Below are 144,179 nucleotides of genomic sequence, written 5' to 3'. Positions count from 1 at the left end.
CTTTATTTTAATAAATTATTAAATGTTATAACTTTATTTGGAACACGATTGTACGTAGATACATGATTATGATTATACATGGTAGGGCTTTACATCTAACTATACATGATTATGATAACAATCTAAATTTTATTTGTGCTTCTTCTTCTTGACCTTTTTTACATCTCTTGTGAATTTTTCATGGTTTCCTCCTAGAAACACCTTTATCATTTCTTGAACTTTATACTTCATTTAATATTCTCATTATTTGTGTCTTGGCAGGAAGAACATGAAGAGCTATTAAAAAGGATAGAAATTCTTAAAAATGAAAATTCTGCCGCAACAAAAACGCTAGTTACATATTCTGAGGAATGTCTGAAGCTCACCGATGAAAACGATTCCATTGAGGTCCATCATTTTAACTTTGTTCATTTTTATATCATTCATTCAACAAAAAATACTTGTTTGGTTTGAGAAAATATTTTCTACTTTCACTTTTAATTATAATTACAATAATGTCTTCATTTTTTTGTAATATTTGCATGAGAAACATTAGGGTTTATACATGAAGGTAGCCAAGTTCAATTTCTTAGATGAAAATTACTACCTCCGGTCCTTTTTATAAGAGACAAATTGGCCAACTAAAGTTGATGTATTTGGTTCATAATGTAGACTAAATACATTAGCTTTTGTTGACCCATTTGTTTCTTATTCAAAGCTTTTGATGTTACTTTATAAAGTTAATTATGAATTTATGATTATTGTATTGTGTTTCTCATTCTCAATGCACTCTTTTCCAAGGTTGTTACTAATTTGAGTGTGATTTGTTGGTGGAACAGAAAGAGCTGACTGAGATGTATGGAGCAGAATCAATTGCAGTTCTATTGGCCATGAAACCTACTTAACATTGTTTCTGGTGGACTCACAATAAATAGTTTAAGATAGGGACCATCTTATAATTGATCAGAATCTATCTCTTTATTTATTTTTTATTTGGGTTGGACTTGAGTTTTGACTCTATTTAAGTTCTTAATCAATAGTAAATATTAGACTATTATCTTCTTATCATCATATTGATTAATTTTAAAGTATCATTTCTCATTGTTTTTTTAAAGATCATTTCTCGTTGTTAAAACGTAAAACTACAATAAGGTTTTCTGTTAAAAAATAAAGTCGTGTTTTGTTTGGGATCCTAATCAGCGTTTCATATTAAGTTTCGTGTTTTGTTTGGGATCCTAATCAGCGTTTCATATTAAGTTTTTAAGTTTAGTTTAATTCATTTTTGCAAAACCAATTTATAAGTAATAGGTGTGATTTGAGGTTTTTTTTTTTTTTCCGATGTATTTCTTTACGTCCGACACTATTGAATTTAATGTGTTGATGTAAATTTTAGGTGGCTCATAACTATATATATATATATATATACACACACACTCTAATAGGATCATACAGATGAAATTTCTTCTCATAGGTAAAATAAACTTTAGAGCTTGATTGATAGAAAAATTCCGGAGTTTATCTTGATTAATTGATAAAAGTCGTGAATCATGTACATAATCTTCTTATTTAAAATAATTGACAAACTAATTTTTAACTAATTCTTAGTTACTAAACAAACTAACATAATCTATATTCGTAAGCAAAACTAATTTTCTAGAAATTGATTGTTGTCTTACATTTTCATTGAAACATGAGATAAAATTTTCACATTATTTGATGATCATGTTTAGGTTAACCAAACTTGTTGAGTTTACATACATTGTAATCCCATTCAGAAAAGATAGTCAAACAAAATTAAAATGAAAATGAAAGGAAATGGAAGAGAAAAGGTGAGAATGAGGTTTTGAAATGTTAAATTGGGTTAAGGATAATTTCTTCAATATAAAGCTTTTCAATTAGGGAAAAACTGAACATCTTTTTTACTTTGAGAATTTTTTGTTTGGTACAATTAGGGAATTTTTTTTTTTTAGATAGATATATGATCATAACTATTGAAATTTCATTTACACAAGTAACGAGCACAGATTTAAACCTCATTCATGGTACCTGACCTAACAATTTTGATAATTTATGTCGGTTGAGTTAGGATATGTAGACGAAAAAAATTATTGAACACATCATAAACAATAACTTTTTTGTTAACTCGGCTCCCCATGAAAGTGGCTTTAGAAATCTTAAGCTTGATGGGAGATAAATAAAGTCTAAATAAATATTGTTACATCCACGATCATTTGTCCTTTGTAAAATTTAAAAATGTCAGCAACACACACTTTTCAACACACATTTTTTGATTGGTTAAAATTTAGGCCAAATACCTCCCTGGGTCCTTTAAGTTTCACGTTTGTTTCAGATAGGTCCTTTAAGTTTCTAAGGTTTCAGATAGGTCCTTTAAGTTTGAAGTTTGTTTCGGATAGGTCTTTTAAGTTTCTAAGGTTTCAGATAGGTCCTTAAGTTTCGAGTTTGTTTCAGATAGGTCCTTTCTATCAACCTCCGTTAAGCCAAAGTTGGTTTGATAGAAAGGACCTATCCGAAACAAATTCAAAACTTAAAAGGACCTATCTGAAACCTTAAAAACTTAAAGGACCCATCCGAAACAAACTCGAAACTTAAAGGATCTATCTGAAACCTTAGAAACTTAAAGGACCTATCTGAAACAAACGTGAAACTTAAAGGACCCAGGGATGTATTTGACCTAAAATTTACATACGACCCACATAATTTGGTGAAACTCATATGAATTTTAATCAATATTTATAATAATCCAATGGGTATGATTAATTGACCATGTATAATTTTTTGGGTTAAATATGTTTTTGGTCCCTATAAATATACCAACTTTTCGTTTTAGTCCCTCTAAAATTTTCCTTCAACTTTTAGTCCCTATAAAATTTTCCATCTTCACTTTTGGTCCCTCTTTTAAAGTAAACTCATATGTAGAATACATATTTTTGAATAAAATTTTGCAGAAAAATTCATAATATTATAAAAATCTCTCCCAAAAAAAATTAGAATTTTTTAACAAAAAATGAATTTAATATGAATTTTTATATGTTTGACGGTTAAAAATTCATAATTAATTTATGTTTTGTTAAAAAATTCTAATTTTTTGTGGGATTTTTTTTTACAATATTCTACACATTTCTGCACAATTTCATTAAAAAATACAAAATTTAACTTAAAAATAAGGACCAAAAGTAGTGATTGAAAACTTTATAGGGACTAAAAGTTGAATGAAAATTTTAGAGGGATTAAAACGAAAAGTTGGTATATTTATAGGGATCAAACACATATTTAACCCTAATTTTTTTCGACGCATAAGTGGAAAAAGATCTATGAAGCCCGGATTTTCCAAAATGGTGCCGTACCCGTATCGGATACGTATCGGATACCGATACTCCGCGGATACTCCCGGATACGTATCCCAGAAGTATCCGAATGATTTAATTTAATTTTTATTTAAAAATATATTGGATACCTTAAGGATACATTAAGGATACTCCCGGATACGTATCCCAGAAGTATCCGAATGATTTAATTTAATTTTTATTTGTATTTTGATCACAAGTATTAATTTTTGTAAATTGGGATCATTATATTGGCCATTACTTGAAAAGGGTGACTATCTTCATACTACCTTGGTATCATCATAGTGCATGTTGTTTATATGGTATGTTTTGGTTTAAAGGATATCTTAGTTGGTGAATGGTCCATTGTATTTTGACTTGGTGTAATTAGTTTTAAGATTTCACGCTATTTATTTTTTGTGCGTTTATGTCTAATATATATATATATATATATATATATATTAAAAAAAATTGTAAACGTATCCAAGCCGTATCGTATCCTAAATTTGAAATTTTTGACGTATTCGCGTACCCGTATCCGTATCGGGGCTTCATAGAAAAAGATACTACAAAGATGTTTTTTATTTCCTTAAAAAAATGTTTTTTTATTGTATAGTATTATAGTATTATTTTGGATTTTGGATTAGAAGGTGTAAGAAGGAAGAAAGTAAAGAACTAAGCAAACGCGCGTTTGTTAAAAGAGCTTTTTCAGTTCTCTTATCATTCCACGTTTTAAGCGCAAACATAACTTAACATTCCTCAAACAATTCTCAGAAGCTTTTTCATTGATCAATGAATACGACGTCGTTTATGGACAAACAGATAATGGATCTAAGCCATGGAGGATCATCATCTTCCAACAACAACGATTTCATCGACCTTAACAAGAAGAATCGTGAACAACACGAAGAAGAAGATGAAGAAGATGATGATTCGTTAATTCATCACAAAAATGGCGGTGGAATCAAAACCGATGATATTGTTCCTAGCTACGATTTTCAACCCATTCGTTCACTTCCTGATAATTCTTCTTCATCCTTTTCCAGACCTTGGAATTCTGATTCCAATTCCAAAGTAATTCTTACTTTAAACCCTAATTTCGATTACAATTATTAATTAATAATGTTATTATGTTGTGTTTTCTGCTTTAATTGATTAATTATGGTTAATTAGGTTTTTATTTTTATTTTGAGAGTTTAGATGAATGGTTTAACTTTTTTTTTGGATTTGATTACTATGTAAGGCTTTGTTTAGATAAACAACTTAATTTGAAGTTTATATCTTAGGTAAATGCTTATGATAGAATATTATGACGCAATTTAATCCATGTAGCCGACTTTACTTAGTGAGATATGGCTTGGTTGTTGTTGTATAGCATTAGGGTCTGTTTGGATTGGCTTATTTTAGAGCTTATGCAAAGCAGCTGATGCAAATAAATAAGATAAGCTTGTTAAGGTAGATTAAGAAAAAACAACTTATGAATGTACAATTTTCGTTAGTAAGATCTTATGAATTAACATAAAAGCTTAATTATTTGCATAAGCTTTTCTTCATAAGCTTAAAATAAGCTCAATCCAAACAGGCCCTTAGTGCTTATGTGTAAACTATTTCTATAACAAAAGATAAAGTAAAGTTAGATTGTTTTTGTATAAGCTATCTTGGAGAGCTTAAGTTGTTTTCATAAGTTCTCCCAAACAGTCACAAAACTTATGTCAGTAGCCCGTACTTAGTAGATAATCTCAAACAAGCCAATCCAAACAGGCCCTACGTATATAAATTTATAAGAGTTTTTTTTTCTTTTTTTTTTTCTTACAAGTGAAAACTATTAGCTTATTATAATTGAGAAGTAGTTGGCAGAGATGGTTAGACCTTTCGCTCACAATAGCTGGGGTGTGGGTTATACTCTGGAATTTCGTAAGTGATAATTTATACGTAAATTCTATTATAAATCATCAATGGGTCTATACCCTGGCATTGCTTGAGAGTGTGCCTCCCCTATTCTAAAAATCCGTCGACCAAAAAAAATTGAGAAACTCTTGGAGGTGCAAAGGTAATCTAAATTGGCCATTAGTTGATTAGTTTGAAGGATATGCACTTAAACCAGTTTGACACTAACATCTAATGAGAGTTTGTTATGTTGTCAAATAGTTGGTATAGTGGCGCTATAGCATAGCGGAACAACAAACTGCTATTGTTATGTGATACTCAATTTAGTACACAGTATTGTCAAATAGCGGCTGTAGCAGTGCTGTAGCACTGTAACATAGCAGAATTTGAACAAACTGCTATTTTCCGCGTTTTACAATTGACAACAATTTGTAAACCTAATTTACACAGTACATGCCCCAGTATTTCTTAGACGGTTAGAATAGAAATAGATTGTTAAGTTTTGTTTAGTATAATTGGCTTTGAGGTTGTCTCTCTGTTGGACTTGCTATTTGCTGATTGTTATCCCACCTTGCTTGAAGTTAGTGCTTAATGGAGGAGGTATACGCATGCTTGTTTTTTGTTGTTCTTAGGATAATGCTAGGGAGGGTGAGCCGGTGAGGCTCATTGGGGGTAATGACGAAGCAAATAAAGAAAGTGTTTGTTGTATTTAAAAGGCTTTGAACATTTAATGCTTCTGAAAATATGGGTCTTACTTACATAAGGGCAACTTTTAGGAGTTTAAGGAATGAAAACTGTGTTAAAAGGCAAGTTCTATATGACAATGATTCTGCCTTAGGATTAGTTGGGAGTCGCAAGATAGTAAAACATAGGATCGTAACATATATAGTAATACCTATAAATGACAAATTCAAAGTTTACTTGAAACTGAAATTTCATTACCATAGCATCCGAAACCACTCATAATTAGCCATATACGTAACTTAAGGTGTGCTAAAGTTCAAACATAACCCAGCCAGAAGTCCACAAAAGAAATACTATCTCTACCTTCAGCCCCACTAGAACCTTGCGTGGAAGCCATCTTTCAATGATACAAAGTAAAGGCAGCACAGAAGACAGAGGTTCGAGAGAGATGGAAAAGGTTCAAACTACAAATAGGGAAAGATGTGAACTTCTGAATGGAGAAGGTTGAGAGAGATAAAAACTTCGAGGCAGGGTTTCTGAAGTACAGAAAAGGTCAAACAACACGATATAGGGGAACAAGGTCGCGAAACCCGACCAAACAACAATCTTTCTCAGAATTGATTTAGATTGAACGATCTCACCATTTTTTTGCGTGTTGTTGCTCACAATCACACTGTGATGTCACATAGTTGTGATCTTGCATGCGATTTTGACTCGTTTAAGGGTTTCAAGACTGTAAGATCGCGATCTTACAATTTAGATTGCAATCTATACAACAATGGTTAAGGACTCAAAAATAAAATTTTACTGAAAACTGCAGATTTAGTAACTAGCAGTGCATTGTATGTTTTGATTGCTAATAAAAACTTTCTATTTCTTGATTTGTTAACTTGAACGATTTGAAAATTACAACATTATGTACCTTGGTAACTTAAAGAAATTATTTTTCATCTTAATATCTCTTTTGTAATCTTTAACAAGTGTCTAAAGTCACTTGTTAAAGTGTCTAAAGTCACTTGTTAGCAATAGTGAAATCCTTTTTAATATTATGCAAAGTTGAATAAGTGCATGGTAAAAAGTTCATAAAGAAAATAAAAGATAAGTTTGTGTGAGATCTGGAAGTTTCAGCATTGAATGTTAGGATGTACTTCAGTTTCAGAGTTAGCTGATTACTGTTATCTTAGTTATTTGTTTAAGGCTTACTTTTTGAATTGAACTTTTTCTGTCAATTGTGTATTAGCTGATTACTGTTATCTTAGTTATTTGTTTAAGGCTTACTTTTTGAATTGAACTTTTTCTGTCAATTGTGTAGTTTGAATTGACATATTACTTCGGCTCTGCTTTGGGGTGTTTCAATGTTTCATGTATTAGACTAATTTGGTGATCATATGTAGCGTTGTGTAATACATATTAGGCATTAATAATATATCACACCATCTTGGTTTAGGGTTTTCTTCATAAATATGAAGTTTTCATCCTTATTTTGTGCAGAACTACGGTTCTTTGGATTCTTTTGAACCTGCAAAGGTGACTGTAGAAAAGAACCAGAGTGCTTTTGATGCTTCAATTTTGTTAGTGATTGATCGAACAATGAAGAAACATATGGACAATTTGCATCATGTTCTAGAAGGTGTTAGTGCGCGGTTAACCCAAGTAGAAACCAGAACTCACCATCTTGAGAGTTCTATGGATGATTTGAAGGTATCTGTTGGAAATAATCATGGAATCACTGATGGGAAATTGAGGCTGTTAGAGAATATTCTTTCTGAGGTATTTTATCAATCATGCGCCCTCCTGCCCAACTTCTAACATTAATTTCTGGCAACATTTGGTATATCAAATGAATTCTTTTTGTTGATGCAAATATTGGTTGTGTCTGCATGTATGCTCTCGTGTAACCAGTCTTAAGATTTCCCATAGTTTATCAAAACAAATATATAATTAATAGTTTAGTATCATAAATAGTTTAACCTTAAAATTTTCGGTTTGCAGTTTGGGTAACTATACTTGGTCACATATGTTTTGATACCATGCTAAAAATCAACTATAAACTAAAGCTTTAGGTATCAGGACAACAAACAAATTATTTTCTATACTTCTCTATCATATACTACTATACTAGATTAGTGGTTTTTGAATTATTAATCGAGTTGTCACTTTAGTTAACTTTGGGGGCGCTTTAGTAATTTATTATGTTTGTCACTAGTTGGGGTTCTCTCTCTATAAAATTGCCATAACTTTTGTATTATGGCCGCCCATTTGTGCATGTTGGCTGGGGAAATGGTGGTCATTCATGGGGGACCTAGGGGATATCAAGGTTGTATATATAATTATATATAGTTGGAGTGTCTTCTCTTCCATTTGTGATGATACCTTTCTTTTACAATGTTTTTCCCCACACAATATAGCCTCACAGGTTATGATATTATGATGCGAGTTATGTTTCTGCTGCAAGTCTATCGTTTACAACTCATATGGCAAACATATGTTTGTGCACTTTTGACGCATAATACTGAAAATTTTGTGAATGTGGTGGTTGGTTTACCACTCTTACATTATTGTTTTCATCATGAAAGGTTAATCATAAGTCTCTATTTGTATGCTACATGATTGAACTTGATACTTATTATTTTAAATTTCTTTAATGGGGAATCAAATTATTAGGACGTGTTGAGCTGAATTAGCTAATTCAGAGTTTTATTTGTTTTAACATTGAGACAGACAATACAACAATTTGATTTAGAAACCTAAGAGAAAGTAACAAAGGCTGCATTATTTAATGGTCAGCCAAAAAGGAACACATTCCATTGTTTTGTAAGGTCAACACTTGAAACTGCTCAGCAGTTATCCTAAATGAATGAAGAAAACGACAAAGGAAAACAAATTATTTGGATGATGGGCCATAGAGAACTTTATGCATATGCTACCTGTGAGAAACGATAACGCTAATTTTAATATATTTGTGTTTTTACATACTCGGACTTTATCTATAAGCTTTAGTTCATATTACTACCGTTTATTCTTATTCTGGTCCTCCTTTTACTCTTTTGTTTGACATACAACATATACAGGTGCAAACAGGGGTGCATGATATCAAGGACAAACAAGATATAATGCAAGCTCAGCTACAACTGGCAAAACTACAAGTGTCTAAGACGACAGAGCAACAATCAGAAACTCAAACCCGTGCCACATCAGATCCTGTGCAGCAAACTTCATCTGTATCTGCATCTGCTCCCCTGCAAACTCAACAATATCTTCCTTCGTCTTATAATCTTCCACAATCAATCCCCGTGGTTTCTCCCCCTAATGCACCTCCTCAACCTCCTCAACAAAGTTTGCCACCTCCAGCTCAACTTCCAAATCAATACTCTCAGATCCCAACCCCAACCCCAACTGTTCCTCAGAGAGATCCATACTTGCCACCACCTGTTCAATCTCAGGAAATTCCAAATCAGCAATACCAACTGCCTTTAACTCAGCAGCCACATCCTCAACCAGGGGCACCTCCGCATCAACAATATCAGCAGACCCCTCATCATCAATACTCTCAGCCACCGCCTCATCTACCACCACAACAGCCACCGCATTCATCTGGAAATCCACCTCAACTGCAATCTTCCATGGGTCACCATCTAGAGGAACCACATTATGTTCCTTCTCAGACTTATCCTCCCAATCTCCGCCAGCCACCATCTCAGCCACCCAGCGGACCTCCTCAACCTTCCCAACAGTTCTATGGAACACCGCCACAAGGATATGAACCACCATCGAGTAGACCTGGTGCGAGTTACTCTTCTGGATATGGTACATTATCTGGGCCTACTGAGCCATATCGATATGGCGGACCACCTCAATATGGTAGTAAACAGTCACAACTACCTAACGCTTCGGCGGCTTCCAGTGGTGGAAACGGTTACCCACAGCTCCCTACTGCCCGCGTACTCCCACAAGCAATACCTACTGCATCTGCAGTAAGTGGTGGTTCAGGTTCTCCTGGAGCTGGTGACAGGGTTCCTGTTGATGATATAGTCGACAAAGTTGCCACTATGGGATTCCCTAGAGATCATGTGAGGGCAACGGTTCGGAAGCTGACAGAGAATGGTCAAGCAGTTGACCTAAATACAGTACTGGATAAGCTTATGAATGAAGGTGGTGGTGATATGCAGCAACAGAGAGGTTGGTTTGGTAGGTAACGCGGCATTACTCAATTGAACTTTGTATAGAAGTATCGCTTCTTTCGCTATGATGGTTTATGAGGAAGGGGGACTATACTTGTTTTGCTTTGAAGGTTTATGAGGAAGGGGGACTTCGTGGGTGGATTGTGCTAATTGAATATTTTGACTCCTTTTTTTTACCATTTTGTTCTTATTTCTTTGATAGTTGAAACTGTAATGTTTTCTTGTGGGTCCAATTCATGACTATCTTGATCTTGTGCTGTATATTTTTCAATAAATAAAAGTGGATTTGGTAAGTAACTCTGAACTTTTCAAATTTCTGCCACACAACTAACTGTTAGTAGATTTGATGGTTAGTTTCCACGTTATCTTTGATTTTGGTTGATCCATCTTGAGGTTGGTATTGTGGTTATATATAATCAAGCAAAAAGCAGATGTAATGGACTATGCTAGATATAATTTTGCCTTCTATTCTGGATGCCTTACCAACTTTTATTATGTATAAATAGAAATAACCCTTTGTTTTTTAACATAAGAGCATCCCCTCATTTTCTACAAATTATAGTATAATTGAAAATCATGATATTATTCGTTATATGTATGTGCCAACATTTTCAGATTGCTATTGGATGTCCTTTTTTTTTTTTTTTTGGATAAGAAAGTTCAAGTTAGGTTCTAGGAGGGTAGGAGTTTACCAAAGATCATAGCAATTTTAAGCTTCTGAGAACATTGACAGAAGTATTTATAGATTACTCGCAAACAGGGTATGTTCATGGCTTCAAGCTAATGACAAGTTATGGAATATGTACCAGACTTGGTGATAAAACTGAAACTTAATTCGTGCAGAAATGCTAAGTAAATTGAATTTCAAGTTCAATGATTATATAGACAAATTTTTGTAATATAGTTGCTGAAGTTGAGTTTTATAGCAAAACAAACATAGTCTTCTATATAGTTGGCTGAGTTTCAACTTATATATGAATTTAGTTGGCTGCATTTGAACTAAGGGAAGGGGTTGCTTTTTATTTTTTTTATTTTTTTTGGTACAGAAGAGGGCAAAAGCCCAGGGAAGGGGTTGTTTTTCATTACTATGATTGTGATTTGACAATGAAGAATATAATGTTTGATTAAATGTCTAAATAGTTTGTGATCGTTATTATTATTTCCTATGTGATGCTCAATTATCAATCTTGATTGCGTTAGTTATGTATTAGTTAGAAATAAATTATTTCGAGAATACTCATGCAGCCAAACATTTTTACAACCACAAATTTTCCACATGAAATTTATGTTATTAGATTGAGCATTATGTTGTTTCCTCCTCAGTCCTCTCTACTTTTGTCTCTTGTCCCTTCTTGTTTGTCGCCAATTCATTCGTCCAATAGTTACTGAGCATGTCATGGTTTTTCATACGCATTAGCAGCATAAGCATCCATTCAAATAAGCAAATTTTTTTTCTTTATGATTGATGTAGTTAATTTATAATATAGAAAAAATCCATCAATTATCTAAAAAAAAAAAAAATTAGTTAGATCATAACTAATCTAACTAATCTATACATCAATTAACTAATCTCTAACAACTCCTGCTAATCTATATTATATAGATCACAACAACTATACATTTATACTAATGAACCATCACATTCTTTGTGATGATCCTCTGGACCTCTATGACGATCCTCTTGAGGTTGATCCTCTAGACATGTAGTATAAATTATTCATGTTCAAACAAGATTCAGTGACTTTAAGGTGGGAAAGTCACCGTGACTTTCCCACATTAAAGTCACTGAATCCCAATCCGACCACCTAAAAAACTTAAACTCATTTTATTTTGGTTCCTTAATCCTTTCCCTCTCTCAAAGATTCCATTGAAGTTACTACTTAAGCTTATCTTCATGTAAGAAATCATAAAAATTATTCATCCGATAGAGAAATCATAAAAATTATTCATCCGATAGTATAGTTCATTTTATCACCTTTGTGTGCCTGAACCTATTTTCAGTGTAATAAACAATCAAAATAACCTTGCTTATGCATATTGATAACAATTTTATTATGGATGGAAATTAGTTGCATCATTGCTAGGGAAAGATATATGCATTCTTAATTTTCACAGTTCTAATCCCTACAACAAATTAACTTACATTTACATTACTAAAAGTAGTAACATTACTTGTAGTTGGCACTTTTATATTCTCAAAACTTCCATGAACATATTCCAACTTATATTACTCAGTCAATTGCATAATGAGATGGTAACAGTAACCCAACTTACTTTTCGATCACCCCGCGGTTGCGGATTCAGACAGTTCAATAAAAATCAGACAACTCGTAAATAGTCAATTTAGTACAGTCGTTTCAAAACAGTCGAAATCTTTTGAATGTGTATTTTTCCGACTATATGCAACATTAAAACATATGCTTCTACTTGAATATAACCACAATGTACTTATTAACATAACAACCTCATGATGTATCAACCCAAATCAAAGATAGACTTTTTTGTTCATTGAAAATATACAGAACAAAAACAAGATAGTCATTGATTGGACCACAAGAAAGCATAATAATGTCAACTATCCAAGAAATAAGAACAAATGGTAATTAAAAAAAATACAGAAAGTCGAAATATTCAATTAGCACAATCCAACCAAGAAGTCCCCCTTCCTCATAAAACCTTCATAACGAAACAAGCGATACTTCTATACAAAGTTCAATTGATTAACACCATGTTACCGACCAGACCAACCTCTTTGTTGCTGCATATCACCACCAGCTTCATTCGTAAGCTTATCCAGCACTGTATTTAGGTCAACTGATTGACCATTCTCTGTCAGCTTCCGAACCGTTGCCCTCAATTGGTCTCTAGGGAATCCCATAGTAGCAACTTTTTCGACTACATCAACAGAAACCCTGTTACAAGCTCCAGGAGAACCTAAACCAACACTTACAGCAGATGCGGTAGGTATTGCCTGTGGGAGTATGCGGGCAGTTGGGAGTTGTGGGTAACCACTTCCACCAATGTAAGCCACCGAAGCAGTATGTAGCTGTGGTTGTTTACCACCATACTGAGGTGGCCCACCATATCTATTTGGCTCAGCAGGCTCAGATAATGTACCATATCCAGAAGAATAACTAGTATCATATCTACTTGATGGTGGTTCATATCCTTGAGGCGGTGTCCCATACTGAGGAGGCCTGCCATATCGATTTACCTCAGCAGGCCCAGATATTGTACCATATCCAGAAGAATAAATCGCACCAGATATACTCGATGGTGGTTCATATCCTTGGGGCAGTGTTCCATAGAACTGTTGAGGAGGTTGAGGTCTGCTGTGTGGCTGAGATGGTGGATGGCGGATATTAGGAGGATAATTCTGAGCGGGTGCATAAGGTGGTTCCTTTAGATGATTTCCCATGGAAGATTGCAGTTGAGGTGGATTTCCGGATGAACGTGGTGGCTGTTGTTGAGGTAGATGAGGTGCTGGCTGAGAGTACTGAGAATGAGGGGTCTGCTGGTATTGTTGATGCGGCAGCGCCCCTGGTTGATGACGTGGCTGCTGAATTAAAGGAAGTTGGTATTGCTGATTTGGGATTTCCTGAGAATGAACAGGTGGTGGCAAGTACGGATCTCTCTGAGGAACAGTTGGGTTTGGGATCTGAGGGAGTTGATTTGGAAGTTGAATTGGAGGTGGTAAACTGTGTTGAGGAGGTGCATTAGGCGGAGAAACCACATGAATTGATTGCGGAAGATTAATAGGTGACGGAAGATATTGTTGAGATTGCATGGGAGCAGATGCAGAAACAGACGAAGCTTGCTGCACAAGATTTGATATGACACTAGTTCGAGTTTCAGATTGCTGGTCTGTCTTGGACACTTGTAGTTTTGCCAGTTCCAGCTGAGCTTGCATTATATCTTGCTTGTCCTTGACATTTTGCACCTGTATATTTTGTATGTCAGACAAGAGAGTAAAAGAAGGACCAATATGAGACTAAACTCTAAGAAAGCTTATAGAGTCACAATTATAAACCAACAGTAGCATGTACAAACATAACTATATTAAAGTTAGCGTTATTATGATTAACTTGCAGCAGAAACATGACTCAAATCATAATATCATAACCAAAGAGGCTATATTAGGTGGGGGAAAACAATGTAAAAGAATGGCATAATAATTGTTGGAAGAGAAGATCTTCCAACTACAATCCTGATATCACCATCGTTTTCTAAGCCGCCATGCACAAATGGGTGCCATATTGCTATAGTGAAGCCATGTTTAAGTTTAAGTTATCGCAATTTTATAGAGAGAACCCCATTTAGTGACAAACTTAAAGGGTTAACTGAAGTGACAACTTAAGACGATAATGTTTATAGGTATTCATGATACTAAACCATTAATATTATATTTGTTATGATAAATTACGGGAATGTTTATAGGTTGCACGAGAGCACGGACGCAGACGCAGCTGGTATTTGCATCAAGCAAAAGAAATCATTTGATATACCAAACGTTGCCAACAACCTGATTGATAAAGTTCTAGAAATTGAGGGCAGGAGGGCGCATGATTGATAAAATACCTCAGAAAGAATATTGTCCAACAACCTGAATTTCCCATCAGTGATTCCATGATTATTTCCAACAGATACCTTCAAATCATTCATAGAACTCTCAAGATGGTGAATTCTGGTTTCTAGTTGTGTTAACTGCGCACTAACACCTTCCAGATCAAGATGCAAACTGTCTATATGTTTCTTCATTGTTTGATCAATCTTTAACAAAATTGTAGCATCAACAGCACTTTGGTCGTTTTCTACAGCCACTTTGGCAGGTTCAATAATATCCAGAGAACTGCAATTCTGCACAAAATAAGATGAATACTCGATATTTATGAAAATAACCCTACACCAAGATGGTACATTATATTATTAATGCCTCCTGTATATATTACACAAAGCTGCATATGATCAGCACTTTATTCTAACACGTGAAACATTGAAAACCAAAGTAATATGTCAATTCAAACTACACAATCAAGAGATAAACTCAGATTCAAGAAGTAAGCGATAAACAAATACAACAAGAACCGAGCTTTATCCCACTAAGTAGGGTTAGCTACATGGAAGTAAGCGATAAACAAATAACTAAGATAATAATATCCGCTAACTCTGAAACTGGAACACGTCCTAACATAGTAGCTTTCAATGCTGAAACTTCCAAGTCTCACAAACTTACCTTTCATTTTCTTTTAAAACTTTTTTAGTTTTTACTATTCATTTATTCAACTTTGCATAACTTTAAAAAGATTCGTTCCAACACAGATATTAAGATGAAAATCAAATTTCTTAACTTGCCAATGAACAAAATGTTGTAATTTTCAATACGGATCATGCTAACAAATGATGAAACAATATCCAATTCAGATTACTTTCTCATCGAACCACCATACTCGTTGAGGATTTATAATAGATTTATGTATAACGTACCAATTGCAAAACTCCGCACTAGTAGAACCCAAGTCACAACTGGTGTGATCGGAAGGTCTAACCATCAGCCTCTAATGATTTGACTCTCCTCAATAAAGAATCCTCAAGTCTTATCTCTACATTCCTAAACAAATTACAGAATTAGATTATTATTTTTCTTAAAATAGCCATAATAATTTTTTTATTAAAACAATAACCATAATTAATCACAAAAAAAATCTCAAAAAATCAAATTCAATTTCAACCACATAACATAATAGAATAACAGTACACAATTATTATTCCAAATCCACACTCAAACTCAAAGAAGAAAATTATTTCTCTATAAAAAAATAAAAAATAAATACTATATTACCTTGGAGTTACTAGGTGCTGAAGAATCAGAAAGTGAAGGATTTGGTTGAGAATCATAGATGTCACTAGAATCTTCTAATTGCTACTTGATTTAATTTCTTTTATAGAACTTCCAATTTTTGGTCCGTAAGTTTAGCTCAGTTGGTCCGGAGCATAATTTATGTAGGGTCGGGGTTTGAACCCCGGACACCCCACTTCTCCGCATTTAATTGTGTGAGCTCTGGCCACTAGACGAAAAAAAAACTTCCAATTTTTGTTTTAAAAAAAAAGAAGACTAGTCGGAGATATAAATTGACAATCATGTTCTTTTGTTTTCAATAGATTCTTTTTATCCACGCTAAAAATAACCACTTTTCTCATTTTTCTCTCTTCTCTTTCTTTTCACTTAGTTTTCATGATTCACTCGAGTTTTATCACAAATTGGAAGCTCATTCTTCCAACAAATCTCAATCTGCAGCTAGTCATGATTAGATTTTCCTTATCTATGAATATGCTCAAAATGGTTGACTCATCAGCCATTTATATGATCCTCAAAATAAGGGTAAGATCTTGCTTTAAAACATATGTAAAATAATTATAGAATAACTGATCATACCAATTAAACTCTTGCTTTTAAACGAAAATCAGAAGTGCTATGACAGAAATGAAATCAAGTAACAACTAGAAGATTCAAGTAATATCTACAAGATTTGAGAAGTTTCACACTAATGTTCACGTTACACTAATTTGACTCTTTGTTATTAAGCAAGTGTACCAGTCAATTATATGCCCTGGCACTGCGTATTATTTTTGGACCACAAAAGCACTATTTTTTTTGTATTTTTCTTTTAAGAAATTGATATTCGAACCAACAATTCACCGTCCACCAGGATGTCTCATTCAAAACTAGAGCAATGATTTTGTATAGATTTAATCTATTAAAATTGACATCGGGTAAATTGAACTCGATATTTTGAAAGAAACTCACTCTATGATCTCAAACCAACCATTATGCACCGTTCTAAGAGTATTGTTGATTTAATTATCTTAAAAATTGTTTTGAATATATAAAATCGAAGTATTTAGTATATCATTCTCTATACAAAAGTTTTGTCTTTTGTTTTCTTAAACAATAATCTGATTACTATTATAAATAAATCATCGTTTTTTAAATTTATTGAATAACTTATCTCTAAAGTGTATATGTCCAAGACAATAGCATGTATCAAATTTTGTTACGTAACTTACTCATGTCTATTTTTTTTTTTTTTTTTGACAAAAACTTACTCATGTCTATATAAACTGTTGGTATATACTTTGAGAATTATTCAAAAATAAAGTATAGTATATACTTTGAGAGAAATATTATGGCAACTAATTACAATACGTCCATTACCATTTTGCACAATTCCAAAATATTTGCAGCAAATGATTCGTCAACTCACAACAATGAAAGAATCAAATGTGACAACAACTATCATTCTCAACTGAATTCTTCACTCCCTGATTCTTCAGCAAATTGGAATAACTCCAAGGTAGTTCATATTATTTATATTTTATATATAGAAATATAACTTTCTTCTTTAAGTTTGTGTTTGTGTGTGGATTTGGAATAATAATTGTGTGCTGTTATTTTACATTGCTTGAAATTGAATTTGATTATTCACATTTTTTTTTTTTTTGTGATTAATTATGGCAACTACTCATGTTTAAGACTTGTTCATAAAATTATGTTATGTGGTTGTTATTTTTTTCTGATTGATTTTGGTTATTTTATAATGAAATAATTATGGCTATTTAAGAAAAATAACCTTATTTCTCATTTTTTTTAGGTATGTAGAGATAAATTATGGCTATTTTACGAAAAATGGGAGTCAAATCACTAAAGGCAGAGGATGTTTAGACCTTCCGCTCACACCAGTTGTGACTTTGGTTCTACTCAGAAATTTTACAAATTGGTAGGTTATACTGAAATTCTATTATAAATCTTCAATCGGTGATAAGGTAATCTGAATTGGAAAGTGGATGATAAGTTTAATGAACTCATATATAAGTAACAATTCTTTTTTCAGGTTTATTGAATAACCGGTGTATCTAGTCTATATTATAAACCATATACATTAATTATTTAGTGTAAAACTACTTTACATAGTTGATTAGAATAAAAATAGATTGTTAAGATTTGTTTGGTATAATTGGCTTTGAGGGTCATTGGGGTAATGATGGAAAAAGTACAACATAGTAACTATCAATGCATCAAATGCTTTAATTTTAGCATGGCCTGTGTTGCAAAGTACAAAACTTTGTTCATTGGTAACTTAAGAAACTTTATTTTTCATCTTAATATATCTCTTTCTTAATCTTTAACAAGTGTTAAAGTCGCTTGTTAGCATTTTTCTTAAAGTATCTGGAAGCATTTAATAAAGTGTATTGCATACTCTTTAATCGGTGTCTTCATCGGACTCATAAGTGAAATCCTTGTGAAAGTTATGCAAAGTTCATTAAATTTACTGAGACCTGGAAGTTTCGGCATTGAATGTTATTTGTTTATTGCGTACTTGAATCTGACATTTTTTCATTGATCACCATATTACTTTGGTGTTTCATTGGGGTTTCAATGTTTCACATGTTAGAATAATGTGGTGATCATATGCAGCTTTGTGTAATATGTAGGAGCCGAGGCGTTAATAATATAATGTACCATCTTAGTGTAGGGTTATTTTCATAAATATCGAGTATTCATCTTATTTTGTGCAGAATCACAGTTCTCCGGATACTTTTGAACCTGCAAAAGCGGCTGCAGAAAACGACCGAAGTGCTGTTGATGCTACAATTTTGCTAGAGTTTGATCGAACAATGAAGAAACATATCACAGTTCTGGAAGGTGTTAGTGCACAGTTAACACAACTAGAAACCAGAATTCACCATCTTGAGAGTTCTATGAATGATTTGAAGGTATCTGTTCGAAATAACCATGAAATCACTGATGGGAAATCGACGCAGTTTGAGAATATTCTTCGCGAGGTATTTTATCAATCATGCTCCCTCCTGCCCCCAACTTCTTGAGTTTTATCAATCAGGTTGTTGGCAACATTAGGTATATCAAATGAATTCTTTTGCTTGATGCAAATATTTCATGTGCTGCGTCTGTGCTCTCGCGCAACCTATAAACATTTACCGTAGTTTATCAAAACAAATATATCATTAATAGTTTAGTATCATGAATAGTTGAACCTATTAACAATATTGTCTTGATTGAAGTGTTGAACTGTATTTGACAATTCAGAGTTACATTTGTTTTAACATTGAGAATTGAGACATAGACAATGCAACATTTTGATTTAGAAACCCTACGAAAAATAAGCAAGGGCTGAATTATATAATCATCAACGCAAAAGGAACACATTTCATTTTTTACAAGATCGACCTTTGAAATAACTCGTATTTTGTATAGTTGTCTCATATTGGTCCTTCTTTCACTCTTTTGTTTCAGATACAAAATATCCCGGTGCAAAATGTCAAGGAGAAGCAAGATATAGTGCAGGCTGAAGTGCAACTGGCAAAACTACAAGTGTCGAAGACAGACCAACAACTTGAAACTCAAACTAGTGCCATATCAAATCTTGTGCAGCAAGCTTCATCTCTTTCTGCATTTGCTCCCCGGCAATCTCAACAATATATTCCTTCACCTATTAGTCTTCCGCAATCAATTCACATGGTTTCTCCCCCTAATGCACCTCCTCAACAGGGTTTGCCACCTCCACCGCTCCTGCAATCTTCCATTGGTCACCATCTAGAGGAACAACATTATGTACCTTCTCAGAATTATCCTCCCAATCTCCGCCATCCACCATCTCAGCCACACAGCATACCTCAACCTCCTCAACAGTTCTATGGAATACCGCCCCAAGGATATGAACCACCATCAAGTATATCTGGTGCGAGTTATTCTTCTGGATATGGTACATTATCTGGGCCTGCTGAGCCATATCGATATGGCAGGCTGCCTCAGTATGGCACACCGCCTCAAGGATACGAACCACCATCAAGTGGATTTGGTGCTAGTTATTCTTCTAGATATGATACATTATCTGAGATTGCTGAGCCAAATCGATATGGCAGGCCACCTCAGTATGCTGGTAAACAACCACAGCTACATACTGCTTCGGTGGCTTACGTCAGTGGAAGTGGTTACACACAACTCCCAACTGCCCACGTACTCCCACAAGCAATACCTGCCGAATCTGCAGTAAGTGTTGGCTCAGGTTCTTCTGGAGCTGGTAACAGGGTTTCTGTTGATGATGTAGTCGAAAAAGTTGCTACTATGGGATTCCCTAGAGACCACGTGAGGGCAATGGTTCGGAAGCTGACAGAGAATATTTTGATTCTTCTCTTTTTATACCATTTGTTCTTATTTCTTGGATAGTTGGTTATGCTTTCTTGTGGTTCATTTAATGACTATCTTGTTTTTGTGCTGTATATTTACAATGAACAAAAAAGTGGATTTGGAAAGTAACTCTGAACTTTTCAATTTTCTGCCACAAAACTATATGTTATCAGATTTGGTGGTAAGTTTCAATGTTATCTTTGATTTGGTTTGATACATCATGAGGTTGTTAACAAGTACATTGTGGTTATATTCAAGTAGAAGCATGTGTTTTAATGTTGCATATAGTCAGGAAAAATACACATTCAAAAGATTTCGACTATTTTGAAACAACTGTACTAAATTGACTATTTACGAGTTGTCTGATTTTTATCGAACTGTCTGAATCCGCAACCACTAGGTGATCGAAAAGTAAGTTGGGCTACTGTTACCATCTAATTATGCAATTGACTGAGTAATATAAGTTGGAATATGTTCATGGAAGTTTTGAGAATATAAAATTGCCAACTACAAGTAATGTTACTACTTTTAGTAATATAAATGTAAGTTAATTTGTTGTAGGGATTAGAACTGTGAAAATTAAGAATGCATATATCTTTCCCTAGCAATGATGCAACTAATTTCCGTCCATAATAAAATTGTTATCAATATGCATAAGCAAGGTTATTTTGATTGTTTATTACACTGAAAATAGGTTCAGGCACACAAAGGTGATAAAATGAAGTATACTACCAGATGAATAATTTTTTTATGATTTCTAAAATGAAGATAAGCTTTAAGTAGTAACCTCAAGGGAATCTTTGAGAGAGGGAAAGGATCAAGGAACCAAAATTAAACGAGTTTATGTTTTTCTAGGTAGTCGGATTGGGATTCAATGACTTTAAGGCGGGAAAGTCACGGTGACTTTGTGTCTATCTCTCTCTTTATATTACTTTCTCTCTTGTCTTTTTATTATTGCTTGCATCTTTCTCTTTCATAAAACAGATAAAATTACACTAAAGTCATTGTGACTTTCCTGCCTTAAAGTCACTGAATCCTGTTTGGACTTGAATAATTCATACTAGAGATCGAGAGGATCATCACAAGGGGTGTGTTGGTTCATTAGTGTAATGTATAGTTGTTGTGATTTATATAATATAGATTATCACAAGTTGTTAGAGATTAGTTAATTGAGTCACTTAGTTAAAAATTAACCTGGCATATAGTTTACTTGCTAGTCAAGTAACCATAATTAGGTAAAGCTTTCCATCGTGTATATAAGAACACAAGAATGGAATTCGATATGATGTAGAGTGTGAATCATTGTTGATTACATTGAATAGAGAATAAACATTTTACAATTCAATAACCATTTTTCCCTCTTTTCTCTCTAATCCATTTTTCTCTCTTCTCTTTCTTTTCACTTAGTTTTCATGATTCACTTGAGTTTTTATCACAAATTGGAAGCTCATTCCAACAAATCTCAATCTGCAGCTAGTCATGATTAGCTTTTCCTTATCTATGAATATGCTCAAAATGGTTTACTCAGCAGCCATTTATATGATCCTCAAAATATGGGTAAGATCTTACTTCTAGGGTTAAGTGTTTTTTTTTACTAAAAATAAAAAAGTGGATATATCAAGTGTGAGTAAAATGTCTTATTGGATGAAAAAGTGGATATTGAACATTTTATAAGTGTGAGAACTCATAAACCTAATATTTAAAGTTTTTGGTAAACGTGTAGTGTCTCTCTCACTTATATGATTATTTAATGTCTAATGTGATGATCCTCTGCCGCATCATGATCCAACAAAGAATATGAAGTGTTAAATGAGTGTGTGAATTAATGGATATATTGCTGAATAAATTCAATCTATTTATGCTATAAATATATGATTTTTTTTAAAAAGGTAAATATTTATGAGTAAAGATATTTCTTAATCAAAAGAAATTTCTTAATTAATTGTATTTATAGCTCATAATAAATATTACATGATTAAAAATGAGTGTATTAGACCATCCACTAATAGATCTTACATGATTAAAAATAAAAATAAAAGATATTACATGATTAAAAATGAGTGTATTAGACCATCCACAATGGTGTGGGTGCTTAACCTACTTAGCACCACATTAAATAGGCATCTCCATTGTAGAGTAAAATATATGAGTGCCTATGGAGAAGGGTGGCTATGGAAGCACCCTCTCTCTCTTTATTTTTTTGTTGGTCTTAATAAATCTTAATAAATTAAATAAATTTTGTTTTTTTTAAGGAAATTAAATAAATTTTGTTGAAATGTAATGATATATAGAATCATTTGTGGGACCTATTTAATAACTTCTTTTGAGATGTTGGGTTGGAGAAAATTGATGCTTACTTAGTGTTACCGTAAAATTAATGATGCAGACACATGAACCCATTTAAGCACCCAATATAGGGTGCTCTGTTGTGGATGATCTAAATATATTTACTCATAAATCATTTCCCTATGTCATGATCACGTGGGATGATATATGTATAAAGATATTTATATTTATACACTCATTTTTAAGCAATTTACCATTTATTTTTTTTCTTTTCTTTTGGTCAAAAATGATATAGAGAGAAAGAGAGAGAGCAATGGAGAATTTGCCATAAATTTATTATACAAAGATAACTTTTCATCACAATTCTATGTGGTTACAAAAAGTTTATCTCTAATTTATTTTAGGGTTAATTAAGTTTTTGGTCCCTATAAATATCTGCAGTTTTGTTTTTAGTCCCTATAAAAATAAATCACACTTTTTAGTCCCTACAAAATTTTTCGTTAGTGTTTTTAGTCCCTGTTAAATTAAAATTTGTTTAATTATGCTTAAAATTTTCAATTTTTTAATGATTTTTTACATGCTTGTTTAAAACATTATAAAATGTTCCGCCGCAATAAGTTAGCTCAAAATTTTATTTTTAGGTCCACATTTTCGTTAGTTTTATCTTGAAATTTTGGCGTTTTAAAAAAATTATATTTAATTCATTACATGTTAAAAAATTCTAATTTTTTATAAAAGAGATTATTATAAAGTTCTTAACATGTCTATTAAAAATCATTTAAAAATATAAAAGTTTAAGTATAATTAAACAACTTTTAATTTAACAGGGACCAACACATAATTTTAGTCCTTGTAAAATTAAAATTTGCTTAATTGAGCTTAAACTTTTAAATTCTTAACATATTTTTTACCTACTTATTTATAACATTATACAAAGTTCCTCTGCAAAAAAACAACTAAAATTTTTATTATTAGGTCCAAATTTTCATTAATATAATCTTGAAATTTTGGCTTTTAGAAAAATTCATATTTAAATCATTACATGTTAAAAAAGTAAAAGATTTTATAAAAGCGTGTCTTACGATGTTATGAACATGTCTGTAAAAAATCTTTCAAAAATTTAAAAGTTTAAGCATAATTAAACAAATTTTAATTTAACAGGGACTAAAAACACTAACGGAAAATTTTGTAGGGATTAAAAAGTGTGATTTGGTTTTATAGGGATTAAAAACAAAACTGCAATATTTATAGGGACCAAAAACTTAATTAACCCTTTATTTTATTTTTTTACGCAAATTTATCTCTAATTTGTTTGAAAAGTGTCGTAGTAAATACTCAAATTTGGGCTTCAGTTCTTTCTATAAATAATTAAAAGAAAATATGATCCTATTCGATTCTAGACATTTTTTATGGTTCAATTGAATCCCAACAAAAAAATAATAACAATTTTTTTTTTTGAGGTAACAAAACATAAAGGATTATTTTCCTTCAAAAAAAAAAACATAAAGGATTATTTGTCCCTATGATAAAGATTAGGTTGGTCTTTTTTTTTTTTATCGATGAGTGAGTTGGGTCGTGAGAAAATTTCCAGGGGTCAAATTAAGCCATCTAAAAAAAAAACATGAGATAAAATTTTTTTTTGAGAGAAAAACATGAGATAAATTTATTATGTATTTTATCTAATAAAGATTTAGCAAGATTTCAACAAAAACATCATCGTTACTTCAAAAACAAAAACAACATCATGAATGTTTATTATGCATTGAAAAAATAATTTTCATTTGGTGAAAATTACATGATATACACCAACAAAAGGTGGGTTTATTGGTAATTAAATACTAAAAATTAACCTTAAAATTTGTAATTTTAATCTAAAATTAAAACGCAATTTACAGAAAACAGGGATATAATTTACTGAACCGTATTAATAAAAAATTGCAAAAATAATATAATAACAAAATAATTTTGATTATTATTTTAATGAAACTTCCTCTAAAAAAACTTAATGAAACTTACATAGAATTCTTATTTAATTTTGATTATTATTTTTCGAACAATTTTTTAAGTGTACATTTTATTTCGTGTTGTCTATTATTTTTATGCAAAATTAGAAGTGATTAATATTAATATGATACATTGACATATCAACAAGGGTTAAGATCCTCTCCATTTGTAATTTGTTCCATTTGTTGCAATTTGGAGAGAGATAGACACAAAAAAATTAATGATGGTGGGATCCACTTAGTGATAGGACCCAGCACTAATTTTTTTGTGTCTATCTCTCTCCAAATTGCAACAAATGGAACAAATTACAAATGGAGAGGATCTTTACCCTATCAACAATGCCGACACACTAATGTACCATCGACAACACCTGTAAAAAAATAATGAGGTTAACAAACCCACAAAAAGTCCTCTGAGCATAACTCAGTTGATAGGGATATGCATTATTATATGAATGGGTTGGGGTTTGAGTCCCGACACCTCACTTATTCACCTTAAAAAAAGTGAATTCTAGTCAGTAGATTACTTGAAGAAGAAAAAAAATCCACCAAAATAAAGTTAACAAAAATGGGAATTCAACAACCCAATTCTACCTCTAAGACCATCTACAATGGGGAGTCCTTCCCCTATTAAGCATCATTGTAAATAGGCACCCCCTTTGTGACACTAATGAATACGGTGCTTATGAAGGTGGGTGCTTGTATAGGCACCCTCTCTCTCCTATTACTCATGGGTCCCACATGTACAATTAATTCTATTTTTCTATATATTTAATTATTGTATTATTTTGATATTAAAAAATAATTATATAATAGTTGTAAATAATAGTTGAATTTGATTCCCTAAAAAAACAAAAATAGTTGAATTTGAATTTGCTTGCAGCATAATGGTCCTCACCCAAATCTTGCCCCGTACCTACAAAGGAGAGCACAAATTCAAGATAGACAAACTCATCTTCAACTTCAACATGATCTTGTGGAGCATATTTGACAACGTTTTGGGAGTGATAGTCAACGAGATTAGTTGTTATTTAGAATATGCAAATTTTCATCATTCATGTTATATTGTTTTTTTAAGTTGTAACTTTTTCTTGAATTATTAATAAAAATAAAATATAAATGTTCGCTTTTTTAATAATTTATAATTAAATTATTTCAATATGTTAAAATTATATAATTATGAAAGAGTATAAAAATTATTGTTAAAATGTAATGATAGAGTTATTGCTGGGACCTAATTAATAATTATTTTGAGGTGCTGGGTTGGAGAAATTGGGTGCTTATTACGTATTAATTATAAAACGAATGACGTGTACAGTCGGGTCCCACTTAAGCACCTAAATGAGGTGCTGCATTGTGGATGGTCTAAAAAAACTTCTTTAGAGCAATGAGGAATGATATCCCACGAAATTAAGCCATCTAAAAATAATTAATGCGTATTCTCTTAAGAAAGTATGTTTTTTAAATGAATGAAATGTTAGCAATAAATTAGTTTTGTTATATAAAAATACAAATAGAAAGTTATAAATAAATTTTTAAACAACACATCTTCGGAGGAAACATGAATAATTAGCATATCTCATTTTTTAAGGAAACTACTATATTTATTTACTCTTCTTAATTGTTTTAGCAACTCAATTTAAAATATATATATATAAAAAAAATACTCCTTTCGGTCATTTTTAAAAATATAAATTGATCAACATAAGTTGATGTAATTGATCTATAATATGATCAACATCGCTAAAAACATATAGGATGAATCTGTGAACAAACTCACATCACCTATTAATAGCATACAACGACAAAATACCTACAAATAATATGATAAAATCTAAATCACCAGAATACTCATACTTCAAGATCTGCAACGTTGACGCCCAAATCATTGATTAAATATGTAATTTACTGAAGCTAATCTTTCGATAAGAACCAAACGAACACCGCAACAAGACACAAAATCAAACAACGCCGCACAAGATGATAAATAACACAACATCGTACTTAGACGACGAAATCACGAAAAAACACAAGAATATATGCGAAAAATACTTATTTAGATTGAAAGAAAATGGAAAAAAAGATGCAAAGGGGTGATTCTAGATCAAATAATGACCTAAAACCACCCATCTTCGATGAGTGAAAGTGAAAGAGAATTTATAAAAATAAAAAAAATAAAAAAAAGGGGGTTTCTCTAACTAAAAAACTAAGTCCAACTGCTTTTTTCCAAATACATTAACTTTTATTTATTCATGGGTTAATTATGTTTCTAGTCCCTATAAAATAGCGACCTTGTAAGTTCAGTCCATACTTAATTTTAATAGCATTTTTAGTCTCTAATTTTGTTTTTCTGCACTGAGTATTAGTCCCTACTCAATTCAAATTTGTTTAATTTATGCTTAAACTCTTAAATTTTTGAACAATTTTTTGCAGACATGTTTAGAACATTACTAAAAGTTCGTCCGCAAAAAATTATTGCAAAATTTGATTTCTACATCCAGATTTTATTACTTTTTATCTTTAACTTTTGTCGTTTTAAAAAATTCATATTTAATTCATTTCATGTCAGAAAATTCTAAATTTTAGTAAACGAACCTTTCATAGTGTTCTAATCTTGTCTCAAAAAAATCGTTCAAAAATTTAAGAGTTTAAGGATAATTAATCAAACTTTGTTTTAGCAGGGACTAAAATTATAAGTAAATTTTTTTTATAGGGACTAAAAATGCTATTAAAATTAAGTAGGGACTAAACTTACAAGGTCGCTATTTTATAGGGACTAGAAACATAATTAACCCTTTATTCCTTTGTCTCTTATAAAAAATTATCAGAATAAATAATAACATTCTTAAAGAGCTTAAAATAATACATATATGGGTATGTTCTGTATCACTATCTTATATCGTATAAAGACAAATCCACTATTTTGAACAAAACTACATGTGATGTGATGCACTGTTTTTTATTTTTTGAAGTAACAAGTGATGCAATATTGTTTTTGTAAAAAAAAAGTTTCAAGAGTCAATTTTTTATTTTTTTTTCTTACTTAAAAAAAAAGTGTCAATTTTTAATTCAAATTACTTATTACTTATATTTTTCTGTAGACTGGTTTAGGGTACGAATACGTAAAATCCGGACAATTTTGATACACATATAATCACTTTTTATTTTTACAGCTAGGACACATTTAATTACCTAAGTTACTGTTTTTATTTTGAACTAGTAATATATAAAGAGGAATAGTGATGATATCGTTTCATCAATCATACACCATCAAACCAGCCAAGACAAAACCATATTACAACAACAATGTCCACTTTGCTCCTCTTCCTTCTTCCCATGTTGATTGCCACCGTAGCATCTCCAGTGTCCGAGAACAACGGACAATGGCAGATGCTACAAAAAAGCATTGGGATTGTTGCTATGCACATGCAACTTCTTCACAATGATCGTATTGTCATATTCGATCGTACTGATTTTGGTTATTCTAACATCTCTTTACCAAACGGACAGTGCCGTCATGATCCAGCCGAATTAGTTGTGAAAGATGATTGCACTGCTCACTCTGTTGAGTATGATGTCTTATCAAACACTTTCCGTCCATTATTCATCAAAACTAATATCTGGTGTTCCTCTGGCTCAGTTAGGCCTGATGGATCACTCGTTCAAACCGGTGGCTACAACGATGGAAATCGCAACATACGAATCTATAGTCCTTGCCCGACATGTGATTGGAGTGAAATCGACGGCGGACTTGCTTCCGAGAGATGGTATGCCACCAGCCATATCCTCCCTAATGGTAGTCAGATTGTTGTTGGTGGTAAGGGGCAATTCAACTATGAGTTTTATCCCAGAAGCAATGATATCAAAGCAAATTATAGTTTACCATTTTTGGCTGAGACCAATGATCCTGAGCAAGAAAATAACTTGTATCCTTTTGTTTTTCTCAATGTCGATGGTAACCTCTTCATCATGGCCAACAATAAATCTATTCTCTTCGATTATAATAAGGTATTGTTGTTTTATTTTATATTATTTTTGAAAAGTATTAGTTTTTCTTTGGTTTTTGTTTTTTTGATAAAAAATGTTTCTATTTTAATATTACTCACATCATCCTACAATGAGTGATCCATGATCTCACAAGAGTTTGTGTGTAAAACCCAAAATAGTAAAAAAAAAAAAACATTTTAGAAAAAGTTAAATATTTGTTATAAATAATTTAAATAAAATTTGCTTATAAAGAAATATATATTTTAAGAGTCCATCTAATATGAAATTCTAAAGTAGGGTCCATTTGGCTATGTATGTGGTCAAATATGAGCAATGCTATATCTCTAGAAAAATAACATCAAGAATTCTTCAAGAATAAAGAATAGCCAATCACAATGCACTATTTGCCACAATTCAAGGAGGTGTGGCTGAAAAATAGGAAGTGGACAAATTAATCATCCAATTAAAATTTGCCAACTGTGTCACGAAAAATTCTTGAAGCTATTTTTCTTGAGAAGTAGCATTTTCCGTCAAATATAGATGATAAGTTAATTGATAACCGATGAACATAGATGATAGTTCAAAATTCGCTATTAACAAACAAAACCTTTGTGTAGAAATGTTATGATGCGTCACAAAATATTATTTTCACTATGGTTTTTATTAAATGTAACAAAACACACTACTTTAAATTTAATGGATTTAAAACCATATGTTATTATGTTTTGATTTGTGTACCAAACATTACTAGGGTATGGTGGTGAAAACATTTCCAGACGTACCAGGTGGAGATCCTAGGAATTATCCAAGTACTGGTTCTGCTGTTTTATTGCCATTAAAGAATCTACAAGCAAATAATTTGGAAGCTGAGGTTTTGGTTTGTGGAGGAGCATCAAGAGGGTCTTATTTACGATCAAAAGAGAATGTTTTTCTTAAAGCATTGAATACATGTGCCAGGATCAAAATAACTGACCCTAATCCACAATGGGACATGGAGACTATGCCAGGGCCTAGAGTCATGAGTGACATGGTGATGCTTCCAAATGGTAACATTTTGATAATCAATGGGGCTTCTTCGGGGACATCTGGATGGGAACAAGGTCGTGACCCGGCTCTAACCCCGTTTCTTTACCGAACAAATAATCCAATTGGGTCGAGATTCAAATTGCAAAGATCATCGGAGACGCCTCGAATGTATCATTCCACTGCTGTTTTGGTTCGTGATGGGAGGGTTTTGGTTGGTGGTAGTAACCCTCATTTCGGTTACAATTTCACAAATGTTTTGTTTCCAACCGAGCTTAGCATTGAGGCATATTCACCTTCGTATCTAAGCGATCGTTTGTCAAATTATCGTCCGAAAATTATGTCTCTTGATTCTAAGACTCAAATGGAATTAAAGTATGGTCAGAAATTGGAGCTTCAATTTCAAGTGAACAGGACATTAAAATACTTGAATTTAGTACATGTCACAATGTTGTTGCCGCCTTTTAATACACATTCATTCTCAATGAATCAAAGGTTGTTGGTGTTGGAGTCAAATAAAGTGAATCATGTGAACGGAACAACATATCAAATTGAAGTTACCGTGCCGAATTCACCTATTCTTGCACCTCCAGGTTTTTATCTACTATTTGTGGTCAACGCACAAATTCCTAGCGAGGGTATTTGGGTACATATACTTTGATTCTCTTATGATAATAAATGATAAATAACTTGTTTATCATGGGTAACATTGAGTTTTTTTTTCCTAGTTTCTTCTAGGTTTTCTCTACCAATGTAGATTGTATTTGAGATATTGTCGAACATGAAATGTGGGCAATTCAAAATTTAAACTTTGGTTTACTATATTGTGAGAGTCTTGTATTTGATATTTGTTTTTTTGTTGTTGTTTTTGTTTTACTCAAGGTATGTGTTATTTCTTTGAAAAAAAAACTATTTAATATTACGAAACGTTATTATGAATGATAATGCTATTATTTTTTGAATGAAGATTAATCTTGGTTTGATATGCATGTATATAATGAAACATGAATAATATCATAGTGACTACCGACATGACAAATATATTAAAGGAACACTTTTTCTTTTTTTTTGTCATGTGACTTAATGGTTAGAGATTCACTTCTTAAAATAAGTAAATGGAGAATCTGAAGAAATCATCCCTATTTCTTTCTTACAATGCTTCTAACAAATGATCTACGATCATAGGGATGAAACACCAACTTTTTTTCTTTTTTATCAACGGCGGAATACCATCTTTAATACACATACATTAAATAACTGGATCAATATGGGAATAACTTATCATGTCTACAACTATATTATCAAACATTCATGAAATTTAAATATTTTTTACTATGTTAATAATGTCTCAATTGTTTATTACCAAAAAAAAAAGTCTCAATCTTTCTATTGAAGAAAAAAAAAACTCAATCGCCTTACATTAGCAAAGCTAATTCTCCTTAATACATATGGATTAAATACTGTCAAAAAAATACACATAAGAATTAGATTGTTATTCGGTTCCGTGTGAGTAACTAGTCTCGCACCAAATATTTTATGGATTCAATTTAGGATACATAGCAAAAGTGACCAGATATAAATACTTTAAGATTTTGGATAAGAACTTGGCGTCACAATCCGTCGGTGATATGATATCATTAGTTTGTTGTTGTCCTCGACCCTTCTCGGTGCTATCCAACCATCAGTACCCTTTTTTCCAACGGTCATCTTTATAGTAGGCTGAGAGACTTAACTAATGCAATAGTGAAAGCTAGATATTAATACACCCATCAAAAGCAAAGTTGATTTGTATGTGTTAATGCCGGCCCAACAGATTAGGAGGTCTAAAGCAAAAATATTAATGTGACCTTTAAAAATATTTCTTTTAACAAAATATTTATATAAAATCAATTTTGTAGAGACCAAAATTTGTATTCATGACCGAGAGTAATTGAGGCATTTTTGGTAATCAGTTAAGCTATGCAAATGTATGTGATTTATCTGTCATATAATATACTTATAACCAAATTAATTTTTTTGAGGCCTTTTATTTTCACTCAAAATTTTGAAGCCTAAAACCCTTGCTTGAATTGTTTGACCCTTAGACCGGCCCTAGGTGTTGCATCTTGTGCCAACTCTTACAAAATTGAAATAATGCATTGTACAGTCTCAAAAGAAAATTAGAGCAAAACTCTAGATTGAACTAACATTTGAAAAGAAACAAATATCCAATAAAAATAAAACAATCAATTGAAAACTTGAAATGTTTGCAAATATAAAATAAAAGCTTATGTTAATTTATGCTCTAAAGGCACATGTTAATTTATGCTCTAATTAATTTATGCATTCAATTAATTAAAAGTTAAAAAATTAAATTCAATGCACGAATGCCAACAAAAATTTTCTATATTTAACTCATTAACTTATGCTTTACCATTTTCCTAAAATAAAATACATGCAACCAATCCTCAAATTTATACATCCATTAATTATGCATTGCCTAATACTACTGGACCAAAGCAAATGAGGAGCTTCATTTTCAACACCATCATTTGTGATTTGTTTAAGGTCCATTTTTTTTTCTTCAGATTTTTATAAAAAAGAATAAATTTGTCGTTCTGAAGTGTTTGTTTAGGATTATAAAAAAAAATTATCAAAAAAATTATTTTTGACTCAAATAAAAAACTATTAGGATTAGTTTTTTCAAAATGTATTTTTCTTCAAAAACAAAGAGATAATGTATGAACAAAAAATCATTTTTATAAGTAAAGTGATTTTTATGGATCATTAACGAACATAAATAGTTTCATATTTTTTTTAAAGATGAAAAAAACGCACTCTTAATAAATAACAAATCACTACTAGCTTAATTGTCAAGTTTAGAAGCCTATAAAATGGCATCATTGTAGCATGTTTTAATATATAATTAAAAATCTTCCTCTTCTCTCCCGTAGCATGTGTGTATATGAATTTTGAGTTAAAAGGTTAACATAAAACAATAACACGTCAAAAATATTAAAATGTCGCACAAATATTAAAATGGTATCAAAGTAGGTTTGGTTTTGCAAGTGTGAGTGTAAAAAATAGTTTACATATGTGAGAAACAAGAGAGTTCTCATTGTGTCAAAAATTGATGTGAGTATTTTTTGAGAGAGATGTGACAACTAATTACAATATAGTTTGGTCCGTTTCCAAACTAAATGTGGAATTAGATTTTGGTTACTCGGAATATTTGATGTTAGCACATGTAAAAAGTCACAATATTTGGAGCTCTTGGATCATGGATTACAACCAAGGGCGGACCTGGCTTGGGCCTAGTGCGGCAAGTGCCACACCAGCCCATGCCCAATTTTTTTTTTTTTTTTTACATGTTTGTTGTTGTGTATAAATTAGCTTGCTACTGAGACCTGCTAAAATGTTAGTTCTCGCACATTACACCACCATGGCAGTTGCGCCTGCTATGGTATCCAGATGCCGGATAATCTAACCTTCAATGTACACAAATCCATTGTTAATGATAGTTGTCCTTTTTGAGCAGCATCTCTAAAAAAAACTTGCAATTGTAGTCCAATGATTAATGTATGAGTCATTGGTTGATTGCACATGTCAATGAATAAAACATACAGCAAAATTAAGTATGGTTACCTAGCAAAATTAACCATGTTAACTAAGTAACAAGATAGATGGGTGATCAATTGGGTGATCAATGGTTAAATGATCGTCTTGTAACGTACATAGAAAGAGGTGTTTTTAAAACAATTAGCAATGATGTAATTTCAGCTCATTTTCAATAAATGGAAAATAGAGCATTTTCTTTGTAATTTTTGTTGCTACAACTATTTTTAACATAACTTATTATATTTACTATTATTTAATTATTTGATACAAAAATTGTGCCCCGGTGATATTCCGAGTCCAGGTCCGCCCTTGATTACAACAAGGAGGTGATGAAGTCATTCGAAGAAGGGACTAGTTAGCACTATCACAAGTTCGTTGAGGAATTGAGTGCTCAATTTTTGGCAAAATATAAAATGTTGAGAATGATAAGAGTGAGATATATTGAAGTTTTGTCACATAAAGGAGTAGCGAATGGTAAAAAAATTCTAATTGCAATCCTTGAGTAGAGAATATGAAAGGCATGAGATTTCCATTTCTGAAACCGTAGAACAATACTTTCCTTGTGTTATAAATCTTGTCAATAACATGAGGATGTATGGAAAAGATAATCTAGAAAACAAAGGTGGTAGAGAAAATTTCACACATGTGCATGTTGATGAAGTTTGACCATGTGGTGACTACAATAATTGAGTCCTACGACACATTAACCTTGTTAGTTGAGTAGCATGAAATTATTAGAAGTCATGTTAACAAAATATTGTAAAAACAGGAACAAGTAAAAGAAGAAGCTTTGAAGAGTCATGTGAACCTCAACAACAAAGTTTAATCCATTCAAATGGAAGAAGGTAAATGTTGTAATTTTAATAAGGGTGGATGGGGAAATCTCTGAGGTAAAGATTAAGATTAGAGGAAGAGGACGTGCCAACTTCAACTAATGGAGAGACAACAATTTAACATCATTCAATTAAGGAAGAGGTGGAAACAATTTTGTGCCTAACGACTACGGCAGAGGAATAGGTAACTACAATCAAAAGAGAAAAGATTATAGTTGTTTACACCGTTGAAAATTTGGGCATAAAACAGTTGATCACACATATAGAACTCAAAAAAATGTTGTAGAGAGTTTATATCAAAATACTAATAAGTCTTATGAGAATCCACAAGGTTTATTTTTAGAAAGCAATACTTGTTTTATAAGAAGAAAATGTTTGATATTTGGATACTAAATGTAGGAATCATATGTGTTGGGAAAAAAGAACTAGTATCTTCTCTTGATGAAACAACGAAGGGCAGTCATAAAATTTGGAAACAATACGAGTATTTCAATCTTGGAGAAATGCTAAAATGAAATATTTGTATTGGTGGATCTCAAAATTATTGGCGATGTTTTTTATGCTCGTGGTCTTCATCACATTATATTGAGTATGAGAAAACGGTTAGAGAAAGGTTATATCATGTAGATCCACAACGGTATTACACGTTGACTGGCAAAAGTTCAGATTCATCACAATGTAAAAATTACCTAATCTCTTAACGTGAAAAATTTCCTTACTTAAGTTCTCACAAATGCATATTCATATGCCTAGCTTCTCCTAGAAACTAGGGTTGTTGTGACTCTTCCCTTTTGTCTTAAGATGTAAGATTCTAAAACCTTCCAAAATTTGTCCCCTCATTTCGCTTCTCTCTCTCTCTCTCTCTCTCTCTCTCTCTCTCTCTCTCTCTCTCTCTCTCGATAATTTTTCTCAATATTAGTAAAGATTTCCTCCCAAGTCTGGTTCCACCCTCCTGCTAATGTTTGTAATTTTTGTTTAAAATATTCAATGGTTAGATTAGTCCTGGTCACAATAGTTCGCTAGAAAACGGTTCAATTCATATTTGTTTACACTGATTTCTTTGTATATCTAGTCTGTTAGATCGACCAAGCTGGACACGCGACCAACTCCTCTCATGTCGTTGATATCGACCATCACACAAGCCTCGTCTGATGGACTAATTCAAGTATTAAAAACATATTGTTCTTCAACCGTTATAATGCTCTCGTAAAACAACCAACACTTTTTTTTGTGTGTTTCTCGTATGTTTCCTCTACTACAAGTAATCATATTTAAGCTATATCAGATATAGAGCGTAGATACTTTCACTGTCGAGATTTGACCGTCAATTTTACACTAACTATCTTATCACTGAATATCAATAACTTCTTTCGAATTAATTTAGATATTTTGAGGGCATTATACGACGACTTTTCACTCTTGAATTTTTTCTTCCAAAGTATTCAATGATCAATTATATTATACTTATAAATCATATATTTCTACGCATAATTGTGGATAAAAATCTTTTTAGTGAGTAGTTAGAAGTACATGAATTTAATATGGTAAAAAAAGATGAGAAAAAAAAATATAGGAAAAAAATGAAATGAAAAAAAAAAAATTATATTTCATATTCATTTTGATTAAAGGGTATTGTTTCCTTTCTTCCAACCCATTTCTCTTCTTCTCCGTACTTTCACGGCAACCACTTTCCGTTCAATCGCCGTCCGCCACCGTCAACTCTCATCGCCGCCGCAACCGCTTTCCACTCCTCCTCCTCCTCCTCCTCCTCAGGTTCGAACGAATTTTCATAGATTTTGTTCCAATTTTCTCTTATCCTAATTCAAAATCAATGAATCAAAATTACTATATAGATATATTCGCGATTGTTTTCACTTCAATTTTGTAGTTAATTTCGGTTTTCTGAAATCAATTTGCGATTTTGTTGATTTTCATTCACAGTGTAGTTGTTGTTGTTGTTTGATGATTTTGTGAAAGATGAGAAAATGGAACGGAAGTTACGAAATAACGTGTTTGTTTCTAACTGAACATTTTTTTGTTAGGGTTTACAATAGTTAGAGAGAGAGTTTTAGAGAGAGATATATATCTTTCTAATTAAGCTATTAATTTTCGTTAATTAGTTTTTGTTACTAATTTGGTAAATTGATTGTGATTAAATTATTGTGTGTATGTGATTTTGATTGGTGAATTTTGAGTTGTTTGGTGTGGAATGTGTTTAGCTTAAAGTATTACGTAGCACCAGCATTACTGATCAAAGGTTTGTCTGGTGTTGTCCGACACACGACACTGATACATGTGATTACCTTCAAATAATTCATTTTATCAAATTATTACAGGTGTCTATGTGTGTGTCAGTGTCGTGTCCGATGTCCGTGTGTGTCAGTGCTTCATAGTTGATTAGTGTTTTTGGTAAATTAACTATAATTAAATTAGTGTGTTTGTGATTTTGATTGGTGAATTTTGAGCTGTTGAGGTATTTGGTGTGAAATGTGTTCAGCTAAGAGTACTCTGTAGCACCTTGACACGTCTGATCAAAGGCGTGTCTTGTGTCTGACATGTGTGTGTCACTGACACGACACTGATACATGTGATTTCGTTTAAATAATTCATTTTCTCATTATTACCAGTGTCGACGTGTCAGTTGTTTATAGTTAGAACTCAGAGTGGCATTGTTCTAGATGATTTTGAATGATAGGAGTTTTTTTTTGTTATTTAATGGGTAAACAACCGTTTTGGTCCGTAAATGCATGAGGCGTTGTCACTATCTTCCAGGAATGTATCGAAATTGCAAACACATGCACAAGTGTCTAATTTATTAGTCACTTTGGTCCTCAAATTTGTTTTAAGGTAGTCAATATAGTCCTCAAATGTGTTTTCCGTTGGTCAATTTAGTCCATAAAATTACTAACAAAAGAGGTTCTAGGGATATTTTGCAATTTGGATACATTTAGAAACTATAGTGACAACACCTCATACTTTTGAAGACCAAAATGGTTGTTTGCTCTTTATTCAATGCTTGCTTCTAATATGTGTTGTATTGTTCCGAGTTCGGAGTCAGCTGAGTGTTTTTTATATGTTGCATCGCTGGCTGCCATTAATTGCATTTGTCGTCGAGTCATTTATGATCTTTGGATGATTTCCTTGTTAGTCGTTGATTGACGAGACAGGGATGATTTGGTGTTATGTGATTACGATTTACAAGTAATTGTGGGTTTATTGTTTTACCTTGCACGGAACATCGCGTAGTTCCCATGTTTCTCGGAAACTGTCGTGAGTCATCGATTAGCCTTGGATGTTTCATAAAAAGCTTGGATGATTTTCTTGTTAGGGACGAATTGGTGTTTGGTGATTATTATTTACGAGTAATTGTGGGTTTATTTTCTTTCCTTACACGGATATTGCGTAGTTCATATGTTTTTGCCTTTTGGGAAACCATAGTGACAAGCAAAATTCTAATTTCATCGATTAGCAAGCATAGTAAACATATCTCACTCACAACAGTTGGACGAAAGATTGTGATTCTCAGTCAAGGCTGCATCTTTTGATGTTTGTTTAATGGGTTCTGGAAATTCAAAATATTCTTCATCACAAACTTTCTGAAATTTGTAGATTGAGATTTGCGTGTCAAATGTTTATTCTGACTTAGTGTAAGGATAGATGACTAGGAAACTCACCAAATTAAAAGCATACTTAAATTAATGCATATATAATTAGTCTGTGCCCATGGGCCTTGTCCATTTACTATGGGAAAGATTGTTAATCTTTTATGTTTAGAGTATGGCATCAAATTATCTTATATTTAATCTGCTGTAATTTTTTTATCGATGTAGGTCCGTTTGTATTTCTGGAATTATTCGAAACAACATTAAGCTGGCTTGTCAATCCTAGTTGGGATTTGGAAGAAGATACCATAAAGATTTCGTTCATAAATGGAGCTGAAAGCTTCATCTCCAAAGCCAGAGTCTGTTGTGCCATCTGATTGTGCCAGTGATCCTGAAGAAACGGAAGTGAGCGACGACGACGATGATGATCGGAATCATAAGCATCGGAAGAAGGAAGATCGTTCTCAATCATTGGAGAGAGATGTTTCAGATCCTGTAATTAACAGGCCATTCAAAAAGCGTCACAAAAATTTTGGGAATCGCCATCCGTTCAGAGAAAATGAATCGATGGCCTTTGAAACACTGAGAACTTACAATGATGCCACCACAGATAAAGATTTTTACTCCAAGTTTGACAGAAGGCGCCCTGGGATGACTTCAGGTCCTCGAATGCCTTTTGATATGAATCAAAGAATACGGCCAAACCAATTATTTGCCGGAGATCCTGGTGCTGGTAGGGGAAGAGGCAGGGAATCCGGTTTTTGGAATCAACGTGAATCCAGGTTCAGCTCAATTGATGTTGCTTCACAAATGGTTCAGCAGGGACCCATTCATCCAGCCCTTTATACTGGACGTGGGTTACCAAATATATCAAATGCACAAAATGCTTCTTGGAATACATTCGGTTTACTTCCAGCAGTACCCAATGGTGGCTTAGACATGCTTCATCCAATGGGTTTACAAGGAACACTCAGACCACCTATTAATTCATCTTTAAATGTGAATATTCCTCGTCAACGATGCAGAGATTTTGAAGAACGTGGATTTTGCCTTAGAGGGGACATGTGTCCTATGGAACATGGTGTAAATCGAATTGTCGTTGAAGATGTTCAGGTACCTTTTTTTCTTGAACATGTTTGTTTTTTCTTGAGATACTAGCAAATATCCATATTTTTAAAATAAAATTAATATTGAAAGAAAAATATTTTACTTGATAAAATATTTGACAGCTATAGATATGCGTAATTTACATACAAAAGACTTTTCAAATTGTAAAAATATATAAATGTAAATTATGTTAATGAAGACATATCATCATTTGTCTCCAATTTGATTGTTAAAATATAATAATTAAATCTTATAGTATATAAAGCAATGCTAAGGACAGTCAATTTAACACTCTCCATTATACACACTCTCACATACAGGGCCACGTGTCCAACAATACACTTTTCTTAAATCTCGGTTACTTATTTACAGGCTCTACAACAGAATAGTGGAACAATTTTCGAGATTCTGATAATTAAAAGGAAAACACTAATGATTTCTTGAACCTGTTCAACCAGTTACCCGTATGTGAGTGTTGTGGGCCACAGGGCCCTGTATGTGAGAGAGTGTCTAATGGAGAGTGTAAAAGTGACTGTCCTTAGCATTGCTCATTAGTATATATTATGTTAGGGTATCCTAGTGTATCTCCTAGGGTTAGTTTTTAATCGTAGTGTATCTTAGGATAAGTTTTCATATTACTTATTATTTATTATTATTATTATAATTATTTGTTTCCTTGAGTGTTTAAGCCTCATATTTTAGCTTTTGCTCGATAGTTAAGCTTTGGTAGCTTCTTCCTTATGTGATGGTTAAGCATATTTGCTTTTGTTAAGTGGTAAAGCCTTCAGTTATAGGCTTATAGCTACTTCTTAATGTTTAAGCTTTGATATTTTTGCTTCTGTCGTGAGTAATTGAGGCTCATTTTTACCTTCTTTCCTGATGGTTAAGCTTTGGTACCTCTTCCTTATATGGTGGTTAAACGTATTCATTTTGGTTTAGTGGTTAAGCTTTGAGTTTTGGCTTTTGTTAAGTTGCTTTTATGCCTTTGATGTTCTTGTTTCTGCGAAACGGTTAAGCCTTGAGTTATTACTTTTCTTAGTGGTTAAGTTTTGCTCGCCTGTTTTAGACACTCGGTGATTGTACCCAAATTGGGTTTCTTGATTATTTTGGAGCAAGTGTTGTGGCAATGCTACAAAAAGATCTAAGGTTGAAGATCTCTAGAATTATTCACTTGAGGGGGAGTGTTAGATTATGACAAATATCTTATATTATCTTTATATTATGTAAAGAGTATCATACCGTATCTCTTGGGATTAGTTGTGCCTACTTTGGGCGCACTGTTAATAACTAGCCTCATCGATGACCTTTTAGTTGTATGTTGGAAAGAGTTTTTATTAAACGACGTTCTTTATAATTATTCTCCTCCCTGTTGTCTGTTTGTTGGCATTGCTCTCAGAAAATTAGATATTCATTTTTCTTTATGAGCCAACAAGGAACTTCGTATTTTTGTATGGGAAATGCTAACAAGTGCCCTTGGGGCATTGTTTAAGTAACCAAAAGTAGTAATTTTTGTATGGAAACTTGTGTAATTATTACGTTTATATGTGTTTGACTTGTGTTTTCAAGATAAAATTTCTTATAATGGATCACTTGTTAGTATAACCCTTTTTGTATTTATTTTGTAATAGAATAGTGAATAGTCTAAATGCTGGATTTTAACCAGCCAACAAGGAATTAAATCCAATGTTCTGGAGATGACGATGTTATGTTGCACGAGTGGACACATAAGACAATATTGAATTAGGACTAAAAGTATTAAGAAAATGTTGCGGTAGCACCAATTGAAGAAAAGTTGATAGAGATTAGGCTATAATGTGGTTTGTGCATGCATGGAGAAGACTTGCAGAAGCCCTGGTAAGGAGGGTTATTTGGATGGAGGATAGCCAAATCGTAAGAGTTAAGAGAGAGATCAAGGACAACTATAAATCAAATCATTAAGAGGGATTTAAATTTGAATGGTCTGTCATTAGAAGTTGCTTATGTTGTAGAACATTATGGTGTTGTTGGATAGCTGATTCGACTGAGTTGTCCTAAGCTTTTGTTGTTTCTTTACATGATACTATTGGTTTTTTGTATCACAAACTTGTTTTTGATAAAAGCTTCAAATGTTCAATATTTATTTATTACATGTGTTGTCATGATCTTAATTTGTACTGACCAATATTTGTTGATTATAGTTAAACTAGCTAATTAATTTGTTTTTTCATAATTCAGAGTCTTTCACAGTTCAACCTTCCTGTTTCGCTTACAAGTGCACACCTAACTGGAGCACCTACTGGATCTGGATCTGGATCACTGCATTCAGTAAATAATTCAACTGCTTCAATGAACAGCAAAAGTAAATCTGGAATAATTTCCAAGTCCATTGTCAGTGATGTTGGTTTGTCGATGGATGGTGCATATCCCGGTCCTGGTTGCACAAGTGGAGCTGATCTTTATGATCCAGATCAACCACTGTGGAATGATAGGGGTCTGGAGATCGATGATGCTGAGCCTATGTCTAGTGATGCTCCAGATAGTGTTTGTCCAGTTGAAGCTACCAGAACTTCTGTCAGTTTACAGGGTGCCAGTTCATCTGTCTGGGGCAGAATTGGTGGTTCAAAAAATAGATTCGACACGAAAGAAAAATCCAACCCTACAATGAGTTCTTTTCATTTTCCTGATAATCAACCAAAGGAAGATAATGATGAATTAGTAGGTTGTCACAGTGCTTCCAGTCAAGGTAAGCAAATCATAGCAGATGATGCTATCCCAAGAGCCTTTGAAGCATCTTTGAAGGCACAGATTGATATGCGTAACATACGTAAACCATCACAGAAGGCACTGCGTACTCTATTTGTAAATGGGATACCTCATAAAAGTAACAGGAGGGATGCTCTTCTTGCGCATTTTAAGAAGTTTGGGGAAGTTATTGACATTTATATTCCAATGAATAGTGAACGAGCTTTTGTCCAATTCTCCAAGAGGGAAGAGGCTGAGGCTGCTCTAAGGGCACCTGATGCTGTAATGGGCAATCGTTTCATCAAGCTGTGGTGGGCTAATCGTGATTGTATCCCTAGTGAAAATACTACTAGTAGTAGTGGGAATGGTGCAATTGTAACTCCCCGTGGGCAAACCACTTCCGTTCCATCTCATCCAGTTGCCACTGATAGGAGAAAAGATATCCATCAACCCGATTCTTCAAGGACTACATTTGAAGAATCATCACCTTCTGATCCATCTAAGCTGGTAATTGCAGATGCACCCAAGGTTCCACCTCCTTTGCAGAGGAAACTTGAAAACTTGGAGCATCTAAAGGAACAACTGCGTAAGAAGCAGGAAATGCTGGACCAAAAGCGTAACGAGTTCAAGCGCCAGTTGAACAAACTTGAGAAACAAGTAAACCTAATTGCTTATTTTTCTTTAATTGTTTTAGAGATTCATGATATCTGGGATATTTAGTGCATTTTTCTTTTACCAAGTAACGTCATAAGTTTAGTGTCAGGTAACAGCACCATATGTATCAATTAGTGCATATGCTGCCTTTTTTAAGTTCAAGTAATAACATAGTGTTCATAGTTTATCCTCTACATAACTATATTAAAATAAAACAGAAGTCAGGCACAGTCACCACTTTCCCAATGCATTCAGTTATCATCTTGTTTCCTGTATTAATGTCATTCCTTCTCATCATACAAACTCTAATTATTCACAGGCTACAGGACCCAAAGGTGAAGCTGTTACTGAGCAACCTGCCAAGAGACCCAAAACGAGCTCGGCGTCTGATGTTGCCAAACTGGCTTCTCCTCAATCGTCTGATACTGATATTGGTATGTCATCTTCACAAGCAGAGGCAGCAGTGGATAAAAATAAACAGTTGGCCAATTTTGTTTCCCAAAGTCCCAAACCAAGTACACCAAGGAAACCACATGAACCTGCAGGATTGAAGCAGTCAATTCAATCATTAGTGCCTGTAAATAGATACAAGTTGGATAATCGTCCCACCGCATTCAGAATCATTCCACCTTTGCCAGTCGGTCTAGCAAATGTAAGTCTTTTCTCTCTGCCTTATGTGTTTGTACCTACTGAAGGATAGTTTTGCACTGGCTCTCGCATGTGTGTGTGTGTGTGTGTGTGATAAGGTTTAAAATTTTAATATTTGAAGACTGAAGCATTGTGATTCTGTATTCTTTGTTGTCTTTCCATAGTCTGACTCTGACCCATTTTGAGATATTTATGAAAGGGAATATTATTTAATGTAGAAGTCTAGATACAAATAAAGAAGTTACAATATTGACTGATTAAAACATGAAAATGATGTCTTTCTTTTGATTGTTTGTATTTATTTCACCTCTTTTAAGATCGTATAAACGTGTACAATTATGTGTAGTCACCTCTTTTGGGGGGAAAATGATAGGTCTTCTCTCTGTTGTATACACACTCACCTAAGGTATCATATTTAAATTTTGATAGTCACTGAATAAGGCCCCCATCTAATTTACCATATGCATTGTATGGGGTGAGAGATTTGAAAATGTTAATTAGAAGTTGGACCTCAATTCTTATTGGTCATCATTTAGTTAAAAGTAGAAGGATTTGGCATAATTATTCTTGAAGGAAATTGGGAGGTGGATTTTTCAATCCAGGGAAGGGTTTTGAGCAGAAGAGTTATTGAGCCTAAACAAAAAAGTTGTCCCTCTACAATTTTTCTTCCCATTCGTATGCACAAATTGTAATCTTCGAATCAAAGATCTTTGCTGGGAAGAATTCTCCTTTCTTTTTATAAAATTTGAACAGCCAGAAAACGTGAGAAATCTGGGGAAAATGAAGGAAATTGAAGAGATAGAGAGAGAACCGGAGGCTGTTCTTAATTTTTGAATCTGATTCTTCTTTATTTTCTTTACAGAGAATCTGATTCTTAATTAGAGTGTAGAAAGTACAGTGGTATTTATATAGTCCATATGAAAAGTTGGTCACGAGTTAGCCTTTCCTAAGTTATGATTGCAGTCCATGAACCTACCTTCTTAGTGGGTCTTGTTGTGTCAAACCTTAGGGAGGTGTTTGGAAGAGCTAATCTGAGCTAATTTTCTCAAGCTACCTATAACAGGTTATAGAAGTACCTTATACAGATCTTATGCAGAGTTTAAGTTTATCCCTTTTTCCTCTTGGATTCTTAAAATAACTAGTACACTAGCGTTGTTGAATAAACCATTTATCCAAACACCCCGAGCATCATATGAAAATAAAGTGACTTTTATGGTTGATTGATTGGAAGTCCGTGTATTTATATGTTCATTTTGTCTTATTGTATATTTGGTTAACAAAATTGCTGTTTTTTAGGTTGCTGCTTTGGAGGAACACTTCTTACCATACGGTGAACTTTCCGCTGTAGAGCTAGAAGATGTCCAAGTCAACGATAGTAGCGAACAAGAGGCACGCGTAAATTTCACTACTCGTGGAGCAGCTGAGCAGGCGTTTACAAAAGGTAAATGCTGGAAAGACCATAACCTTAAATTCATGTGGCTGACACCTACCAATTCTGGCAACGCCACTGTCAGTAGAGAACGTTCTCTATCTGCTCCTCCCAGTGAGCCCTTGGATACAACAAATGGCAATTCTGAAGAAAAATCGCGAAACCCCGCAAACCATGAAGCAATTGTGTCTGACGGTGAGCATAAAGATTCCGGAACTAAAAATGATTCGGTGAATATTAAAAAGGAACAAGATGAAGATCTACAGTGTATCACCAGTCAAGTTTCTTCTGCCAAACAATCACCCGAAGACAATGTCTGTTGAGAGGATCTGTTGATGGTCAGATTTGTACAGCGAGGTAAAATTTTAAATCGATCAAACACTAATTTTCAGGAACATTTTTTTTATTCAATTTCTAAAAAAATATTATTCCATGTTCCTTTTGTCAATGCACAAGACTTGTAAAGTTCCTTCTATTTGGCCACCTCTTGTATTTGGTGGTATTAGTCAATTGGCACATTGTGCTATTTCTCAACTTTTCAATAGTTCTATTTTAGGATAAATTTTTTGAAGATCAAAGTTCTGTTAAAAGCCGTGTAACGGTTACTTGACAAATATTCGGGAACCCTTTCCCCTTATGTTTGTAGTTAAAGTAGAAAAATATAGTTGAAAATGTTAGTTTAACTCCATTATTATCCTTGAAACGTTGTTTGTTTTATTTCTACTTATTCTTATTTGAGTTAAACTAGTAATGGTTTTGTGAAAAGATTGCATGAGTATAGGAAAACAAATTGTGGAAAATGTAAGATTCTGTCAAGTGTCATTAATGGAACACTTTTTTTTTTTAAGAATAGATAGACTAACTAATTAATGTATAAAAATCATAAAATAAGATTTGAATAAATTTAGGTATAAAGTCTTAAAAGGAGTGTTGCATATTTCACTTGATATAAACACACTCCCTAAATATTATTAATTCTTTGAACAATCATTTTCATTTTTTAAACTATCTATGGGAGATTTTGATTTGCGAGTGGTTAATTGAATTATGTTCTTTTTGTCAACAAAAAGGTTTTAATCTTCATTGAAAAAATGATGGGTTTTTGTCTTTTACCTTTTGGAATATGCTAATTTGTTGTCTTTGAAGTTTGATTTTTAAGCCTCTTTCGTGTTTGTCACTATATCACAATATTTGAAAAGTAACGAGACAAATCATGTCTGTTCTCAAGATAAGAATTAAAACGAATTTTAAAAAATTGTGGGATAAAAATATATTTAACTCAAAAAATTGTTTGTTTTCTACTTCTAAATAAAAATACCAATTCGCTCAAAAAAATAAAAATAAAAATACCAATGACACAAAGGCACTAGTTAAAAAAACTTAAGATAATATGTCCAAAAAAAAATTAAAATAAGTTAATTATATCTGTTTTTTTTTTTTTGTAAGTAATAGAGTGGAAGAAATCGTTATAAAATTAAAATGACACTTATTTTATAACCGTCTTATATGAAATTTTTACTTGTCCCTAAAATTTCCTTATAAAACAAAACTTGTCCCTTAAGTTATAATATCGGTGTTTTGTTTCTAGATAAAACATATATTAAAAGATTTATAATATTTAATTATTATTTTAAAATAGCTTCTAATTCGTTTTATTTTATAAAATGAACAAAATTCTATTGATAAATTCGTAAAATTTATTTAAAAAAAAGTTTATTAAAATTAATGTATTAATATATTCAAATTTTAAAAATAAAATTTTATTTTGTGTAAATGAGAAAATTATTTTTATTCCATCCAACTGATTTTTAACTCTATTTCACCTCCTTTAAAAAAATACCTCTGTTTCACATCATGATAAAATCCTAATCCGTCTCTGACGGAGCTCATTAATTATTTGAACCTAATCATAATTTGTCTGTTCATTAATTATTTGAACCTAATTGTTTGATATGTTTCAGCCGTAACAATATTTTCATGAATTTATAGCGTTATCACTACTCTATCTTAAAATCCCTTTAAAAAAACGATTTTGTCTTAAAAAATCGAATATCAAAGATTCTAGCGGTCCAATTGAGGCACTCATGTGACATCTCTCTCGGACTCTTTAAATATTGACACAAGTATGAATAGATGCTTAATTGATCTCGTTTGTTCAGTAAGTACAACTTAATTTATAACTGCATGGATATTGATATGCACGAATTTGAGTTGAGATTTCTCACTTCTCCACATTTAAGGCGTGAGAGTCTCTAACCATTATGCTACTTGACCAAGTAAATGTTTTGATTCATATTTGCAATGCTAAAATCCAGGCGAAGCAAATAATGCTCTAGCTCTATATCTAAACATGATTCAAGTTGTGGATTGATCATTTAGAAGATGTCTTTCACCTATAACAGTAACATTTGTTCCGGAATCTGTAACTGCTGGAGATGAATTAGGACTACAATATTGGAGATGAAGCTCACCTTATTTATACTACTGCTGTGACATCTATAGATTCTATACCTAACGCAATAAGCCTAAAAATCACAAATGTTTTCAAACTTTAGAGGGTATCATATTAAGTCAATTATGTAGCACTATGATTTCGGTTAGCTATAATTAGTTTTTAACATTTTTTTTATCAACACAACATTATAATGTATTTGTAAATATTTATCGAAAAGATTGTTAATACTTTGAATTTTTTTTTGATCAAACAAGACTTAACTCATCATTTATTAAATATGGTTAATACAAGAGGAACAAAATAAAAGACTTATCGACTAGTCGAAGAAATGGCCGGTCTAGCAATGATATGAGCAACCATATTCTCCTGACTCATAACAAATTTCTTCTCAAAGTTGGAATTCAATGATAAAAAAACACCTAATACTAGCAACGAAAACAATAAGCTCAGGCAAACCACCTGTGCTAGCAAGAACAATGTCAACAAGGACTTGAGATTTACTTTCAAACAGCACATACTGTAGTCCCATGTGAGCCCATTGGATAACTGACAGTAAACTAACTGCCTCACCCTCGTGAATGGCAAAATTCGGGCTGAAAGTTCCCCGACATACTCTCCTGCCTCCTTCCGGATGCAACACCCATAGCTTGTCATACCCAAGTTTGTATGAAAACTAGCATCCCTGGATTCTGCCACTGAACTCTGCTATCCCTGCTGCTTGCATTTGTGATTGTTAATATCATTGGACCCTTGTGCTGCAAACCACTCCTCCCACGCATATTGCGCCCTGTTCTAAATCTGCTCGGCATTATTCTTATGTTGATTCCAAACACTATCATTTATGTTCTCCCACATGGCCCAGATAAATATCAAGACATGGGCTGTGATGGACTCCTCCCTACTAGAACAGGCATCAAGTAAAACAGCCGCCAGAGAAGAAAAACACAGGCTTTGATCAATAACCACCGACCTTAAACCCGCAATATCCCAACAAAGAATACTGGTAATGCACAGGAAAAAGAGATGCCAATCACTCTCTACGGTATGAAAACAGAACGTGCCGCTCAATCAACCTCTGTTGAGTTTGCTTTTAATATTTTGATTTCTTTTTTTACTAGTAGCTATGTTTTTGTTTCTATTTCATAGGGATGCTCATACAATCAAGGGCATGTATCATAGTTGCAAGCTCGGCAGATATGTGATAAAAGATGATTTACCTGCCTCCAAATCCATCATGAGTTATTCTGCTAAAATAAAAAAATCAAACGGTCAACAAGAACCAAGTGTATGCAATCATATACAACTTAATTCATTTAAATCACATATGCAGCAGTAAATAATATTTGCAGACTCAGAAAGTTAAACATTTCCAAATTATTGCAACCAAAACTTCAATATTGCCTTTCACTTGTATGCAATGTTTTCCTTTTACTTTATCACATTTTACTTATTGTATCGAAAATAAATTAATAAAAAGGATAATCCTTCAATAATGTTATATGGAAATACCAGTTCAAAATTTTGCATTATGTTGACATGTAAATGAAAACAAAGTGATCAAAATCATAAATACTCATAAGTTAGCTTACTTGTTTTCATCCGGACTTCAGCTAACAGCATAAATACTCTGATAGCAACTTGGATATTACAGAGTGCTCAAGTCTCAGATCAAGTAATCAGGACTGCTCGGTGGAGCATTTAAGTGATTTGGTTCTTCCCCCTCAATCGCTGTATAAGGTTCGGTTCTCCGAGTGCTTAAAAACTTATTTAAAATGTGTGGTTGGGCTTAACACAACCCCACAAAACCAGCTTCTTCTTTGAGTCCGGATTTGTGAAGAAAATCCACCATTGCATCTACAAGTCCTCGTTTGCCCTCTCTATCCTCTGAATGCATCAGGTCCAAGAATTTGCTTGCATGATCCCTCACATTTTGACCGTCGGGCCCTGCTGTCAGCATTGACTGTAAAAATACATGAGCAGGACGGCCACTGACTTTCATCGGCTCACAACAAAATCCCACATCGTACTGAGATTGTGCCTCTGTACAACAGCTGAGAAGCAAAGTATAAGTCTGCAAAGAAGGACTTGGGCCGAGTGCTGCCATGCTTTGGAGAAGATTATACGCATCTGGCAATCGATGCACCGTAAAAAATGCTCTGAGAAGAGAATAATTGCAAGTTGGTACATTTGGAAGCAAACCTGCACTGAGCATTGCCCCGTACAATTCCCAAGCCTTCTCAACATTACTAGCCTTTCCCCATAGGTCTACCAGAAGACCATAAACAGGTTCATCTGGTGCCCAATTCCTCTGCTTCATCTCAACAACGACTGCTTCTGCTTCCTCAAGATACCCACAGTGACCAAGCACCTCCATTACAATGCTATATGTAACTTTGTTGGGTCTAAATCCTGCGTTCTGCATGTCACGCTATAGTTTCGATGGTGCCTCATAATTCCTTGCTTTAGCTTGCAAAGTAATCATGATATTGTAGGTGACAATATTAGGAACACAACCCTGATTAACCATTTCACAAAATAGTCTGTCAGCAGCAGCAAAATTACCAGATTTTCCCAAACAGTTGATTGTCACAAGTAAACGTCAACTTGTTGCATTCTTTCATACATGGACATGGCCACATCAAGATATCCAGCTTTTATATGGATATCGATGAGTGTGCAGTAAGTGACACGATCAGGCTCACATCGATTTCTCCTGCATTTGAGTGAAGACATTCAGTGCTTCCTTTAGATAGTTTGCACAACCATAGCTGTGAATCAGGCGATCATATGTTACAACATTAGGAAAGTTTATCATACCGTCAGCTTGGCCGCCTTCAGAAAGCAAGGTGAGTTGTCAGACGCAATCCTAGATTGAGACAACTTAGACTTCAAGCATGTCGCCGTCCGATATATCATCATCATCATCAAGTTCCATACCTTTCTGCAATCCTCGGATAACGTACTTGCATGTTAAACTATTTGGAACAAACCCTATCTTGACCAGCTCATCTTGAAGCTCCATCAACTCAGCTACATTACCAACCTCACAGAAGACTTTAACAATTGCATTGTAGCTTTCTGTATCGTAAACTTGAAACTCCTTGGCAAAGAATTTCAATAACGACACAGCTTTATTTACATCGTTTTCTTCACAATATCCATTTATTAATGCCCTCTTTATTTCTAAATCAGGTAGAATACCTAAACTAACCATTTCCTCCAACAAGTTTTCAGCCTCTGAAGTCCTTTTCACTCTACATAAGCAGCTTATGATGGCTTTATAGGTAGTGAGATTCATTTTCATACTCCTTTGTGTCAACTCAGATTTCAAAATCAATGCCTCTTCCACATTATTGAATGTACATAGAGACTCTACAAGTTTAATGTAAGTACTCATTTCAGGCACATAGCCATCTTGCGATATCCTTACCAAAAAACTTCGTGCTGCAAACGGTCGACCTTCTTTACACAATGCAACTAAGAGATAATCATATAAATTTTCAGAGATTTTAATTCCAAACTTCTGCAGTTCTGCAACCATATTCAACGCCGACAAAAGCTTTCCCTCCCTTGCATATCCTTGAAAAACAATCTTACAAGTAACATTGTCCGGACGAATCCCGATTCCTATCATTTCATGCAATAGTGATCTACACATTTGCATCTTACCACCTTCTTTGCAATAACCAGATATAAGTGTATTATACGACACAACATCCGGATCAATCCCTCTCTGAACCATCTGATTAAAAAGTTGATGAGCCTCCTTAATCTTTCCTTCTTTACAAAGACCGTTCATCAACGCACTATATGAAATCAAATTAGGAACCACACCTCTAATGCCCATAATCTTATACAAATAAAATGCATCCTCCAACCTTCTTTTCTTACAATAACCATTAATAAGTATATTATACGTAACCAAATCCGGTTCAAATCCTTCTTCCTCCATCTTCTCAAGAAATCCATTCACTTTATCACTATCCCCCTCTCTACACAAAACATGAGTCATAATATTAAAAGTATAACCATTTCTATGTATTCCAAGTCTCCCCATTTCTTCATACACTTCCCAACATTCACCAATATAATTAATCTTAGACAAACCACTCAACAAACAATTACAAGCAACAACATTAGGAACAAAACAACCCTCAACATTCTTCCAAAAAGTCTCTAAACCCTTCTCAACCATACCTAATTTCACATAAGCCTTAATAAGCATATCAAAAATCACAGGATTCCAATTACAATCCTCAGTACAATCAATCAAACACTTATAAACATCATCACTAGAAACAACATTCACATTGTTCAATTGTATCAATTCACACAACAATTTCATGGCTTGATCAAAAACTTGATTCCAACCAAGTATATGAACAATTAAGCAATAATTCTGCAAACTAAGTGTGACCCTTAAATCATTTTTAACCCAATTGAAAAATGTGAGTGATGAGGAAGCATCAGATTGAGTTCTAATCAAAATCCTAGAAATTTCATGGGTACCCAAATGAGGGAGAATTGTTTTGAATTGGGTTTGAAAATGAGAAAGGTGGAAACTTTTTTGTTTGAGGGTTGTTGAAATGAGGTTTACAATGTTTTTAGGGTTTTGGGTCGGTGGGAGAAGATTGTAAAATGGACTTGAAATTGGGTTTGAATCAGAATCATGTAGAATAAGAGAAGAAGAAGAAGATGAAGAAAATGATGAATACTTTGTGAAAATTGAGTGAGAAAGGGAATAGATTGAATTTAAGATTCGAGAAATAGTGGAACCTTTGATCGCCGGTGACCACGCACGGCGGCGATGAGCTTGCATGGCGGCAGACTGAAGAATGCAGGAGTGTTCTGTGTCAAAATTCAAAAGTGTTTGTTTTTTTTTTTTTGGTTACAATTCAAAAGTGTTTGTTTGAAAAAATTGAAAAGAAGAAATATTTCAACTTTTGTAATAATAATAATAATAATAATAATAATATGTGTGTTTGATTATGTTTATTTTGAAATAAAAATGAATAGATATTTTTTTTTTAAAGTTTAGATGATTTGAATTTCAGAAGCTCATTAGAGTTAGAGAAAACTTTAAGGCTCAACAAAAATTAATTGATCATAAACTAAAGACATTTTCATATTGGCAACGAAGATTTAAGCCTACAACTATATAAATGAGTCAACTCATTACCAACTAAATCAACATTCATTGACAAATGTTTGATATTTCTCATAACACTTTCAAATTTGCACATATATTTGATTAATGTAAATTTTGTTTAACTTACAATGCATAAATGTTAAACTCATTTTCAAAATCAAATCGTAAGTGAAGTGAACTATCAAATGACCTTTATCTAGTAAATTTAAAATACATTTTAATATGTTTTGTCCCAAGTAAAATATATCACTCGATGATTTATTCATTCTAAAAGAAAATTTTAGTTTTTAAATTTGAATTCTTAAAAGGATTAGTTTTTAGCTTTATTATTTAAATACTATTTTGCTGCTTCATAAATTTGAGAGACGGCATTTCATGATTCATCCAATTTGGAGGAGCCAAATGCTTAAAATATATGAAATTTATAGTATTTTACTTTGAAGAATGATTGTCAATTTTTGAAGTTTCTCTTGAAATTTTAATATTTATTCAGTAGGGTACATCTTTTTATTTTGAATGTTTGGATAAATATGTTAATTTAAGTTAGAAGTTCACTTCCACATCTTGTGTTCTTCGTTATAAAGTTTTTGTAGTTTATGTTAAAAATACAATTTAATTTGTATGCATTTATTATCATATTTCATTACATAGTTAAATATGAAGATGTTTTAAAAATAGTACAAAAAGTGACATAATAATTAAATGTGATTGCATGTACGTGTGGAAAAGAAATGACTAATGCATACTTAAAAAAATATCATAAGCTAAATACACTAAAATCTCTTCTTTTGTAACCTAACTGAAATGCATTGCACATCTCTGCAAGTAATGCCAAGGGTAGCACTAATACACAGCTTGTCTAAGAAAACAGAATGGTATAATATTTGCTTCTGCTTAATTTAACTCAGTTGGACAAGTAAATAAGTATATCTTACAACTGCTTCTGTCAGCCCCACTATTGAGTGTATTACAACTTTTGACCATGTTAGTAACTCAACTGGTTTGAGCTTAGGGTTAAAGAAGTTTGAAGATCTGGATTCAAACTCTAGCTAACTTGGGCCGTTTAAAAAAAAAAAAAAAAAAATTGTTGGTGGAAAGAATTTCAACTACTCCACGTTTGTGATGCTTTACATTATATAACAACAAGCTTCCTATTGTAGTGTCAACATAATGTAACTATCATAAATCTTCTTTCAAGCAACAACCATGCGGGCAAGCTTAAGCTGCTTATCTAATGGCAAGTACCTTTTTAATAATACACAGGTATGATACATCACTTGCAGTAGAAAAGTAGCCATATGATTCTCACTTTCATCAATGGTTTGTGAACCTTGAACATAAGAGCCATCTGCTATGTGCATTGTCCAATCATATATACGTTCTGTCGATGAAAATAGATGGGAAACTACAGTTTCTGCAACAATGTTCCAGTTTTCATCGGCTAAAAGAGACACAAGGGTGACTGGTAAATCATTTAGTACCGTTTGTTGGTCCACAATCATAAAGGGCATATATTTGCAGCAGGTAGCAGATAGCAAACCAAGAAACTGCAGTGCCTGCAGAATAATGGAAGGGATGGATATAAAGTGAGCAAGATCAATAACAAATTCAACTTGGTTTTCGAGTAAAAGATATTTTTGAATGAACCATCAATGTAGTCCCTAAAGTATATAAAAATAATTAGTAGCTAATATGAGTGTGTGTGTCTCTCTCTCTCTCTCTCTCTCTCTCTCTCTCTCTCTCTATATATATATATATATATATATATATCTATGAAATCTGCCAATTTAGTCCCTAAAGTTTTTTTTTTAACAGTAAACCAAGATAATTTTGCTTTAAAACGAAAAGTCTTAAAATTAATGTAATTTTTTATAATTTAATCAATGTATAGTACACTTATCAAATAAATGAAATATCGGCTGAATATTTTCTTAATAATAAATGTACATGTGATCTAAATTCTTGCTGACAATTTTTTTTTTTTTTTGAAATTGGACATGCAAGATATGCATAATAAATACTACCCAATAAGTTTTAATAAAGATTTCAATCTCGAGTTTCTTACCGCAGAAGGAAAACTGGATACACAGCTAATTTCAAGAGTTTCAATAAGCCACTGTCTTTTGAAACTTATCTCTGCATGATATAAAACAGCCGCAACTTCCAAGAGGACATCCCAGAATCCTGCAAAAACTTAATCTTTAGCATCGATTTTTCCAGCTCAATATATTTTTAAGTTTCTAACATTCTGATTTGATTCAGTCCCAATCAATCCGAGTTCTGTGCAGAGCTGAATACTCACCTTGTGATTTGGAGTTCAATATGTAGGATTTCATTTTTCCTAGTTCAGTTGGTGGAAGAGAACCAATTTTCACAAGCTTAATCTTAGCATGAACCTTCTTTTGGACTTCAATAGATTTGCACGCACTTTGATCAAACTCCTCCTGTGAAACCTGTGCATACAGATGACCACTTTGGTCACATAATTTAAATAAACTTACAGGCATTTTGTATCCAATAAGCTTGACCTCAATCAATAAGAATCAATGCCAAGGAGGACTAACTTGGCATAACATTTCAAAATAATTGTTTTGAGGGAGAAAAGCTGACAAAGAGAAGCAATGCATACCTTCAGGAAATCCAATAGCCAACCCTGTGGAGCCTTCCCTATGCATCTTACAGCCTCAGACCACTCCTCTACAGAACTTGTGTCGCCTGACACTACACTTCCAGGAGATTTCACAACTGGTAATAAGGTAAATAGAACCTCTATGCACCTCTCAACATGGGATATGTGGCCCGATGTGTCGACGGAAACTTCATCTAGGCACTCATAGAATCCCTTCCAGCATGAAAGGCGCAACAAGCATTTTTCGTAGGTTTCATACTCTTTGCATGAATTCAATGAAGACAAGTGATAACCCACATCACCAAATAGCTTCTCAAGCCTGGAGCTTGAAAATACTTTTACAAGATCTGCTAGATGATTTAGCAGACAACACTGTAAATTTATTTCAAGTGTCTTTAATCTGGATAAGTCGGACAGCTCATCAAGAAAAGTTAGCAGCGAGTCAAATTGATTCGCATGAGCTATTGCAAACAACACACATTCCTCCCTTAGTGTTCCTTTCTTCAAATCAGAATCTGTTGATAACGACCGAGTAACCTTGGCTTCATATCTCATACAACGCCTAATAGTTGCCCCCCAATCCATGCTCGGTAACCTGGGAGCTCTAGAAAGGCACCCTAATATAGCAACAATTGTGCCAGCATGTACACTACTACCTGGCTGAATTTGGACAAAACATAAAATGAGAAAAATGAGAGACCAGCAAAAGCACACAACTTCCTTAATGTAATAGACAAGTTTAGTATAGGATGTATATGGAGAGTCTATTCTAGACAACTATGCCAACTAAATCTAGAACATAGAGTTAATTAGGAGAATCGTCATAGCAGGTATAGTTTAGTGTAGCAATAAAGTATAAATCATAAAAGAGGTCAAATAATACAAATATGAGTTCCATTGCCTAATCAAAACAAAAAAATTAGATACTTTTCTAGTTTAAGCACTGTTGTTGCAAATGATGCGCACACACAGGGTTCCACTTACAAACACTGCAAGGAAAATAATAACGACGAAGACTACAATATGTTGTAGCAAAGTCACTAGTAGTGAAATAATAATAAACCTACAGTGTATATAACAATATTAAAATTATCGCAATTCAATGATTTTAGCATGATTATTATATTTAACATGAAAAATGGAACCAATCAATATGAAATATATTTATGAGTGATCTCAACTTTTGATTTAATATGTCATATGGTCTTTGAAAGAAACGAACTTCGGAACCCAATTTGAATGATGAACAGTTAGAGATAAGTGTAAAATAGTTTCTATAATTTGAAGAATGAGATTTAGAATTTAAACTGCTCGTGTAGTTAGTTAGTTTTCCAACTCCCAGACATGAAACAAAAACTCTTCACATAATTTAAAGATCTAATGTTTACATCAACTTCAAAATTCAATTGCACAGGAACACAAGCCTCCCATCAAGCAAAGAAAGGTATCATAAAGGGAAAATATGAGTTAGAGAGGGAGAGAAACAGAGACAGATAATGAAAATGAAAGACAAATAATAAATATTTTATACTTTAAAAAACATATATAACTCACTCAAATAAGAACATCATATATTTGTACACAAAAAACGGGCAAGAAATCTACCTCGGTGTATTTGAACTCCATAAGCCACAAACTAAGTTTCAAAACCACACTGTCATCCGGAAAATTATGAGGAAGGGATTTTGAATTAGTTTCAGCCACATTAGTATCACCATCACCCCCCAAAAGTTGCTTGGACCATACATGATGTCGAAGGAAAGCGAGTACCCAGGAAGCAAACTGTTGTAGCTGGTGATTATCAGAATTTTGTGCCACAAGAAACATTTCTTGCACCAACGATGTCAAATACGGCTCAATGACAGAGCTGGAAAGGAGAGGGCCAGTGACAGAAGAAGAATCCTGCAGTTTACATGATAAGATACTTTAATATGAAATAAGGGGGAAAAAATATGATGAGAGACAAATGGTAACAACTTTATGATAAGGTAAATTACCTCCTTCTGATAAGTAGATTGCCTACTGTAATTGGGAAAATTCATATAGACCAAAATCCCTATACCAGCTCCCATTGCAGTAACTTCTCCTAGCATACCACCAAGATGAACAAGAAAAGGGAAAGGATTGGAGTAACATTTCCTGAATAGTTCAAGTAAACATTTGACACGTTCAACCTCAATAGAGTGGACACCTTCATTCAGTATACAAGAAATTACTGTCCCTGCTCCAACACACGACGCCATCAGTAAACTATGGTGTAAAATGCCAGACTTTTTCACCGATGTTAACTCAGAAATAAACTCTTTAAAGCCAAACACAATATGATCCAACTCATTATCATCCATCAATTCCATTCTCTGGCAAAACGTCACTAGTGTAGGAAGTGCAATACAAGATCCTAGTGCTAAAACAATATCAGATTTTCCCCCTTGCAAATCAGTGCTTTGAAATAGTGAATTCATGTGTGGAAGCCATGATATTACCAATTTTTTTATCTTGATAATGGTCTCTAACTCTCCAGCTCTGTATAATGCACTGATGGAGGTAGCCAGACCAAAAACAAGTCCAGCAACACCCCATATATCTTCTTCCAAGTCGTCACTATCCTCACTATCCTCGGATGACAGTTCAAATACGTCAGCATTCGCATCATTACCAAGTGGAATGCATAAACTATCCAAAGCATCAGAAGAACATTTGGTTCTCTGTTGTATCATTGTAGCTAGGGCCCCGACAATTTTCCCTAGTAATTCGGATTCTGGAACCTTTTCCGTTTCCTTTTTGACAGCAGAGTCAACAGCAGCTTCAACTCTGGTAAGAAGATCTTGGCACAAAAACCCTAGTCCAACACCACATGCTCCTTTTACAAGAGAACTTTTGCTAACAGAAAGAACCTGGAAGATCACATAATAGTTAAACAGAGTACCAAATAATCTTATTGTATTTTATTTATTTTTTTGGTGGTGAAATAAACTTATTGTATAGTTCCTTTCAAAATGAACCAAATAAATAAAACTGCAGGATACAGTTGACAATTGATGCTTTTAGCTTTGCAGTGTGTGTGAATAGTATGCCATAGCCCTCTTTACTTTCCTTCTTTACTACCCTACCATATTTGTAATAGGAACCTATGTATATGCCATAATCTCATAAAGGTTTGAATTTTTTTTATTTTTTTTTACTTGACTAACAAAAGCTAGGGAAAGAAAATAAGGCAGAGTAAGAAACTATTTCAATATTTAAATGTAAGAAAGAAGATTATCTAGATCTTAAAAAACATTGAGACAATATGCACACAAAAAGAAGAAATAAAAAATACCTCAAGAAGTCCTGTGATGTTATGATATCTCTCTTTGTGATCGGTTACATGAAGGCAACTAGAGATTAATCCAAGAGAAATTGCAGCAGACCATTGACGGTGTTCATGTTCATGTTGGAGCAACCACTCCAAAAGAAATTTTGAAGCAGCAGATTTAACAGTGTGAACAGATGGAGGCAGAACCTGACAATAGCAACGCCCGACACCTTAACAATCAAGTGCTATTATGCTAATTACAAAAGATATACTACCAATCAAATGCTATTGAATTAAGCATAGCTCTAAGCAAAATCCTAAATATTGGTTACTATAACAGATATTGGATCGGATAGGGGAATATACAACATTCTGAGATTGAATTACTTCTAAGATCACCAATATTGTAAAACTTTTTCATTTAAAATGTTGTTAATACCCATGGAATTACATGTTCGATTATCCCAATAATGGCTTAATTTAGCATAGAAGATAACTATTCAGAATCTATAAAGATGAAAAATGGGTTTAAAGCCATGAAAAAGCTTCTCACCACACAGAGTGCACCGATGGCCAGTGCAATATTTTCAGCAGCTCTAGGTATAGCCATATCTGCTATTGCTGTCATACTCTGCATGAAATGCATACAAGAAAAATTCTACATCAGATATGACAAACTTGTACAGTACTTGCAGGGATATTTTGACATAAATGCACAGATATTTACCTTCAAAATATCACTAGCAGCTTTAGAAGTTTTATCTAGGACACTCAATTGGGCCTTAGCATCATAAGACATAATGTAACCCTTCACCCAACGTCGCATGAAGTCTTTCCATGATTGCAGTGACATGAGTGCAAGCAAGATATTTCTTGAGAGGTGAAGAGAAGCAGCTATTTCCTTGAGAGCATTCTCATAAGCAGCATGTACATATCTTGGCCTCTAAATGTTCATAAAATCATATTAAAAGTGCGGTCAAATATAAAGAGAAGAATATATCTAATGTACTGATATCTTACTTTTGATGCCTGCTGTTCATTCACATTTTTAGGAGTGAAAGAAAAACATAATAAAGCTGCACCAGGTAATTCTATAGCCTCATTTATCTTTCCTGCAAATAGAATGCTTACATATCAAAGCATATTCAAATAACACATGAAAATTACATTCAACAGGACAGTGTTTGATAAAAAAAATCAGTGTCAGAATTTCCACTATTCCATTGAAGGAACCCCGCTCACTTTTTAGATCATATGATAGCACTCAGTATCGTTCAGATTTAAGCTAAATCTAAATAAATTGGTTTTACTTCATATTATGCATGTATGGCAGATAAAAGAAACACAACTCAAGCATTTTATTTTACTCTTTCCACAAACTGATAGAAATTTATTCTCACAGGTATTTTTGAAGGAAAAAACACACACACACACACACACACACACACACACAAAATGTACAGCTAATACCACCATACCTGAAGAGAATATAGCCTGTGGAAATACATCCACCAACTTTTCAATTTTACTTCCTGCAACCCTTTTCCCCTTGACTAACCTTCGACGATTTCTAAAGCAAATGAAGGGAAAATTATCAAATTTAATCATACTATCACATTCAGCAGATTAGTAAATAGATTGTAGGATTATTTGGTTTTTATAAAGAGTGGCACCCCTCATGTTACAAGCCACAATAGAGACACTTCCCCCAAGGTAAAACATTATTCTTTCACAAAGCAACATACACACTAGCACAGATTTGCTGCAACAAATTGACAGTGGCTGCCCAGCCTCTTGCTAAAACCTTTTAACATAGAACTAATCAAAAGCTCTCCAACCTCCTTCTTTGTCACTCCTATCAAATTTGAATTGTGTCTAATGAGAGTACACATAGTTGTATTTATAATGTATTTACAATTTACAGTATATACAAGTTAATGTGTTTGCTAATTCCAATCCCATTAGTAACTAATTACCCAAAGGCATATTTTACATGTGACTAATTACACAAAGCATGTGATGAATTCTAATGCTCCCCCTCAAACTGGAGCCTGCACGCCATATACATCAAGTTTGTTACAAGTAGATTCAACCCAAGATCCTCCAAGAGAGTTGGTAAATATGTCAGCTAGTTGATCAGTTGGACCATCAAAATTCGTTATAATTTCTCCTGAAATAACCTTGTCTCTTACAAAATGGTAGTGGATCTTTATGTGCTTCGTTCTCTCATGGAAGGCTGGATTGGAAGCAACATTGAAGCCCAGCTTGGTTATCACAGATTATCTCTATTGCTTTAACATCTCCTATCTTGATTTTCTTGAGTAACTCTCTTAGCACCATTTTCTGCTTCTGCACTCGATCTTTCCTAATCTGCTTTGCAGAAAATCCAATATCCTTTAAATCATCAAGACTCTTGAAAGGTTCTAGAGATTCTTCACAAAGCTCAAGTATTTAGGTTGCTCTCTTCTTTCCAATTCCCTTTAACTTTTCCAATTTATCCTTTTCAGTTGTGTTTGAAATCCTAACATAGTCTTTAACAAGAGAATTCTTCATTCCAGAATCATGCATGTTGAATGTTTCCCAATGACTTCTGGTATTCATTACATCTTGTCTATCAATTACAGTAGTTACTTGTTCTGCAATTGCCATGTCAACTGAAATCTGATCATCATGAGATACATACCCCTTACTCCAAAGCTTTCTCGATAGCTGATGAGGGTCATACCATGAACAAGGAGAACAATAACTTAAAGGAAAGTGAAGATTGTTCTCCCACCCATTAGTTCTCATTTGCGTGAACTTCAATCTCTCGTTTCGTCTACTCCATTATGCATGCAATTACCAAATAAGAGATGCGTTTCACTTGATGATCAGATTTCATTTGAAATTCCAGAACAAAAATCTTTAGTAATTGAAAGACAAGATATAATGAATACTAAAAGTCTCTGGGAAACATTCAGCATGAGATGATTCTGTAATGACGAATTTTCTTGTTAAAGACTACCTTAGGATTTTAAACACAGCCGAAAAGGATGGATTAAAAAAGGTAAAGGAAATTGGAGAGAAGAGAGCAACCAATATACTTGCACTTCGTGAAGAATCTCCAGTACCTTTCAAAAGTCTTTAGGGTTTAAAGGATTTTGGAAATTCTGCAAGCAAAGATTAAGGGAATGATGAAGAAGGAATTTGAAGATTTTTTCAGTTAGTTCCATATTGACAGGTTTAAGCAAGAAGCTGGATGGCCAATGTTAATCTCTTGCAGCAATTTTTTATGTTGGCATGCATGTTGCTTTGTGAAAGAATAATGCTTTACCTTGGTGTCATGTCTGGATTTTTTCAAATAAACCCCCTCGCGTCCAGCCCTATTGGTTTTGATGTGTGGATATTAAGGGTGGCCCGTGGATAGGTTTTATATTGGACTTAATTCACCCTTACATACCGATGTAAGGTGAGGGGTGCCACTTTTTATAAACTCATTTCATGTTTTATCTCTATTCAATTTGGAACTTGGGTTTTCGCAATGAGGATATAAAGATTACATGTGTTCATATGATATAATCTTGACATGAAAGTCCTCCATAACCTTGAGTACTGTGGGACTTGTCTCTGAAAAGAAAAGCTCCAAATTCATTTGCTTAAAATCTGGAATACTTTTTTCAAGCTGCGACACCTGGAAATTGGAAACACGGTTATTAATGGAGAGAATCAATTCTTAATTTTAGACCAAAAAATGTGCAGAGCAAGGGTTGCATCAATGATATACTTCATATTGAATAAGTGCCTCCAGGGCTGATATTTTTGCTTTTTCCCACTTTGTCCCATGGCTAGAGGTAACTAAATCCCACAAAATTAGCAGCACACCCTTTGATGCTTCTGGGTATGCTTCTGCGTCCATCGCACCCCATCTTAGTAGAAGGCAAATGCTGCCATGAGTCAGGAATTGTCTTTAATTAAGGATGACAGATGAGTATTTGGAAATTATATATTAATCAAAGGGAAAAAACAATCCAATCAAAGTTCAAATCAGATGCAAACTTCATTTACTAAGAGAGGTTAAATATAAAAAAAAATATCACCGGTATTTATAAAAAATAACTAGGAGGCTTAATAGAGTTAGGATGCAAAGGCCCAGGGTTTTACACTTTAAATATTCAGTTTAGGCTCTAAACCATGCCTTCTACTTTTCTGGATGAAATTTTACCACCATCCATGTAATAGTCAAAGTTTTGCAACGTATGTCTTCTTAGAGTCTTAGATAATGACAAGCTTACCTGTGCGCAATAATAGGATCACCTTTGTAACCTTGCACATGTTTTGCAATGACATCCCATGCAGTGTAAAAATCTAGACACACAAGACAGCGTACCCTTTTAGAATGCTTTGATTTTATATTAAAAAATAATAAATGCAACACAATCTAAAAACAAAATTTATGAATAAATAGCTATTCATTAGTATATTATTATTCCTTTAGATGAGTTTTAAAAGTAAGGTCTCTTACCGATCACATCAGCTTCGCAAAGGTGGGCAAGACTTTGCAAGCCGAGAGCTTTAACTATAGGATCTTGGGATTCGATGCAAGACTGTTTTTTCAACACAAAATCAGTATTTCTCAGAAGAAGAAGAAAAATACACAGGAAAAAGAGAAAGAAGAAAACAGTTGGGCATACCGAAACAGTCAGTATAAGATCAACACCCCTATCAGGGCTTTTATAGCAAACATCTCGAATGGAAGCAGCCAAACTGATACAGATAGCTCTGTCTGACATGAAATCAGTGAAACCCTTAGGGAGCAAGACAGCCTAGATATGGAGGAAATATAAAACAAATTAGGAAAAGTTTATATAGTAAGACCTTGAAGAAACAGCAAGAAACTGTATTGAATATTAAACAAATTGGAATCCCAACAGCAAAAAGCTTTGAAATGGGCAGCTTAGAAACAAAATACAGAAAAACCAAAAGCTATCAGATTGCAAGTAAAACTAGCAAATTTGAACAGAATTTTTTGTGACTGCGCACAGGTCTTGGATGAGCAATATATGGGCTGTCAAGAATAAACTCGGATTTCGGTTAACAGCTACGGAAAGAAAAAAAAACTAGAAACTGTGTTAGCTACAATTTATGCTCAAAAAACTTATGTTCGTGCATCATCCATTTCTTGGCATGAAGTAGTAGGTTTTGCTCTTAAGAAATAAGAGATAGCATATATAGTAAACCAACTACACCTTGACTTCAATAGCAGTTTAACACAATATCACAACAGATAATGAAGAGATAGAGAATGAAATGCTGATACTACATCAATGTATTCAACCTTAAAGATAATTTTGAACTAAAATTTACAGCTTTGAATCATCGTGTGAACAATTCAATTTCTTTAATCAATTACCATTTAAATATTCTTATCTTCTGCATAAAATAAATATAAATGTAAATAGACAATACACCCAATAATAATATGTGGTGGTGTGGGGAGTACAGTAAGTGTGGAATGAAAAACTCACTTGCAAACTTCCAAAGGCTCTATCATTGATCTCCCAAGTTCGACAAAGCAATCGAGTTCCCGTAGCATACAATGAACTGCATTTTGAGGAAAAAATGTTTAAACATGAAATGCATTAATATTCAATATTTTGGAGAATGCATGAGGGCCAAATTTTAGTTCTACGGTAAGAATAATAAATGAGGACCAAAATGAATTTTCTATCTTAAAATCAGACATCCTCTTATTAATGAGGTGAAAATAAACATTCAGCCGTACAGCCATATCTAGAGTTCTAAATTCCAAAGAGCTCTTTTTAGGCATATGAGCACAGTTACAGACATAATATATCATTCACAAAGATTATGTAAAACCAGTAACACTTCTGAAAATAATAGAAAGGAATAGAAGTTATGCAAAAAAAAAATTGGCCTTTAATTAACACTGTAATGCTCAATGTCAGAATGCTACAAAAGGGACCTCAGCGGTACAACATGGCTGCTAAACAAAAACAAGATACTGCTAACGGAAAAAAAAAATAGCAAACAAATACACAATCTAGCAGAGTACCCACACTTTAGCATCTTTGTTAAGCATTGGCAAGATGGTTTGAACTACAAGTGGAATCATTGCCGAGTGTGAAGCAAGTGATGGCAGCATTTCAAAGATTTTTAGCTGCAAAAAGATTTAAAAATAAGGGAAGGGAAAAATATATACTGATATCACAAATGACGGAGACAACAGAACAAGATAATGCCACACAATAAGTGACAGTCCAAAAGGTAGAACTTACCAGCATATCATGGCAAATGGCATCATTTCTTGTGAATATATTACTGTAAAACATAACTGCTAGCAACAAAGGAACTCCGAGTTTGGGATCCATAATGGCAATGGAAGACAAAGAATCAACAGCAGAAGCCCCCATTGATGGATGTATCAATAAAACACTGAGAACGGCACTGAGTAAGGGCGTCTCTGCAAGGGCGACATTGAGATAACATCAATCCCGTACATCATATAAAAAAAAAAAAAAACTATGCTCACTAATGCCAATACTCATACCGGTTAATAATAACTCCTGCGAGATCAAGAGGGGCAATGTAGATTTTCGTCGGTCAACAATTGACAAACAGGACTCTCTTAGATGAGAAGCCCAAGATCTTGGTTTATCAGGCATTATTTCACTTTCATTCAATCCCTTCGAAGCCAAATTCAGAAGGGAAATTCTGGAAGAAGAATCTCCATCCTGAAACAACAGAAGCATATAATTTCTAAATTATAATTATTGCTGGGTGCAAAACATAATTACTATTAATTCTCGTTAATTGAATGCCCACTTTTTAAGCACAAAACCTGCGAATTTGCATATAATCATATGTTCATTCAGGACAACAGCATAATGCATCCATCCAAAACAAAAAAAATACATCATTTGCGGAGGTAGTCTACATAACATTTTAAACAGGAAAAATATGATATGCCAGACAAAATACCTGATACCACAGATGTTGCAAAAGTCTCAAAACTATAATTCCTGGTGTACTAAGATAATGAGTTCCCTCCTCAATGAACGGTTTATGTCTTGGTGCCACCAACATCTTGACAAGGAGCTTCTCCAAGATGAGAAGCAAATCAGTAGCCAGTGCTTTCACATATTTAGAAGGAGATGACATGAGGCTGACAAAGGGAAGTAGAAACAAAATCTCTTCAAATGGAGAGGACGTATTTCTTTCGATAGCATCAACTGCATTGGCAATCATCACAATAAATAAATTATAAAATGATGACATTAAGGGTGTGAATAAGTACATGGATTACTTTACGAGCAAGAGCAAATTAGGGCATGAATAATTTTTGCAATAGAAGATAGTCCAAACTATACAAGGTTATTCAGAATCCTGGAAGAATGTATGTATGAGGTACACGTAGCCTAAAATCCAAATGCTAGATAGCTAATAACTAACAAACCAGCCACCTAAAAACATGAACTCAGTTTATCACGGTATGACAAGGAGAATCCATGTAAAAGCAGTTTTCTGAAAAGTTCATAAAATGTTTCAATGAAGTTTGAATCCTACGCGTACATTACTTGCAGTAACTCAAAGGAAATATTGGAAATTTGAAAAATAAGTGCTGCAATTTCAGTAAAAGAAGCTCATACTTTTATTCACATGCATTCAATTTCAATGCCTGCATAAACCTCAAAATTGTATAACTATAGACAACTCACCCTTATCGTATTTCCACTTGAGGATTAAGAGGAGGAGTTTAGATATAGAAATTTGTTCATGCTCAAGTTCTGATTGAACAAGGATCGTAAATAATGACACCATAGTCGTTGATAAACCAGGCTCCCACTGCAGCCCAAGATCTTTCTGAACAGACAACAACCGCCTTGAGAGTTCAATTATGGGCTCGTGACCACCAGAGTGCCACTGAAGACATGTCAACAGAGACATAATTGTCCCCAGAAATTCGATAGTGCACAGTTGAGCCTCAGTAATCAGCTGTTAACAAGGATCGAGATCAATACAAGAGCAAGGCATAAATCACATCAATCAAGGAAACTAAATCATGAAAGCGGTGAATACGAATGTGAACATGAAATTACAAGGGAGATGCATACCAATTTCTCTCCGGCCAGAGATTTCAGGACCACTATATACGCCTCCACCATATGTTCTACAACAAATACCAATTTCCTGTAGTCCTAAGGAGGCCCAAAAAGTAAACAGCAATAAGATGATCATATCATCGTATCTTTCCACCTCTCACTACAATAACAAAACATAATTGCTAGAACAAAATGTAATTTAACCAATATAACCGATGCTCCTGCTCACTATTAATACACTTACTTCAGAGGTCTCGTGTGGAAGATAGTTGAGGCATCCCATTAACATCTTAAGAACAGGCATGGACTCATTCGGACACGAGCAACAGAATGATGCCATAGAGGATACCAGTTGCAATCCAAATGAAGAAGAGGACGACTCTGAAGCTAACAATCTTATGATCGAAAAATCCAACAAGGGCTTTAAAAACTCACAAACTTGCACCATTCTCAGCTGCTTATTTTGTAACATAAACATCAACACTTGCTGCAGGAGTTCAGACTGAACTTCCACCCGGCTCATCAATATCTGCCAAACATTAAAACTCAACATCAACAGTTAAAAAAAAGAGTTCAATAACCATACTCTAAAAACAAATACTCAGCTTGCTTTCAAAGCTAAAATAATTCTTACAAGCAAACAAACATAATTTATCAAACATATGGTCAGAGTCCATTTTCTGTTGATAAAGTGCGTTTAGCACCATAAATGGAAAACCAAACGTGCCCTCAGTTTGCTTGCACACCAAGGTTCAATCATTCAATGAACTATTTTTATTATGCTTTCATATCAAGTAAAAACACCTTCACAAACTTTCAATCATACACACTCTTCATATATCTAGATAGCATTGACACTTCATATCGAAGTCATGTCTGGTATTTGACATGTGTCATGAGGAATCACTTCCATTTTGAAAACTGTTATCAGTGCATATGTGCAGTGCCATGTCCTGTGTCTGTGTTTGTCCTTCTTTGTGTACTCTCATGCAAGATAACAAATTAAAAACACTCTTGTCTAATAACTAACATTAAATTCTTGTCAACACTAACTCCTTGTGATTTTCTAAATGATATTTTTAACAAATACTAAATTACCAATTTTGGCAAGAAATAAATATCAATACATAAATATATAGTACTAGCAACACACACGCTAGAAATTCAAATCAATTTCCCTGAATTATGTGGGTCCCACATAAGTTTAGTGTGAAACGCATAAATTTCAACCGATAAATAAAAGCTTTAAGAAGCACGTCTTAGGGTCTGTTAGGCAAGCACAATGAGCTAACTTATAGCTGATAGCTTATAAGCTTATATTACTAAAAAAGACTTGTTTGGTATCAATCATTTTCTCACAAGCTTATAGCTTATCTTAACTAGCTTATAGTGTTTTTGGATAAGATAATTCATGTAGTCTATGGCCCTTTTTGGATAAACAGCTTAATTTGCTGCATATAGCATAAACACTTAATTTTCTATTTACGTATAAGCTGTTTTTATAAGTTATCCTGGAGAGCTTATGGAAATAAGCTGAAAAAAGCTTCTTAAAAATGTCATAAACTGTTTTCTTAAGTTCACCCAAACAGTCTCACAAAACTTATGCATGTAGATAAGCTCAAACAAGACAATTCAAACAGACCCTATAGTTTAAAACTTATATTTTTTTCTCAATTTTACATATGTTATCTGAATCAAAAAATAGTAAATATTAATCAAACATATCATTTTTATAACATGTCGTGTTTATTAACTAATTTTATCAAACACTACAAATTCAATCAGTCAGCTTATAAACTATCAGTTATCTCTATAAGTTCATCCACTATAAACTCGCATATCAGTTATCCGCTATTTTTGCCTCCAAATTTTATTCTAATTTGAAACTAGAAATTGGAGCTTTTGATCCTAGAATTAAGTTTTACACTCAGATTTATTGTTTAAACTAGTTCAACAACTAATTTAATCAAACAATACAAATTCAATCAGTTAGCTTATAAGTTATCCGTTATCCGCTCTTTTTATTACCAAACCGAGCTCCAAAGATTACTTAACTACAATTACTTAATACATAAATAAGCTAGTTCAACCACTAATTCTATCAAACACTACAAATTCAATCAATTAACTTCCTCTCAAAAAAAAAAAAAAAAATCAATTAACTTATAACCTATCAGCTATCAACTAGCTTACTTAGCATATATGTCCTATAAACTCGTCTGCTATAATTATAAACTAGTTTATCAGATATCCGCTACTTTTTATCAAACATAACATAAATACAATAAAATACTCTCTAGCACCGACACTTCTGATCCGATGGAAGGCTGATTACATTCAATTAATTCATTTTTTCAAATATTCACCAGTTTTGACGTATGTTTATCAGTGTCGTGAGTCAGCTGAAATATAACAGTATTTTGACATGAAAAGTAAAATTAGAGAGAGTAATGAAATTAACCATAACAAAAGGATGATTAACCACTTCATGAAACTTCCAATCACCATTCATCTTCTCAAACCCAAACCTAACAAGAAAACCTAATCCCTTAACAAAAACATTAACAAACTTCAAATCACATCCTTGCAACGCAGAACAAAGCTCCAACAATCCAAAATTGACACCAACAACATCATCCGTAACAAGACGGCATAATTGACGAACGGATTCATCGACGACGGTGGCGGAAGAAGAAGTAAGGCATTGCGAAATGGCGCGTTTTCCAGATTCGGATTGGTCGTTGAGATGATTGGAAGATGAACGAAGATGAGAGAAGATTGAAATTACGGAGAGTTTTTGAAGTGGTGGTTGTGGTGTTAGGGTTTTGGAGAGAAGTGAAGTGTATGGATCCATTTTCGTGAACGAGACGATGACTCTGAAGTGAAAATTTGAAACTGAAACTCCAAGTTTTTTATAGAGCAGTTGTTGAAGTTGAAGTACAATAGTTTGTTCTATGATCCAATTTTTAAACATTTTTTTTTATCTAATTAAATAATTAAACACGAGGGTATTATTGTCATTGAACCTCCACCTCAGCCTTCCTCTTAATAACCTTGACATAAACTCAGCCTTCCTCTCCGCTCGTTCTTTCAGCTGTTTTTCTTCAGTTCCTCAATTTTCTTCATTCTTTGTAAGTGCAATACGATTACCATTTTCCTTTTGGTTTTTTCAATTGATTTCAATGTTTTGATTATTTTTTCTGGTTTTGATATTGTTCGATTACGTCATAATAATTCAGAAGAATTCTGATTCATAAAAGGGGAAATCGAGAAGCTTTAATCGGTCTTCAATTATTTACAACTGTGAGCATCACGTTTTTTTTTTTTTTTCCTTTCTGCATTCTTACATTGTTGATTATGGTTTTGGATGAAGAATTATCATTCAATTTTTGAACGAATAAATTAATTGATTTTAAAGTAGAATTGATTTTACTTGAATAGAATTTGTAGTTTTCTAAGAAGCACGGACACCGGACACGGACACAGAGTTTACTTGAGAAAATCACATATTTCAATGTAATTATAAGTGTCGGTGTCGTGCACCGACACGTGTTCGATACCGCGCCTAATCCAAGGAGTATCCGTGCTTCATAGGTAGTTTTTTACTTCCATAGTTGATTTTAGCCTTGAATTTATAGTTCAATTCACTTTTACCTATACACACCCAAACATAAATCTCTTTACATTCAACAGTATTAGCCAGAATCAATTATACATAATCAATTCATTCAGACACTGCTGCATAACTAATTATAGAGGCAAAGTCAGTTCTACTCGAGAGCAATCAATCATGTCAAAATCAGTTTTACATCTCTAGAATCAATTCTAGCTGCTCCAAAAGTGGAACGAAACACAGGCTAGTCACAAAAATTGACACCAATAAAAACACATTCAATTCAAGTATTGATTTGATTGAAAGAAGGTGAAGAAGATATTAAAAAAAATCAAAATCGTATAATATATGGTGGCTGGTGTCAATTTTGTGTCAAACTAACATTTTTTATGCAATTATCACTGTGTAGACATGTTTAAAACTCTTGTATGTGATTAAGTTTGTAGGGGAAAATATGCTGGAAAATAGTCTTAGCGAGGTAGTTTGAGCATGTAGAGAGAAGGCTTGTAGATTATATAGTAAGGAGAGTTGATCAGATGGAGGATAGTCAGATCACTAGAGGTAGAGGAAGATCTCAAAAAACTATTAAGAAAGATATAGAAATTAATGAGTTGAATCAAAATATGGTTTCTGAAAGAAAATTATGGCATAATTTGATCTATGTAGCCGATCCCACTTAGTGGGATAAATCTTGGTTGTTAGTGTATTCTATTGTTCTTTGGTGCGTGATTACTATTTGTTTTCTTCAAAATTTGCTTGCGACATTTATTTATGAAATTTTATTAGCTACTATGTTGTTGTACTAATAGTATACATATTCATCTGAATTAGGGTTTGTTAGGATTGGAATAGCAGAGAAGATGAAGCAAGTAGTAGGAATGGTGGTTTCAAATAAGATGCAGAAATCGGTTGTGGTAGCAGTTGATAGATTGTTCCACCACAAAATGTTCAACCGATATATTAAGCGCACTTCGAAGTTTATGGCTCATGATGAAAACAATCTTTGCAACATCGGTGATCGAGTTAGTATATTGCGAATAATTTACCTATCTTTTACCATTGTTGTTAAACAGCGGCACTACAGCGTAGTTGAATTGTTGTCTCTAGTGGCTATAGCAGCACTATTGCGTAGCTAAATTTGATCAAACTGCTGTTTTTGGTGATTGACAACAATGTCTTGTACAATTTTGGATTTGCTGTGTGTTTTTGGTTTTGTAAGATAACTAAACAAGCATATGCTTTTGTGCTTGTCATTTCAGGTTCGATTGGATTCTTCTAGGCCTCTGAGCAAGCGTAAACATTGGGTTGTTGCTGAAATTCTCAAGAAAGCACGCATATATGTTCCTCCCTCTGCAACAGTGTCTGAGAATGCGAGCTCGAACTCTGTAGGACCTACGTCTATGTCATAAATTTGCTCAAGGTATTATAAAGTTAATCTTGGCTGTGAGATTTACCCAGCTTTTAGATGTTGGTGTTTGGAAGTGGAATTGGAAATGAAGTTTAGGTTTAGTTGAGTGAGTGGATTTTCCAACTGTAGTCTAGTGCATATAATCGACACTTTGACGGTATGCTATATGATACTCTTTTGTAGCAACTTCTAGTTATTGGTTTGCATGTTTTTCTTCCTGAATTTTCCCATGCTGTTGTGTTGGTGAAATAACTGAATATAATGGAATGATAATTTTTGTGGCTGGACGAATTTTAATGTGGCATGTTCCAAGGTTGGTTAGTTTGTCTGTTGATGGGTTAGAATCAGTCTTCTGCAACTTCAGATGACATAAGGTCTTATTAGATGTCAAGATGTTATATTATGTGATCTCTATTCTCTATTGACATTTGTGCTATTGAATTATAGTGTAGGTCCTGTAGGATGATCACAAAGGTTTTGTATGTCTGCAAATTTCTGATTTTCAAAATAATTGATAAGATATTTAAATGTGTTATCTGTATTACGTTGTCTTCCAATTTCTCCACAAACAAGTAAAAGCCTTAACTTTCAAATGCGGTAGGAAATGTACCTGTAAATATTAAGAATCTTAGTAGGATTAGAGATTTATAAAATGGCAGCGAAAGTTGTCAGAACAAATCATGTATATCATTCATTGGTAATGGGGTGTAATCAGTCGAGACTTGTTCAAATTCCACTATGCTATAGCGCCTCTATTTGACAACACCAACGGGCATATCTTGGGTCACATAATGGCTATTTGCTCAAATTATGCTATGGTTGCTATTTGACTACACTGATCCCTACTAATAAAGGCACAAATTGGAAGAAGTAAATTGAGACGAATAAACGGGTTTTATATCGTGATAAGTACTAAGTACCAACCTTAGTGAACTGGTGATACAGATGAAGATGTATAGTTCTCCGACCATCCTGAAGACAACGATGTCTTGCTTTTAAGGTAGCCATGGTTATGGTAGAGACTAACATATGAATTAGAGATCTGTAATGTCAAAACAATGACTACAATTTACAACTCTATCAACTGATGAATTAGTTTACCGCACACACATGAATTCTGTGTCATCAATCTAAAGATTTGATTCTGTAAAATGCAGTGTGTGAATACTATCTTACCTTATTCACTTGTTTAAGAAAATAAAGAAAATGGAAATGTCAAACATGTTTCATCAATGGTTAGCATTGTTTGGGAAGTAGTTAAGGCTAAGATTAGTTGTGCATTAGTTAGTCACTTGAGTAGTAGTGAAGATAGAAAGATTTGTAATTCATTCATTATCTTTTATCAAAATGATTCCATAAGAGCCTTTATCTTTCTCAAACTTCTAAAGCTCTTTTTACTCATTTTCCCTAAATTCCTGATTTTCTAAATTCAGAAATAAAACTATAAAATAAAGTAAATCTATCACATGGTAAATTAATGTAAAATCATTTTTGGCAATAGCTTTAGGATGATCTCCTCGTTAATTCTACGCCAATTTAGGATGATCTCCTCGATAATTCTAACACCAACTTTGAGAATGAATATCAATCCCATGTTTCACTTGTTCAAGAAAATAAAGAAAACGAATATTTCGAGCATGTTTCATGTTAAACATGATTATGTTCAAGTTATGTCATTATCCTATAAGTATGCTACATATTTCAGATATATAAATGAAGTCCTTAACTCCAAACCACTTAAATCCTCAAGTTATGTCATTATCCTATAAGTATGACAATTTTTGGTACAACGTTTTTCTTCGCTTTTCTTTTAAGACAAAAAAAATAATAGAGAGATTTTAAGAATACAATGAGAATATAAAATAGAGTTGTCGTAAAAGTTACTTCAAATTAGAGTTTCAATACAAAGTGGGAGCTTCTCATTCTGTATTGAAAATTCACGTTGAAGCTAATAGAAGCTTCTGATTTTCATGGTGGCAATGCAAGCAAATGTGGGTTGCTTAAAAAAATGTTTAAATATTATTATGTAGTAATTTAGGCCTACAAAAACAAGTTAAAGAAACTATTGAAGACATTCTCCTTTGAAGATGTTCTAATTCTAAAGACAAGTGCTCAAGACTTACATGATGGCCCACAATCATACCGTAAAGTGAGACGTTGAACCGTTATGACATGATGTAAAAGACATGATGGTCCACTTACATGAAGGTTTTAGCTAGCGATACTAGTTGAAACATTGAACGAGTACTATGTTGGTGGTCGAAAATTTAATTTATATTCTAACAATTCTTCATATCCTGACTCCTGACAAATTAGCTATATATTCCATTTTCACCACATCTTGGATTCAGTGAAATTCTAGTATATATTGGTCATTTTTCCAGCTTGAGCGAGTGTTAAATGTGTCAATAGTTATTTTTTATTTTGAGGGAAAATGTCAATAGTTATTTGTCTATCACTTCCTTTGTTGTATAATGGTAGTTATAATATAATATATTAATCAAACTATTCAATTTTTCAAATCAATAAGAAACAATATATTTAGCCATATATAAATAAGAGATCAAGAAATTGGACTAATGCAACACGTACGTGGAATTCAATCATGAACAAATTAAATACATCGACAACAAAGATAACACATATACAATACAACACAAGTGATTAAACAACAAAAACACAAATCAACGAAACCAACCCACCATAACACACGCACACACAAAAAAAAAAAAAAAAAAAAGGACCCCATAAGCACCAAATATATAGTGCATACTTGACTTATTTATTTCCCCATACTAATACTTACTTAACTACTAAGACTGAAAATAACAACAACTAATTATTATTTTCTCTCATGATGCATGATTAATTCATGTTGTTCTCTTAGCTTCATGTGCCTTTGTTTGTATATCTTGTCCAACCTCCTTAGTCTTTTGTCCAACATCTTTAGTCTTTTGTCCAACATAATCAACCACATCCGCCATACGCCCCTTCATGTCCATTTGCCCCGGCACGGCCGCATGTAGCTCCCTAACGTACCTCGCGGTCCACGACAACGACATAAGCCCCGTCAACCCACAAGCATTGGCAGTCAATACTCCGGCCACCGCTAACCCTATGGTCAGAGCAGCGGGGACCAAAATCGGGCTAAAAAGGATGAAAAGTGGTGTCATTATCGTCAGTCCAATCAGACTGGCGAAAAATGAAAAGCTAGCTAGTAAAAGCAGTGTGCCACCGAGGAAAAGTCCTCCAAGGCTAGCGAGGATTTGAGAGGCTGAAGGACCTCTCTCTAGAAAGAGAGAGGTGAAACCACTACCATCGTTGCTACCACGATGGTAGTATGGATAGTCAACACCTTCTTTACTACGAAGGTGTTGTTGTTGTGCTGGGTAGGTACCAGTTTCATAAGTACGGGTTGTTGCTGTTGTGTGGACTTGAACTTGAGGTTGTGCCATTTTTGAGTATACTTGTAGAAAATAAAACAAGATTTGATTCTTGTTCTTGGAGAATGAATGTAAGAGACTATAATATTGGTGTATGTGTGAAGGTGTGGTTTTATACAACGGTGAAGATGTTGGTGTGTTGACACGAGTGTGTGTGACATGGTGAGTAGGAGGTTTGCATGAGGAACATGTTTCACCGAAGCCTTGGTTACAATATTATATTCTATTTATATTATTTGTATATTTACTTTATCACAATGATTATAGTTGATAAAAAAAATGATTATAGTAAAAAGTTTGGACTAGACTCATTTTTACGAAAAGAGGTTGTAAAATGAGAAATATCTCATTTTTATAAACTTTTATCAAAAGTTTTTATTTAATGTAAGATTTAAGTTTTTTCTTAATACATCTTCACACTCGTTACTATTGAGTTTGATGTGTGTATAAATGATGGGTAGTTTAAATTGATAGATTTTGATAGTGATATCAACCATGTTAGGAGTCCGAGTGTAACTCATCCTTATAAATTTCACTTTAACGTGAGAAGTGTTTCCTCATAAATTCTAATCAAAAGTCATATCTATCTAACGTGGCTTAGAATGTTTCCTAATAATTTTAAATTTTTGGCATATATCACAATCAAATAATTTTGTCAACTAAGATCAAAATAATTGATATGTGGTGTTCAATTGATTTATGAATCTATTAGTAGAAATTCTATCTTGGAATTGCAAATTTTTACTTTTGTCTAAACAATAATTGCACAACTTTTTGTTGTAAAGTTACTTACTATTACACTACTTTAACCAATGCATCAAGGACACTCATATCATTCTCCAAAACTAAAATAATATAAGAATGAATTTAAGGGTATCGAACAAAAAAATGAATTGAGGTAACAACTAACAATAACGTGGTTGAAGAATATTGTTGGTTTTTGAGTAAACAAAACACATGAAAGAATCTTATGTAAGAAGTGAGTGACAAATGGGGAAGTTTTTGAAACTTGGGCAGGGTTGTTGTTGTTGCTGTATGTACTCTTCTCTTCCACGGGGAGTCTCTTGGCAGTTGGCACCTTCCCCTCATAGAGTGATGCCTAAAATAAGAATTATTGTTATTATTTGCCATTCTAAAGATTGGTTGAGTGTTTTTTTAAAAAATATTGGGTAAAATAATGTTCACCTTATATAATTTGATCAAAATTTGGTTCATCCAAGTAAAAAAATAAAATTTTAGACTTCCTCTTCTGATGTTAAGATTCTTTGATTTTAATAGAAATTTTAATGACTTCCTCTTGTCGCATAATTCTTTCATTTTTGTTTTGTTTTTGGTTTCTATCCTTTATTTAATTTGATTTTAATATTTGATTTTAATTTTTGTTTTGTTTTTTGGTCAGGTAGTCTAGTGGCTAGAATTCACCTTATAAGGTGAATAAGTGGGGTGTCCGGGGTTCGAACTCCGGCCCCTACATATAATAATGCAAATAATGCATTGTCCTACCAACTGAGCTATGCTCACGGGAGTTTTTGTTTTTATTCACCTTATATTTACCTTATAAGGTGAATAAGTGGGGTGTCCGGGGTTCGAACCCCGACCCCTGCATATAATAATGCATTGTCCTACCAACTGAGCTATGCTCACGAGATTTTTTTTTGTTGTTGTTTCTATCCTTTAGTTAATTTGATTTTAACATGGAACTATTTTTATAAAAATAATTATTAATTAATAAAAAAGGTTGATGGAAAAATTAAACGGGAAAGAATTAAGTCAAGTTAGTGTGCTCTACATCATCAATTATACATATAGATTCAAATTAGTGTGATGCCCATAAATACTGCATAGTCACGTGTATGAAAGTCTAAAATCAAAAAAATTTGAAATGTCTACGAGGAATCTAAAAAAACATTACAAATGATAAACTAAAACTCGTCAAAATAATAGGACGTAAACACTATTTAACCCAAAAATATTTAATCTTTATGTAGAATTTCAAGGGAGATAAATACTATGCTTGAATATGATTTATTTGCCACTTCCATTTCCTTTGATTCTTCTATGAAAACGTACGTCATATTTGGTTCACAAGTCGACTAACTTACACAGCAACCATTGAAGGCCTGTTTGCAGCAGTTAAGGTTAATTGAGGCTAACACCAAACACGACCCTAACATGTCAACACCAATATAATGGAATTATTGAGACTTTTTTTTGGTGGTGTCATGGGTTTGAACCCCCGACCTTGCATATAATTATGCATTCTAAGCTCACGGGGACGGAATTATTGAGACTAACTGCATGTGTCGGTGTCTAACTCCTGCACATGTCGAACAGCGGCTAGGTCCTCAGCCTGAAGTATTTAGACCCCCTCTATGTCATGCGAACTAGTTATTTCCAAACTTGATCCAAGGAATCAATTTATTCATGAAAAGTAAAAAGCCAAGGCATGATGATATGATTGATAACATGGTAGAAAAGAGAAATTATCGAATATTTTTGTTTCATTTTTCAACCGTCTTTATGGTGATGAATGATGATGTTAAAAGGTATAAAATGTGAAAATTCTTCAAGGAGTTCTTTACTTAACAAACAACTCAATTTTATTTTTCAAGAACGAAACTAACAAACAGCTGTATTTTTGAATTTGCTTAGAGTGACAACAAATACCTGTTGCCTACCTTGGATCAATACATGAAATTTCTGTTTAATTTTCTTTAAGAGTTTTCAATTAGCAGTTGTTATTTGAGTTAACTTATATCTTGTATCATAAAAGCAATTGTGCAGGCTTATGTGTGTGTGCGCGCGCGCATAAGAAGTTCATTCCTTTTTTCTTGTGCTAAAGACCATAACCCCACTGTGTGGTTTGCTGACAACGACAAACGTTTGGGAACTTATCGAGGCCATAATGGTTCTGTCTGGTACTGCGATGTCTCAAGTAAGTTCTTCCTCTTCAATTTTGATGTGTAAGTTAAATTGATGTTTGGTTGGTTGCAGGAGATTCTGGTTGACTCATTACAGGCAGTGCTAACCAGACGGTCAAGCTATGGAATATGCAAAGTGGTCAACAATTGTTCACCTTCAATTTTGACACACTTATTGTGATTAAATTATGGTTTCAAACCATTTGTTGTTGTGAGCTAATACCATTTGGTATATGAGACGTCTCATCTCATTATAGAGTCTTGAATAAAAGTTAGCTGTTGAATTGTTTCTCTTTATTTATTGGTCTTACACAATCTTTTTGTTTTGTAGTTTTTCAAGTGGAAGAGAAGATAATATGTACGTTTGCATCACAATTTAGTGCTTCAGAATTTCTGGTCGACATCAATTGTGGTTCCTAGAAGTTAGATTTAATTCAAACAACAACAACCAATACTTTTCCCACTAAGTGGCTGCTTCATCATGACGAACTGCAGGCTGAACTATATGCGGATTGGACATCCTTATTGTTATCGTTGTGGATAAGTTGTTGAAAATATGTTGCATTTCCTTCGAGATGTCCGCTTGCGGTTGGTATATGGTTGAATACAGTTAGGATTAATCAAAGAGAGAACTTTTTTGAAGCAAATTTGCAGAATTGGATTGACTTAAATATGAACATGGAGTGGCATGAATGATACAGGTTGTTGGGCTGAGTTTTGGGTGACGGCGTGTCATGCCTTGTGGTCTTGGAGAAACAAGTTGAGTCATGATAGTGAAGCTACAATGCCTCTTAACTCTTGGAAGGAGGTTACAATGAGGGTTAATTGTTACATGGACAATCAATATAATCATCCTATGATCACTAGTAGTAGGAGAGTGGTGGAGAATATATCTTGGAAGCCATCGGAGATTGGATGGATCCGTCTTAATACCGATGGTGCGTGTAAAGGGGATATATAGCTGGTTGTGGAGGAGTGTTGCAGGGAAATAGGGAGTTGTGATTCGTATGTAGATGAGCTTTTGGGTGTGTTTGAAGGTTTGAAGCTGGTTAGAGCTCGTGGATTTAATAGAGTGGAGCTTCATGTTGATTATTGGGTAGTGGTCACTACTCTCTTTTCCTCGAAAATAGGAACGCTAACAAGTTGGAGTTTATTGCAACATATTCGACGGTTGTTGGATATGAATTGGGAGGTCCGGATTTGTCATTCGTACAGAAAAGCTAATGTTTGTGCTGACTCACTTGCAAATATAGCTTGTGACGGAAGTATTGCTTTCATGTTATAAGAGCACTTTCCTGCTCAGATTAGTATGTTGTTGTTTGTACTCCGCGTATTGTTAGGCGATAGATTCTTTCTTTGTTGGGCTTTAGCCGTCTTGTTATATACTTCTTCCGTCCCTATATATAAGCACCCTTTTATTAGAGGCAAATGGTGCTTATATTTAGGGACGGATGGAGTAAAAAAAAAAAAAAAAACCTTATATTTGACATATGAAGCTTCCTACTTTCGTAATTTTTTTTTTGGGTCCTGTTTGTTTTTCTTTTCATCCATTCTTTCTTTTTTGAGTGATTAAATTTTTTTTCTTTCTTTCTTAAAACTAATAAGAATCCTATATGTTTGGTAATCGTGATTTTGCAACAAGATTACGGTGCTACTGAGATTTTATCCAATTCATGGTGGTTTCAAATATGAGAAATAATATTTATACAAATATTCTGTTATAGCTGAGGTTGATTAATGGGAGGGAGCTACTTAATGTAAAAGTCAACATGAGACTGTATCAGAACAGTCATACATAGAGAGTGGGGCTTTGTTCCCATGCTTGTCCACCTTTATTGGGTATAAAGAAATCAAAATATTTATAACTTTCGGTAATTGATATATTCTATAGACCAAAAGTTTATTCAACCCCTTGTACAAACATCCTTATCAAACAGAAAAATGATACTTTGGCACATAAATTTGACAACTAAAATCAACCACAATTAAATAGTTAACGTCATTCATGGTTACTGACTGTTACAAGATCTCACATCTAATTAACATCCATCCACTAAATATAATTAGCATCATTTTTAACATCATTAACCATAATTTTAAATTTTTAATGCATGATTTGTAAGTTGTTAAATATACTGTATGGAGTACATGATATCTATCTAAATTAAACTCATTGAGGGATTTAAAAAGATAAATTCATTTATTTTTTGACATTAGGTCGTATAGAATCAATTCATAGTTAAAGAAACATTAAGAGTTTGGTTTAGTGGTAGAACTACAAACATTAAATTCAGAGATTTCAAATTCTAGCCTCGTTAGTGCCCTTCAAGAAATGCAAATCTCTTTGTTTTTTTTATAAGCAAAGAATATTTATTAACTTGAGTACAAGGGATATTCAAATCCAAGACAAAATTCAGATCAAATACACTGAAAGCAAGAAAGTGAATTAGTCCACGAATTAGAGAAAACAATATTCTTATTTTTTTTCCTTCTCTATTAATGAACCAAGACCATGAAATTCCCTTAATCTTATCAACCACCTCCGCAATATTCACTATTTTTCCATTAAAAAAATATTATTGCATTCAAACCAAATATACACCACCCCGTAGTTAGCCAAACCTCATTAAAGAGTAGAAAATTGAGTAATGATATTTTGACATCCATTTGATGACAACTTTGTTGACAACCTTGTTTTTCTCACTTTTTATTGGTCAAAAACAATGGAGAGAGAAAAAGGAAGAGAGAGGATAACAACATCATGTGAGTATGAGAGAGAAAGTTGTCCAAAAGTTGTCAAAAAGTGGTTGTCAAAATATCATTTCTCTAGAAAATTATCAACCAATTCGTCTCCTCTAATCTGTTGCAATCCAATCCATCCACTTAAAATTTTGCTCCCAAATTTTTATACTCTCTCCCTAAATCTTACTCCCTCCGGTCTCAAATATAAGAAAATATTCATTTTTTAGGTTCATTGAGTAGTTAATGTATCTGGTCTACATTGTAAAGCAGATACATTAATTATTTAATGAATCTAAAAAAGGAATCTTTTCTTATATTTGAGACCGGAGGGAGTATGTAACAAAAAAAAGTCCACAACTAAAAAATACGACCTAAAGTTGAAATAGACAACAATTTCATAGATGTTGACTAAAATATCTACCCAAAAAAAATTTAAGTACCTTTTAAGAGAACCGGCTCTCAACTACAATCTCAGAAATTATCTTAGTATATAAAGTATAAACTAGCAATTGGGGTGGATTATTACAAGTTAAACTATTGGGAAAAACCCAAGTCCCACATCGGATAGATAAGACTCTTGAGAAGAGTATATAAGGAAGAGACAATCCTCACCTTACAAGCCGGTTTTGTAAGGATGAGATGAGTTAGGCCCCAAATTTCAACATGGTAATTTCAACATGGTATCAGAGCTTGTCGAATTCAAGGGCCACCTACCGATTCACGCACCAAGCCCAAAGAGTGCTGGGCGTGACGGGGGTGTATTGGGTCGAATTCAAGGGCCACCTACCGATTCACGCACCAAGCCCAAAGAGTGCTGGGCGTGACGGGGGTGTATTGGGAAAAACCCAAGTCCCACATCGGATAGATAAGACTCTTGAGAAGAGTATATAACGGTGAGGCAATCCTCACCTTACAAGCCGCACCAAGCCCAAAGAGTGCTGGGTGTGACGGGGGTGTATTGGGAAAAACCCAAGTCCCACATCGGATAGATAAGACTCTTGAGAAGAGTATATAACGGTGAGGCAATCCTCACCTTACAAGCCGGTTTTGTAAGGATGAGATGAGTTGAAAAGAGTATATAACGGTGAGGCAATCCTCACCTTACAAGCCGGTTTTGTAAGGATGAGATGAGTTAGGCCCCAAATTTCAACATAAACTTTTTTTTTTTTTTTGAATAAATTACAAGTTAAACTTGGCTAGCTATTCTTGTATAGTGTTTTATATTACTCCCTCCGTTTCAAAATGAGTGTCGTTTTAGGTGTTTACACACATATTAAGAAATGCAATGATTAAAAGAAAGAGAATGTTTATTTTACGAAATTATCCTTATTAACTATTGGTTAGTTTTAAAAATAATACTTTGGAAGTAGTGTGCAGAGTATTAATTGGAGGGTACAGTTGAAAAGAAAAAGTTATTATTGCATTGGAAACTGAAAGTGACATTTATTTTGAAACAAATTTTTTTTGTTAAAGCGACACTCATTTTAAAACGGAGGCATTATTATAATTAAAAGCTCATGTCAGAGTCTTTCTTTTTCACCTTGTCTTTTGCTTTCTTTTCCATTCTTTCTCACCACCAGAAATGCTCTTTGCCTCCCTATACACTCTCATGTTGTCACTATACTTGCGGATTTCTCTCATCTTGTCCTTCAACTATTTATAACTACCTAGGGTTCTAATATTCATAAATCTCTCTCTCTCTCTCTCTCCCCTTGAGTAGATCTTGGAAAGATCTAGCCTAGCTAAGGGTGGAAAAGGTAATGATCGAAATTTACATATTTTGATCAATAAAACCTAATTTCAAGCCAGGTATAATTTTCATCTCAAAACTGTATGGTTTTCTCCCTTTGGTTTTTAGTTGAAGTTTTGCTTTTGGTTCATCATGGTTTTGGTTTTTGATTTCTTTTTTTGGAAGGTATGCAATTCGGGGTGAATGGAATGTACCTTCCAAAATGGAAAGAATTGAAAATTGAGAAACTTCCACATGTCTAGTGGTAGGTGTGCCTTTCTATCGTCCCTTTTAGCCACTTCCATGTGAGCATCACAAAAGAAAGAAAAGGAGAGAGAAAACGTGTAACAAAGCAAGTAAAGTCACCATAACCCTAGTTTAGTTTAGAGATATGTGTCGATCTATGGAATTAAAGAATATTAAATTAATTATTTCTCTATGAATCATACTATATGAAAATAATAATGCCAAGAATTATATATATTTAAGTTTTTTTCCCTATGTTTCAAAAAAAAAGTTTTTTTTTCCCTCAAAAATTTTTTGTGATTTTTTCAATTATAATTTTGTTAAGGATTTTTTTTAGAGGGAATTTTGTTAAGGAATTATTGAAGGTTCATTATAGCTTTTTTCTTTTTGTTTTTTAGTATTAATTATAGTATTTAGATATATTATTGAAATCAAAGATGTCAATTCAACTAGTTTTGTTTTATTATACAACAATTGTTTTGAATTCCCCTAAACAAAAAACAATTGGTTTCAATTGTTGGGTGAAAATGAATAAAATCAGATTTCCATTAAATTTTTCATTTAGATTTATAATCATTAATTCCATTATTTTGATATTTTTCCCTGTTTTTATTTGATATTATGATTGAAACTAAAGTTGTCAATTTAAATAGTTTTTGGTTTGGTTAGATAATTAATAATTGTGTTTTAATTTGTTGGGTTGTGATGGATATTTAAGCTTAGATTATGGCCTCAAGCTACTCAAATTCTCCATGTGCTGCTTGCAAGTTTCTAAGAAGAAAATGCAACCAAGATTGCATTTTTGCACCTTATTTCCCACCGGAAGAGCCTCATAAGTTTGCAAATGTTCACAAAATATTTGGTGCAAGCAATGTTAGCAAAATTCTTAATGAAGTTTTACCTCATCAAAGAGAAGATGCAGTGAATTCTCTAGCTTATGAAGCTGAAGCAAGGATTAAAGATCCAGTGTATGGTTGTGTTGGAGCTATTTCAGTGCTTCAAAGACAACTCATTAAGCTTCAAAAGGAACTTGATGCTACACATGCCGATTTGATTCGCTTAAATCATCAAGGTTCTTCTTCTCTTGGTCTTGGACATGTTCATTCTGATGGTTTTTTTAATTGTCCATCTAATTTGAGCAATGATTCTTGTGGGGATTCCTACAACAAAGGTGATATATAACATTTTTTTTTAATGTTTCAAAGAGTCTAGAGGCGAAACTCACACATATTTTAAATGTAGTGAATATGGATGTTGCAGGTTTGAATCCGAATTAAACTAGCTCCAACAGGACATATGCCTCAATATTAGTATCCTATTAAATAAATTGAAGTTTACCAAATTTAGGGCTTCCTATTGTAAAGTATTGAATATTTTGTGTAATATACAAGGAGTCAACTATTTGCATATATTCCTTCAAAAAAAAAATCTATCTGTATATATATACTATAATATATGTGTAAATGTAATATGTTGTTGTGATGATTTCTGAATATATAATACAAAATCTTTCATATATATTGTATCAGTTTTTATGCTATAAATAAATGGAAATGATTTAACATGTTTTAAATAAATTAAGTTATAGCTCCAAGCACCATTGTGGTGATTAATTTCTACAAATTTGATGTAATTATATATATGGGAGTTGTAAGTTTTTAAAATTCCAATTTAGTTCTTGTAATTCAGTCAATATAATATTGCAATCAAATGCAATTGTGACCACTTAACACTCATCACACATTTTAAGATTTATCTTATTTTTCTTCATTCTCTAAATCACATATGAGAAGAACACTACACCTTTATTTGTATTTGTTGTTTGTGTTCTCTAGCAAAGGGGAGATATATAACTGTTGAAGACAGTTTTATGATTATGTTAGTAGTAATTAAAAACATGAAATTGAGATATCAGAAAAAGAATTGATTTCTATTGTAGGAATACTCTTGATATACATTTTATACTAGAAAACATGTTTGAATTGAAGTTGTTACTTCATTAATCTATTTTTCTTTTTTCTTTTTCTTTTTTTTTTTTTGAAAAATTAGGTATACGTCTTGTTGAGTTTTTGTCGTTCTTGTGAAAGTGCCAATTCTATCATATTTTGGACTTATATGAGGCTGATTGGTAAGGTCCAAGTTATAATTGCATGTGTGAATTAATGTAGTTTACGACATTTCCTATCAATAGATTTTCTTCTTTGATTTGGCATGTGCATTTTTTCAAACATGGTGTCTAACACACGGATTTTATGGAACTTCTTATATTTATGTCTTTTATAAATACCACTGATTAGTTGATGCATTGGAGTACATATACAAGAAGTAATTAATTGTTGGTGATTTCCAAAATAATGGAATCACTTTAAATCAAAAGTTGTAACTCTTCATGAGAATCATTCATATACATTGGAACTTTTCGCAAAGAGATGCTTAATGAACATTTGCATTGATTCAAATGTATATGATTATAACCTTTGACAAAAGGGTGCTTAATGAACCTTTGCATTGATTCAAGTGTATATGATTATAACCTTTGACAAAGGGATGTTTAATGAACCATAACATTGTTTCAAATCAAAGGGGTGTTTTCTCTCATATGAAGGGTCATATAATGCACTATAAATGCTTGGCATTTGGGCATTAGTTGGACACAAAAAAAAAAAAAAAGAACAACAACATAATTCTCCATCATTCTCTTACTCGAAATCATCCATCAATTCTCTAATGCATGAGTGAATTGCTGGAACCATAAATCTGTAAAATACTGTTAGGAGATACGCTTGGTGTGGTTGTGCAATACACGTCAAGGAACTCATAGTATCCTGAAGGGGATTCGCCGGTCATTCCTTATTGCATCCAATATACAGTTATTGGTGGGGGCGAATCGAACCTAAAGGTTAGTATGGCAACCCCATACGCTTTGAGTTTACATGCATAACTATTAAACTTTTCAGGTTTCAAGTGCAACAGCATCTTCCCAACAATCAAGATATACAACAATCTTTGGAATTTATGTGCACACTTCATCATAGTCATCTTCATCATCTTCTTGGTCAAGTTATTGCAGCAGACCCCCAACACAAGTTCCAACAATCTTTAGGTTCGATTCGTGATTTACTTGTGATTAATGGCTGCAATTTTTGGGAGAGATGAAATCTTACATATTCATCCATGACTACGGTGAACGGTAAACAAATTCCATTTATGAATATATGTTATGGAAATTTATGGATAAATATTTCATATGTGATGTGCTTGTGTTAAGTTTACATGTGGTTGTAGATAATATATGCATGATAAATTTTGATATGTATGAAATTTATCGTTTGAAATCTGTTTGATGTTAATTTGAACATGAGATAATATGCATATAAGTGATTACCTATTATGAAATATTTTGTGTTCTAAATGCATGTGTATAGTATCTAAGTAAATATGAATATGTTAGATTTAACATGTGGTGACATATATATACATGATTTAGAAATTGTTCAAGTATATGAATTTTGATGAGTATAGTAATATGTTAAGAATGTTTAAACACTATTTTATTTATGAAAGTAGTGTAGATAAATTGTCAAAATATCAAGTGGTTGCTTTAATGATATTATTTACTTTGTGTAAGAAATTATTATCATTAATATTGTGTTGATATTATATGTACATGATAATATGAAAAGTAATGGTTAATTTCTTGTTTATCATGATGTTAAAATAATTTGGGTATGTTTTGAATTATTGTAAGTTGATATATGTTCATGGATGAAAGTCATAGAAAATATTAATGATTTTGGTTCATTGTTTATTCTTCTATGTCATTGTTTATTGAAATTTAGTATTGAACATATTTAAACATAAACTTGAATTTAACACAATGAATTTATGATATATGTATTAGTTATATGATAACTAAAATCAAAATGATTGTGTTATATTTGATTTTATGTGGAGTATATGACTTACATGTTTAATCCCATCTTATGAAGTTTGATTATGACATTCTTTTATGATCAATTTTTAGTTTGCTATGTATGTTTAATGCATTCAATGTATAATATATCTTGGCTAGATATAAAAGAAAAGTTGAAGTTCAAATTGAAATGCATGTTAAATATTGTTATAGCAAAGGTGTAATGACATAAAAGTTTGTGCATTATTACAATATACTCAATTGACAAAAGTGTGTCATGGTTTGATGATAGTTGGTGAATACTATCAAGAGTATATAAGTTGATCCATAGACATAGCTATGAGAATACAAAATCTATGTGAAGAATTGAATATTCAAAGTTTATAAAAGTTAAAAGAAAATCTTGCAATTATTTGACGAAATGATTGACAAGGAATGATGTCTTTGGAAATGATGTTGAATACATTGAAGACATTATTAGGGATGTGGTACAAACCCAAATCTAATTGATTACCAATGGTGGAAACTCAACCCACACTTGAGTAGCATCAAGTCTTGGGTTCAATGGTGAAAGTACACTATTAGAGTAATTGAAGTACTTGACAATAGATAACATCCCAAGGGGCAAAAGTACTTGGACCATAAGAAGAAAAAGGGTAGGATGAGGTTTTCCTCTTAATGGACATATAGCATATATTTGCTGGAATGCATACTTATGGGGCATTTCCGATATAGTCTACCTATGTGAGAATGAAGTTTGGCCGCTTCACGGAGTTCAAGGGTTTGACTCTTAAATTCTCATGAAAAGGGATATATGACACAAGGCCTTCTTAATGTGTCATCTTACAAGTCTCTTTATCAATGGTACCGAGATTCTATGTGTAAGTTATGCACACTTGTTCTAATGAATAGTTGGTTCAAAGCTTGCCTACCATACTATTTGGGAATGAGCGAAAACTTAACTTACTAAGTAATGGTTCAAATCGCGAGATACCATTATCTGAAGGCATGGAATTTCCGGATTTATGTGATTTAGTATTTTGAAAATGGTGGGGGATTGTTGGTGATTTCCAAAATAATGGAATCACTTTAAATCAAAAGTTGTAACTCTTCATGAGAATCATTCATATACATTGGAACTTTTCGCAAAGAGATGCTTAATGAACATTTGCATTGATTCAAATGTATATGATTATAACCTTTGACAAAAGGGTGCTTAATGAACCTTTGCATTGATTCAAGTGTATATGATTATAACCTTTGACAAAGGGATGTTTAATGAACCATAACATTGTTTCAAATCAAAGGGGTGTTTTCTCTCATATGAAGGGTCATATAATGCACTATAAATGCTTGGCATTTGGGCATTAGTTGGACACAAAAAAAAAAAGAACAACAACATAATTCTCCATCATTCTCTTACTCGAAATCATCCATCAATTCTCTAATGCATGAGTGAATTGCTGGAACCATAAATCTGTAAAATACTGTTAGGAGATACGCTTGGTGTGGTTGTGCAATACACGTCAAGGAACTCATAGTATCCTGAAGGGGATTCGCCGGTCATTCCTTATTGCATCCAATATACGGTTATTGGTGGGGGCGAATCGAACCTAAAGGTTAGTATGGCAACCCCATACGCTTTGAGTTTACATGCATAACTATTAAACTTTTCAGGTTTCAAGTGCAGCAGCCTCTTCTCAACAATCAAGATATACAACAGTCTTTGGAATTTATGTGCACACTTCATCGTATTCATCTTCATCATCTTCTTGATCAAGTTATTGCAGCAGACCCCCAACACAAGATCCAACATTAATCACCATTGTTCTTTGAATTTCCTATGTTGTAGTTATGCGCTATAGTTTTTTTTTTTTTTTCTTTTCTTTTTTTAAATTTCAGCTTGAATATTGGTTGAAAGAAACATCCGTGTACTCAGGGTGGATTCACCGTATAGCTGAATATGACTATAGTCACACCAGGATATTACCTTTTTTTCTTAATATTCTATGCCCAAACAATTAAATAAGCGCATAAACCTGAAACACATGGGTTAAATGGATACGCCTAAGCCATTTTGCTACGTGTCAAAATTTTACTTTATTAATATATACAATTTCTTCGAAATTTTAATCACACCAATATCAAAGGTCTGAATCTGCCCTAAGTGTACCTCACCAATTAAAAAAAATAGATAGACTTCTTTCTTTTAGTATTTTACCAAAAACTTCTTTCTTAATAAGTTAGAAAATTGAAAACTCTAAGCATGATAGAACTCATAGGCAAAAGTTATTATGCATAAGGATTTCCTTATGCATGGTGCATAATTGCTTTTTACACCCAACATAATTGCTTTCTACACCTCAAGTAAGACCACTATAAAATCTATTTATTTGTGGGCCTAATAAAGCCCCATATTATAATTTTTTAAAACCGCTTTCTACACCCAACTTATTAGGATCACTTTTTTAAAACCGCTTATTCAAAACAGCTTATTTATGCAAAACAGCTTATTTGTTCAAAACAGCTTATTCAAAACAGTTTATTTATACAAAACAGCTTATTCCGATTTCATTCTAAAAAACAACTTATTCAAAACAACTTATTTATGCAAAACAACTTATTCAAAACAGCTTATTTATGTAAAACAGCTTATTCGAAACAACTTATTTATACAAAATAGCTTATTTGTGCAAAACAGCTTATTCAAAACAACTCATTTATACAAAACAGCTTATTTGTGCAAAACAGCTTATTCAAAACAACTCATTTATACAAAACAGCTTATTTGTGCAAAACAGCTTATTCAAAACAGCTTATTTATACAAAACAGCTTATTCCGATTTCATTTTAAAAAACAACTTATTCAAAACAACTTATTTATGCAAAACAACATATTTATGCAAAACAACTTATTCAAAACAGCTTATTTATGCAAAACAGCTTATTCGAAACAACTTATTTATACAAAATAGCTTATTTGTGCAAAACAGCTTATTCAAAACAACTCATTTATACAAAACAGCTTATTTGTGCAAAACAACTTATTCAAAACAGCTTATTTATACAAAACAGCTTATTCCGATTTCATTTTAAAAAACAACTTATTCAAAGCAACTTATTTATGCAAAACAACATATTTATGCAAAACAACTTATTCAAAACAGCTTATTTATGCAAAACAGCTTATTCGAAACAACTTATTTATACAAAACAGCTTATTTGTGCAAAACAGCTTATTCAAAACAACTTATTTATACAAAACAGCTTATTTGTGCAAAACAGCTTATTCAAAACAGCTTATTTATACAAAACAGCTTATTCGAAACAACTTATTTATACAAAATAGCTTATTTGTGCAAAACAACTTATTCAAAACAACTCATTTATACAACTTATTTATACAAAACAACATATTTATGCAAAACAACTTATTCAAAACAGCTTATTTATGCAAAACAGCTCATTCGAAACAACTTATTTATACAAAATAGCTTATTTGTGCAAAACAGCTTATTCAAAACAACTCATTTATACAAAACAGCTTATTTGTGCAAAACAGCTTATTCAAAACAGCTTATTTATACAAAACAGCTTATTCCAATTTCATTTTAAAAAACAACTTATTCAAAACAACTTATTTATGCAAAACAACATATTTATGCAAAACAACTAATTCAAAACAGCTTATTTATGCAAAACAGCTTATTCGAAACAACTTATTTATACAAAATAGCTTATTTGTGCAAAACAGCTTATTCAAAACAACTCATTTATACAAAACAGCTTATTTGTGCAAAACAGCTTATTCAAAACAGCTTATTTATACAAAACAGCTTATTCCGATTTCATTTTAAAAAACAACTTATTCAAAGCAACTTATTTATGCAAAACAACATATTTATGCAAAACAACTTATTCAAAACAGCTTATTTATGCAAAACAGCTTATTCGAAACAACTTATTTATACAAAATAGCTTATTTGTGCAAAACAGCTTATTCAAAACAACTCATTTATACAAAACAGCTTATTTGTGCAAAACAACTTATTCAAAACAGCTTATTTATACAAAACAGCTTATTCCGATTTCATTTTAAAAAACAACTTATTCAAAGCAACTTATTTATGCAAAACAACATATTTATGCAAAACAACTTATTCAAAACAGCTTATTTATGCAAAACAGCTTATTCGAAACAACTTATTTATACAAAATAGCTTATTTGTGCAAAACAACTTATTCAAAACAACTTATTTATACAAAACAGCTTATTTGTGCAAAACAGCTTATTCAAAACAACTTATTTATACAAAACAGCTTATTTGTGCAAAACAGCTTATTCAAAACAGCTTATTTATACAAAACAGCTTATTCGAAACAACTTATTCATACAAAATAGCTTATTTGTGCAAAACAGCTTATTCAAAACAACTCATTTATACAAAACAGCTTATTTGTGCAAAACAGCTTATTCAAAACAGCTTATTTATACAAAACAGCTTATTCCGATTTCATTTTAAAAAACAACTTATTCAAAGCAACTTATTTATGCAAAACAACATATTTATGCAAAACAACTTATTCAAAACAGCTTATTTATGCAAAACAGCTTATTCGAAACAACTTATTTATACAAAATAGCTTATTTGTGCAAAACAACTTATTCAAAACAACTTATTTATACAAAACAGCTTATTTGTGCAAAACAGCTTATTCAAAACAACTTATTTATACAAAACAGCTTATTTGTGCAAAACAGCTTATTCAAAACAGCTTATTTATACAAGACAGCTTATTCGAAACAACTTATTTATACAAAATAGCTTATTTGTGCAAAACAACTTATTCAAAACAACTCATTTATACAACTTATTTATACAAAACAACATATTTATGCAAAACAACTTATTCAAAACAGCTTATTTATGCAAAACAGCTCATTCGAAACAACTTATTTATACAAAATAGCTTATTTGTGCAAAATAGCTTATTCAAAACAACTCATTTATACAAAGCAGCTTATTTGTGCAAAACAGCTTATTCAAAACAGCTTATTTATACAAAACAGCTTATTCGAAACAACTTATTTATACAAAATAGCTTATTTGTGCAAAACAACTTATTCAAAACAACTTATTTATACAAAACAGCTTATTTGTGCAAAACAGCTTATTCAAAACAACTTATTTATACAAAACAGCTTATTTGTGCAAAACACCTTATTCAAAACAGCTTATTTATACAAAACAGCTTATTCGAAACAACTTATTTATACAAAATAGCTTATTTGTGCAAAACAACTTATTCAAAACAACTCATTTATACAACTTATTTATACAAAACAACATATTTATGCAAAACAACTTATTCAAAATAGCTTATTTATGCAAAACAGCTCATTCGAAACAACTTATTTATACAAAATAGCTTATTTGTGCACAACAGCTTATTCAAAACAACTCATTTATACAAAACAGCTTATTTGTGCAAAACAGCTTATTCAAAACAGCTTATTTATACAAAACAGCTTATTCCGATTTCATTTTAAAAAACAACTTATTCAAAACAACTTATTTATGCAAAACAACTTATTCAAAACAGCTTATTCGAAACAACTTATTTATACAAAATAGCTTATTTGTGCAAAACATCTTATTCAAAACAGCTTATTTATACAAAACAGCTTATTCCGATTTCATTTTAAAAAACAACTTATTCAAAACAACTTATTTATGCAAAACAACTTATTCAAAAGCTTATTTCACTCTCTAACAACGTTCCAGTAAAGAAACACATAATCCATACTCATTTCTCTCTCTATCTCATAAAAAGCTTATTCAAAACAGCTTATTTTGTGCAAAATAGCTATTTTGCACAAATAAGCTATTTTGTATAAATAAGTTGTTTTGAATAAGCTGTTTTGCACAAATAAGCTATTTTGTATAAATAAGTTGTTTCGAATAAGCTGTTTTGTATAAATAAACTGTTTTGAATAAGCTGTTTTGCACAAATAAGTTGTTTTGTATAAATAAGTTGTTTTGAATAAGCTGTTTTGCACAAATAAGCTATTTTGCATAAATAAGCTGTTTTGAATAAGTTGTTTTGCATAAATATGTTGTTTTGCATAAATAAGTTGTTTTGAATAAGTTGTTTTTTAAAATGAAATCGGAATAAGTTGTTTTGTATAAATATTCAGTCGGTTATTTGCGAAGTAGGAAATGCTTCGATGTGAAATCTGTTGGTATAAGCTGGAATTCGGATTTGATGAATTATTGAGAATATTGTGATGAATTGTGTTGTTTATGATCAATCCGGTTCGGATATGGTGTTAACATTACTGACGGAAACCATTTTCACTACAAAATGGTTTTGGAGTACAACTCATAGAAACCATTTCCACTGCAAAATGGTTTTGAAACCAACTCACAGAAACCATAGCCATAGCAAAACCATTAGACAATTATTTTGGTTTCTCATAGAAGACTATCAAAACCATTAAACCATAATTATGGTTTCACTAATAATTTCAGAGTATAATATCTTAATCATTATTCAAAACCATTTTGCAGTGAATTCTGTTGTTTATGATCAATCTGGTTCGGATCTGGTGTTAGCATTACTCACGGAAACCATTTTCACTGCAAAATGGTTTTGGAGTCTAACTCACAGAAACCATTTTCACTGCAAAATGGTTTTGGAGTACAACTCATAGAAACCATTTCCACTGCAAAATGGTTTTGAAACCAACTCACATAAACCATAGCCATAGCAAAACCATTAGACAATTATTTTGGTTTCTCATAGAAGACTATCAAAACCATTAAACCATAATTATGGTTTCACTAATAATTTCAGTGTATAACATCTTAATCATTATTCAAAACCATCTAACAATAATAATTTCATTCAAAACCATTACACAATTATTTTGGTTTCACATACATGATTATCAAAACCATTAAACCAAAGTTATGGTTTTAGTAATAATTTCAGTGTATAACATGTTAAACAACGTTCCAGTAAAGAAACTCATAATCCATACTCATTTCTCTCTCTAACTCATAAAAAGCTTATTCAAAACAGCTTATTTTGTGCAAAATAGTTGTTTTGCACAAATAAGCTGTTTTGTATAAATAAGTTGTTTTGAATAAGCTGTTTTGCACAAATAAGCTATTTTGTATAAATAAGTTGTTTCGAATAAGCTGTTTTGTATAAATAAGTTGTTTTGAATAAGCGGTTTTGCACAAATAAGCTGTTTTGTATAAATAAGTTGTTTTGAATAAGCTGTTTTGCACAAATAAGCTATTTTGTATAAATAAGTTGTTTCGAATAAGCTGTTTTGCATAAATAAACTGTTTTGAATAAGTTGTTTTGCATAAATATGTTGTTTTGCATAAATAAGTTGTTTTGAATAAGTTGTTTTTTAAAATGAAATCGGAATAAGCTGTTTTGTATAAATAAGCTGTTTTGCACAAATAAGCTATTTTGTATAAATAAGTTGTTTCAAATAAGCTGTTTCGCATAAATAAGCTGTTTTGAATAAGTTGTTTTGCATATATATGTTGTTTTGCATAAATAAGTTGTTTTGGATAAGTTGTTTTTTAAAATGAAATCGGAATAAGCTATTTTGTATAAATAAGCTGTTTTGAATAAGCTGTTTTGCACAAATAAGCTATTTTATATAAATAAGTTGTTTCGAATAAGCTGTTTTGCATAAATAAGCTATTTTGTATAAATAAGGTTTTTCGAATAAGCTGTTTTGCATAAATAAGCTGTTTTTGAATAAGTTGTTTTGCATAAATATATTATTTTGCATAAATAAGTTGTTTTGAATAAGTTGTTTTTTAAAATTAAATCGGAATAAGTTGTTTTGCACAAATAAGCTGTTTTGTATAAATAAGTTGTTTTGAATAAGTTGTTTTGCCCAAATAAGCTATTTTTTATAAATAAGTTGTTTCGAATAAGCTGTTTTGCATAAATAAGCTGTTTTGAATAAGTTCTTTTGCATAAATATGTTGTTTTGCATAAAGAAGTTGTTTTGAATAAGTTGTTTTTTAAAATGAAATCGGAATAAGTTGTTTTGTATAAATAAGTTGTTTTGAATAAGCTGTTTTGCCCAAATAAGCTGTTTTGTATAAATAAGTTGTTTTGAATAAGCTGTTTTGCACAAATAAGCTATTTTGTATAAATAAGTTGTTTCGAATAAGCTGTTTTGCATAAATAAGCTGTTTTGAATAAGTTGTTTTGCATTAATATGTTGTTTTGCATAAATAAGTTGTTTTGAATAAGTTGTTTTTTAAAATTAAATCGGAATAAGCTGTTTTGTATAAATAAGCTATTTTGCACAAATAAGTTGTTTTGTATAAATAAGTTGTTTTTAATAAGCTGTTTTGCACAAATAAGCTATTTTGTATACATAAGTTGTTTCGAATAAGCTGTTTTGCATAAATAAGCTGTTTTGAATAAGTTGTTTTGCATAAATATGTTGTTTGGCATAATTAAGTTGTTTTGAATAAGTTGTTTTTTAAAATTAAATCGGAATAAGCTATTTTGTATAAGTAAGCTGTTTTGAATAAGCTGTTTTGCACAAATAAGCAATTTTGTATAAATAAGTTGTTTCGAATAAGTTGTTTTGCATAAATAAGCTATTTTGTATAAATAAGTTGTTTCGAATAAGCTGTTTTGCATAAATAAGCTGTTTTGAATAAGTTGTTTTGCATAAATATGTTGTTTTGCATAAATAAGTTGTTTTGAATAAGTTGTTTTTTAAAATTAATTCGGAATAAGCTGTTTTGCACAAATAAGTTGTTTTGCCCAAATAAGCTATTTTGTATAAATAAGTTGTTTCGAATAAGCTGTTTTGCATAAATAAGCTGTTTTGAATAAGTTATTTTGCATAAATATGTTGTTTTGCATAAATAAGTTGTTTTGAATAAGTTGTTTTTTAAAATGAAATCGAAATAAGTTGTTTTGTATAAATAAGCTGTTTTGAATAAGCTGTTTTGCCCAAATAAGCTGTTTTGTATAAATAAGTTGTTTTGAATAAGCTGTTTTGCACAAATAAATAAATAAGTTGTTTCGAATAAGTTGTTTTGTGTAACGCCCTCCTTTTTATTTAATTATTTTAATTAGTTTTAGAATATATTTATATATTTATGTGATGTATATGAGGGATATATGATTTGTTGAGATTAGATGTCTTTTTATAATTTAGTTAATATATTTTGTTGAGTGATATTTTGTTATGTTATATGTTGGTATTTACTAGCATAATATATTTGTTAATTGTTATAGATATATATTTGTTATTTGGTGTATTATTATATATTTAGTAGAGAAATATTATTTATTAGAATACGAGGATTATTAGTGTGAGTGGATTTGGGGGTTAGAATAGAAAGAAGAGTAAGTTGTTGGGCCTAAATAGATTTGGGAATAATATTTTAGTATTATAAATAGAGAAGCTTAGGTTAGAAAGAGTTTACCCTAAAACCGCTTTTTTGGAAAAGAGGAGAACAAGAAAGAAGAGAAGAGAAGAGAAAAGTCAAGAGAAGAGGAGAATACCTTATGAAAGAAGAACGCTGCCGCTGATTCAGGAATTAATCTAAGGTGAGGGTGAGACTATCTTGCATTAATATTAAGTTGTTAAATCATTAGATTGCATCTAACAAGTTGGGGAAAGTTTGTGAGAATTTGAGAATTAGGGTTTTGAGAGAGATTTGATGATTAGATGATGAAAACTTGTTGAATTGATGTAGAAATTGTAGACAGTCCTTAGATAACCCATAGGATGATTATTGGATGTAGTTTTGAGGTTAAAACCATGGAATTGGATGAGATGTTGGTGAGTTTAAGAATTAGGGTTTAATAATTGTAATAGGTTGTTAATAGATTTGAGAACCCTTTGAATTTGCATACAGTAAGTTGATGAATAATTAGTGTTCTAATGATAGGGCAATCATAGGGTAAAGATTAGGGTCAAGTTTGGAGAGTATTGGATCGAATAAGAAGTGGAAAAGATTTCCCCAAAGCGATATCGCAGCTGAACTACGATTTTGCTATCAATGTGCAAAACGCGTTTTTATTGTCTCAGTTTGACAAGTTTAAGTTCCGAACTGGGTTTAGGTGTAAACACGAAAGTTGTAGCTATGGATGTTAGCTTTCTAATGCCGTTGGTCTCGCGTCAATAGGATTTATAGAACTTGAGTTATGGCTAAATTACTGCACGTAGGTCACAGTGAATTTTTATGGACTTTCAGCACAACTTTTCCGAATTTAAAATAAAAACTGGTATTGATCGGTACAGAATTGGTCTTAGGAGTAAACATAAAAGTTTTAGATAATTTTGTTAGCTTTCTAGTGGCTTTGGTTTGACGTGAAAATGATGTTTGGTCTTTGAGTTATGATGAAAATACTACAGGGAGGTCTTAGCGAAATTGTACGGTGACAACCTTCTCTGTTTCATGTTTTTGCGTTTTGTTCATATGTTTCTGTTTTGAATTGATCTTTGTTGTAAACATGAAAGTTGTTGATATTTGTGATATCTTTCCAATAACTTTGGTTTGACATGAAATATGTTGTGGATAATTTATTATGTTTTTACAAAGATACATAGTGAATTATTGTTGATGTTTAAATATGATGTTATATGGAGTTGTTTATGATTGATGAATATGATGTTTTAAGATGTTGTTTATTATAATTTGATATTTTTATATTATGATATGACATGAATTATTTATGTGATCCATATGTTGTCAAGATGTTAAGACGTTAAGATGATAAGAGTTGTTAAGTCGTCAAGTCGTTATGAAGTCATCAAGTTATTAAGATGTTATGTTGTCAAGATATCATGATGTTAGGATGTCATAGATGTTCATGAAGTTGTCTAAGTTGTAGGAAGTTGAGTCCATTGCATACTCATATACGTTGGTTGGGGGCTTGATGCTCTGGAATGCTTAGTCATTCACACGATTGGTTGGGAGCTTGATGCTCTGAAGAGCCTATTTACGCTCATATAAGTTGGTTGGGAGCTTGATGCTCTGAAGAGCCTATTTACGCTCATATAAGTTGGTTGGGAGCTTGATGCTCTGTATTGGTACCAAATGCATTTGCATATCAAGAAGTTTTAAGATGATTTAAGATGTGAAGTTGTCGAGTTGTCAAGTTGTTAAGTTGTCAAGTTGTTAAGTTGTCAAGATGCTAAGATGATTTGAGATGTTAAGAGTTACATAGTCGAGTTGAGTCGCATTGTCGAGTTAAGTGAGGTTTGATTATGAAGTTTGGTTGTGATTTGATGATTATGATTTAATGATGATGTTTGTTTATGAAGTTGATTATGAACTTGATTATGAAGTTGTTTTCGATAAATGCTATGTTTTGATAATGATACTTATGTGAATTATATGATGATGCTTACGATTATATTTTGTGTTAGATATTGATGCTTATGATCATGATTTAAGATAAGATGTTTTATGAATAATAATTGAGATTACTTGATGAAGTATATGACTAATGTAGGAAGGATAATGACACTAGTTAAGGAAGTTTAAGTTATTAGATATGATTAATGGATTATAAGATGTTTAAGTTGTTGAATGTACTTTACATGATTTATATGCTTTATATTATTGTTTGAGAAATCTCACCCCTCTGCTTGGAAATGTTGCTCTTCGTATGGGTAACTTGCAGGTAACCAGGATTAGTTGCGGTCGTGAGTGGACTCCTCACAAGTGTGTCTTAGGTGTTCTAATACGTAACGGGATGGGATTATGTCTTCTATTTCTATTCCTTACGTATTACTTATGGATTTTTATGAATAAATGTTGAACAAGACTTATGAGATTTTTATGTTGAGGCCTGTGTGCCAAAGATTATTTTTATTGTTGAACTAATTTCCGCTGCGAAGTTTTGAATTACTTATGTTAAATGATTTTGAAGAATAAATTGTTATTTATTCAGTTTATGAATTTTTAAGAAGTGTAATATTCCGTTTAAAGTTGAAAAACTCTGATTTATTTAAGAAATTTTTACGTTGGGAAAACGGGGTGTTACATTTTGCATAAATAAGCTATTTTGAATAAGTTATTTTTTAAAATGAGATCGGAATAAGCTGTTTTGCATAAATAAGTTGTTTTGAATAAGCGGTTTTTAAAAAATCATTCTAATAAGTTGTTTTGCATAAATAAACTATTTCGAATAAGCTATTTTGCATAAATAAATTGTTAAGAAAAAAATTATAATATGGGGCTTTATTATGCCCACAAATAAATAGATTTTATAGGGGCTTACTTGGGGTGTAGAAAGCAATTATGTTGGGTGTAGAAAGCAATTATGCACGGTGCATAAGGATCTCCTTATGCACCATAACCACACCCGAACTCATATACTTTAATCATGAATGGAGGCACAACATTACATTACATGTTATGTTCGTTAGTTTTGACTAATTTATCTTACACTTTTTTTAGATAAATTATCCTAAAATTATATCGTTAAATTGACCCAACATATTGCTATTCATATACGCCGACAGCCTTATTGAAGTGTGAAATGCTATCTAATCAAAATATAATTGGTCTCCTTTACATGAGGTTTATTGTCCCTTCTTTACACTTCTAAGCATGATCGATTATATTGTCCCTTAAACGAAGAAGTTCATAGTCTTCTTCATCTTTACATATAGATGATAACTCAAGTGAGGAGTATCTCTCTACGTGGATGTCATACTTGAGCTACAAAGACACTATGAAAGGTGTCAACTTTTTTTTAAAACCAAAGGAAGATGCAGCCAAAGAAGCTACATCCCCATAGTACTCATTATATTTTAAAAATTTAAAATTAAAAAGGTGTGAGATCCACATAGAGAAATAATGCTTATTTGAGTTACTCTTCTCTATAACTACTAGTTTTATTTTCTCTAATAGGATACCTATTAGGTATAATAGGATAGCTATTAGGTACTAACCATTGTGAAGTTAAATTGTGGATGGTAGCCTAAATATAAGGAGGATATCTTTCATTTTAATTGAAAGAAAAAAACAATATAAGGAGAATTCTTGTGTTGTGTTTAGTTACATGGATATTTAATTTTTTAAATCTTTCTTTTAAAAAAAGAACGTGAACAAATTGTGATTTTGGTAATATTATACTAGTTCACCAAAATTATTTTCTTGTACACTGCATAAACATAAATGTATGCCGGTCAAAGGAAAATCGAACTTGTTGATTTATTGACTTTTTTTATGTCTTTTTGCACTTTTTAGAAACAATTATCCATATAATAAGATGTTTTCCTCGAAAGCAGTTTCATGTCTTCTCCCCATTGCAACATTATCATTAATTGTCAGTATCAATTGTTCCCGTTGTTCTGCTCAAACATGTGATCTTAAGGGTAATCCAACATTATTACTTACTAAACATAGACACACCATTTAACTGAAATTTAAACATTAATTCGTCACGTTATAAAAGTTTAGAACATTTCGCTATAGACTAAATTCCCGTTGGTAGTAAATTATTGTTATGTGGATAGTGTCACATATGAGTTCAAATTTTATATGCGCACATAAGAGTTTTATCAAACTCGTATGTAGGCGAGGAGAATCGTTTGGAGGAAGGAGAGTAAAGGGAAAAAGAGAGAACCATTCATATTTTGGAGAGTGTTCTTTTGTTGTTGAAAAAAATGAAAATAAATGTTTATAATTAATATATTTAATTTTAAGAGTATTACAACAACATAAATTGAATTTAAAGAATTTATTCAAACCCTTTAAGAGTATTATACTTATATTTAACTTTGAATATTATATATAATATTTGTATTTGTCTGTTATTGTTGTATTTTTTCAAAGCAATAACAAGAGTCGAACACAGAATATTTGTGTCTAAGACCTGTATTTTTATTAGTGGACCAAAACTCTTGCATTATGTTATTGTTGTGTGCACTTAGCTAAGGTATGTGTCAACACATATGATTGCAAAATTAAAGCTTAAATCATTTAACTCATTATATCACTTTCTTTAGTTCCTTAAATAAGATGCATGAACATACTTTTGTACTTTGTCATCATTCCCGTCTATTCAGTTTTTATTTTTATTTTTTCCCTATCAAATTGGTTGTTTGTTACTCCCTCCGTCCCGGTTTAATTGACCTACTTTGGTTTTTCACACAGATTAAGAAAAGTGTATAAATAAAGGAGAAAGTGTAATATATTGTATTGGGAATGATAAAAGTAGTATTATTTAGTGTTATATTGTATTGGGAATGATGAAAGTTGTATTGAAAATTGAAATGAGTCAGTTTTTTTGGGACACTTTTTTTTAGAAAATGGGTCAGTTATTCCGGGACGGAGGGAGTAATACTTATGATGCCATGCCAAGATAAGGTATTTGGTTATAAGTTAGTTTATGGAGATGTGTGTAAAGTTAGTTAGAATCATCAACTTTATCGAATTATCAAAATTTGTAATCAATTTACCTATAATCTTTTTATAACAAAATTCCGAATTTGTCAAAATCACAAATGTGAGCGGAAAATATAACCATTTGTGTTGGCTATAGTTGGTTGTGCATATGATAGCATATAAGCTTTAAGATGGAGAGGGTCAAATCTCAAATAGAGCAATGCTATATCTCTAGAAAAAAAACATCAAGAATTCTTCAAGAATAAAAAGCAACCAATCACAATGCACTATTTACCACAATTCAAGGAGGTGTGGCTGAAAAATAAGAAGTGGACAAATAAATCATGCAATTAAAACTTGCCACATGTGTCTTGAAAAATTCTTAATGCTATTTTTCTAGATAAATAGCATTTTCCTCTCAAATAATATATATAGATATATGATTTGTTATCAAATTAAACAATCTAATTAAAAAATCAAATTAAGGGCCCGTTTGTTACGGATTAAAATAAAAGTGATTTTGATATAAAATAATTTAGAGATTATGGGCCCGTTTGTTATAGCTTTTTTAAGAAAAAAATCACTTTTTTTTAAACAAATAATCACTTTTAAGAGTTTTGCATCCGTTTGTTACAGATTTTTAAAAAAAATCAAAATCTAAAAATAATCTAAAAACAGCTTCAAATGAGAAGCTGTTAGGAGCAGCTTAAAATAAAATAGATTTTTTTTAGAGGAGAGAGAAAATATAATTTAAAAGATTGAACTAATTTTGTAACAAAAAATCCCTTTTATATAGTTGTATCCAAACAAACTAGATTTTTTGTTTAAAAAAAGTGATTTTTATTACCGTAAACAAACGCAAAATAGATTCTGATTTTTCATATAATCTCTAAAATATAATCTCTAAATTATTTTATATCAAAATCACTTTTATTTTAATCCGTAACAAACGGGCCCTATATTTTAGAGATTATATGAAAAATCAGAATCTATTTTGCGTTTGTTTACGGTAATAAAAATCACTTTTTTTAAACAAATAATCTAGTTTGTTTGGATACAACTATATAAAAGGGATTTTTTGTTACAAAATTAGTTCAATCTTTTAAATTATATTTTCTCTCTCCTCTAAAAAAAATCTATTTTATTTTAAGCTGCTCCTAACAGCTTCTCATTTGAAGCTGTTTTTAGATTATTTTTAGATTTTGATTTTTTTTAAAAATCTGTAACAAACGGATGCAAAACTCTTAAAAGTGATTATTTGTTTAAAAAAAAGTGATTTTTTTCTTAAAAAAGCTATAACAAACGGGCCCTAAATAAGCAATTCCCATTTAAATTAATGAAGCATGCTCCAATTGATTACTATCAAATAATCAATTCAATTTATACAAATATGGAATGCTATACTTTGATTCTTGAAGCATGCTTGTTACGATTTGTGTAAACAAACATTTTATGAGTTGGAATATTAATATTGAAAGGGCCATTGAGGAAAAGCTCGATATAATAGATTTTCAATTTTTTTTTCTATATGTACCGGGAATAAAATAATTGGCACCAATTCATGGCCCCTAATGATTAGAGAAGCACAATTATTGGTCGATAAGATGTCAGAGCTATTGGTATATCACGCCCACTAGGATACATACATGTCAATCCAAATGAATTATTTCTATTTCGGTCTAGAACTCAGGTTCACAACAGCGATGGTAGATCAATATTTCAACGGTGGTGTTTGACCAAAATCTTCGTCTTCAGCCTCTTCTTTGTGGATGTACTTACAAACACTCCAACATCCAAAATAGAATGTTCATGAGGTGGGTGTCAGAGTTTAGAATGAAGCATCATGATGCGAGACTTATATAGCCCAAGTCCACTGCGAAGTAAATTCAAATCATATTTTTACAATGAGGAAATATATTTTAAAAAGTATACAAAATTGCCTGTGAGGTGATAATTATTCTCCATTTATATAAAAGACAAAACTTAGGTGCATTTCTTTATGTTTTGTTTGGGAGTTCGAAGGGTAAGGTACAGTAGAGCTTTGGTGGGTGGAAAATATAAAAATTGAGAAATCCTTCACATTTTTTCAAAGAGTATTTTTGTAGAGAATGATAAATTAATTTTATGATTAATGTTTTTTTATTTTAAAAATATTATAACACACGTTGGCTCAGTTGGTAAGGAACGGGCCACTTCCTTGCAGAAGGTTGTGTGTTCGATTCCCTCTGCCGATGTGAGGGCAGTGTTGGTGGGTGATATGTAAGTACCTCTATAAGTGTCCTTCGGACCCGGAGGCGTGCCCTGACCTTGGTGGTGACCGGAGCCGAACCCACCTAAACTTTTTGTAACCAAAAAGAATTTGAAGAATTCATATAAACCCTCCAAAACTCTTCAAAACCCTCCTTTTATGCAAATTTTGAATTCCCCCAAATTAGAGAAGTTTTATATTATGAAGAAAAATGAACCATCCAAGGCGCCTTCATGTTTTTTCTTCCAAAACCCTCCCCTCTCTTCCCCTTAATTAAACTCAAACAAAACATAAAGTTCTTCGCATAAAATACTCATAACTACCAATGATTTCTCAAACCCATAATTTTTTCAAAATTTGTTATAACTTCAAAAATTGAATTTTATGTGTGAAGAACTGCACGAAAAACACCAAATGTAAGTTTTATACTTATATAAATAGATCATATCTCATCCAACATATACATTCTCAACATAATTTATCTCATTTGTTTATAATGTTTTCTTTTATAGTTTATAGCGTTCTAAGTTTTATTTTATTTTTGGTGATAAAACATTTCAAGATCGATGAGAAAATAGAGGTAAACTCAGTCAATCAATGAGTCAAGAAGAATTACAAAGGGAGTTTTTCTTCTTTACAAGTGAGGTTTTGGCTTCTAAGGGCAAACTGGGCTGTTTTCTTACTTGTACATAAACACAAATAGAAAAAATAATTGGGTACACTCACACAAAATGAAGAAAAATAAATGAGAAAGAATTTAGTCACATTGTTCAATTATTTTCTCTTAGTTTTTTCAATTTATATTTGTATGTCTAACCATTTTTTATTTGTGTTTGTAATCAAGTAAGTATTTCTCCGCTAGAAGAGTGTACTTGGCACCATTCTGCTAGATTCTATATCCCACAATCTACCTGAAATTTCAAAAATAATTATATAATAAGTATTTTAATTATAAAAATAGATTCCAAATTTAATATGTTTGAAAAATCCAGAATTCTTGTAAAAAAAAAAATCCAGAATTATAGATTTTTCAAATATTGGAAAATTTGGAAGAATTTAATATGTTTGAAAAATCCAGAATTCTTGTCAAAACAAAATCCAGAATTATAGATTTTTCAAATATTGGAAAATTTGGATTATAGGGAAATTTTGGGGTGTAGATACTAGCTGGGAGATATCAAGTAGATTTTCTATGATTAAAAACTATAAAGCTAAAGTGGGCTTTATTCTTATACAAATATGATCTTTTAAGGTAGAAATAACTTCTAAGTTTTTATTTTCCACATGAAAAATCTACTACATACCCCCAGAGCTGGTCTCCTTAGTACAATCCTAAAGTCTAACTTTGCCCCACAGCTTTCACAAACTGTTTTCTCTCAAAATTTCTCAAAAATATATTTTTGAGAAATTAAAAATATCTGAAACAAAATATATATTTTGGAAATTTAAAAAATATGAACTTTTGAAGTTTCAAAAAATTTAACTTCTGAAATATATTTTTTGTTGAAATTTCTTAAATTTTAGGTTTTGAAATTCCAAATATAAATATTTCGAATTTTGAAACATATTTATATGGTGAATTTTTCCAAAAATCGAAAAAATTCAAAATGTATTTATAATTTGAATTTTCAACATTGAAATTTCTTTCCTAAAAAAAAACATTTAAATTACTTGAACAATTTTTTGCATGAAAAACAACTCGTCTGATTTTAGATTTTTTGAAATTAATTCTTAATAAAATACATAAAGAACTCTTAAGCTCTGTTTGAAAGTTTTGAAGGAAAGGGAGGAGAGTGTTTTGGAGGGATGAGATTAGAGAAAAAAAAAATAAAGAAATCTTTTAAATATTTTGAAAGAGTGGTTTTGTAGAGAATGATAAATAAATACTTATGATTAATGTATTTTTAACTTTGAATGTATTCTGATTTGAAAAACTTAACCAAACCCCCAAAACCCCACAAACTCCCCCTCCCATACAATTTTTTAGTTCCCCCAAATTAAAGGGATTTTATATTATGAAGAAAACTTAACCCTCCAAAACCCTATACTCTCATAACTCTCAATTCTTTCCACTTCTTCGTTCCTTGTTTTACAAATTTTTCCCTCTCCTCCAAACTCCCAAATAGAGCCTTATAGAATTTCAGAGTTTATGGAGTTAACTGGAGTTAAATGTGGTCTGGGGGTGTAAGTAGTAGATTTTTCTTTCCATAATGTGTAATCAAAAACCATATTTCAAGGCAAATGAGATTCCACAACAAAGGACACAACAACCCTGCGTCTTCAGAGCCCAGTGGCCAAAATCCCAATATCCTAGAAAATTACTACGTGATAATGAGTTGCTTAGTTTTGTTATGATTGTCGTGTTATTTTTCAGTGTCATTTATAGGTGATTAATCTTTGTCAAAGAATATGTGGAGAAAATAAGATAGATTATCTACTGTTAATCAATTTTTTATTTAAATCGTAAGAATCAAATATCAAACTCTTAACCACTTGCTTAAGATATCTAAACAAACCTCTTACCCGTTGAATCAATTCATTGTTGATGTAAAAGACCTTAATAATACACAACAATCATTAAGGTGGATCCATTTTAAAAGATACAACCTTTTTCTTTTATTTATAAGACTCAAATACTAGATTGCTTACTAATAAAGAGAAAACAAACGTCTAACCCCACCTACACCCATAACCATTAGTTCCTCATTTTTAATTTCCTTATGGCTCTCGACTTAGATAAATTATACTCCCTCCATCCCACAATATAAGACGTTTTGGGCATTTTACACATATTAAGAAATAGTAAAAGTAACATTAAAGTTAGAATTGAAAGAAGAGAAAGTAATAAATAGTTAAGGTTATAATAGGAAAAGTAACATTAAAAGAAGAGAAAGTAATAAATAGTTAAGGTTATAATAGAAAAAATAACATTAAAGTTGTATTGGTATTGTAAAACGACATATAATTTGAGATAATTTTTTTTCCCTAAAGCGACATATAATTTGGGACGGAGGGAGTATATGTATATGTATACAAGCATGTATATAAATATAAACTAACAAGTAGTGGATTATGACAAAGTTAAAGTTCGTTATAATAAAGTTAAACTTTGCTATTGTTGTATAGTGTTTAGTATTATCATAATTAAAAGCTTATGTCATAGTCACTCTTTTTTACCTTAATGTCCCATTTATGGCAATTGTCTTTTGCTTTCCGTTCCAGTCTTTATCACCAGAAATGCTCTTTGCCTCCCTTCAACTCCTTATAACTACGTACGGTTTCTAACATTACCAAATCTACCAAATCTCTCTCTCTCTCTCTCTCTCTCTCTCTCTCTCTCTCTCTCTCTCTCTCTCTCTCTCTCTCTCTCTCTCTCTCTCTCTTAAAGAGTGGATCTTTGAAGATATAGCCTAGCTAAGGGTGGAAAAGGTAATGATTCAATTTTACATATAACGTTCAATAAAACCTAGTTTCATGCCAAAATATTTATGTTTTCCCTTGTTTTTCTAGTTGAAATTTTGCCTAAGAAATTAATGTTTCTATCGTTATATGAACATGCTTTTGGTTTTTTAATTTTTTGGAAGGCATGGAATTCAGGGTGAATGGAATGTATCTTTCAATGGAAAGAGTTGAAAATTGAGAAATTTCCACAGGTCTAGCATGTCGTAGGTGTGCCTTTCTATTGTCCCTTACCCACTTCCATGTGTACATCACAAAGGAAGAAGAGAGAGAGCTGAAAATTAGAGAGATATTAACAAGCACCTAAAGTTTCCATAACCCTAGTTTAGATATATGTACGATCTATGTAATTAAAGAGTTGATTAAATTCATTATCTTTAAACTCCCTTATAACTACTTACGGTTCTCACTTCTCCCGTGTCCATACAGAGATCGAACTCATGATCATTTGCTTAAGGACCCAAATTTCTTACCAATTAGACCAATCAATTGTTGATATTTGGTTTTGTTATATACTCCCTCCGTTTCAAAATGAGTGTCGCTTTAGCCAATTGCACACAGATTAAGGAATGAAATAAAGTAGTCAAATGTTATAGCAATTTTACCAAATTATCCTAATCTATTGGTTTGTTTTTCATTAAAGAAAAAATAATACTTTGGAAGTAGTGTAACATAGTATTAATTGAAGGGTACAATTGAAAAGAAAAAGTTATTATTGCATTGAAGACCGAAAGTGACATTCATTTTGAAACAATTTTTTTTTGGCTAAAGCGACACTCATTTTGAAACGGAGGGAGTATTTTTTTAGGTAGGTAGACGAAATGAAAATAGTTATTGAAAACTTAACACACACAAGTGGATGATTTAGATGTCGAACACCGACCATGTTGTCTGGCCTAACAAGATAGACATTTTTACCAGATGAATTAAGACTTTTGGACTTTTGGTTTTCTTTTATCATAATTTTGTTTTGATTTGTTGGGTTATTAATTTTTTAGTCATTAATTCTATTATTTCAATATTTATTGTTTTCCTTTTTTTAATTTTTATATATTATATATGATTGAAATTTATAAAGTTGCCGATTTAAATAATTTTTCGGTTTGGTTAATTGTTGTTGTAGTATGACTTAGAATTGTCCTTGTGAGCTTAGCTCAATTGGTAAGGACAATGCATAATATATGCAAGGTTCGGGGTTCGAATCCCGGCCACCACAAAAAAAAAATAGTATGACTCATAATTTGTTGGATGAAGAAGGATGAAGAATTGGATGAAGAAGGATGAAGAATATTGTTGCTAAATGAAGAAGGATGAAGAATATTGTTGCTAAAAATATAAAAGATTTGTTTCAAATATATTTTGTGCTGAAAATATATTTATTGACAATAAATATATTTTTGTACTGTATGAAAGAAGATTTGATGCAAATATATTTTGAATGGGAATATTTGATGCAAATATTCTTTCACCGAAGGAGGAAAAAAAATGTATCTTCAACGTGATATCCATTCCAAATTTATGAGTTATATTTCTCTATAAATATAGACTTGTATTAGAGTAAACCTTGAGATAGAGGGGGCTGAAAACAGGTTTATAAGCCAACATACAAGTTAGGGTTTATAGAGAATTTCTCTTGGCAACAAACACTAGGGTTGGGATTGTTTTGATTCACCTTGAACAAAACACTGTTAGAATTGAGTCTCTTGGTCACGGGAAGAGATTGAGACTTGAGTAGAATTAGGTTTGAAAACCAATTCTTGTAACCCTCAATATCTCTTTGTAAAGAAACTCATATTATTATAGTGGAACGGAGATCTGCTCTCTCCCTCAGGGTATGTCATCATTAGACCGAACTGGGTAAACATATTCTTGTGTTCTCCTTCTTCCTTTATCTCTTGCTGTTTATTTTTGCTTGAATTAAATTATTAAATTGCCGCCCACTTGATTTGATTGCTTGGTTTTATTTGCTCCACACATCAAGTTTTTATCGGTGTGTTTTTCACACCGAATTCACAACAATTGTGTTTTATTTGCTCAACACATCAAGTTTTAATGAATTGAGATTTAGATATCGATGATGGCCTCAAGCTACTCAAATTCTCCATGTGCTGCTTGCAAGTTTCTAAGAAGAAAATGCAACCAAGATTGCATTTTTGCACCTTATTTCCCACCAGAAGAGCCTCATAAGTTTGCAAATGTTCACAAAGTATTTGGTGCAAGCAATGTTAGCAAAATTCTTAATGAAGTCTTACCTCATCAAAGGGAGGATACAGTGAATTCTCTTGCCTATGAAGCTGAAGCAAGGATTAAAAATCCAGTGTATGGTTGTGTTGGAGCTATTTCAGCGCTTCAAGGACAACTCTTTAGGCTCCAAAAGGAACTTGATGCTACAAATGCTGATTTGATTCGTTTTACTCATGAAGGTTCTTCTTCTCTTGGTCTTGGACAATTTCACTCTGATGACTTTTTAAATTACCCTTCAAATTTCAGCAATGACATGTGATTTAATTTTAACCTTTTATGTGCAATAATTAGACTCCTATGAACTGAATTCAAGTTTACCATTTAGGGTTTCCTATTGTAAAGTACTGGATATTTGGATATGTGTATATTTATCATAAGAATATATAATTATGTTTTTTTAAAAATTATAATGTGATCTATGAATGTTGTTGGGATAGCCCTATGAATTTAATAATATATATATATATATATATATATATATATATATATATATATATATATATATATATATATATATATATATACATAAAACCTTACAGAATCAGTCATATTATATAAGGTTTTATGTTATTATTAATATATATTATTGTGATTAATTTCTACAAACTATGGTATATTTAGTTTTTTTTCTTAAAAGAATGTTATATATAGTTGTATTCTCCCTTTGTCAAAAAAAAAAAAAAAATTGTATTCTCCCTTAATTTAAAAAAAAAATTGAGGAAGGAGAACTTTTTTATGAATTTAAACTGGTATTAAAATGATTATTATACAACTGTCTATTTAGGAAATTAGAACATAATACATTGAAGTTTATAGACTAAGCTTTTACTACTGAGCTAACACGATCAAGTGTACCCACAACACTCACATCCCACACATTTATACATTTATCTTCTTTTTCTTCACTCTCTAATTATATAGGGTTGGAATCCTCTCATGCATGCATGCATCCTTCTAACAAAATAAAGTTGATGTTTTGCATAATGTTTATGTAGCTCAGTTGGTTAATTAGGTTCGGATGCAAACCCTAGTAATGCCTTGAGATTAAAAGGACTAATCTAATTTCGGACATTTTTTTATTGTAATTTTTTCTTATTTAAAAGGTCTCATTTTGATGATTGTTTTATGGCTCTAAATGTATTAGATTGACCTTGATGAAATTAAACTCAATTTATTTATTAATTTTCCCCGTTTTTCTTAAAAATTGGCCACTAATAATTAAATTTGTCCTTCCCTAAAAAAAACCAAATTATTGTCTTAGCTATAAAGAAGAAGACTGCGAGCTATGAAACATGAACACAGACACGAAACACGACACATGCATTGACACTGACACGTCGACACAAATACTACATTAAAATAATGATATAATTCAATGTAATCGGTGCTACATAGACCGCGAGTTTCTACTTTCAAAGTGGTCATTTTTGTATTCAAACTATATTTCAAATATCACTCTATATAGACCACCTATATCAACCCACCCTTAATCACATCTACATATACTAGCACACACACATAGATACTCTTATTTTTCCTTGTGCAATGAGTGAAAAGCACAACATGATGTGTAGCTAGATAATCTAAGTGAAGGCCATTTTGAATCATCACCTAAAGAAATGAGAATTTATGTAAGTTGGGTACATGGAAGTTGGACTGCATGCGTAAAAAGGTTGGTGTGCTACTATATATACAAAAAACATTAAAACTACATGCATTAAATAAAGAGTAGACCATTTTCTTTTTAGAGGAAGACCATTTTATTTTTGAGAGGAAAAAGTAGACCAATTATATTTTGTTTTCAGACTTCAATAAGGCTGTCGGCATATAACGAATGCAATATGTGGGTCTATGTAACGGTTTAATATTAGGATATGTTCTCCAAAAAAATAATTGAAGAGTTAATTGGTCAAAGGTAGAGAAAATACAGTATAAACAAAAAGTTAAATATACTTAATTTTAAATTTGAATCAAATTATACTTGTCATTTTTCTTAAGGAGAATTCGGTGGACAAATTGTGATTTTGATAGTTTATATAATTCACCAAATTTCTTTGCTTCACACACACTATATATATGTCATGCTGGTCAAAGGCAAATTGAAACTGTTAATTTTTTGACTTTTTCTGTTTTTGTCTTTTGCACTTTTTAACAAACAATTGTCCATGAAAGAATATTATTGTTGGAGATGAATCTGCAAAAGCATTGTCATGTCCTCTCCTCATTACAACATTATCATTAATTATCACATGCTAGCATCTGATCATGAGGGTAAACCAATTTCAACCTACTCTTAAGACAAGTAATAAAATGCATATTTTGCTACTAATAAAATGCATCTGATAAGGGGAACTTTGACATATTTTGAACCAGCAAATTTTTGTTTCTCTTATATTGGTCTAAGTGAAATTAGACTCGTCTCGAGTTTAAGAAACGATTGAAATTTTTGTTAGAAATAAAAAAAAAGGGTTAATTATGTTTTTGGTCCCTACAAAATGGCGACCTTGTGAGTTTAGTCCTTACTTAATTTTAATAGCATTTTTAATCCCTACAAAAAAATTTTGCACTCAATATTAGTCCTTACTCAATCCAAATTTGTTTAATTTATGCTTAAACTCTTAAGTTTTTCAACAATTTTTTACAGGCGTGTTAAGAACGTTATTAAAAGGTCCTCCGAAAAAAATATCGCAAAAATTTGATTTCTACGTCCATATTTTTGTTACTTATATCTTAAACTTTTGTCGTTTTAAAAAATTCATATTTAATTTATTTCATTTTAAAAAATTATAGATTTTAGTAAATGAACATTTCGTAGTGTTCTAAACTTGTATAAAAAGAATCGTTAAAAAATTTAAGAGTTTAAGGATAATTAAACAAAATTTACTTTAGCAGGGACTAAAATTATAAGTAAATTTTTTTTTGTAGGGATTAAAAATGCTATTAAAATTAAGTAAGGACTAAACTTAGAAGGTCGCAATTTTATAGGGACCAAAAACATATTTAACCCAAAAAAAAATATGGTTAAAAGGGAGATGGTCAGCCAAATTTTTCTAGAGAGATTAATTACTAACAAAGTTGATAAATACTTCACATCAATAATTAATATGGTTTAAAATATTCTTCTTCTTTGATGGTATATATGTACGTGGAATATTTGTTGGATAAATATGTATGTGGATTTTGTCACATATTGAAATATATTTTATATGTATACAAGTCGTCTAACGTCTTATTTAATGATTGAAGTTTTTTTAAAGACAAATGTTAGTATTTACAAATTATGATATTAATATTTACTCATTCGTTCGAATTTGAATTCATGACTTTCAATTTATTTTTAAACTCAAATAAGTTAAATTACTCAACTCCGTTATTGATTAAATTATTTAAACCTCGTTAATAGCAGATTTTGGTTGAAATTTTAGAAGGTGTCATTTATAATAAGTATTAGCTTTTTTAATGTAAACAGTAAATTTGCATCTTGGCGGAGAGTAAAATTGCTACCTTTTCATGCAAACATTCATTCACAAAATAAACTCTTGCCACCACACCATTAGATATAATTGACAATATTCGGGGAAACTTATAGATAAAACAATCTTGATACATTCTAGAGAAAATAAAAAAAAAAAATTTGAGGGGTACATCCTGAACACGTAAATTAGATAGCATGAGAATGCATAACTAAACAAGTTTTTAGGTTGATCTTAAACCTTCATGATTTTAGGTTGGTCTAAGTTAACAAAATTAAAGCTTAAATTATTTAACTCATTTTATCAATCATGCAGATCTATTGTATCGTTTCCTTTTCTCTCTCTTTTTATCAATCTATTGTAGAGTTTACGTTTAATATAATAAATGTAGAATCTTGAACTTTGAAGCCAAATTCTACGTGTGTGTGAGCAAAAGATGACCATCTATGTCAACCACAACACAATATAGGTTGTGCCATGATAACATATGAGCATTAAGAAGTTGATAGGACCATATATATGAAATTAATGAAGAATACCCCAATAGATAATACATGATTACTATCAAATAATCAATTCACATTTATACAAATATGGAATGCCATACTTTGATTCTTTCAGCATGCTTGATACTAAAAAAAGGGTCATTTGAGGAAAAGTTCAAAATAAAAGATGTTCCAATTTTTTCTTTATAAACAAGGAATTAATAAAGTAATTCGTACCAATATATGACCCCTAATGATTAGGGAAGTGCAATTATTGGGTGATAAGATATCAGAAGCGCTTGTACATCACCCTTACTAGGATATACATAAGTTAGTCTTGCATGATCGCATAATCAAATGCATAGTACTTAGACAAACACAAAAGAGATATTCTTTTTTCTAATAATAAAAAAAAAACTTTGATTTTACTTTTTGATGATTGTTATTATTTTTTGTGTGTCTAAACACCGTGTATTTGATCTTGCAATCATGCGTGGCTATCTCAAGATACATACATGTTCATCTAAATGAATTATTTCAAATTATATTTATACAATCATAAATTATATTTTAAAAAGAATATATAATTGTTAGGTAATTAAAATAATTTTTAGAATTTGGGTTGAACAAACTAAACATTTACAAAACTAGCTTGTTAAATGATAAGTGTTCAACCATTTATATAAATATATTTCCAGGTCATGTCTTATTCAATTTCAATGTATGCATTCTCAACATGATTTATCTCATTTGTTTATAATGTTTACGCTTTCTAGTTTATAGTGTTTTCAGTATTTTTTTTGGCAGTAAAATATTTTGTTATTGATGAGAAAATAGAGCCATATTGGGTCAACAATGAGTCAAGAAGAAATACAAAGTATACAAACAAAGAAGAAATACAAAGTATAAAACAAATCATTTGTTTAAGTGGATTCCACAATACCACCAAACTCTAAATGTATAAGTGTGTTTTAATAAAAGTAGGTTCCAAAATTTTAAATGCTTGAGGTTTTAGTTTTTTTTTTTTTTCCCTATAAAAAGAGTATAGTTGATCCAGTATAAAAGTGGTTAAATACTAAAGTTTTGATTAACATGGGGTGCAGAGACTAGCTAGAAGGTACCAAATAGATTTTCTTTGATTAAATACGAGAAAGAAAAAAAAATTAAAGTAGGCTTTATTTCTTATGGATCAAAAACCTTTAGACTCATATATAAGTTTGGAAGTTTTACCCCACACCCTACATTTATACCTTCACCCATACATTTATTTTAAACTTCCAATTTTGTCCTCATATATAAACTAAAATCCACCCCGTCTTTTTTCACTTTTCTCTAAAAAAATCAAGCCTTCCGGGAACAAGAACAAGATACAGTACGTGATAAAACTGTACACTTTTTATTGGGTTTTCTGATTCATAAAACTTTCTGGAAATTGCTTTAATAACCTAGTTCACGTTTCATTTTTTAATCTTCCTCAGTAGTATGTCGTTGCACGCTATTGTTGATGTCCTTGCATCTCGTCGCCACCGTTCTTGTTTGTCGTCGCCGCCGTCCTTGACGGTCGTCACCGTTGTCGGTCGTCTCTGCCTCCGATATACTCTATGATTTTCACCTATTTTGTTCCTCTGATTGGATCTTGGATCTGATAGTGCCTACTTTCTATTCACTTTAATTTTGAAGTTAAGATTATGGTTATTTTATTCTTCAAATCCTTTGTAAATTGTCTTATTCTTCTCTTCTGGAATTTCCTAGTTTTTCTTTTATTAGTTGTTCATGTCGATTACTAATTTTGATAAAAAAAAGAAGAAGTGGAGAAACGATGATTCCGGTTACAGTAACTTAGAAAAACTTGCAGACCTATAAAAGCTCAAACCTCAATCAATGATTTCGGTAAATGATTAAGAGAATAAACACAACCATATGGAGAAATTATTCTAGCAACAATAATATCCTGGTTAAGAGTTGATACCCGGCAAAAGAAAAAATCAAATCTAAACATTTTCGACAATGAAGGGTTCTGATTATGCTTGTTGTTTATCTGTGAATGTTTTCCAGAAAAAATGTGGGGGTGAACAAGTGAAAGAGTGATCAAATATTATTTTAATTAAAGGGTAAATTTGGTATTTTGTGTCAAATGTTGGAGTCAAGGTATAAATGTAGGGGTGTTGGGTATAACTTCCTATAAGTTTGGTCTCTGATTTTATTTTACATATCAATTTTCATCGTTGTTTAGTTATCATTAATTTTGTCGAAAAAATTGTGGAACATTCAAGGCAGATTCTTCCTCTCAACTAGATATCTTTCTATAACTTCCACATGCTTAAAGGGTTTAAGTCCCTTACCATTTGAATCAATCTATTGTTGGTTCAAATATTTTAACTTCAAAGTTTTTATTTTCCACAAGAAAAAATCTCCTTGTGAACGGTCGTAAATTGGTTATTACCGCAAATTAAATAATAAAAAATTCCATTCACCCAATTTGCTTTTTAAAAAATTAATTACTAACTTAACCATCAAATTGTCTTCTAAAATTATCACTCCTTGTGAAGGTGGCATTTGTCTAGTCTAGCTCAAAATGGAAGTTTTTCAACCGCTTCTACATTGTCTAGTTTATGATTAAATTTTTGTCCTTTTTTTTTGCGTTGTATGTTCATTAGCTTTGTGGGTTTACAAAGAAAAAAAATTCTGATTTGAAATAACTGGTTAAAATTTAAGATCAAGTGTTAGAAGTATCATTTGTCTTATATGACCTAGTTAAAATTTGAGACCAGGAGTTGAATTATCATTTGTCCTATATGCATGAAATTTTTGTACAGTTTGAATACACTCCACATACATGTCTATTCACTAGTGAAATATGTACTATAATTTTTTATTTATTTTAGATATAATCCTAATATTATATATTAATTCTCTTATGTTAAAATAATTTTTTTTAAAAAAATAAATGGTGACTACAAAAAAAATAAAATAAAGGATGAATTAAAATAAAACCAACATATAAATTCGTAAAACAACCACTCACATTACAACATTAAAAGTTCCACAATACAAAACATTACAACATTAGAAACACAAAAGAAAACCTTACAACATTAAAACAACACACAGCAAAATTAAAATTAAAGACATGAACAATAGAGAAAACATAACACACCACTATACAAGGTAACATATCCTAAGCTCTTCCAACGTACCAAACAACACCAAATGGGTCTTTGAATTTCATGAACCACTTTCCACCAAGAATCTCTGTTGATAAATATGTTCCATCGTTTGCAACAATGTTATTAATGAATGCTTGTGGGTCACGAACAAAGAGTAAGTTGACAGGACTGGATCATAAGTTCAAAAAAAAAAAAAAAACTGTTAAAAAGATCATATAAAAAAATAAAGTAAATTAAAACTCACAAAAAAAAAAAATTCAATTAAAAACTCACTTGGCCATGTAGTGAGGAATATTGAGTGAGAGTGGTAAATAAATTCAACTAAGTGTTAGTATTTATAGAGAGAAACAAAAATATAGTTAGGCAGCTAGCTAGTGGTAGATTAATGTAGATTTGATGATATGAGATGAGATATAGTTTTAATCCAACCACTTTGTTTTCCTCTTTCATGTGTAATATTTGGTTTTACATATTTACTTCTTTCATTGATGGTTTGTCATGCAACTTTAGGAAGACTCTTGTTCAGTTTCATGCACATGGTGTGATGTATACGAGTCATGTGATTTTGTACTATGAAATTGAAATTTGTTTTGAAATAATAATAATAATTAGAAAAGAGAATGATAGAAATAGCCTGGGAAGAAAAATTGGTGTATTTCATAAAAAAAATACTATACTTTTTTTGGAAGGAAAAAAATACTATACTTTATAAATTCATTAAAATATTTATTTTATTTCTTGTATGTGTGATGTATAACTAATTAACTAATTAGGAAGAATTTATATAGTTTATAGTAAAAGTTTTCTGTTAGTAGTTTATAGAAGAGATTTTTGGATTTGTTGGATTTGGAGCATAGAAGAGATTTTCCAAAGTGATTTTTGGATGAGATTCCCTCTACTTTTGTTTAGTTTGACCGTAGTGCTGACCATCAGCAGAGTATGGTGCATTTAATTAAGTTCGTCCTTTTCATTTATGAATAAAGTTTGAAATTAAACGACCCAATCCACATAGAATAATTTTGATTATAGCCTAAATGTTATTCCTTAGAATTTTGATTGCTATTGAATCTGAACATGTATTTCTTGAATTATACTAGCTAGTTAAACTCTTCTAAAATCACTAAACTTTGCAATATTTTATTGATGACAGTCCGTCATATCACATTTTTAGAGAATTTTTAATTAAGTTTTAGTTCTATTTTTATTAGTTTAGTACTTAATTTAAAGTCATTTTAAATAATTTATCTTTTTATTTAATTTATAGAGTAAGTAGTTTATATATATATATATGAGGTTTGCTACAATAGACCCACTCATTTTCATGAAGGTCTATTTTAGCAACCTGCACCTTTTGATTTGGACACAAAAACCCTTTGGTTTTGTTTTTGAAAAAATGAAACTAAAGCACTCACATGTAATTTTCCAGTATCATTAATGTTTTCTTTGTTGACAAAAAAAAATATCATTAGTTATTACTATTATTGTTTATCAATTATCTCCTTCTCTATCATGCTGTAATTCTCCTTCACTCCTCTCCACCTTCTCTCTCATGGTGTTTTGCAATTCTGAATTCACAACAAACACTTTATCCAAACAAAAAAAAAAAGTCGATTGACATTTAAACTTAAAAACAATGTTTTTTTTTCTTTCAAAAAACAAATTAAGTTTAAGAAATAAAGACAAAGAACAGATTGAGAAAAAGAATGAGAGATAAGAGAGAGGAATAAGTGTATCAAAATCAACACAATCCGTGTTACTACTTGCTTTACCAAAAAATAATTCAGATCATAAGTTAATTACTTTTGCCAATATTCAGCACCAATTAGTTTCTTTTGGAAGCAAGCACGGTAGGTAAATCAGAAAAGAAGAGGGAGACCTGAAGAGAATGGGAGCAGCGGTAGATACAGGAACAACAAAGGAGACGTATGAAATAGAAGAGGCGGACATGAAGAGACGATAAAATAAAATAAAAAACAACTCTTCATTAAACATAATGTAGTTAATTACATTTGTAACCTTTAGTTTCAATTTTTCCAAAAAACAAAACCAAGGGTTTTTGTGTCCAAATCAAAAGGTGCAGGTTGCTAAAATAGACCTTCATGAAAATGAGTGGGTCTATTGTAGCAAACCCCTATATATATATATATATATATATATATATATATATATAGCACAAGACTAAAAGAAAGGAAAGAAAAAAACGTGTAGCACATGGTATAAAAATAAGAATTTTGCTCTCCACCCAACACGTTTTGCTCGAGCCCTGCAAGCCTATCAAAAATGCCCTTGCGCAAGTGTTAATCATGCGCTACTTAACTAACGCTACGTGAGTTAACTTGCGCATCGTTAGTTAACTCACGTGGCGTGCTGTCTTAAGCATGCAGACCACCTCATTTCCTCATTTCTCATCTAAAATCCAAAAAAATCTCAAAAATCTCTCTCAAATCACCCAAATCCAAAATTCCATCAAGTTCAAATCAAACAACACTCTAATAACAAGTAAGTTTTCATGATCAAACACCATTAACCTTTTTATTTTTACATGTTAGATTTTTTCTCTTAGATTAGAATTTTTTTAGATGTATAGTTTGTTTAAATTTTGGTGTTTTTGGCAAGAAATCATATAATGTTAGGATGTAAATGACTTGTGTTGCTTAAATGTTTAGATGTTTGCATGTTTATGTTGTAGTTTTGAGATTTTTTTAGAGAATTTTTTTAGAATTAGGGTTTGTTTAAATTTTGATTATTTTTGCAAGATATGCTACAATGTTACATGCTAATGAGTAATATTGCTTAATTATTTAGATGTTTGCATGTTTATGTTGTAGTTATCATTTTTAGGGTTTATGTATAATATGCACACCAAGTGTTTGATGAAATGTTTGAATGAGTTTTTCATTGATTATTTTTAATTTCTATGTGTGTAGATTTGAAACAATGGCCGGGTGGATCGACGTTCATGCAACATTCAACGGCGGAGAACCTCAGAGGTTAAAGGTTCGGTGCCTTGATGTAACGTTAAGAGATCTCAAGGATCAACTGAATGAATTCAACCAAGGAGTCAACCCCAGAGACACAAGGAGGGTGCAAAATGTTCGGTATAAATCTCCAAAGCTCGATGAGGGGAGCGTATCATTCACTTGGGTGGAGTTAAAGAACGACGAAAACGTGACGAGTATGTTTTGGGAGCACACCAAGTTCCAGTGGATCGATATGCGGGTGACGTTGCTGAGATCAACTGAAGATATCATCAACAGCTTGATTCCGCCAGAAGATCGTCATTAGTTAGGGTAAGGTGCATTCAAACTACAACATCTGTCTCACCTCTGAAATGGGGTAATTCAAACTTGCCAAACGGCGATGACTAAAGCATTTCGCTCAGCGTTCATGTTTTTCCTTTGAAAAGATTAAATTTTTGTTTGGCTGGTTTAGATGAAGGTATTAAAAGTGTCAAGGAATGGACCTCATTTCGGTGGCAATGGAATACATTCATCTAAATCAAGCCTAACAAAAATTTATTCTTTTCAAAGGAAAGCATGAACGCTGAGCGAAATGCTTGAGTCCTGTTGTTTGGCAAGTTTGAATTTGCCCCATTTCAGAGGTAAGACAATTGTTGTAGTTGGAATGCACATTCCAACTACAACAATTGTCTTCCTCTGGATGAGGTAATTCAAACTAGTTAAATGGCAGGACACCGACATTCGCCCGGGAGTGTTTTTGTTCCATTCAAAATGTTAATTTCTTGTTGGCTTCGTTTAAATGATGGTATCGAAGTGTCAAGGTCTGGACCTCATTCCGTTGGCACTTAGATACTATCATTTAAAACCAAGATCAACAAGAATTTAACATTTGGAATGGAACAATAACACTTCTGGACGAATGCCGGAGTCCTGCTTTTTAGCTAGTTTGAATTGACCCCATTCAGAGGTAAGATAATTGTTGTAGTTGGAAGGTACATTTCCGAATGTAATGTAATGATAGTTGACGTACATGTCTTTTACGTAATGTAATGTAATGATACCACAATGTAATGTAACGTAGATGAAATTATATCTAAATAAAATTGTCTAAGAATTAATGTTGTGTACTTATCGAATTTATTTATTCAATACGCCAACGCCATTTTTATTTGAATTAATGTTGTGTACTTATTATAATTTACTTATTCGATACGCAATATTTATTCGAATTCACGCTATCACATTATTTATTTGAATTCACGCTATCGCAATATTTATTTGAATTCACGTTGTCGCAATATTTATTTGAATTCACGTTGTCGCAATATTTATTTGAATTCACGCTCTCGCAATATTTATTCGAATTCACGCTCTCGCAATATTTATTCGAATTTTATTCAAATTTATTTTATTGACTTTATTCTTCTAATTTATTTTTTTTACTTTATTATAAAAAATATATTGCGTTGCGTTAATTAAGTCACGCACGTTATAAGCTCCGCGCAAGTTAACTTGCGCAAATTGGCCGGTTCTAAAAACTGAAGCAAAAACGTTTCTTAGACGGTAGTCAATGGTCTTGACTGTTTTTCACACGTTTTCCACTTGTTTTGACCTCGTTTTTGGACTCATTAATTGCTATATACCTAATACCCCCTATAAAAACCCTCACGTACTTCCTCTTTTCCTCACATTTTCTCATCCCACTCCCCCCCCCCCCCCCCCCCTCTTTCTCTTCTTCTTGTTCTTCTTCTTTGTTTCTTATTAGTTTCTAGGGTGGTTATACCTTATTAGGTATATACCAGTGGCTTATGGGGGAAGTAGTGGTCGGTCCGGTGAGGAAAAGGGCATCTTGATGCCGTTTTCCCCAACAGGACTGATCACTATTTTCCCCATGAGCTATTTGGCATATACCGAAGAGGGTATCAAAAAGTAAAAACCAACAAAAGTATAAAAAAAAGTAAAAATCAGTTTTTACACAAGTTGCACAAGTTAACTTGCGCATAGCTCTTTGGTGCGAGCAAAATTCAAAAAATAACAAAATGGGCTTTTGACCAATGTTGTGACCCGAGATGCACATGAAGCAAAGTCCTTGGAGATTAAGAGGGAAAATTGCTTTTCTGACATAGAAAAGTTCCTATTGACACAAGTAAATGACTAAATTACCCCCAACGGTAGTTAACTACCGCTGGATTGATCCGACGGTAGTTAACTACCGATGTACACCAACACAGCTTAAAAAAAAACATTAAAAAAAAACTCCAACGGTAGTTAACTACCGTGGAGTGGCTACAATGGTGCCCTCGTCTTCCACCTACCTCCTGTACATAAATCATGAGTTTTTCCTTCTTCTTAGTTTGCTTTGTTTGATTTCTATAGACAAGTGAGCTTGTGATTTCTATTTTATTTTTTTTCTATGTGTTTGTGTTTGAGAGATTACACACAAACTTATTTCAAGAAATCTATGATGGTTCAAAACTTTATTTCTATATAATAAATTGGAAGGAGGTAGTTTGAAGCTGAATTAAGCATAGCAAAATTCATTTTCAGTCAAAGTCATGTATGGTTCAAAACTTATTTCACAGTTCTTGCTTTGAGGAAAACAGATCCCCTCCTTCCTCCAGCCATCTCTCCAGCGGCTGAAAAACTATCAAAAAAATTAATTAATTAATTAAAAAGGCACTCTAAAGAGAAAGAAAAAATGTGGGATGCAAATTGTTGCTGGTTTTCAGTTCTAGTTCCAACTTCCGGTAAAATAATCAGTTTTAACTTTTTTTCAAATCGCATGCATCTCTCCAAATTGTTTGCAAGTTATCTGGCCATGTTGCCATTTCTCCTGTAACTAAAATCAATCAATTTTGTAACAAAAAGAAACTTCAATTTTGCACAAATCAATTGTAGTTAAAAAAGAAAAGTGAGCTAATCACCCAAATTAAGAAAGACCAAATTACAAACAAACGGTATCGATTTTTATCCAAATCACCAAATTTGTAAATTTGGTAACAATACACTGGAGAGGATCCAGATCCATAGTGTAAAGTCAGCAAATAACAGAACCAAATCAACTATCATGTGCTTCTTTACGTAACAGGGAAATAGTGAGAGGATGAGAAATAGTGAGAAGTGGATCTTATCAATGTCAGAAAAGAAGAGAACTAAATCAACAAAGATGGAGAAAAAGAAAAGAAGACAGAGAAAGTGAATTGAAAAAATGAATTGAGCGGTAGTTAACTACCGATGGGTCCTCAAAGATAGTTAACTACCGCCAGGTCCTCAACGGTAGTTAACTACCGCTGAGGGTATTTTAGTATTTTACTTGTGTCAATGTGAACTTATCAATGTCAGGAAAGCAATTCTCTTAAGAGGAGCCGCACAGTAACAAAGATATATACATTTTTTGGAGACAAACAGGGGCACTCTTTTCTTGTACAGGATTCACGTTTTGGGCAAGCAGCAACTCATTTTGGGGAAAATTTTGATTTGGCATTTCTAGAGAAACACAAAGCAAGGTGTTAGGAGTAGATTCAACCCAAGATTTGTTGAGACATCATGGATCTAGGTATTGAATCTTCATCTCTTCTTCATCCTTTGCAAAGCTATCATAGACATATGTAGCTACATCTACCCTTGTGGGTTTTGAGGTATTCAAACAAGCTATTATGTAATCTTTTGATCTTATAATATATGATTCTAGCTTATTTATTCAATATTGTTGTTATTCTTGTGTTTAATGTTTTATTGAGATTCAAAATGATATTGACAAATACTTTTGGATTTAAGAAATAGAATAACAATCTATCTTAAGTTATCACTCCAGACATAGATGTTAATATTTGATAATCACTTTTAGTCTAGAACTTAATGCGTTTGGGTCATTTAATCGATTGGGAAATCGCCGATTAAATGATCCGATCGACTTTGTGATTGTTTAATAGTTTGGGAAATCGACTTTTGAATAATCCCTTAGAAATAACGATATCATTTGGACACGAATGATATTGTTGAGTGATTGTGATAATATCGTTTAAAAAGCTAGAATCCGTTATTTGATCGTGAGATTGCAGTTGTTACACTTGGTTGAGTATCTCTGACCCCAAGCGAAATAGCCATATCTCTTCTCTATTTATTTTATGTCAAATAGTTTATATAGGTTTACACAAACAAACATTTTAAATCCATACACTTAGAACAATATTGATTGTTGAATGGCTTGAATGTCGCGCTAGTCCTTGTGGAGACGATATACAATACTTACTTTTGATTGATAGAAAAATATTACAACACTTATCACAAGTTTTGAGTCAATTTTTTCATTCTACTTGCGATACATATTGAGATGCAATGCTTTACTTTGCTACACTATGAAAACAGAGTACGGATGCAAGTACGATATGATACAAATATACAAATACATGAAATTTTTAAAATTTAAGATATAATACGACTAAAATACATTAATAAATCTTTTATAATAAAATTTATTTGCATATAAAGTACTTGAAAAAAATATGCTTTGATTATTCTTCATTAATATAGAACTATAAAAATCACAATTTGCAAAATATAATATTTGTGATCAAAATATAAAATATATGACTTTTGTATAAATCATATTCTATTTTAATTTATATGTTATGATACATATCTTTGAAGTATCTTAAGTATATGTGTGCAAATGTGGAGTATCCTATAAAAAATTAAAAATTTTAAAAATTAATTATGATACTTCGTAAATAAGTATCCACGAGTATTAGAAGAGTATTGATATCTAATACAAATATATCTCCGAGTTTACAGCATTCAGACTTCATAAGAGTTATAGATATATTGTTGTTGACTTGAGAGATGAAGAGAAAAGAGAAGAAAGAGAGAATTGAGCGAGTAACGAATTATGGTTTCGGAAAATATTACTCATTCGTTTTAAAATGAATATCGTTTAACGTTCTTACACATATATTAAGAAATACAATTATCTAAAAGACATGCATATTCATACGGAAATTCAAATCACCATGCATTTACAACCAAATTCCACAAGGAAAACAACATAGTCTTAATAAAATCATAACAGTTCTAAATGCACTGAGAAATCCTAAACCAAACCAGTACTATGAAAAAAGAAGAGGAGGAGATGAAATTGCAACATACTAAATCAAATCATCAATAAGTGAGCCAACTAAAAATCCTTTGATTTTAGATTTGGCATCTTTAAGTATTTCAGATTTCTTGGTAGACTCATCTTGCGCTCTAGCCAATCTTTCTTTCCAATCATCTATGTCATCAATTGTTTCTTGCAGGTCATTCAACATTTCTTGAATCTTCTTTATCAGTTCCTCCTTCCTTGCTTCCAATTTGTTAAAATGTCTTTTAGCATCTTCCCCCTCCAATGCCTCCTGCTCAAGAGGGTCGGTCACTTTCTCCTTCAAAATTATTTTGTCCAGCCATTTCATTTGAACCTTTGGACAACGAAATTGCAGCCTCACCTAACTCTTGATGTACGCCTGCACCAAATCTCATATTAGATAGAAATTAACAATTAAAAATTCCATTTATGTATATAAAACTAGAACTTGATCATAGATTTAGATGAGTTTTTGGCGGAACATTGCACTAAAAAACTAAGATAAAATTCCATAAAGATTTGATAGTGTCATATCATGCATGCATGCATGCAATGACCGATCCAAGAATTTTGTAAAGTGGGGGCACTACATATATATAAATTTGAAACTTTAAATAAACATATATATATATATATATATATATATATATATATATATTTGTGTGGGCCATTTAGTCAACATTTCAACTATTACTATATATTACTATATAACTACCACCTAAAAAAACATTTCTAAAAAGTTAGTGCAGGCAGAAGCCTACATGCCAATGCACATACATCCGTCCCTGCATGCATGCATACTAGTGTAAGAAGCAAAAACAAACATGCAATGACTATTTTATAGTAATGAAATGAAATGTGAAATTTTGTGAGTTAGTTTAAGACTGAAATGAAAACTCTCACTCACACACACACTCTAATCATGTCTTGCATGTTGGGACAAAATAGTTGTTGAGGGAATGAGACAAAGATTGTGTTTGTATAGAAGGAAGGAATGGACCACATGCAAACATACCCTAAACTGGAAGATTCGCCCCACACCTTTATCTTTGATTTAATTTATTTTTCCAATTTCTAGTATGTGGTGCTGAGAATGGTAAGATATAAACACGCTTTTTGATTTGCTTTGAAAGTGAAGCTTTTGGGTCGAGTAACTTTTATTGTTTTGACTAAGAACAATGATAGATAGACACCCTTAATTTGTACATCCATTTGTATCATTCTGAAAAATTTCAATCAACCAAATATATGGTCTGCATGACCACATTTTTTTAGTTGTGTGACCACTAGTTTTCCATAATTTATTTGGTTAACTAAGTGGAAAAATAGTGGTCACGTGCATTTAGTTGCGTGACCACATTTTTCAACTTCTAAATAGTGGCCACGCAACTGAAAAATGTGGTCACACAGACCATATATTTGGTTAACTGAAATTTTTCAGATTGGTACAAAGGAGTGTACACATTAAGGGTGTCTACCAATCTTTATTCTTTGACTAATTGGACTACTCACCATGTGTTTTGTTTTGGGGTGAAATAAATTGATTTTTCATGAATGAATTGATTTTAGGATTAATTGATTTTTGAATAAAAGTGAGTTGAATGCAAAGTGATTTAAGTTTGGATGTGTTCATGTAAAAGTTGATTTAACAATATATATAAGACTAAAATCACATGTAGAAGCCCAAAACTACAAATTCTAACTTTAAGGAGAGTCAGTCAATTTTCTTTTAGTTGTACTAGATGTGTTGCATGTGTTTTTTAGTTTTCTGGTTTTGGACTATAGGAGGTTGGAAGATTTCTTTTGATTTGTTGTAGCCCTAATGTTTAGTATACTATAACATGTTTTCATTTCATAAGGTAGATGTTAACATTTTCCTTAAAAAAATAAGTCTATATTTAAAAGATAAAATGATTAGCTAATTTGAATTTATACACATTTGGGAGTCTGCACATAAAGAGAATTTTGTGATAAAGTTGTGATTTTGGTAGTTTTATAATTCACCAAATTTCTTTGCTTCACACACTATATATGTCATGCTGGTCAAAGGCAAATTGAAATCGTTAATTTTTTGACTTTTTCTGTTTTTGTCTTTACACTTTTTAACAAACAATTGTCCATGAAAGAATATTATTGTTGGAGATGAATCCACAAAAGCATTGTCATGTCCTCTCCTCATTACAACATTATCATTAATTATCACATGCAAGCATTTGATCATGAGGGTAAACCAATTTCAACCTCTACTAAGACAAGTAATAAAATGCATATTTTGCTACTAATAAAATGCATCTGATAAGGGGGGACTTTAACATATTTTGAACCAGCAAATTTTTGTTTTTCTTATATAAGTGATATTAGACTCGAATCTGTTTATCAGTCTCGAGTTTAAGATATGGTTGAATTTTCTGTTATAAATAAAAAAAAAATACGGTTAAAAGGAGGTGTGGCCAGCCAAATTTTTCCAAGAGATTAATTACAAACAAAGTTGGTAGATAATTCACACATTGTTTTTCTTTGATGGTATATATGTAGGTGGAATTTTTGTTGGTGGATTATATTTTATACGTATACAAGAATTTTATATAAGTCTTCTTACGTCTTATTTAATGATTAATTTTTTTTTAATGACTATGTTAATATTTACTAATTTATTATATTAATATTTACTCATTCGTTTGGATTTGAATTCAAAACTTCTAACTTTTTTTTTTCTTTAACCTAAATCAGTTGATTTTCCGGATATATCCATAATTCTTCTGACATCCTCCTTGCTGAGCTTTATGGCATCTACCAGGGTCTCTTGTTGGCCAAAGATAAGGGTATTGTTGACCTTATGTGCTATTCTGGCAAATTTTTGTTTTTTTTTTGGTCTAGTAGCCTAGTGGCTAGAGCTCACACATATAAATGTGGAGAAGTGGGGTGTCCGGGGTTCGAACCCCGACCCATGCATAAAATATGCAATGTCCCTACCAATTGAGCTAAGCTCATGGGGACAAATTTTTGTTTTTCTTATTTAAGTGATATTAGACTCGAATCTGTATATCATAGTCTCGAGTTTAAGATATGGTTGAATTTTTTGTTATAAATAAAAAAGAAATATGGTTAAAAGGAGGTGTGGCCAGCCAAATTTTTCGTTGTTTATCACACATTGTTTTTCTTTGATGATATATATGTAGGTGGAATTTTTGTTGGTGGATTATATTTTATACGTATACAAGAATTTTATATAAGTCGTCTTACGTCTTATTTAATGATTAATTATTTTTAATGACTAATATTAACAATTACTAATTTAATAAATTAATATTTACTTATTCGTTTGGATTTGAATTCAAAACTTCTAACTTTTTTTTTCCTTAACTTAAATCAGTTGAACTACTCTTTTCGTTATTGATTAAACAGTGATGCTATACAGTAGAAACTCTTTAATTTAATACTCGGTAAATTAATAAACTCTCTAAAATAATAAATTTGTCCGGTCCCGACTTGGGCCAATGTAAAAAATTGAAAAACTCGATAAAATAATAAGATAACAATTTTTCGGAAGATCCCTTTATAATTTTCGGTCCCAAGAAAATCATAAATTAATAATTCATAGAAACTGAAAAAAAAATATATTAAGAATACATTGAACACATTTGTTCCTCTTGTTTACATTTATTGTACTTTAAAATTCATTATTGATTTCCAATGCATATGAACACAGTAGTTACTAATTTACGTTGAGTCCCAAGGTTCGCTGCAACGTAATTCTAAGAGGCATAGACTAATTTGCCTTTTTGTTTGGTATGTACAGTATAATTACTTAAAAACTCTTTAAATTAATAATTATTAATTTATCGATAAATTAATAACTCTCTAAATTAATAAATTTCTCCGGTCCTGACATTATTAATTTATAGAGTTTTAACTGTATATCCCGAGGGGAAATTTCACGATGCCGTCCCGACACACCATTCAGCCAATTGGATTTGTTTATTTTCTGGAAATCATGGCAGGCTTTGTTTTGACTTTTTTCTTAAGAACCGGTCTCTGAATTAAATGTACAATCCAAAGGACATTATTGTGCCACGTCTATCGGGAAACACTCGGGATGCAACCTGTCGGGATACAAAGCATTATTCTTGATTAAATTATTGAAACCTAATTAATAACGGATTTTGGCTCTAATTTTAGAAGGTAACATATTTATAACAAGTATGAACTTTTAATGTAAACAATAAATTTGCATCTTGGCTCAGCAGTACAATTATTACCTTTTCATTGAACCATTCCTTCACAAAATAAACTCTTGCCACGACACCATTGGATATAATTGACAATATTCGGGAGTATATAGATAAAACAATCTTGATACAATATACATTCTAAAGAAAATAAAAAATTGAGGGGTACATCATGAACGTGTAAATTAGATAGCATGAGAATGTATAACTAAACAATATATGAATGCTTTTTTTGTCCAAATAAAACTATGAACATTTGTTAACTTAGACTTTTATGTTTTTAGGTTGATATAAGTCAGCAAACCTCACATATATAGGGGGGTTGCTAACTTACTTCCACCTAAAATTATGAGAGAGTAAGTTATAATATTATTGGTGTGTAGGTTATAATAAGTTAAACCATGAGTCAGTACATATGATTGCAGAATTAAAGCTTAAATTATTTAACTCATTATATTCACTTTCTTTAGATCCTTAAATAAGATACATAAACCTGCTTTTGTATTCTATCATCATAGACATCTATTGTATCATTTCCTTTTCTTTCTCTTTTTATCAAATCTATTGTATATAACCAAAATTGTGGTTGATAAAAAAGAGAAGAAAAATCCTTCAAAAAAAAAAAAAGAGAAGAAAAATAATTAAATCTATTGTATCAGTTTGGTTATTTATATTGTGCGGACCATGCCATGATAGCCGATTCTTTTAATCAAAAAAATTTAAACTAAATGAGTCATACTCATGCAAGATTAGAGAACTCCACAAGTTTCATTGAAATCGAATCTATAGTAGAATTTACGTATAATATAGTAAAAGTAGAATCTTGAACTTTGAAGCCAAATTCTACGTGTGTGTGTGTGAGCAAAAGATGACCATCTATGCCAACCACAACACAGTATATTTGAAATTAATGAAGAATACCCCAATTGAATATTGATAATACATGATTGCTATCAAATAATCAATTCACATTTATACAAATATGGAATGCCATACTTTGATTCTTTCAGCATGCTTGATACTAAAAAAAGGGTCATTTGAGGAAAAGTTCAAAATAAAAGATGTTCCAATCTTTTCTTTATCAACAAGGAATTAATAAAGTAATCGTACCAATATATGACCCCTAATGATTAGAGTAGTGCAATTATTGGGTGATAAGATATCAGAAGTGCTTGTACATCACCCTTACTAGGATATACACCCTCCGGTCACTATTATAAGCAAAAAACAACATTTTAAATTCATCCATTTAATGATGTATTTGGTCCTTATTATAGACCACATACATCATTAAATGAATGAATACAAAATGTTGATTTTTGCTTATAATAGTGACAGGGTGTATAAGTTAGTCTTGCATGATAGCATAATCAAATGTGTAGTACTTAGACAAACACATAAAAGCGATATTCTTTTTTACTAATAACAATAATAAAAAACTTCAATTTTACTTTTTTATGATGTTTATTATTTTTTTTGTGTCTAAACACTATGTATTTGATCTTGCGATCATGCATGACTATCTCAGGATACATATACATGTCCATCCAAATGAATTATTTAATTGTTAGTAATTAAAAGAATTTCTTAGAATTTGGGTTGAATAAACTAAACATTTACAAAACTAACTTGTTAGATGATAAGTGTTCAACCATTTATATAAATATATTTTTAGTTCATGTCTTATTCATTGTATACATTCTCAACAAGATTTATATCATTTTTTTATAATGTTTTTGCCTTCTAGTTTATAGTGTTTTCAGTATTTTTTGGCAATAAAATATTTTATTATTGATGAGAAAATAGAGTCATGCGGGGTCAACAATGAGTCAAGAAGAAATACAAAGTATACAAGCAAAGAAGTTTTTTTTTTCTTTTCTTCTTTTCAAGTGAGTTTGAGTTTCTAAGGCTCTGTTTGGTAAAAATAGCGGATAGCTTATAAGCTAGCTGATAAGCTAGCTGATAGCTTTTAGCTGATAAGCTAGCTGATAGCTTTTAGCTGATAGCTTATAGCTGATAAGCTAATTAAAGTGTTTGGTAAAAATAGCGGTTGAACTAGCTGATAAATGTAAAATTACATAAAAGGACATTATTAATTCATATAAAATTTATACTACTATAAATTAATATTTAAGATATTTAATAATTTAAATTAATCAATTTAATATATATATTTTATAGATTAATAAATTAATATTTTATTTTTTGGTCAAAATACTTCATTTCTTTTTATTTTAAAAACAAAAAGAAAAATTGAATCCATATGTTGTAGGCGACAAAAATGGGATTTTAGAAAAATCATGTGGAATAAAATACTTCAGATTGAAAAATCATGTGACAAAAAAATGGGATTGAAAATTGTTTCAGCATTAACGTAAAAATATTTCAGATTGTAATAAATTATAAAGGGTAAAAAGGGATTTTAGATAAAATAGCAAGGGCAAAAGTGGAATAAAATACAATAAGCTATAAGCTATAAGCTCAAACGCTACTTGAAGTAGCTTCTGAAAAATAGCTTATAAGCTCGTGGAAATTCGTGAAATAAGCTATAAGCTCGTGGTAAAAGATCGTTACCAAACAGAGCTTTTTTTGTCAAACGAGCTTATAAGCTATAAGCTATAAGCTCATTTGGTGGGCTTACCAAACAGAGCCTAAGAGCATCTTCAATGATAGTTCTTGTTATGGGTTAAGTGGGTTCTACAATGTTACATCACTCTAAAACAACTCATTTATTTAAGTGGATTCCACAATACCACCAAACTCTAAATGTATTAAGTGTGTTTTAATAAACGTAGGTTTCGAAATTTTAAATGCTTGGTATTTTAGTTTGTTTTCTATAATAAGTGTTAAATACTAAAGTGTTTATTAACATGGGGTGCAGAGACTAGCTAGGTACCAAATAGATTTTATATGAATAAATACCAAAAAAAAAAACTAAAGTAGCCTTTTTTTTCTTATGCATTAAAAACCTTTAAACTCATATATAAGTTGGGTCTTTCATTTTTTTTATCATGATATTGATACGAAGTTTTTACCATTGTTTAGTGGTCATTAATTTTCGTTGAGAAACCTGTAGAACATTCCAGGTTGGTTCTCCCTCTCAACCGGATATCTTTCTATATACATGAGTCATGAATCGAACTCCTAACCACATGTTTAAAGGGCTTAAGTCTTTGTCCTCCTGAGCTTAGCTCAGTTGGTATGGACAATACATAAAATATGCAAGGTCCGGGGTTCGAACCCCGGCCACTACCAAACCACTACCAAAAAAAGGGCTTAAGTCTTGGATCAATCTACTGTTGGTTCTAATATTTTAACTTAAGGTAGAAATAGATTCAAAGTTTTTATTTTCCACAAGAAAAATCTCCTTGTGAACGGTCGTAAATTGGTTATTATCGACAAATTAAATAATAAAAAATTCCATTCACCCAATTTGCTTTTAAAAAATTAATTACTAGCTTAACCATCAAATTGGTCGTAAATTGCTTTTAAAAAAAATTGAAGAATGAAGAATAACGACAAGGAATTTCTCACATGATCACAAGCTGCGGTTTTAAGGGTCTGTTTGTTTTGGGTGACAACATATGGAAAGATTGATGAAGGATAGAAAGTTCAAGGATTATCAATCTTTCCTTTGTTTGGAATCACTTTAGAAAGAGGAAGGAATGGTAATGATGGCTGGGACCCACACAGAAAATGTTTCTGCACCATTGAAGACGGAAAGCCTAGAGAATGCACTGTGTTCAGCAAAATTACAGTAAAACCCACAAATGCAAATGGCCAAATGCTTTTCAAAGTGACATTAATATAAAGTAATGAAATTGATTTTTTATGGTCGTGTCCTATCAAAATAAAAAAATCATACTGTTATGTACTTTTTTATTGCATTGATATAATTAATAATCAATATATTTACATGTATATTACATTTAAAATATTAAAATCCATTTATATGTATAAATAATATATAACATTTTAATATAGGGGTGTTAATGACAATTTCTAAATATACAACTTTTCTTTCCTTTCACTTTCTTTTCACTTTCACTACAATCAAACAACCTAACAAATCATTTCACTTTCCATTCACTTTCCTCATCCTTTCTTTCCTCTTACAATCTTTCCTCTTACAATCTTTCCTCTCACTTTCTTTGGTGATCCAAACACACCCTAAGAGTAATGAAAAGAAGATGAAATTTAAAATGTGGAATGAGTGTTAAGTTCACCATTGCATCTTCCCTTCAAAAAGTTCACCATTGCATCTTCCCTTCAAAAAGTTCACAATTGCATCTAATATAAATATTTAGGCTAAATTACATATATAAGAGGTCATTTAAGTTTGAGGTTTGTAACGTATTGGCCATTTTAGTTATTTTGGTTACACCCAAGTCCTTTTTTTTTTTGAACAAGTTAAAATGATACTCCCTCCGGTCACTATTATAAGCAAAAGTTCACTTTTTAGATTCATTCAATAAATGATGTATGTAGTCTATATGTAGACCACATACATCATTTATTGAATGAACCTAAAAAATCAACTTTTGCTTATAATAGTGACCGGAGGGAGTATATATTACCAACAAAATTGATTCACCCTGCACAAGACATGCAAAGAATGAATCAACCAAGAATATTTACAATGATTACAATAACAGAGTCACGGTGGGAAAACAGACACCCACCAAAAAACAAAACAGCTTAGATGTGAACCCCCATACAAAGAAGAGGGTGTTTCCACCAATCATGAAACCTATAGCTAAAATTTGCTTTGTTCAATTTCAGCCATAAGAAAGAAAGCAATTTAACCTTTTCAACTAAAACGGAAGGAACAGACACCGTATTTTGGAATACTCGGTTATTCCTTTCCTTCCAAATGATCCAAACAGAAGCAAACCAAATCAGTCTTAAATATGAATGAGTAACTCGAGGCAAGCCCGACATACTTGTAAATTGATTAAGATGAAGTCGAATGTCACCTGCGGAGACTGAAGAAATACTCAACCAATGCCAAACATGATACCAAAGAGAGCCGAAAATGTCACAAGCTATAAACAAATGAGATGCCTTTTCTGTGTCCCCACCACCGGACACACATGTCGTTTCTGTAATTTGGAGAACACGTCGCCGCAACAAATTGTCCTTAGTAGGAAGTCTGTTTCTAAGCAAACGCCAAACGAACAGAGACACCTTTGACGAAATAAGTTTATGCCAAACATCATCTATCGTCGACCTATCCACTGGAACACCATTACTTGTAATGAAGCGGTAAGCTTCTCGCACCGAATATCCATGAACGGGATCTATCAACCACCTCCAAGTATCAACACTATTTTCCTGCAAAACAACATTATGAACCAATAGAGAACACTCCCTCACGCTCTCCTCCTCCCAAGCCAACAAACGACGGCGCCACACCCACCCCCTCCCACCATCCATCCAACCTAACCTCGACATCTCCTCCACCGTACACTGCTTATTCACCGCCAAATCAAAAAATGCGAGGAAATTTGTACCTCAACGGGATTCCCCCCCCCCCCCCCCCACTTATCATACCAAAACAAAGTGTTCCTTCCATCTCATACTATACGACAAATATTCTCGTCAAACCACCTCCCTACACCCTCACCCACCCCTTCACGGATCCTCCCCATCGCACACCACCACGGAGAGCAATGGCTGCCCCCTTCCTTCAACCGCCCCCTCCTCACCGTAACGAGCTTTCAACACCCGGTACCACAATCCCTCCTTGTCAATCAACATTCTCCAACACCATTTACTTAACAAAGACAGATTAAAAGCTCCCACCCTCCTAACCCCCAAACCTCCGTCCTCCTTTGGAGTACATATCGACTCCCAATCTATCCAAGCAATTTTCCTAAAATCCTCACCCCCACCCCAAAAATTTTTTTTTAAAATAGATTCAATAGAAGAAATAATACCTGCAGGGGCTTTGTAAAAAGGAAAGAAAGTAAACCGGAAGAGAGGACAGAACAACCTTCAGAAGAACCATACCCAAGTCCTTTAAGTTTGAGGTTTGTAACAGATTGATCCTTTAAGTTATTTTGATCACACATAAGTCCTAAATTGAAATGCTTCTGCATTGTCTAGTTTATGATTAAATTTTGGTTTAAATGTGTAATTGGTCCCTGCATTTTCAACAGATTTTGGCTTTGGTCCCTGCACTTTTTTTTGTTTGGCATTGGTCCCTGCACTTTGTAAAATTATTGGCATTGGTCCCTGTACTTTTTTTTGTTTGGCATTGGTCCCTGCACTTTGTAAAAATATTGGTATTGGTCCCTGCACTTTGGAAAAATATTGGTATTGGTCCCAATCATTTCATGCCACGTGGCACCAATACCAATATTTTTTCAAAGTGCAGGGACCAATACCAATATTTTAACAAAGTGCAGGGACCAATGCCAAACAAAAAAAAGTGCAGGGACCAATGCCAATATTTTTACAAAGTGCAGGGACCAATGCCAAACAAAAAAAAGTGCAGGGACCAATGCCAAAATCTGTTAAAAGTGCAGGGACCAATTACACATTTAAACCTTAAATTTTTGTCCTTTTTTTGCATTGTATATATGTTCATTAGCTTTGTGGGTTCATGAATAATTTTTATTTTTTTTTAAAATAACTGAATAAAAATTTAAGACTAAGAGTTGAAGTATCATTTGTCGTATATGGTTGACTAGGTTAAAATTTGAGACTAGGAATTGAATTATCATTTGTCCTATATGCATGAAAATTTTCATTATTTTTAAGCAAAGAGGACATAGTAAGAAACAACTTCATAAAAATAAAATAAAGGTGGAATTAAAATAAAACAACACACTTCAAATTAAAATTACAATAATACACCACAATACAAGGTAACATAACCTAAGCTCTTCCAAACAACACCGAATGGGTCTTTGAATTTCACGAACCACTTTCCACCAAGAATCTCTGTTGATAAATATGTTCCATCGTTTGCAACAATGTTATTAATGAAGGGTTATGTTACAAGCCACCCTTTGGTGGTGTCTTTTATCAAGTCACACTTCAAGGTGTGATTTTTACTTTTTAGTTATAACTTTGATAAAAGACACCTTCATAAAAAGTAGTTGGTGTCTTTTAACAAATGCTCATAGAGTAACTTGATAAAAGACACTTTCATAAAAGGTGTCTTCTATCATAACCCATTAATAAATGCTTGTGGGTCACGAACGAAGAGCAAGTTGACAGGACTGAATCATAAGTTCAAAACAAAAAAATCAGTTAAAAATAACATATACAAAAATAATTAAAGTAAATTAAAACTCACAAAAAAAAACATCAATTAAAAAACTTACTTTGCCATGGTGAGGAATTTGAGTTAGAGCGGTAAATAAATTCAACTACACGTGTTTATAGAGAGAAACAAAAATACAGCTAGCTAGTGGTAAATAAATGTTGATTTTTTTTTTTTTAAATAAATGTTGATTTGATGATACGATTACGAGATATAGTTTGAACCAACCACTTTTTTTTTTTTTTTTGAGGGATGGAACCAACCACTTTCTTTCTTTGGGAAGACTCTTGTTCAGTTTCATGCACATGGTGTGATGTATACAAGTCATGTGATTTTGTACTATGAAATTGAATTTTGTTTTGAAATAATAATAATAATAATTAGAAAAGAGAATAATAGAAATAGCTTGGAAAGAAAAATATGTGTGATGTATAACTAATTAAATAATTAAGAAGAATTTATATAGTTTATAGTAAAAGTTTTCTATTAGAAGATATTTTTGGATTTGTTGGATTTGGAGCATAGAAAAAATTTTCCAAAGTGATTTTTAGATGAGATTCCCTCTACTTTTGTTTAGTTTGACCGTACTGCAGACCACCTTGCAGAGTTTGGTGCATTTAATTAAGTTCGTCCTTTTCATTTAATGTATTTACACCAAAATTATAGGAATGGACATTGCCATTTATTATAGTAAATAAAGAGGATATTAACTCTTCTAGTAGACAATTATTAGTTAGTCGAAACACATACTCTGGAAGAGGAGAACCATTTTTAAAGAAATCAATTTTTCCTTAAAATCAACTTTATGTGTTTCACATAATCTCCAATAAAAAATAGTCGGTGTTAAATGTCAATGAAAACTTCTTATCTATAACTTGTTAATATTATTCCCTTCGTTTTAAAATGAGTGTCGCTTTAGACAATTGCACACAGATTAAGGAATGGAATAAAGTAGTCAAATGTCATAGCAATTTTACCAAATTATCCTAATTAACTACTCCCTCCGGTCACATTTATAAGCAAAAAACCACTTTTTAAGTTCATTCAACTCCTAATATATTTGGTTTATAATATATACCAAATACATTAAGTATTCAATGAACCTAAAAAGTGGTTTTTTGCTTATAAATGTGACCAGAGGGAGTATTGGTTTGTTTTTCATTAAAGAAAAAATAATACTTTAGAAGTAGTGTAACATAGTATTAATTGAAGGTTACAATTGAAAAGAAAAAGTTATTATTGCATTGAAAACCGAAAGTGACATTCATTTTGAAACAAATTGTTTTGGCTAAAGCGACACTCATTTTGAAACGGAGTGAGTAAAAAGTAATGATAAACACATCTCAAATACTATTTTGCTGAGTTTTGGGATATATAGTTATAACAATCTTCCCTCAAAAAAAAAAAAGTTATAACAATCTATAAGTATGCAAATTTGTCACGGTCATAGTTACAAATTGGTGTTTCACGTAGATCATTATGGAACTAACATTTCTTGCTATTTTTATTTGTTTGGTAAGTGTATTAAATTAAACCCTATAATGTTTATCCTTTGACACACTTGTTGTGCTTTCGTTTCAAAAAAATGGAAAAGTGACTATAACAAAAACATGAAGAATATGATGAAAACAAATTAAAACTTCATAAAATTTCATTACACAACCTGACCATTATAACATAAAAAAAATAAAAAAAAACATAACACATGACCATTACAACATTAAAAAAGAAACAAGACATTACAATATTAAAAAGAAAACGATAATACAGATGAAATTAGAACACCCTTAATTGATAGAGATGGAAATTCTTCGAGTTAACAGACAGAGATGTCTCTTAAGAATGAGGAGATAAATAAGAGATATGATTAATTTCATTGATGATTCTAGCTAATAGAAAAAATACAACCAATCTAAGTAAGTGGAAGAATAGTCTCAGAAGATCGAATAGACCAACAGTATCCATATGGGTCTTGGATCGATATTATCAAATTTTCTTGTGTCAACACAATCGTGGCACCATGAGCCATAGCTCTGTTTACAAAAACTTGTGGATCTTTCACATACACACTGTTGCAGATATCAGGTTGAACATGATAATCCCTGAATGAGAAGTAAAAAAAAATGAAGAGTTAAGAAAAAAAACATGGTATAAAACTCATTTAAATTAAAGTTGTAATCGTTTAAGCTGAACAAAACATACCGATAGAATGTATCAAACACGTGGAAAATCAAATTACGGCTAGTTTCTGGGCCGAGACGAAGGGTCAGCATGGCTACCATATATAAGTTATTGTCATAGGCTGCCACGTTAGAAGTTTGGCTAACTATTTTTGCACCAAAGGCGTTCTCATACCATTTACCGGCCGCTTGAGCACAAGGATACTTCACTGCTAGTGAGGCATTGGCTTGAATCACTGGTTCAAAGGGGTAGATATTTGGATCAACATTAGGAATGTTCTTGGCTAATTCCCAGTTGTCGTCCATTTTGATGTTGTTGTGTTTGTGCTGCAAACAAGATTGCTAGTGAGTTATATAACTCCAAAATCCCAAACCAACACCACCAGATTAATTAGAATATAAAATTTATATCTTAGAACAACAAGCATATAGAAGTTCTCATCTACATATAAGAAGTTCCCATCTATATGAAAATTAGACGTATACAACAGTTTATGTAAAATAAAAAAGTTTAGAACACCGACTTGAGTTTATTTGACGATGTATGTCTTGAGTAAGCCAATATTCTAAGCGTAGGCGCGAGCACTTGATGTTCCAGCACTAGCATGTGTTGTGTTACGTTCACCACCGGTCCATCCTCCTGCACCACCAACATACATATTACACATTGATAAGGATGATAGAAATATTACTTAGGAAGCTATTACTTGCGCAGCAAGTAACTGAGCTTAGGGTTTCTTTCATGTATAGATGGCACATGATAGCTTAGAGTGCATCCAGTTTTATGTATATATACTTGATGTAATCTCTCATTTCAGATAATAAGAATCATTTCTATTCATTTCATTGTGTTTCCTAATATGGTATCAGAGCTCTTTCACAAGAGAAAGAGTTTGTTACGATCCATAACGGTTTTGTAACCGTTTTTCCGCTGTGCTCTGTTCTTCATTGATCTTCATTCTTAGATCAATTTCTCGTTGTTTGTGTGTGAATCTTCTTGATTTCACACCTTGATTCTTCTTTCTTGATTTCGTTTTTCTCGGTTTGATTGAATTTCTTCAATCACATTTGATTTTTGTTGAATTTCTTCAACATCAATTTCTGATCTTGTTATACTCTGTTCTTCTGAATTTTGAGCTTCATCCATGGCGCCAAGGAACAATTCACCTGATACTGAATCAGCGTACTTTGTTCATCCTAGTGAAGGTCCTAATTCTCTTGCTATTACTCCAAAACTCAACGGTTCTAACTATATTGCTTGGAGTCGCACCGTTGAACGTTCTTTGGGTACAAAGAACAAGCTTGGATTCATCAATGGATCCATTCCTATGCCCGATGAAGATGATTTGAACCGCGCAGCATGGGAACGGTGCAATCATTTGGTGCAATCATGGCTTATCAACTCTGTTTCTGAATCAATTGCTCAAACTATCGTTTTTTGCAATTCTGCAATTGAGGTTTGGCTTGATTTAAAGGAAAGGTTCTCTAAAATTGATCGTATTCGCATTGCAAATTTGCGCTCTAATATCAACAACTTGAAACAAGGATCAAAATCTGTTTTGGATTATTTTACTAAAATGAAGACGTTGTGGGAGGAATTGTCTTCACATAGACCTATTCCTAATTGTTCATGTATTCATCCTTGTCGTTGTGCTGCATCTAGAGTTGCTAAGGTTCACAGAAATGAGGACCAGATCATGCAGTTTCTTACAGGGTTGAATGATCATTTCTCTGTTGTGAGAACTCAAATTCTTCTCCTTGATCCTCTTCCTTCATTGAACAAAGTCTACTCTTTAGTTGTTCAGGAAGAGAGTAATCATGCTGCTCTTACTTCTTTGAGTGTAACTGAAGATACTTCAATACAAATCAATGCTGTTGACAACTACAATAGAAAGCCTCAAGGACGTGGCAAAGGTTTTCAATCCAATAAACATTCTAGACTTTGTACCTTCTGTAACCGTACAAATCATACTGTGGATTTCTGCTATCTGAAACATGGTTACCCTAATGTCAACAACAAATCTTCACCAAGAGTGAATGCTGCTTCTCAAGAAGACTCTGAAAATGGTGCAATGTCTTCTTCTGGTTTGGGTGCATCTGCAAGCTCTTCTTCTGCTAGTTTTTCTCAAGAACAATTAGCTCAACTTGTATCCATGTTACAACAATCAAATTTGGTTGTTTCAGCATCTTCTTCTCCTCAAGCTACCTCAAACCACATTGCATCTGCCAGCATTTCCACTCCTGATCCTCCAGCAGGTATATCTGCTTCTGTTTCTTCTTTAGCAAGCAAACCTTCATTTTGGCTTGTTGATTCTGGTGCTAATGAACATATTTGTTGTGACATTGCATTTTTTAGTTCATTCTATAGAATCAAACCTGTTTATGTCTCTTTACCCAATGGTAACTCTGTGTTAGCTCATTTTGCTGGTAATATCTCTTTCAATTCAAAGTTTCATCTGAGTCATGTTCTTTATTCACCCCATTTCACTCTCAATCTTATATCTGTTGCTAAATGTTGTGAATCTTTAACATGTTTCTTTCATTTTTCCCTTGAAAAATGTCTTATACAGGACCAACAATCTTTGAAGATGATTGGTTTGGCTGAGCAGATAGATGGATTATACAAATTTTATCCATCATGCAAAACTTCTAATTTTGAGTCTCTTAGTCTGTCTCAATCTTCTTGTAATGCAGTTTTACACCCTACTTGTAATAAAGCTACTCATCATGTACCTAATCATGCCCTTTGGCATTTTAGACTTGGTCATTTGTCTCATCAGAGACTTCATGTAATGTCAAATTTGTATCCTGCTATTACTCTTAATAATAATAAAGATGCCTGTGATCTTTGTCACTTTGCCAAGCACAAACATTTGCCCTTTACTTCTAGTTCTTCTTATGCTGATGCTAATTTTGAACTTCTCCATTTAGACATTTGGGGTCCTCTTTCAATTACTTCAGTCCATGGTCATAGATACTTTCTTACTATCTTAGATGATCACAGCAGATTCCTCTGGGTTATACTTTTGAAAACCAAAGCTGAAGTGTCATCCCATGTTAAGAATTTCATTACCATGATTCAAAATCATTTTCATACTACACCTAAATTCCTCAGAACTGATAATGGCCCTGAATTCATGTTACCTTCCTTTTATGCCTTACATGGTATTGTCCACCAAATGTCTTGTGTTGAAACTCCCCAACAAAATGGGAGAGTTGAAAGAAAGCACCAACACATACTGAATGTTGGTAGAGCTTTGCTTTATCAGTCAAAACTTCCTCCTTCATATTGGTCTTATGACATTCATCATGCTGTTTTTCTCATAAATAGAGTACCTACACCTTTACTTCAAAACCAATCTCCCTATTTTCTTCTTTACAATAAACTTCCTGACATTGCCCTTTTCAAAGTTTTTGGTTGCTTGTGTTATGCTTCAACCTTGCATTCTCGCAGAACCAAACTCCAACCTAGAGCCAGGAAGTCTCTTTTCTTGGGATACAAGTCTGGATATAAGGGTTTTGCTCTCTATGATCTTCAATCAAGAGAGATTTTTGTGTCTAGACATGTTAGTTTTCATGAAAATTATTTACCATATCCTCATTCTTCATCATCTACTTCTCCTGATTGGGAGTATTTCTCTCATTCTCCAACTTCAGATATTATTGAACCTACTCCCTCATCCACTCAACCTCCTATTATTGATGATATTGTCTCTCCTCTTGTTCGTTCCATCCCTTCATCACAACCTCCCATTGTTACAGATATTGAACCACCTGTCATCCATAGACATTCCACCAGAAACACCACTACACCTTCTTACCTTAATGATTACATCTGCAATAATATTCATGCATCTACATATCCTATTTCTCATTATCTTTCACATCATAAACTCTCTGCTAATCATTCTTCCTTTGTTATGTCTTTGCATTCTCATCCTGAGCCTACCACATATGTTGAAGCAAGTAAATATGATTGTTGGAAGCATGCTATGCAAGTTGAACTTCAGGCTCTTGAGAAAACTGGCACTTGGAAGCTTGTGGATTTACCACCCAATGTTAAACCAATTGGATGCAGATGGATTTACAAAGTTAAATATCATGCTGATGGCACTATTGAGAGATATAAGGCAAGATTGGTTGCCAAGGGATATAATCAAGTTGAAGGCTTAGATTATTTTGATACATATTCTCCAGTTGCCAAGCTCACCACTGTCAGACTTGTGATTGCTTTGTCCTCTATTCATAGTTGGCATGTGCATCAACTTGATGTTAACAATGCCTTTCTTCATGGAGAGCTTCAGGAAGATGTTTACATGCAGATTCCTCCTGGTATTAAGACTGATAAGCAAAATCAAGTGTGCAAGTTACAAAAGTCTTTGTATGGTCTGAAGCAGGCCAGCAGAAAGTGGTATGAAAGATTAACCTCTACACTTTTAACTCAAGACTACTCCCAAGCAACTTCTGATCATTCCTTGTTTGTCAAGAAAACTTCATCATCATTCACCATCCTTCTGGTTTATGTTGATGATATTATTCTTGCAGGAAACTCTCTTAGTGAATTTGATCATATCAAGTCAGTTTTGGATTCTTTATTCAAAATCAAAGACTTAGGGAAGCTGAAATATTTTTTAGGGATTGAAGTTGCTCATTCAAAAATGGGTATTTCATTGTGTCAAAGGAAGTATTGTTTGGATTTGCTCAATGATTCAGGCACTGTCAGTTCCAAACCAGTTTCTACTCCTTCTGACCCCTCCATCAAACTTTATCATGATTCCAGTCCTCCTTTTGATGATATTGCTGCATATAGGAGGCTTGTAGGGAGGCTTCTTTACCTTAATACCACAAGGCCTGACATTACCTTCATCACCCAGCAACTGAGTCAATTCCTATCTAAACCTACACAAACTCATCATCATGCAGCCTTAAGAGTATTGAAATATCTTAAAGGTTGTCCAGGCAAGGGTTTGTTCTTTCCCAGAAAATCTTCTCTCACTCTGCAAGGTTTTACTGATGCAGACTGGGCTGGTTGTCTTGATACAAGGAGGTCCATTTCTGGTCAGTGCTTCTTCTTGGGCAGCTCCATGATTTCATGGAGAACTAAGAAACAAATCACGGTTTCAAGATCTTCTTCTGAAGCTGAGTATAGGGCATTAGCTTCAGCCACTTGTGAGTTGCAGTGGATTCTTTATCTTCTCAGAGATTTGCATATTTCATGCACCAAGCTGCCTGTCCTTTATTGTGACAATCAGAGTGCAATTCATATTGCCTCTAATCCTGTGTTTCATGAACGCACCAAACACTTAGAAATTGATTGTCATTTGATCAGAGAGAAGTTACAAGCTGGTATCCTCAAGTTGCTTCCTGTTTCATCCACAGGCCAAGTTGCTGATTTCTTTACTAAGGCATTGCTTCCCAAGACATTCAATCTACTCTTATCCAAGTTGGGACTGATCAACATTTATCAGCCTCCAACTTGTGGGGGGATATTACACATTGATAAGGATGATAGAAATATTACTTAGGAAGCTATTACTTGCGCAGCAAGTAACTGAGCTTAGGGTTTCTTTCATGTATAGATGGCACATGATAGCTTAGAGTGCATCCAGTTTTATGTATATATACTTGATGTAATCTCTCATTTCAGATAATAAGAATCATTTCTATTCATTTCATTGTGTTTCCTAATAATACATGATCGCATAAGTAACATATTAGTCTAAAATAAAGAGGCTCATAACAAGAAGCACAGAGTTTTGATCCGCATTGCAAAGAATAGTTTTGAAATTGCAATTGTAATGAACACATGATACATGAATAGTTTTGATTAGTGTTGCCAATGGCAGAATGCGGACCATATGGTGGCGAGCCAAAAACCTGCCATACTGGCTCCACATGTGGCACTATCAACCTTCACAAAATTGGCTATGGCGGAAAGCCAAAAACCCACCACTCATATCCGCCATGGCGATGCCATGGCCAATATTTGACAGCACTGTTTGGTTGGTCCTCAAGTGTTTGTTTTAATTATTTTTATTACATTATTCTTCTTCAAAAAAAAAAATTACATTAGTAACTTGTGCAACCTAAACAAAATAACTTGGATAAAATATAAGATTAACTTGATGTATCTATAAATCTGCAAGTTAAAAACAGGTTTAAGATCTTTGACGAAATAACATACAAGAGAAAAAAACAATAAAAAAATTGATGAAATGATATCTAAAATCAGAAATTATTCTTCATTGTGAAAAAGTAGTCACACACAGATACAGAAACCGGACACAGACACATTGAGATCTCTTTGGTTTAATAAAAAAATACATAATTCAAAATAATCATATATATCATTAATCTATCCCACACTGACGCTAAACATGCATTCAATCAAATATCAAAAGTGACATTGCAATTTTAAAACCACAGTTTAATCCTGGAATTTGTGTGAATTTCGTTTCGATCAATCAATTTCAGGAATCAAAGCAATTATTAACAGATGCTAAATCAATCCTAGCGAATCTCATATTAGTAGTAGAAGAACATAGTAAAAATAAAAACATGAGAAGAATGTAAATAATGCGAAATGCAATGGAGGATGACGAGAATAAAAACTTTTCTATTTTGAAATGCACTTTTTTAATGGTATATAATCATTTTGGTCCAAAATCCCTAAAAAAATATCATTTTGATCCAAAAGTTACATTAATATCTTGATGCATCAAAACTCTAAATTAGTCTTTGATTATACACTTTATTATTTAAAATAGTCCTTAAAGTTAAAAGTCTATCAATATCGACATTAACTCTTTTTATATATGGACATATATTAAAGTAAGTATTTACAGAGATTAACATGACAATAAGTAAGTATAGTGAGATGCTAATATGACAATATTAATGAAACATTTTATTGTAAATAAATATTTTGACTAACCTAGCTAGTGCATAATCCGGGATTATTTTGAAATTTCGATACATTGAGAGATTATTATGGCTACTTGAAAAAATTATACTCCCTCCATTTTAAAATGAGTGTCATTTTAGTAAAAATATTATTTCAAAATGAATGTCATGTTCATTTTTCAAAGTAAAATTTTACAATTATATCCTCTGATTAATG

At 32.2% G+C, this 144,179-nt stretch overlaps 11 protein-coding genes and 1 pseudogene across 23 annotated transcripts; 7 read left to right on the top strand and 5 right to left on the bottom strand.

The window, feature by feature from the left end:
* Positions 1–4,000: 4,000 nt before the first annotated feature.
* Positions 4,001–10,368, top strand: LOC146911897 (uncharacterized). Its single transcript, XM_085718233.1, has 3 exons — positions 4,001–4,397; positions 7,386–7,664; positions 8,966–10,368. Exons 1-3 carry the CDS (start codon positions 4,116–4,118, stop codon positions 10,088–10,090), a joined length of 1,686 nt encoding a protein of 561 aa, XP_085574359.1. The 5' UTR covers positions 4,001–4,115; the 3' UTR covers positions 10,091–10,368.
* Positions 10,369–12,592: 2,224 nt separating this feature from the next.
* On the bottom strand, positions 12,593–15,976 carry LOC146911896 (uncharacterized). Of its 2 annotated transcripts, XM_085718231.1 has the most exons (3): positions 15,560–15,683; positions 14,654–14,932; positions 12,593–14,015 (listed from the first exon to the last, which is right to left on the bottom strand). In XM_085718231.1, exons 2-3 carry the CDS (start codon positions 14,831–14,833, stop codon positions 12,807–12,809), a joined length of 1,389 nt encoding a protein of 462 aa, XP_085574357.1. In that variant the 5' UTR covers positions 14,834–14,932; positions 15,560–15,683; the 3' UTR covers positions 12,593–12,806. The 2 variants fall into 2 exon arrangements, with proteins under 2 accessions (XP_085574357.1, XP_085574356.1); XM_085718230.1 differs by having other exon boundaries at positions 14,654–15,976.
* A 1,242-nt stretch (positions 15,977–17,218) lies between these two features.
* On the top strand, positions 17,219–20,536 carry LOC146911895 (uncharacterized). The gene is made up of 4 exons (XM_085718229.1): positions 17,219–17,427; positions 17,725–17,850; positions 18,650–18,916; positions 19,386–20,536. Exons 2-4 carry the CDS (start codon positions 17,788–17,790, stop codon positions 20,316–20,318), a joined length of 1,263 nt encoding a protein of 420 aa, XP_085574355.1. The 5' UTR covers positions 17,219–17,427; positions 17,725–17,787; the 3' UTR covers positions 20,319–20,536.
* A 7,393-nt stretch (positions 20,537–27,929) lies between these two features.
* Positions 27,930–30,239, top strand: LOC146911894 (aldehyde oxidase GLOX1-like). Its single transcript, XM_085717585.1, has 2 exons — positions 27,930–28,576; positions 29,307–30,239. Exons 1-2 carry the CDS (start codon positions 27,959–27,961, stop codon positions 30,237–30,239), a joined length of 1,551 nt encoding a protein of 516 aa, XP_085573711.1. The 5' UTR covers positions 27,930–27,958.
* A 5,400-nt stretch (positions 30,240–35,639) lies between these two features.
* Positions 35,640–44,857, top strand: LOC146911893 (zinc finger (CCCH-type) family protein / RNA recognition motif (RRM)-containing protein). The gene is made up of 5 exons (XM_085718228.1): positions 35,640–35,781; positions 37,839–38,723; positions 40,932–42,095; positions 42,412–42,744; positions 44,037–44,857. Exons 2-5 carry the CDS (start codon positions 37,938–37,940, stop codon positions 44,490–44,492), a joined length of 2,739 nt encoding a protein of 912 aa, XP_085574354.1. The 5' UTR covers positions 35,640–35,781; positions 37,839–37,937; the 3' UTR covers positions 44,493–44,857.
* A 2,065-nt stretch (positions 44,858–46,922) lies between these two features.
* LOC146911891 (uncharacterized) lies at positions 46,923–51,508 on the bottom strand. 2 transcript variants are annotated; one of them, XM_085718170.1, is made up of 3 exons: positions 49,442–51,508; positions 48,214–49,337; positions 46,923–47,871 (listed from the first exon to the last, which is right to left on the bottom strand). In XM_085718170.1, the coding sequence occupies exon 1, from the start codon at positions 51,441–51,443 to the stop codon at positions 49,506–49,508; it is 1,938 nt and encodes a 645-aa protein (XP_085574296.1). In that variant the 5' UTR covers positions 51,444–51,508; the 3' UTR covers positions 46,923–47,871; positions 48,214–49,337; positions 49,442–49,505. The 2 variants fall into 2 exon arrangements, with proteins under 2 accessions (XP_085574296.1, XP_085574297.1); XM_085718171.1 differs by having other exon boundaries at positions 46,923–47,868; positions 49,442–51,494.
* On the bottom strand, positions 48,230–49,439 carry LOC146911892 (uncharacterized; annotated as a pseudogene).
* Positions 51,509–52,530: 1,022 nt separating the features above from the next.
* Positions 52,531–68,735, bottom strand: RST1 (ARM repeat superfamily protein). Its single transcript, XM_085718225.1, has 25 exons — positions 68,258–68,735; positions 66,041–66,325; positions 65,809–65,892; positions 65,413–65,689; positions 64,676–64,926; positions 64,245–64,428; positions 63,973–64,157; positions 63,754–63,854; positions 63,202–63,277; positions 62,368–62,499; positions 62,199–62,280; positions 61,969–62,041; positions 61,461–61,620; positions 61,237–61,367; positions 59,176–59,267; positions 58,718–58,809; positions 58,425–58,640; positions 58,251–58,328; positions 57,722–57,904; positions 56,400–57,296; positions 56,008–56,304; positions 54,403–55,062; positions 54,076–54,226; positions 53,839–53,957; positions 52,531–53,329 (listed from the first exon to the last, which is right to left on the bottom strand). Exons 1-25 carry the CDS (start codon positions 68,648–68,650, stop codon positions 52,967–52,969), a joined length of 5,562 nt encoding a protein of 1,853 aa, XP_085574351.1. The 5' UTR covers positions 68,651–68,735; the 3' UTR covers positions 52,531–52,966.
* Positions 68,736–68,909: 174 nt separating this feature from the next.
* LOC146911889 (uncharacterized) lies at positions 68,910–71,242 on the top strand. Its single transcript, XM_085718227.1, has 5 exons — positions 68,910–68,927; positions 69,036–69,099; positions 70,241–70,431; positions 70,669–70,830; positions 71,104–71,242. The coding sequence occupies exons 3-4, from the start codon at positions 70,270–70,272 to the stop codon at positions 70,816–70,818; spliced, it is 312 nt and encodes a 103-aa protein (XP_085574353.1). The 5' UTR covers positions 68,910–68,927; positions 69,036–69,099; positions 70,241–70,269; the 3' UTR covers positions 70,819–70,830; positions 71,104–71,242.
* Positions 71,243–73,388: 2,146 nt separating this feature from the next.
* OLEO4 (oleosin 4) lies at positions 73,389–74,438 on the bottom strand. Its single transcript, XM_085718226.1, has one exon. It carries the CDS (start codon positions 74,270–74,272, stop codon positions 73,688–73,690), a length of 585 nt encoding a protein of 194 aa, XP_085574352.1. The 5' UTR covers positions 74,273–74,438; the 3' UTR covers positions 73,389–73,687.
* A 6,988-nt stretch (positions 74,439–81,426) lies between these two features.
* LOC146911887 (LOB domain-containing protein 25-like) lies at positions 81,427–83,416 on the top strand. 10 transcript variants are annotated; one of them, XM_085718164.1, is made up of 4 exons: positions 81,427–81,732; positions 81,839–81,917; positions 82,622–83,069; positions 83,159–83,416. In XM_085718164.1, exons 3-4 carry the CDS (start codon positions 82,625–82,627, stop codon positions 83,173–83,175), a joined length of 462 nt encoding a protein of 153 aa, XP_085574290.1. In that variant the 5' UTR covers positions 81,427–81,732; positions 81,839–81,917; positions 82,622–82,624; the 3' UTR covers positions 83,176–83,416. The 10 variants fall into 10 exon arrangements, with proteins under 10 accessions (XP_085574290.1, XP_085574289.1, XP_085574292.1 ...); XM_085718163.1 differs by having other exon boundaries at positions 82,617–83,069; XM_085718166.1 differs by having other exon boundaries at positions 81,839–81,921.
* Positions 83,417–105,616: 22,200 nt separating this feature from the next.
* Positions 105,617–108,604, top strand: LOC146911886 (LOB domain-containing protein 25-like). Of its 2 annotated transcripts, none has more exons than XM_085718154.1 (2): positions 105,617–105,899; positions 107,977–108,604. In XM_085718154.1, exon 2 carries the CDS (start codon positions 108,004–108,006, stop codon positions 108,430–108,432), a length of 429 nt encoding a protein of 142 aa, XP_085574280.1. In that variant the 5' UTR covers positions 105,617–105,899; positions 107,977–108,003; the 3' UTR covers positions 108,433–108,604. The 2 variants fall into 2 exon arrangements, with proteins under 2 accessions (XP_085574280.1, XP_085574279.1); XM_085718153.1 differs by having other exon boundaries at positions 105,619–105,899; positions 107,998–108,604.
* Positions 108,605–144,179: the final 35,575 nt, after the last annotated feature.

The sequence above is a fragment of the Medicago sativa genome, chromosome 6, assembly GCF_051527215.1.
Source record: "Medicago sativa cultivar Bolivia chromosome 6, Bolivia_mono, whole genome shotgun sequence".
Classification (NCBI taxonomy): domain Eukaryota; kingdom Viridiplantae; phylum Streptophyta; class Magnoliopsida; order Fabales; family Fabaceae; genus Medicago; species Medicago sativa.
Note: the sequence above shows the minus strand (reverse complement) of the source record. Positions and strands in the feature narration are given on the sequence as shown.

Bases quoted from the DNA above. Each gene is read 5' to 3' on its own strand.
- LOC146911889 (XM_085718227.1), top strand. From the start codon at position 70,270: ATGAAGCAAGTAGTAGGAATGGTGGTTTCAAATAAGATGCAGAAATCG. The intron at 70,432-70,668 runs GTTAGTATATTG...TTGTCATTTCAG, and splicing joins TTTGCAACATCGGTGATCGA to GTTCGATTGGATTCTTCTAG.
- LOC146911886 (XM_085718154.1), top strand. From the start codon at position 108,004: ATGATGGCCTCAAGCTACTCAAATTCTCCATGTGCTGCTTGCAAGTTT.
- LOC146911895 (XM_085718229.1), top strand. From the start codon at position 17,788: ATGTTTAGACCTTCCGCTCACACCAGTTGTGACTTTGGTTCTACTCAG. The intron at 17,851-18,649 runs GTAGGTTATACT...TATTTTGTGCAG, and splicing joins CTCAGAAATTTTACAAATTG to AATCACAGTTCTCCGGATAC. The intron at 18,917-19,385 runs GTATTTTATCAA...CTTTTGTTTCAG, and splicing joins TTGAGAATATTCTTCGCGAG to ATACAAAATATCCCGGTGCA.
- LOC146911894 (XM_085717585.1), top strand. From the start codon at position 27,959: ATGCTACAAAAAAGCATTGGGATTGTTGCTATGCACATGCAACTTCTT. The intron at 28,577-29,306 runs GTATTGTTGTTT...AAACATTACTAG, and splicing joins TTCTCTTCGATTATAATAAG to GGTATGGTGGTGAAAACATT.
- LOC146911896 (XM_085718230.1), bottom strand. From the start codon at position 14,833: ATGAAGAAACATATAGACAGTTTGCATCTTGATCTGGAAGGTGTTAGT. The intron at 14,016-14,653 runs GTATTTTATCAA...CAAAATATACAG, and splicing joins TGGACAATATTCTTTCTGAG to GTGCAAAATGTCAAGGACAA.
- LOC146911887 (XM_085718167.1), top strand. From the start codon at position 82,625: ATGGCCTCAAGCTACTCAAATTCTCCATGTGCTGCTTGCAAGTTTCTA.
- RST1 (XM_085718225.1), bottom strand. From the start codon at position 68,650: ATGGATCCATACACTTCACTTCTCTCCAAAACCCTAACACCACAACCA. The intron at 58,329-58,424 runs GTAAATATCTGT...CATTTCATGCAG, and splicing joins CTGCTAGTGATATTTTGAAG to AGTATGACAGCAATAGCAGA. The intron at 53,958-54,075 runs GTGAGTATTCAG...AAGTTTTTGCAG, and splicing joins ATTGAACTCCAAATCACAAG to GATTCTGGGATGTCCTCTTG.
- OLEO4 (XM_085718226.1), bottom strand. From the start codon at position 74,272: ATGGCACAACCTCAAGTTCAAGTCCACACAACAGCAACAACCCGTACT.
- LOC146911897 (XM_085718233.1), top strand. From the start codon at position 4,116: ATGAATACGACGTCGTTTATGGACAAACAGATAATGGATCTAAGCCAT. The intron at 4,398-7,385 runs GTAATTCTTACT...TATTTTGTGCAG, and splicing joins ATTCTGATTCCAATTCCAAA to AACTACGGTTCTTTGGATTC. The intron at 7,665-8,965 runs GTATTTTATCAA...CAACATATACAG, and splicing joins TAGAGAATATTCTTTCTGAG to GTGCAAACAGGGGTGCATGA.
- LOC146911893 (XM_085718228.1), top strand. From the start codon at position 37,938: ATGGAGCTGAAAGCTTCATCTCCAAAGCCAGAGTCTGTTGTGCCATCT. The intron at 38,724-40,931 runs GTACCTTTTTTT...TTCATAATTCAG, and splicing joins TTGTCGTTGAAGATGTTCAG to AGTCTTTCACAGTTCAACCT. The intron at 42,745-44,036 runs GTAAGTCTTTTC...GCTGTTTTTTAG, and splicing joins TGCCAGTCGGTCTAGCAAAT to GTTGCTGCTTTGGAGGAACA.
- LOC146911891 (XM_085718170.1), bottom strand. From the start codon at position 51,443: ATGCAAGCTCATCGCCGCCGTGCGTGGTCACCGGCGATCAAAGGTTCC.